Source organism: Dryobates pubescens, chromosome 9, assembly GCF_014839835.1.
Source record: "Dryobates pubescens isolate bDryPub1 chromosome 9, bDryPub1.pri, whole genome shotgun sequence".
NCBI lineage: Eukaryota > Metazoa > Chordata > Aves > Piciformes > Picidae > Dryobates > Dryobates pubescens.
Window position 1 is genome coordinate 28,622,447 of NC_071620.1, and position 144,179 is coordinate 28,766,625.

At 42.2% G+C, this 144,179-nt stretch overlaps 2 protein-coding genes across 11 annotated transcripts; one reads left to right on the forward strand and one right to left on the reverse strand.

Moving 5' to 3' along the window:
* The first annotated feature begins 36,808 nt into the window (after positions 1 to 36,808).
* Positions 36,809 to 64,537, forward strand: ECI2 (enoyl-CoA delta isomerase 2). 7 transcript variants are annotated; one of them, XM_054164365.1, is made up of 12 exons: positions 36,811 to 36,980; positions 48,899 to 48,954; positions 49,374 to 49,550; positions 51,546 to 51,708; positions 52,463 to 52,561; positions 54,107 to 54,298; positions 55,322 to 55,391; positions 55,998 to 56,100; positions 58,772 to 58,892; positions 59,555 to 59,644; positions 59,828 to 59,971; positions 61,145 to 61,636. In XM_054164365.1, exons 4-12 carry the CDS (start codon positions 51,601 to 51,603, stop codon positions 61,298 to 61,300), a joined length of 1,083 nt encoding a protein of 360 aa, XP_054020340.1. In that variant the 5' UTR covers positions 36,811 to 36,980; positions 48,899 to 48,954; positions 49,374 to 49,550; positions 51,546 to 51,600; the 3' UTR covers positions 61,301 to 61,636. The 7 variants fall into 7 exon arrangements, with proteins under 7 accessions (XP_054020335.1, XP_054020334.1, XP_054020340.1 ...); XM_054164366.1 differs by having other exon boundaries at positions 36,815 to 36,899; XM_054164360.1 differs by lacking the exons at positions 48,899 to 48,954; positions 49,374 to 49,550 and adding an exon at positions 64,525 to 64,537 and having other exon boundaries at positions 36,809 to 36,899; positions 61,145 to 61,322.
* A 1,867-nt stretch (positions 64,538 to 66,404) lies between these two features.
* PRPF4B (pre-mRNA processing factor 4B) lies at positions 66,405 to 87,598 on the reverse strand. Of its 4 annotated transcripts, none has more exons than XR_008462384.1 (16): positions 87,481 to 87,574; positions 83,110 to 84,306; positions 80,013 to 80,186; positions 79,631 to 79,786; positions 78,853 to 78,934; positions 77,318 to 77,528; positions 75,721 to 75,794; positions 74,422 to 74,512; positions 73,953 to 74,100; positions 71,919 to 72,056; positions 70,685 to 70,838; positions 69,674 to 69,788; positions 69,014 to 69,165; positions 68,468 to 68,554; positions 67,505 to 67,782; positions 66,405 to 67,121 (listed from the first exon to the last, which is right to left on the reverse strand). XR_008462384.1 is itself a non-coding variant. In XM_054164357.1 (15 exons), the coding sequence occupies exons 1-15, from the start codon at positions 87,516 to 87,518 to the stop codon at positions 67,579 to 67,581; spliced, it is 3,021 nt and encodes a 1,006-aa protein (XP_054020332.1). In that variant the 5' UTR covers positions 87,519 to 87,598; the 3' UTR covers positions 66,405 to 67,578. The 4 variants fall into 4 exon arrangements, 2 of the variants coding, with proteins under 2 accessions (XP_054020332.1, XP_054020333.1); XR_008462383.1 differs by having other exon boundaries at positions 66,405 to 66,450; positions 66,987 to 67,782; XM_054164357.1 differs by having other exon boundaries at positions 66,405 to 67,782; positions 87,481 to 87,598.
* Positions 87,599 to 144,179: the final 56,581 nt, after the last annotated feature.

The window sequence follows — 144,179 nt, forward strand, 5'->3', positions numbered from 1 at the left end:
TCAAACACTCAGAAAATTCCAGTACACAAGTCACCTAGGCACTTCTTTAAAGCCAGGGAAGAGACCAGGACCTCCATCAAGTTTATTCCTGCCTGTCACAGGATGACTACCTAACCTACTGCAGCATGGAACAGGCCTAGATGACCAGCTTACAGAGACAGACAATTTTTAGACACAAGATGAATTCTCCATTTTCCCCTCCTATATTTTCCATGTCTCTTGGTTTTTCAACTGCAAGATTATCCATTACTACAAGAGTCAGAGCATTTCCCCTACTACACAAGGCTCTATCCTGACAAAGAAAGGCCTCTGCATGTCATGATACAGCTTCAGTTAAGTGAGCAGAAAAAACTGCATCTGACTGCAGGACTGGGTCATGTCACCAGCTGTTTTCTCACCATGTCTTTTGGGTTGAACATCTTGCACACTGCTGCTATTAATCTGTTCCATAAGACATATTGCTACTGTATCATGAATTGGTACATGTTGATAAGATGGCATACACTAATTTTTGCATGTACCTGTTAAAAGATTTCAGCCTGAATTTTGTACTAATATAAGTCTTTCCATTGAATACCATTGTGTAACTAAAACACAGTTAAAGAAACCTTAAAATTCAGTACTTGGCAAGAAAACCTCCTGCAATACAAGGAGATCAGCCTTTCAGTCTAAGTAATTTGATTGTTTTAGAAGCAGATATTCCAGACAACAGATTTTGTTCAACACAGAAGGAACAGAAAACGTTTGTCTTGACCCTTCAATATTTAGGAAGCAGGTACAGATAGCCTGAAAACTTGACATGTAAAACATAGAATCACAGAATGTTAGGGGCTGCAAGGGACCTCGAGAGATCATCTAGTCCAACCCTCCTGCCAGAGCAGGATCACCTACACCAGATCAAACAGGAACTCATCCAGGCTTGTCCTGAATATCTCCAGAGAGGGAGAAGGTCATCCAGTACAACCCCCCTGCAGTGAAGAATCATAGAGTCACACAGACTTGTTTAGTTTGGAAAAGACCTTAAAGATGATTGAGTCCCACCATTGTTGGACAAGAACAGTATCTTGGGACATTAATGCTGTAGTAAGTAGCCTCCAGACCAGTCTCTCTTGTACAAATCTTCAATGTATTTTCAGGTATGTTGATACTTTCAAACTTCCGTGAAATGTTTGGTGCCTTGGAAAGTATCCCTGATATTTTGTGTTGTGTTTCACGTATGTCAACAAGGGCCCCAGTTTAGAACACTACATGACTGTGACTGAAAGTGATCAAACAGAAATATTTGAGACATAGAGGGAAACAATTCATTGCTGTGGGTTGAGTTGAATCTGCTGATGTATGCTGACCTCATGCCAGCTTCACAATGAAAGCACTGGAGAGAGCAAAGTATCATGGGCCTTGAAGTTCAGATGATAGCATGAGAGGCTTCCTGTTTCCAGTTTCTCTTCTGGTTTCCAGTTTTGGGGGGTTGGTCTTTTTCTATTGGATTGCCTGCAGGTTGTGGAGTAGGAGGAGGTTGTTGGCTTATTCTGCTGTGTCTGCATTTTGCTGTGCTTTCCTGCAAAAATGTCTGAGGTAACTGTGCAGTGTATCATCTTATTTAACTCCTTATCGCAACATTGAGATTTTTTTGGGGGGTGTACTTTCCCTCCTGTCTGTAAGGGTGAAGAGGCACTTGTGAAAACAATGTGTGTTAACCCTGGCCACCAGCACACCCCAATTTCTCCATTTTTCCTTTAAATATAAAGCATTTGTATTCAAGAATCCCAGCCAACAAACAAGATCTTTAAATTAGTCACTTAGCTTCAATTAGCAGCTAAATAACAGAAGCCAAATTTTCAGACATGTAATCAATGGAAACTCCAGATACTTAATATCATCACTCTGTAAGCCAGTCCTGCATGTTTAGATGGCTAAAGAGAAGGACAATTCTCAGGAGAGCTAAATGCTCTCAATTAGAAATAAACATGGTGACTAGCTATGGCAAGCAGGCCCTGTAGTTAGAAAGTATCTCTTACATTTTTATTTAGGATATAAAGAAACAAAATCAATTTCTTTCTTCAGTAGAACAGATGCAGTCATAGGGGGCATTTCTAACCTGAGCTGAATTGTGACCTTTTTTACCTTGATAAGAGGCAGGGGCAGCTTTGCTGAAGTTAATGGAATTGCTTCCATATATTGTCAGAAAAATATCCTCCAATTTCATCAGTTATACATTTTAGTTTAATATAAATGTAAATATGCAGTTAGAATTGTAGAATTACAGACTGGTTTGAGTTGGAAGGGACCTTAAGGATGATCCAGCTCCCAGCCTCCTGCCCTAGGCACAGGCACTTCCTACTAGACAGAACTGGTTAATGCCCCATCCAACCTGGCCTTGAACACAACCTTCATGGGCAATCCATTCCAGTGCCTCACCACTCATGGGGAAGAATTTCCTCTTAATGTCTGACCCAAACCCAGCTTCTTCCAGCTTGAAGCCCCTTGTCCCATCACTACATGCCTTTGTACAAGGTCCCTCTCCAGCTCTCCTGTAGCCCACTTCAAATACTGGAAGGCTTCTCTAAGGTCTCTCCGGGTCCTTATTCCTTCAAGGCTGAACAACCACAACTCTTTCAGTCTGTCTTCACTGGAGAGGTGCTCCAGCCCTCTGATCCTCTTTGTGGCTTCCTCTGGACCTGCTCTAAAAGTTCCACATTCTACTTTAATTGAGGACTCCAGTTCTAGGGAAAGGGTTGTTGCAACTTTTCTAAAACTCAAAAGGAAGAGAAAAGCTTGCAGCAAGGAAAGCTTCAGCTGCCGTGAGAAGTTTGGAGCTTCCACTGCAACATCTCTATAGCTAACTCTCGCAATAGGTGGATCAGTTTGGTTTTGGAGGCACTGAATTTCCTCACCTTGTTACCAAGAAGTTCATACATGAAACAAGGCTAAAGCATACCAGCAGGAAAGGAAGTTCCACCTAATTAGGTGGAACGTGATGTTTCCATGATTCTGAGTATCAGAGGCAGGTTTGGTGACACTCTCCATGCCACATCTTGGATTTTCTTGACTTTCACTGCAAAGCAGGAATGAAATGCCTTTTGTCAGGAAGTGAAGTGGCTCTAGTATCTGAACACCAAAAACGTTGCTTCTTACAGAAAAGGTTCCATGGAAACCAGTGAAGACTGATGAACATTTGACAATCATCTATTGTCAACTCCTAGCAAATCTAAACACTACAAAGAACACTTTACCTTGCTTTATTCAGAGATATGTTTCCTCACCTTTTGAAATAATAGGTAAGTATTTCTATTCTTTTTCATTTCCACACACAAAATAGTTCAGTGACATTTATTGCCCACACCAACATTAAAAGCTAAGTACTTTTCCTGTGAGCAATGGACCAAGTACCTACTGCTCACTCCCCTGTATGGGACATCATGGGGATTGTCTCCCTTATGATTTATTGTTAAATTTCTGTACAGAGTAGAACAGCATCGTTGGAACTGTTAGAATGGATCCAGAGGAGGCCACAAAGATGATCTGAGGGATAGACCACCTTTCCTATGAAGACAGGCTGAGAGAGTTGGGGTTTTTCAGCTTGGAGAAGAGAAGGCTCTGGAGAGACCTTAGAGCAGCCTTTCAGTATTTGAAGGGGACTACAAAAGAACTGGAGAGGGACATTTTGCAAAGGCAGGTAGGACAGGACAAGGCTTTGAACTGGAAAAAGTTGGTTTTAAGATTTTAGATCAGACATTAGGAAGACCAGGGAGACCTAATTGCAGTTTTCCAGTACCTGAAGGGGGCATACAAGAAGGCTGGAGAGGGACTGTTTACAAAGGCCAGTAGTGACAGGATGAGGGGCAATGGTTTTAAATTAGAGAAGTGTAGATTTAGGTTGGACATTAGGAGGAAGTTCTTTACCATGAGAGTAGTGGAACACTGGAATAGGTTGCCCAGGGAGATAGTTGAGTCCCCATTCTTGGAGGTATTCAAGGTCAGGCTCAACAGGGCTCTGGGCAACCTGATTTAATGGAGGACATTCATGCTCACTAATGAGGGGTTGGACTAGATGACTTTCAGAGGTCTCTTCCAACCCAAACCATTCTATGATTCTGTGAGGGTGGTGAGGGACTAGAATAGATTGCCTGGCCAAGTTGTGGAGGCTCAAAGCCTGGAAGTGTTCAAAGCCAGGTAGGATGGGGCCTTAAGCAACGTCCCTGCCTGTGGCAGGGAGCTTGAAACTGGATTATCCTCAAGGTTCCTTCCAACCCAAATCAATCTGTGATTCACTCTGTGTCAGAGATGTTGCGATGCCATGGCCAGCATAAAAGTCCTTCTCAGTTTTATATTGGTTCTAGGTAAAAAAACTTCTCCAAAATGTTAATAGATCCTACAGATAGGTGCAGAGAAAGGAAAGAGAAATCTAAGCTTTGTAGAGCTATTTGAAAAAGGTGTAGCTAATGCATAGATATTTAAGTGATTTCAGCAACTGATAGTGAAGCCTAATGAATATTATGAAAGGCTTAGCCTTCTCCCAAAACTTTAAGCCTCTTAAAATCCCAACCCAGCCCCCAGTGAAGACAATGAGAATCTCCATTTACTTGAAAATGCTCTGGATTCAACCCAACATCTAGCATGCCTGCTTACAATGAGCTAAACTTTACCTGTGAATTCTGTATTTTATATAATGCTTAGGCTGCTCTCCCTTTTTATTTCCGAATTAAAACACATTGTCTTCAGAAGTCTTCAGTCTCAGATTAGTTTTCACAGTTATCTGTCTCATGTAGGCACTATGACTACTGTAGGAGAGGTTCATCTGCTTTAATACTGCCTATAAGTAATAACTTCAAAGAGTTCCATACTTATCAAACTAGACCAGTTCTTTATTAAAAGAACTATAGACAAAGGCATCACAGCTGCACTTACTTTATGCACATTTTATCTGTGTCTATAAAACTAACTTTATGGTGCTTCTCCCAGATGAAATCTTCATGCAGCCTATGCACCCCCCTAGAGTTCTGACTTGCTTATGCTGTTTGAGGGAAGAAGTGGGGGGGAGTCCTTGTGGATGAGGTGCTGAAACTTTTGCTTCTTTATGTTTTCTTTTGTTTTGTTTCTTTCTTAGTTTTATTTATTAAAACATGTATAAACATTGCACCATTTTACCTCAGTTAATTCACAGTGCTGATGGGTTAATGGGGTTTGTTTTCTTTCTTTCTTTCTTTCTTTCTTTCTTTCTTTCTTTCTTTCTTTCTTTCTTTCTTTCCTTCTTTCTTTCTTTCCTTCTTTCCATCTTCATGCCTTTTTGTTTTCCCCAATAGTAAATTTGGCTTCACAGATGACAAATTCTTCAGAAGACATGTGCTTTTTTCCTTAGCAGAAAGCACTCCTGTATACACACACCTCCTCTAGCCCAGCATGTAATACTAGTGTTTCTATAATACTAAAGGGTTAACAAGATCTAATCAGGCTGATTTCTGACAAACACATATCCACACACCTCATGTCACTGCGTATTCAGAAGGCATCCAAGTTAGTTGCATTGCTTTAGAGGTTTTTATAATAGATTCATTCATCACCATTTACATACATTTTAAAGTACCTCTGACAGCCACCATGTGGGTTTGTAAACCTCTGTGAACAAATCCAATCCTGATATTACCCAGTCTTCACTGTCTCTTCTCATTCTGTTCAATTAATTGACTAGAGCCATGACAAAAAAGTCAGAGATCACCCTAACCCAAGGTTCTATTTTTCCAAAGGAATGCAGAGGTGACAGCAGAGCTATTGCATTGTTTTGCATCCCATAGCATATATTATTAAAAGCATCAACTCATATCTGTCACATGAAGTCGTATTCCTTTTTAATAAATTAAATAACTTCAAATAGAGTTATTGTGCCATGGCCTTCAGAAGACTTGTCAAGAAAGAGGCATCTTTGAATATTTACTTAGCAAAGGAGTTACATTCCTGACAGTTTTGGGGCAGGGGAATAAACCAACCCTCCCTCTTTAAATCATACTTGCATCCTGAGTAAAGCCCAAACCCTCGTCGGGCAGCTCCAGGGCTCAAACAACATAGCTCTTTAAGAGCAGAGGAAGCAAACTGTGCATTGAAATGTAAATATTCACTACAGTGTACTGTAGGTAGGAATTCTGAAGGAAAGCAGGATTCTCAGTGTATTTATTCACCCATCATTACCCAGAATTCTCCCACCGCTCTTCCACAGAAATGCTTTTCAGTTTGTTTGAGCTCTGGAAGAAACAGAATTTGGGCACAGCTTTGGAACAGGGAAAGTTCTTTTCTTGGCACTTACAGAGCGCTAAAACTCATTTGAAGGGTTGATTCAAGAACAGATGAGTCAGTACCTTCATTAACAGATTTTAGACCTTCACACAAAAGTTGCAGGTTTGGGTTTGTTAGGAGAAGTAAGAGGACTATAGGCCTGTTCCCTCCTCCTTTCCATTCATGCAGTCTCATTCTACAGCTGTGGCTGCGTAAAGGATTTTAATCAGCTCCATTTGTACTTGCAGGCAATGCATTTGAAGATGAAAGATGGGTAAAGCAGTGCCAAGCATTGAATGCTGCTGATAACTGGAAGCAAAAAAAATAATCACTGATCTATACAAGACAGTTGCTGTCGCTTGTAAGGAGTCCATTTTAGATGGCATTGGCAATCCAAAGAGCAGAATTTTGACAAGAGCTTCTTTTTTCATGTTGCTGGTGCTTTTGGAAAGGAATAAAGCATTAGGCTGGAGAAGACTGAGAGGGGATGTCATCAATGCTGATCAATAATTAAAGTGGGTGTGAGGGTTGCAAGAGGATGGGGCCAGGCTCATTTCATTAGAGCCTAGTGACAGGATAAGGGGCAATGGGCACAAACTGGAAGCCAGGAGATTCCCTCTGAACAGGAGAAAATCTTGCTGTGAGGGTGCCAGAACCCTGAACCAGGCTGCCCAGAGAGGTTGTGGAGTTTCCTTCTCTGGAGAGATTGCAACCCACCTGGACATTCAGATTCAGGGCAACCTGCTATGGGTGACCCTGCTTTATCAGGGAGGTTGGACTAGATGATCTCCAGAGGTCTCTTCCAACCCCCACCATTCTCTGGTTCTGTGCGATTCTGTGATTCAGTGAGTCAGAATTTAAAAGAATTGTTCCTGCTGTGATGGGATGTGGGATGAAAAGCTCTCTCTAAGAACAAATCCAGAAACGTAACCTGATACTTAGAGATATCAGAGGAGTTGAAGGTGGACTTGGAAAACGTTCTGGTGACTGATGATGTGCAGGCACATAACATGCATGTTGAAAAGACAAATCTAAAAACAATTAAGAGAGAATCAGAACTACCAAACTTGTGAACAGCAAAACCCCAAGATTATATCCCTGACTACAGTGAAGATAATGTACAGTGAGTTATGAAGAGGAGGTTAACCCAGCTGTAAACTGTAATGTTCAGAAGAATTAAATCCTCAGCTTTGAATAACATTTGCAGTAAATTAAACCAGCAGTTATGCAATGTCTGGAGCACAATGTAACCACCCCACGATGACCATGGCCAGCCAAACCCTGTCCCTGAGCAGGCAAAATCTGAACTGGGATCAAGGTTTTTGTTCAGCATTTAGTCTCCTTTGACCTGATTCATTTTAGCACCATTACTTTGGAAGTAAGGGGAAAGTTTTGTTGCTCTGAAAGCCAGTGCACATATCTGGGCCGAAATTAAGCCTGATGTAACTCAAGTGATGTCACACCATCTAAGTGCCGAGTTCTACACATTGGCCACAACAACCCCATGCAGTGCTACAGGCTGGGGTCAGAGTGGCTGGAGAGCGGCCAGGCAGAAAGGGACCTGGGGGTACTGGTTGATAGTAGGCTGAACACGAGCCACCAGTGTGTCCAGGTGGCCAAGAAGTCCAATGGCATCCTGGCCTGTATCAGGAATAGTGTGGCCAGCAGGAGCAGGGAGGTCATTCTGCCCCTGTACACTGCACTGGTTAGGCCACACCTTGAGTCCTGTGTCCAGTTATGGGCTCCTCAGTTTAGGAAAGATGTTGACTTGCCGGAACATGTCCAGAGAAGGGCAACAAAGCTGGGGAGGGTTTTGGAGCACAAGCCCTATGAGGAGAGGCTGAAGGAGCTGGGGTTGCCTAGCCTGGAGAAGAGGAGGCTCAGAGGAGACCTTGTTACTGTCTACAACTACCTGAAGGGAGGTTGTAGCCAGGTGGGGGTTGGTCTCTTCTCCCAGGCAGAACAAGAGGACACAGTCCCAAGCTGTGCCAGGGGAGATTTAGGCTGGATGTTAGGAAGAAGTTCTTCACAGAGTGATTGCCCATTGGAATGGGCTGCCCAGGGAGGTGGTGGAGTCACCATCACTGGAGGTATTTAGGAAGAGACTGGATGGGACACTTGGTGCCATGGTTTAGTTGATTAGATGGTGTTGGATGATAGGTTGGACTTGATCTCAAAGATATTTTCCAGCCTGGTTAATTCTACTCTACTCTACTCTACTCTACTCTACTCTACTCTACTCTACTCTACTCTACTCTACTCTACTCTACTCTACTCTACTCTACTCTACTCTACTCTACTCTACTCTACTCTACTCTACTCCACTCCACTCCACTCCACTCCACTCCACTCCACTCCATTCCATTCCAGAGATGGATTTGGTCCAGAATGTCTGAGGAGGTTAATTCTCTTCCTGAAGTGAAGATCAGTGTTAATTCACTTCAATTCTTCAGCTGTGCTGCAGCTACCAGTGCTGGTTGGGCTCAAGTGGCCCAGGGGCCAGATGACCTGGCTATAGTCACGAGGGGAGAGAGTTTTCTGATGCTGAGACAATCTCTTTTTTATCTTTACAATTGTAAAAAGCATTCAGTTTTTATCACTTTTCTTTACAAATGTGACAAAACCTCTTCTACCAACCATTCTTTTTAGGTCTCTTCTGCTCCAGGTGCTGCTGATCAAACACTTTTGCTGGTAGCATTTCAAGCTAGAAGGAGATGTGGCAGCTCAGAACCTGCATCTCACCTTTTCCTTAGCTGCCAGACCTACTGCACTAATCACCTTCCTAGAAAGAGGGCAATCAAATGCCATTTTAAGGGCTGGATTCTGCTCTCTTATCCCAATTAATGAGATGGAAATGGTGCAGTACCACTATGACTAAGAATGGAATTCAGAACTAGTGCTAAAAGTGCTGTCTGGAAGGGAGTGCTTAGCTCTTACATATCAAACATTCCTTGTCTGAGCATGCATCCCAGTTGAACAGCTCCATGAACATACAGATAGGCAATAAGGACTTCTCATTTCATGTCCTTTTTTCCCAAGACAGTTATTAATGGTGAAAAAAGTTGTAGATTTACTACAAGTTTGATGCATAAATTACAGGAAAGCTATGGAGAGTCTGGAAGTCCTGATGGCAATGCCACTACACCTTGCAAGAGAGCTACAGCAGCATCATGATGTGACTCATTCATAAGGCGGACAGAGGAAGCTGCTGAGTGCAAGAAGTTCTCATCTCTTTGTTCCTTGCTTAAGAAAATAAAAGCACCCCCTCTGCTGTGAGGACAGGCAGAGGGTTGAGGGTGTCAAGCCTGGAGAAGGCTCCAGGGACACCTTATTCTGGCCTTTCAGTACCAAGGGGCTGAAAAGAAAGGGCCTGTTGTGACAGGACAAGAGGTGATAGTTTTAAACTAAAAAAGGGAGATTCGGAGATCTAAGGAAGAAATTTTTTACACTGAGGGTGGTGAAATCCTGGCCCAGATTGCCCAGAGAGTTGATAAATACCTCAACTGTGGAAACATTCCAGATCAGGTTGGACAGAGCTCTGAGCAATCTGATCTAGTTAAAGATGTCCCTGATGACCCAAATAATTCTGTGGTTCTGTGATAAACTCACAGGAGGAAACTTTTGACCCTCCTCAGGCACAGCCCCTCCTCTCCCAAAACAGAAATCAGTAGGGCAGAAGAGAAAAATGAAGATGGCTTTAAGTTCCTTTTCTGCTTTATTTGCCCTCGACTGGCTGATGAGCTGCCCTATTCCAAGGTAAAGAAAAAGCATGGCCTGCCCTATGCCTGCCACCTCAGGGTCAGAGTAGGGTGTCCTGGGCAATCACAGCACATTTTGTTGCATACTTCCAAGTGTGGTCCCCTTCTACTGGGGGGGTTTACAGAGGCTAGAAGAGAGGCAATGATGTGACCTACATTTGAGCTTCACTTTCTGATAGCAAGGTCAATCACCTGCACAGCCATGAATCACAGTGAATGAGCTTCATGCTGCTCTTTGCCAGGGAAATAGCTGGAAGAAAGCCCCACTTTCAAATTACTGTTGGACAGGGACCAGGTTAACTCACACATCCCATCAGTATTGACAAATTCAAATCACCAGAATCCTACCCCTCGTTTAAATAATATTTTAACAGTATGGTTAATAAGTTAAACTTCCTCTCAGCCGTAAAGTGTGCAAACTTTGTGCTCGCCACAGAAGAATTTCCCAATTCTTGTTCACAATCAGTGTCAGATAAACTCTCCATACAACTACTCTCACTGTTGCAATGTCTGTAATCTAGCTGATCCCTGCCCAGTCTTGCCATGTAAAATGCTGTGACCTAAGCCAGCTGATTTTCCCTCCAAGTGAGACGAAGAATCATAGAATTATAGAGTCATAGAATGATAGGGACTTTAAGGATGATCCAGTTCCCAGCCCCTTGCCATGGGCAGGAACAATTCCTACAACACTAGGTTGCTCAAGACCTCATCCAACCTGGTTTTGAACACTTCCAGTCTTAGAGCCTCCACAGCTTCTCCAGGCAATCCATTCCAACACCTCACCACCCTCGTGGGTGAAGAATTTCTTCACCCACAGCTTTTCTGCTCCTGACTCTCTACTTCAGTCTACATTTTCTTCCTATTCCTAGCCTTCAGGTGAAGTTCTTGGGCCATTACCATTAGTTCCATCTGCTCTTCCCCATCTTTATTTGCAATATCCCTCACTCCATGATGCCCCTCCAAATCTTGGGTTGAAGGGAGGGTTAACTTGCTTCAGCCAGCGGTGAAAGGGCTAAAGACATGAAAAACTGATGTCTTCTTCCCATGTTAAAATTAGTTTAGTTTGTCTTTGGGGGGGGGCACATGATGGGAAGCCTTCTTCCTTCTTCCTCTGCGAATATTTCTCAATAATTTCTTGTGAATCTCTAGCATTATTCAGAAGAATTACCAGGATGGGAGTAAAGAAAACAATAGAAAGCAATTTGATACCACTGTATGCATCCATAGTACACTCATAGCCTGAATAGTGCATGTACTTCTGATCATGCTAACCTATAAATATTATAGCAGAACTGGAAAAGGAACAGTGGAGGACAGAAACCATGACCAAAACCTTGTAAGGTTTTGCTTAGAGATTGAGACCTTTCAGCTCAGAGAAAATACAATGCAGGGAGGTTATCAGATAACTAAAATACCTAGAATAGCAAGCAGAACAACTTCATTGTTTCTCAGAAAAAGGAGGCAAGAGGCTCCCAGTGGAAATTATCAAGCTTCAGGATTAAAAAAGTCACAAAGTGTTTTTCCATGAACTTGAGAATGAAGCAGTGGGACTCATTGATACAGGATGTGGTGGAGGTCAAAAGTAAAAACTGATTAAAAGGGACAAGAGTGATTCCTAGAAAGGTCTATTGAGCCCTGTTAAGTGTGATGGCCTGGATGTGAGCCACAAATCTAAAAATCCCTCATCACCTATTGTTAGAAGGTGGAAAGGTACACCACGGGAAGAGCACATTTACCTTGTTTATTATGTTTCCCTAAACATTCATTACCAGCCCCTCTAATAGGCTGAAAGCTGGCCTTCCACTCTTATCTAGTAATGGACATCTTTGTGGGGTTTTGTGTTTTTCTTTTTCCCAGTAAGACTGGCAGATGTGGCAGAAGTTTCTCATTTCCAAGTCCCCCAGAGGAAGGAAAGCCAGTAGGACATTTCACACCAGACCCCTTGCTAGCAAATGCTCTGGCTCATTACATGTGAGTGATGAATCCCAGAATATATAGGTTGCTGTCTTCGCTTTGCCCTTGGCCTGCTGCATATCTTGCTTAGTGATTACAGCAAAGCATAGCATATTCTGTGGCACAGAGATTTACAAAAGAAAAACCCACTGAGAAAATACAGCTTTTCCTGTCATGGGTGTCAGCACTTTGGGAGAGAGAGGTATAGAAGGGTAATCCAGATGTTAGGACAATAACCTAAACACAGATGATGTTGTGACTTTGGATTCACTCATTTCTGTGCCTTGATTCTCAGCCTAGAAGACAAGAACAGTTCTGGAGTGGTTTACTGTTTTGTTCTACATTTTAATCTTGCAAAGGTTCTGTTGACTGAGTACATTGGATGTTTGAATAACAAGTGAGACAGGAACTGTAAAAATACCTGAACTCACACTACAGGACTTCACATGGAGAAAGTTAAGCCCAGCTCTTACATTCCTAAATTGCTTTTGCTCTTCCCAGTTTAAAGCCAACAGCCTTTTGAAAAATAAAAGCCAAACTATCATGGCTTGCTAGTACTTCTTTAGGACCTAGAGGGTGGATTTGCCCCTCTTCCTATCAAACCACTCATACCAGATGGTTGCAATGTCAATATAAGGACAAAGCCACTGCAGATTTCAGAGAACAGCAATGTTGTGGAAAAAGTGCTCCCTCTGTTTTTTTTTTTTTCTGGAGAATTAATTGCTTACAGTGGAGGAGAAGTAGGGCAGAGGGCAGTTGGGTTTATCTGCCTTGCTTTCACCATTACAGCTAGGATGAGGGTTGTTTGTTAAACATGGATGTTTGATTCTCCTCCCCACCCACCACCCCCACGCTCCCACCCCCCCAAGGACACATTCCTGACACACTGTGTGAGGGTTCTGAAGAGGTGATGGCTCATTCTCAGGGGCAGGCCGTGCATTTTCTGGATGCAATATGGACTGAAAGAATATCCTTTTGTACTCCTAGTATGGGAGTCATCTGTTTTACCTGCTACGTCAGCCATGTTGTTAGGAGCAGAGACCCAAAATGACAGCAGACATGGCTGAGGGAGCTGCTGGAGCTTGCACAGCTTCCTTCAAACCCCCTGCTCTGACACAACAACAGTGCAGCGTGCTGGCGGTCCTGGAGGATTACAGCATCACCGCTGACTTTCGGTTAACCCTTAGGAGCTCACGACCTGCCAAACCATGTAATGAGGTGAAAAATACTCACAGCCCCCAGCACTTACAGTGTCTCTCCAGAGACAGCACCTAAATAACAACGCACTTGAGTGTGTCTGTTGCTAGTTTGGTATAGGCAATTTTACCTGCCTCAAAACAGTAACAGAAGAGAATTGTCTTCCAAAATTTTGCAGATTGAAACAAAAATAACCCTCAAACAGGTCATGCTGAGACATTCAGTGGAGGCAACAGCAGTAACTTAAAGGGTTATCACTTCAAGAGAAGAGTTACCAAATCATTTGTGCATCCACACAGCGAATGTTGAGGATCAGGTTCTGGGTGATGTCATTTAGGTTGATTCAGCAGCTGTAAAATATTCACCTATACCAAACTTCTGAGTTATGTTAGTGAGGACATTTTTGCAATCAGACCTTTAAATTCAAAAGTAGAATTTCTGATTAGCTTTATATCAAAACCAATCTATCTTTAAAAGACATTAAGGAATGGACAGGCAACAATTTAATTCTTCATCTCATTGCCTAGCTGAGGAGTGTACTTATCTGCTGAGGAGATACCTTCACAAACTGTTGATCACCATGTTAAATAAATAAATAATCATTAAAAAGTAATAATGCTCAAGAGAAGTGCTGAACTAAAGCCCCCAGAGATTAAGTATAATGTCAAAATACACCTGTAGGACAGGCCATTGGCCCTTCTTCTCCACAGAGGCCCAACACTGAAATTTTCTAGAACATGTGATTTAAGAGACCTTTATTATTGTTTATTTTGCTCTTCATCCTCGTTTCCTCCTTCAACACCTATCGGTAGGTCCTTTTAAGTCTCTATGCAACATTTTACCCCTTTTTACCCATCTTTAAGAAATTGTTTTCCCTTCCCTCTTTATAGGGACAAGAATGCAGTTAATTCCTCATGCTAACTCTTTTTTGCCTCTCTTCTCCAGCCACCAGTAAGGACAAGTGACACTGGGTAAGACTGGTTTGACAACACTACACTAGGAATTAGTCATACATCAGCTGATGTCCACCCCTCCTTTATTATTCTCCTCTTCTTACATTTTTCTTTGAAGAAGAAGCCCTTTTCCCCAAGCTCCAAAGTGCACTAATCCATGAAGTGTTCCAACAATAAGTAAGTGAATATTTAATTACTTTAATTCTACTATGTTATTGTAAACACAATTTCAAGCAAGTTCATTTTACACATGTTGATATTAAGGGAGTTAGTTTCAGTCCCCAGGTCTCCTCACAAACCTCTTCATGCTGAAGCCATGGAGAGATTTGGGTATGAGTTACATTATTTCTGTGCATTGAATTTCTGACTCTGTGTCTAGTCAGCATTGCTCATTACAAGTGAAACCCAAAGTCCCTCCTCCCCCTTCCAGTTTTACAGAGACAAAAAAAAAACAACCAAAAACCTCTGCACATCTTTGTTGCAAGTAAACAATACTGCAGCGCACACAGAGCACAGCTACTGATTCTGAATGTTGTCCAACCAAACCAGTTACATTATTGTCCTGGTTAGAGTTACTGCCAAGGCCTGAGCTGCAGAAATGCTCTTGCTTAGACTTGCTCCTGTGCAGACCAAGGGCACAGCTAAACCTTGTGTCCCATATTGGGGTGCAGGAAGTCAGGGGTAGCATTTGAAGAGAGGAGTGGTCAAGACAGGTGACCCTAAACTGACCAACAAGGGATTCTATCCCATGAACATCAGCTTCAGGATACAGCTAAGGGATCACCAGGGTCAAGTTTCTTCTTCAACAGTTGGTGCCCCACAAAGACTCTGTCCCTTCTGCATTTAATCCTGATCCACGTGTTCCTGAACCCAACTCCAAAATCCAGCTCCTGAATCGAGTTTCTGTCTGCTGTTGAGACCAGTCTGGGGCTTCCCCAGTTCCTGCCCTTGGCATCATTGCCATTAGGGGTTGGTTATTGGTATGTATCTGTTTGCATCTATTCCACTTTATTATTATTTTCATTCAAGCTGGTTTAGTTTTCTTTTCTGACCCATCAGTCTCTCCCCCATATTCCCTTTCTCTTCCCTTTGGTAAGTGAGAGGGGTTCACAGAGAACATCTGTCACTCATCTAGTGCCCAGCCCTAACCCTTGTCAGTTTGGAAGCCCTCCAAAGCTGCACAGAAGTTGCCATTTCCCATTATCCAAGATGAACGATTCCTAGAGGCCAGTTGTCAAGCACAGTTTGCAAACTCTCCTGGCACTCTGACCAAGGGGGCATTCCCCAGTTTATGTTCTAGCATAGCGAGCAGGAGTAATATTTTAATCAGATGGTGGAGCCTGCTGAGAAGCTCTGGTGTAAAACATTGTGATGCCCAACAAGACTGCAGCTCAGTATGGCTGGAGAGTCTGCAGTGGGCTGTGTTTCTTAATGCAGCCACCATGATGTCGATACACAATTAAACAAAAGTGTGTCTCCCCTGACACATACCACAGCAAGTGACTGTAGTAAATTACTCCCTCTGCATAATAGTATAAGCTAATTTAAGAACTATCTGAAGTTAGATCAGGGGATAACTTGTATGTTAACAGGAGAAGTCACAATTAGGAAGCAGAGCTAGAGGTCTGAATCTGGAGGACTCACAAAACATGGGAGAAAGATCCTGACAGCTAACTTTGAGCACTTAAATGCATGTTAAGTATGAATTCTCCACCTATACTAAACATCTGAGTTATGCTAGTGAGGACATTTTTACAGTCAGCCTTTAAAATAAAAAGTAGAGTTTCTGATTAGTTTTATATCAAAACCAATCTATCTTTTAAAGACATCAGGGAATGAAAGGGCAACAATTTCAGTCTTCATCTCATTGTCTAGCTGAGCAGACCTCAGTATAAGACCAAAAATACTTCCAGAAAAAGGGAAGAGGAACAAGAAGAAAGAAACCTAAAATTATGGATTGAGTAGGAAAAGTAGAGTATTTTAAGAAAACACAGTTCAAATGGAATAAAAAAAAAATCACCTTGAAATTTCTATCCTTTAAGTACAAAAGTTCCTAAGTTCATGTTTTAAATACATGAACTAGAATCTTTCTTGAAGCAATTACAGTATCCCTAATTAAATTGTGGTTCTTATACAATAATATCAATTAGCTCTTTTAAAAAGGAGACAACTTGATAACATGGTGAAGGCAATAAAATAGATCAGTCTGTAACACCCCTGCTAGAGGGAACAGGCTTCATTCAGAAGTATATGAGCAGGGAATCTCCACTAACTTCTACAGAGCTGTTTTGATTCACCCCTCTCAGGATGGGAGCTGCCTTGCTGAGATTAAAATTTTCATCTTTATGTGCTCTGTTGCCATGGAGGAAATCATATTGTCATAGACCGTGATCTGTAATGAGATTGTGTTACAATGGGTTCTTTGCTGTGAAAATGCAAGTTAGTGTGACAGTAAGGAAGATAAGGGCAAAAAAATAAGTTCAGAGGGAGAATGAGAACTGAAATTAAAACTAAACCAAACCAACAACTTCTGCATTGAGAGGTATTTTAGATATTGGTAATGAAGTTTCCAGATGAACCACTAAAGAAAGAAGGTTTGAGAAGTACCACTGGAAGTTGTTTCTACACAGCAGACAGATGGTTGGGATCACTTGCATGTACTTGACAGCAGCTACTCTGTGGAGTAATAAAGGAATAATAGACATCTAGTTGATCTGCTGGTGGGTTTGGATGGCAGAGAAACCATCTGCACTCCAAGTGGCACTGCTTTATGGGAAGGAAAATGTACAAATCCTCTGAAGTAGAATACAAACAAACAAGTGCAGAGGGAGAAGCAGGACAAGTTTCACCTTCTGCCATGGAGTATGTATGCCTTAGTCTTTTAGTCTTTCTTACAAGTGTTATGGGAAAAGTTCTTTGCAGCTTCTCAATTACCAGGCTATTACACTGGAAAATGTATTGAGATATGCATATATATATAAAATGTTTGGTATTTCACTCAGCTCTGTTTGTCACATCTTACCAATATCATTACTCCTTTCTCTTTCTTCTTTTGACCATACTTCTAACATCATTTCCTTTAAGCATTTTCTAGAGCAAATTTGTTCAACAGAAACCCAAAAATATCCTCTTCATCTGCAGAAGTGTTATCTGCATTTACTCACAGGTTTGTGAGTAAATGCAAGCCATGTGAGTAAACCCAAGCCATGAATCACTTCAGCAGTTGCTTTCAATGACTTGGTGGTGTGGACGTAGACTTGCTTTGGACCAGGCACATAAAGCAGAATGTACAGCTCCCCCTGCTGCTGAAGGTACCTCCTGCTTGGATCATCACCACGGCTCCCTGCAAATGCATTTAGGGACAATTTAAATTTGTGCCATTTAATGGGTTTGGGGATTTTGTGTAGCCTATCATTCACACAGGTGTCCAGATGAGCCTCTTTATTTTGCTCCTGTGCTCAGTTGTAAGGCTCAGCCCTCAGGACTAGCCTAGACTACCAACAAACATCACGCTTTACAGATGCTTAGTTGAAGGCTTCTTGCAAATCCCTTCACTTGCAAACCAGAATTACAGAGGAAATATCTTGTTCAAAGGCACTGGAGCACATTCTTTAAGATGGAGTATATTTTCTTGCAGCTGCTCTGTAGATCTGGAAAGACCAGCAGAAAAATTAGTGTGAAAGTCAACTTCACACTTTGGAAAACTGTTTAGAAGTATTTGTGGGGGGAAAAAAAAAAAAAAAAGTTAAAGTAAATAAACATGAGCTTCTGATTTGGTAAAAGATTATGAAATATTGATTTCTAACAGGTTTATATTTAAACCCTTTTTATCTTAAGAAAATGGGAGGAGCAGAGAGGGAACTAAAAGAAAGAGTTGAGAAGGTAGAACAAAGAGATGTATCCCTCACCTGGAAACAGATAACTTATTCACAGCTCAGTGTGATAACAAGGATCTGTTTCTCAAGGAAGAGTCTGCTTTATGGCTCCTTGCTGCAAGTGCAGGCCTACAAGCCCCGTGGGGTCTTCAGTGTGGCAGTGTCCCAGTGGGACCAGTCCTGCCTTGGTCTCCATGGAAAAGACTGCAGAGAGCTCCAGAGCTGAGGCTGGAGCTTCAGTACAAGCCCATGAGCACTGAATGACTGTCTGATAAACACTGTCTTGGGGTCATCAAAACTATAGGTGATAAGCTCAGCCTCTACCAAATTAAATGTTTGGAGTCATGGAGTTGTCATTTATTGGAGGAGGAAAATTGCACCCCTGGAAAAATTTTGAACCCTTTTCACATAAAAATAATAGGATTTTGGTGACAGAAGTCACCTGAATAGTCTGGAATGTGAGGTAAGAAAATGGATCCCACTCTCCAAATGTCTTTGGCAGAAAGAAGTATGCAGGCAAAATTTAAATTGGTAACTAGATATTAAAGACCCACAAAATGTTCCAATAGGAGCAAGACAAAGTCAGACAGAAATTTAAAGTATAGTTTTGTTTTGTTAACATTTTCTTCCAGGAAAAATGCTTTTCTTTAAAAGGAATCAGCTGACGATTCTGATTGTGTTACAGATATCTAAAGTGAAATGAAATACAATAAAGCTATAAAAGTTGAAAGTGCAGCTTTGGGAGCAGGTTTGTCGTAGTCTAACTGCTCAAAGCAACATTACTGAGAGAACTACATAAAAATGTTCATGGAAAAGTGGCTTTTTTTTTTTCCCAAGACTTATTAAGAACTGTGCATTCTAAATGATAGCAATAATAAAGACGTACACCATGACTAGGTTTAAAATCGTTTTCCTACTTTAAATTTGAGGATATTACAATCTAGCACAATTATTTCAATCTGACTGAACCAGTCTGCTGTTTTCCGTGACAGCATTCCTTATAATCAGGTAAACTTCCAAGAGATTCAGGTCTGGATGAAAGCCAGCATTTTGAGCAGGTTTGACCTGACGTAAAACTCGGTATCTTCAGTGCACATAGTGAAAAAATCTACATTTAAGCTGTCTCATTTGGTAGTTAAGGCCTGAAACATCACCTCACACAACAGGCAATAAGACTGTGAAGACCTCTAGTCTGGAAGAGAATCACTATCAACCACTGTGCTCTGCAACAGAAGCTTCTCTAATACATGTAAGAAAAGGTAAGAAAAAGAGAAGAAAGACCCATTAAGCTGAAATGAAGAGGATGAGTACATAAACCAAATGCTGACTGCGAGATGAGTTTGATCAGATCCAAAAAAAGATGGAAACACTTTTGCAAATGGCAAAGCTCCAAAACAGTGATGCCTTACATCAGGTTCAGGCAATGTTTCCTTTGAATCAAAAAAGTAGCTGAATGTGAAATCTCTGATCAATACAGGAAACAATGAAAAAGCAAACCAGCCAGAGACAGAAATTCCTGATGATTTTTTTATTCCACATGTATTAGACAGCACCCAGTGAGAAGCCAAATGACTGTTAATTTTACTGCATGTAAAATAGACAAAGTGCTTGTCCTCGATAGTATGCTTGTTCCCCTTGTCAATTAGGGACTCCTTAATTTGCATTTTCTTTTTATTCTCTGAGGTCTTGAAAGAATAAGATTTCATAAAATGAACTAAGTCTGCTCTTATTGCTGAGGAGCATTGCTGATCTTATGCACATTCAGGAGCTGCACATAGCTCATAAACACTTTGAAGCATTTAGCAACTTATCATAGAATCACAGAATGATAAAATGGTTTACGTTGGAAGGGATCTTAAAGATTACCCAGCTCAAATGCCCCTGCCATGGGCAGGGACACTGCCTACTGGACCAGGTTGCTTAAGGCCCCATGCAATCTGGCTTTCAATACTTCCAGGCCTGGAGTCTCCACAGCTTCTTTGGGAAACCTGTTCCAGTACCTCACCACTCTCACAGGGAAGAATTTCTTCCTAACGTCTAATCCAAATCAAGATTCTTCCAGGTTTAAGCCACTACTCCTCGTCCTGTCACTACACATCTTTGTAAAAACTCGGGTCTGTAGCCTCCTTCAAATACTGGAAGGCTGCCTAATGGTCTCCACAGAGCCTTCTCTTCTCAAGGCTGAACACCCCCAGTTCTCTCAGCCTGTCCTCATAGGAAAGATGATTCAGGATGTATCATCAATAATTAGAAGAAGAATGCATTAGATTTGGAAGTACATGGGATAAAACTTTGCACTATTGGCACTGAAATTGGCTGTGTGACTTCAAAAGGGCCTGGCTCCCTCTGATGCAAATGATCCAGTTAGGGAAAGAAGAGTGGATTATCTGAAATAGGTTAAAACTAATTTTTCCACTGCTATATCTTTCAGAAATGAAGTGTTAACAGTTGGTCTCTAGACTAGGGGCAGACATAAGGACAAAGCTTGGCTCCAAAGATCAATTTTCCTCAAAACCTGGCAAACATTTGGGTTTGGTTTTATAATGTTTTCTGATTCCTGAAAATGCAATTTAAAGTTAGTTGTTTGAATATGATGTCTTTTAGCTAATGCCTATTTTGTTGCCATTTGCTTCAGCACATTTACTGAACACATATTTAATATCCTGTCCAGCTTTAAGCATGTGAACAGTCTTGCTGATTTCAAAAGGACTGCAGTCAAAATAGTATCTCCTATGCCCTTTAAAAAGATGGATAACAGAAGAAAGGTTGACCTTCCAGGGCAAATGCAAAGCATAGACCACAGTCCTTCCTAATGCGTGGTAAGTCAAGCAGGCATGGCAGAAGGCTGTTTTGGCAAACATCACTCCTACTTGATCAAAAGATATCTGGAAGCTACAGTCTGGTCATTCTTATCTCAAATCCTGAGAAGAAAATTTAGCAAAGCTTCCTGAATGTAATTCCTGTACACATGAAGGAGACAAAGATGACTGGTTCAGTAAACAAGAGGATGGAAGTGGGTGTTATCTACCGCCTCTTTAGTCAAGGAAACAGTAATCATGTTTACCATACTTAGTACAACCAAAACTTAAGAGAAGGCACAAACACCTTAATATTTGCAATATTCTGCTTCTCACTTGCTCAAAGAGGATTGAAGAGCACAAAGTGATCTATGATTTCTTCATAAAACTATTAATATAAAATACAATTATAGGAGATTGCAATAGCTGAGCTGACTACAAACCGAAGTCTATTGAGTGGCGTTTATATAATCCTTCTGGAGTTAAGGGAAAGTCAAGAATGGGAGAAATAACAGAATTGGAATTAAATGTATCCAAAATATTACTAGTCCTGGAAAGCTAAACATCAGAGTAATCTGACTGAAACTATGGGATCATTTGTAATAAAGTCTGCTGGCTCTCAAGATCTTTGTCATCACAAGCGATGTGTAATTCAGCTGGAGGCTGTGTAAAATGAGTAGGCAAGGCCACAATCATGCCTTTTGAGTCCAATATCAACCTCTTCACAACTTTTATTTAAAACAATTTTTTTCCCCTCTCTTGATTCACATTACACTTTTCTTCCTAGAAATCCTGGCAGGGAAATAGTCACTCTTTCTCTCTCTTTGACTCATTTTCCTCAGAGGTACATAGAAACTACACAGTGCTACGAGAAGCTGCCAAGGACAGTTTAGCTCTAAGTGTCATAACAGGCATCATATTTCGTGCATTTCTTAGCCAACCTTGATGTCATGCAGGAAAGATTAGATGCTCTTTGGCATATGTGAGTGGAAGACAGACCAACCTAAGAGGTCAAAGCTACAGCAGGAAGAAGCTGGCATTAATGTGAGGAGTTTACTTCCTTGGAAATATTACAGCCTTGAAAAGCAAGGGAAAGCCCTGCAGGAAGAGCTTCAAAGCTTAGAAAACTAGGCAGGGAGCTGACTACTTGCATCTTTTGTACCTCCTGGTTCTCTCTGTGGGCATTTACTGCCAAACTGGCACTGACTTTGACTGGGTTACTACACATCAGAATGACTCCTCATTTCTGCCTCCTGCCTTCTCAAGCTGTAGAAGAAAACAAGGGCTCCAGGAACTGGTGGGCCTGCAACAAGGACAAGTCTATTAAAGGCCAGGCTGCTGGAAATCCAGGTAGGGAAAGCAGTGAACCATGGGCAGTAGCAACAGGGAAACAGGGAAATGTCTATAATGTCTGTTACAACTCAGAGCACTTCAACTTCTGTAATGCTGTTTCTGACAACCAAAGGTGAGCATCTGGAGAAACCCTGATTACAATGAACTGCAAACCAGTTGATCTCAGTCTTATGCCACTCAGAAGACTAGGCTGGATTCCTTATCCCATCGGTTCCTTCATGCATGGCAGACATGGCTCCGTCATCAGGCTGTACCTGCTGTAAAAGTGGCTGAGCCCCACATCTAAGACCAGCAACAGCTGCATCAGCATATTTAGGAGAAGTCTTGTGCTTTCAGGAAGAGGAATTACGGCCGTTGTGAGAACAACCTCAACAACTTTGCAGACATTTTGGGAGGTAGGTAAATTAAGAAATTATATTTATAGAGCTTGGTCTGTGAGAACATGAGTCTGTAAGACACAGTGGTTGCATGTGATAATAAAAGTAGATAAGACAAAACGTTTGTTTCATTCTCATTTAAATGGCTTTTTGTTCTAATTAAATCCACTTTTTATGCCTCCCCAAAAGTCTTAAGGCAAACCCAGAATAGTCAAGCACTTCTTTTTGATTTTACTTTGCTAAGAATGTTGTTACTATTAAAAAAATAATTCCCTTGAAATGTCACTGAAAGTTAAAAATAGGAAGGTACCAGAAAAGACTTTTATAGTGCAGTCATAGCAGTACCACAGCATTGTTGAGCACCACAATTGAAGTGATCCATTGTGACAGTGATGTGACACCTCTCTGTATTTGGTCTTTCAGGATGCAGCAAAAAATTAGTACAGTTTTTGTTCTGTCTGCCAACCACTTTTGCAAATTGGGTACTCACATCCTTTCAGATGGTAAAATATTCTTTTCTTTAGGTGCTGTGATATGGGTACTTTTAAAACATATTTTTGAGACGTTAAAGTAACATTATTGCATAGCCACCACACCTGCTGAGGCAAGAAAAGGAAGGCTACAAAAATCTCTGGGCTATGTAATACCTTTAGCTGAGCTCAAGAGCCACAGCTTGTTTGAAAGATTGTGGCCAGGATAGTTACGTTGCCTTTTGTGAGTCAAGACAAGTTTCAGGTGTAAAATTACTTTTGATATATGGATGATTAAATTAATTTAGGAGACAAATTCATGCTGACATTTGTGGATGTGCATGCTGCTTCAATTCAGACTGAAAAGGAAATGTGAAAAGCCTTTAAAGCTGAAGCATTTAAAGAGGCATTTCTGAATTACATGAATACTGTGTTTTCTTTATGGTGAAGGACTGTCACAAGTGAATTGTTTTCTTCATAAAACAATCCTCTTCTATAATGCACAAATGATTAGAAGTGTCTGTGGCACACTAAAATTTAAGCACGTTAATCCTAATTTCTAACCAACTTTATTAATATATTCACAATGATTTTGTTCCTTTATCACTGTGAATTGAGATCAAGCAAAACTGAAAAGTGAAATGAATTTTCAGCTGCATTTATGAGGTAGATAAAAATCAAAACATTCACCATTGCACCAAATCCTGAAAATGTAATGAATCACAGCAATGCATGTGAGTCTAAGCTTAAGCAGTCACAGGCATTTGCAGTATTGTGTCAAAACTCAGAACCCAGCTTATTTAAGACCCATTCTCATCAAGCTCACCTCCAAGTTGACTTGCATCAAGGTGTCTAAGTTTATATGCCTATGTGTTTAATCAGCAGAAAAATGGTGTAGAGAGGAATAACCTCAGAAGGTAAGAGTCTAAATGCTGTGTATAAGTAACTGAAACGGTGATTTTTAAATTAGCGTCTCTCAGCATAAATTCCTAGCTAGTTTGGGTCATTATAGTAGTCTAAGCTACTCGACTACATTTCTGTTCTGAAAATGAAACACACTATGATAATTTTTTTTTTTCCTTTCCATCTTTTCGACTCTACATTAACCTGCCTTTGTTATTTTGAATTAGTCTTACAGCACAGCCTTTTCTGCAACATAACTACTCTTTATAACTAATGGAAAGTTTAGATTATTTATCTAGGATGGATAAATCAACAATGCAGTTGATAACTGAACAATATTGATCTAGAAGGCAATTCTCAGAAGAGCATGCTACCAAAATAATAAAACTGTTGTATGAATCAACACTGAGAAGTACCAGAGTACATAATGAGAAGAATTAACTGGGGGGGGGACAGGGAGGTGGGGCTACAGAAGCCTCCTCCTCCCCTACCCAGTAGTTTCTTTGAACTTGTCTCCAGGCACAAATGCTGGAGAAGACAGAGGCAAAGGAATGGTCAAGTACCTCAGTCTTATTTGTACCTGCTGCCATTCATTTACCCAACACATTTAGCTATAGGTCTACAATTTCATCATTTGCTCTTTTGCTGCTTGAAATTTATTGTCAAGTTTCAGCTCTAGTTGAACTTTTGCTTTCCTACTTCCACCCATGCCATCCTGTGCAACTTCTATACTCCGTTGTAGTCTGCTTCTGTTTCATATATGTTCTTTTTGCATTGCAGCTGTCACATGCTTCCTATTTGGCCAAGCCAGTCTTGTGATACATAAACTCATTTTCTTGAGTTTCATCAACAAACCACATCACCTCAGATCATAGACCTCAAAGGGCTGAGGCACTCAGGTCTACAACAGAGATTGTAGAGATCACTCCTGCAAGGCTGAAGTCCCAGGACTCAAAGTACTTGCAGAAGAAAGTTCATTGTGCAGCATAAAAAAAAATTCTTTTCCTTCCTAAGATGTGTAAGCAATGACAAAGGCTGTGCTGGATGGATGGATTTAATTATTTAGGGGAATTTATACCAGCTTTTACAACATACAGTTATCAATACTAATGTGTCACATAAATACATTTATTTCTTATAGAACAAAGGGATTTTGAAACTGTGCTCTTATCTACTTTCTTTTAAATGACCAGCAATGACAACTGTGCCAGTCATAGGCAGCTGTTTATTTCTTTATGCTTCACTGTCTTTCTCTACCCTGTTGTCTCTTAAATTGTAAGCTCTTTGTGGCAGAAAAGCCTTTTGTTCATTGTTTTGTAGTGGGTTAGTTTGGACAGTACCCAGCACAGTGAGGAATGAGGTTCCTAAGCTTTACCATAAAACTCAGCAGCACATGTTTATCCATTTTTTTTTCTGGTTTTATATCTACATACATGACATGGCAAGGGGATTTGGACTCGATGGTCCTCGAGGTCCCTTCCAACCCTGACAATTCTGTGATTCTGTGACATTTTTGACCCTTTTTACCCAGCTCAGACAAACTCCAGAAACTTCTCCGTACACATCTTCCCAAAGATTGTGATTTTAGTTGCAGTGAGCACAAGTTTGTCCTAAATACTCATCTTCCAATATGTGTAATATAAATACTGCCCAGTGTGTCATGTACAGATATAATCAGCCTTCTGAAGTGAGAGAGAGACACAAAAAGATGGCTGCTATTGCCAGAGAACAAAGCGATCTTTGCTACAATGAGTGGTTTTGTTCAAAACCCACAGACAGACGAACTGGAAAGAAGATGATATTGTTCTTCATGAGAGAGGAAGAGAATTCTCATTAATGGCCACTGAAGAATGGGTATATTTGTACTGAGGTTTTTAAAGTGCACACCTAGGCCCAGAGAAAGGCCATTTTTTATGTGTTAGAGCTTTGGAACAGCAGAACACTGGTGTTTGGTCATGCCTTCAGTGACACCCAGTCATGTAGAATCAACCTATTTTGAAAAAACCTGCACACTCCCCACAAGCACAGGTGCATATGGCATGGATGGTGAGGAAAGTAAAAACCATCTTTTCACACTTTTCATTCTACAATTAGCTTTTATGTTGAGTTCCTTCCAAAGCCTAGGATGTGCTACCTAACACACTGTTACCTACCGTGAAGAGGCAACAAATTATACACTTGTTGGCTCTGAAGCCAGGCTCTGCTGGCTCAGGCCAGCAGAGAAGTGGTTCAGCTACCTGACACCCGACCTAGGCTTTTCAGACAGCTCAGTACCGATAGCCACTCTCATTCCATCATCAGCATTAACAACACAGCCTACAGCTCTGCAGTTTATTCAAACATAATCAAAACAGCACAGGATTTCAGGAAGAGTGATGAATGACTCTACATCTTGTTTATGTCTGTATGTCAGAATTGTCTCATTGTGGTGATGCTTCTGGTGGAACACCTTTTTCTTCCAGCAATGACTATCCAGTTTGAGCAAGATTTGAATAAATTAGTCTTTCCATTCACCTATGTGAATAAATTTTCCAACATTTTTTCAAGCACCTTCAAAAGAAAACAATTGACCTTTCTTCATCAAGTTCAAGGGGATGTTATGATCTTTCTTACAATACTCAAGAACATTGAGGGAGGGATCAGTACTGGGACCAGTCTTATTTAGCATCTTTGTTGGTGACATGGACACAGATATATTTTCAGAAGGCATCATTAGAATTTGTACTTCAGATGTTACCAGTTGCTAATATTTCTGACCTTATTTCATTCACTTATTGGGGTTGCATTCAGCCCTGAATTTTCTATTCCTTTCACCTTGCAATTTGAAAGCTAGTCTACAAGGAAAGCAAGTATATACCACACTCTTATTTGTCCACACTCTTATTTGTCCACACTCAGTTACTTTAAGGATTTGAAAGGTTATGAATCATTTGATTAGTAGGATGAAGTTATTTACATTGTATTTGATTAGCTGTGCTGCTCCCGTACAGACACCGTGTTAAGATATCTCGTTTTGCAATGCTTTACCACCAGGAGGAGCTGTACTGTGCCTTGTAACGACGTAGAAACCCCCAGAAAATTTCTCTTGGAAGCATTTGCTCAAGATTCGGCCACTCTTGAAACAAAGTATTTTAAGCCAACTGCTTAAGGCAACATTGATAATCAGAATACTTAGCACAACTGCAAGAAAAGGCAACGCTGGACTCATGTCTCCTAACATTATCTAATGGGATTTCTATTATTAAAAAAAAAACCAAAACATTTTTAGGCTACTATCAAAAGAGTAAGCTATTATTCCTACCTTTGGCTTCTTCTCCCAAATGCAGGATGAGAAGAATCAAATGTTAGCAGCAGGATTCACACACTGTCACGTGCATGTGTGCATGGAAATGTCCCTTTGTACAAAGGTCTGGATTTTCTTACAAACAGGCAAGTCTCCTCCATGCTGAAGCCTATGCTAAATGGGCTGAGTTGTCTGCAGAGAAGAAGGGAAATGGATTAGCATATATTACATTCCATCGTCTTCTGGACAGTTGTGTGTGCATTATTTTTAAATCCCTGGGAGAGGAGAAATTAGTTAGGAATTGTGTTTGAAGCCTATGGAATTTCATGTTATTTCCTGATCAATTTCACAGCAGCTTTACTATTCTGTTATAAGGATGTAAAACACCAAGACCATGCTGTGAACATGCTATTCAAAGCAACAGTCACAATAAACAGTTCGTAAGTCAACCATACTTTAAAACATTTTTTTTCCTAACTCAGATTAAAGACACTTTTCTTTATGAAGCAGAAAAAGATGGGAAAATTACACAGATTTTTTTTTTCCCAGTTATGAGGGAATAAATATATAAATGAAGTAGCACCACTTAAATCCTTCCTGTTTTCTGTGTTTCAGCTTCTATCTGTCTCTATTTTGAATCAGACACTTGAGTAATTTATTGGTATTTCTCCTGTCCTCACCCTTCCTTCTTACTCTCCTAATGTAGGAGCAGAAGAAATCAGCTCGCTTGTCAAGTCTGTTAATCCTTTTGCTCCTCTATTTCATGGTGCTGTCTACCAGCATGACAATGGGTGCTAGTGAGTGGTATGATTCTAGACACCTATTTACTAGGAATTGGAAGCAGGCATGATCTGATTCCATCAAATGCCCCTTCAGGACTGCATTTTACCGTGCAAAAGAAATCCCTGTTTCCAAACTTGATTTCTTGTTCAAATACATCATCCAGGACATTCAGTCATTTCATTTTAATTGCAGCAGCTTTACAGTTTGGATCTCAGTGATATAATAAACAGGATAATTTGGAGCACTGAGATGTTTTGCTAAGAGATTTCATCACTTACATTGGGGGTCTCTAGGCCCTTATATGAATCAGAGCTCTACATAAAAAAGCTGCTGTCATGACTATAACTGCAGACACCATATACTTTTTCAATAAACTAACACTCCATTTTCTTTGTGAATTGCTAAACAAACCCCAAATCCACAACAGATAGATTTAGGTTCTCCAAAGATCAGTCAGCTTGAATCTTCTGAGGCATGCTGTGGCTCTGCATGCTCCAAATTAAAAATAGCTCAATGTTAAGGCAAATAGCTGGAAAACACTCTTTACATATGACTAAAAAGCACATTCTAGAGCTGGATAATGAAAAGGTATTCACATCATACTGGAAGAACACCATTACCCTTTCCTCCACCATGGCAGAGAGAGTAAAACTGCTGAATTATGGCCACAACCCTAAATACCTGCATGTTTTGCCTCAATGTTTTGCAATGTTTATGGCTCAGTGTTTGTAGCACTGGTAGGATGCACAGATTGAGTGCATTTGTGCAGGAAGGAAGCATCCTTTACCTAGTTGTTTGAGAAACAGTCTTACTGGAACAAAACAAGTGATGTTAGACTGAAAGATGCTAACTTTGTGTGCTCCAGCCTATGCCAAATCCATTCCATTGGGCTTCCCTTGTGATCACAAGCAGTCTTGGCTTTCATTTCACCTACAACATTTCACAACAACTGTATTGGTGATGCTCAGGTTAGCTCAATGAGAAGTACAATGCCCCAGATTGCCCCAGTTCATTTTATAATCGAGCTGGAGCCCAATTTCTCCATTCACAGTCAAAAGATCCCTGACTTCATTAGTGGTGCTTCCATGCAACAGAAAAGAACGTAGCAATGGAGGGTCAGATCACCGCCAAATGGATAAATGCAAGTGAATATCTTGATCTCCACTACAACTACATGACTTAAAATTTTTTTCCCATGATCTTAGCAGCCAGAGCCAAAGCACTCTAAAACATAAATGGGAAAAAGCATTTTTGTAAATACTTCCCACAAAGAAAAGCATCTCCACCATGTGGATTGCCCTGTCTTAGACTATTATTGACTGAATTGATTTCAAACTACTAGTAACCAGGAGCAAGTCTGAGGTCAGAGAGGCTGATGGGAGAGAGGTAAGGCAAGAGAGTAAAGATGGAGAGAGAGAAATGGAAAAAGATAAAGGGAAGAAAAACATACAAGAAGGAAAGAGAGAAATTATTAAGAGAAAGCAAAGGAAGACTAGATTTTAAGTATTCAATTCCTTGACCAGAAATTCACTCCATTCAAGGCCATTGCTCAGAGATAAATACCAAACTGACTAGATTCTGTTAAGCTGCACTGGGGCAGATGAACCTAAATCATTCTGACAAACATTTTTTTCTGAAATGAAGTGCAAAATAATTCTCACTAATTACTATTAATTACCTGTTTAATGAAGTGACATTGTTTTCTGGTTTATTTAAAACTTTTGTGGTTTTCACTGTAGATTAACTGTCTGAATGTGTTATCCAAACCTTACACGAGGAAAAGTGAGAAGCTGCAGGAGAGCATTGTTACAGATCTAGATGAGTGACTGTTGTGTTTCGGGGGAAGAAAGGGGATTGTGGCTTTGATTAAAAGTCAAAGAAACACAGGTACATTTTGCTAGACTGCAAAGTCACATCTTGAATGAACGCCAACAGCTAAACTTTGTTGGGAGACAACATGATTACCTAAGACCTCCTAAAAGATAATACAGAAAGATGGAAAGGGGTCTGATCTCCCACAATGAGAAGGGCATCACTATTGTAAAGACGAGGGAAGTTCTGAGGTGAATTTTGCCTTTACTGGAACATAACTGCCCTAGATGAAGAAAATCAGATCAGAAATCCTCCCTTAGCAAAAGGATATATTAAGCACATGCTGAAGTATTTTGGGAACATGCAGTCAAAACCCATGCTGAATTACTTAGGAATCTAATTGAGACCATTCTGAAAAAAACCTCTGCCCTTGAAAAGTAAATGACACACTGAGTAACCAAAAGGCAATTTGGGTGCTCACTGGGCCAAGCTAGGATTGCTGAAGTGCTAGAATTATAAGAGGTGCAGTCCAACACTGGTAACCCAAAGCAGAAATGATTTAACTGCTTTAAGTTTATGCTGTCCTGAATTCATCAGGTAATGAATAAATGCTCATGTTAAAAAAAGCCAGGCAGAGATCTATCCTAGTTAGACTGTGGTCACCACATTGACAGTGAGATATTCCAACCTAGTGAAGGAACTGAGCCTTACTAGACAGAGGGATGTACTCCAAAAAAAAGTTTCAGCAGTCATGCCATCCTGAGTAGTGACTATGCTCTGAGCTGTGCCAGCTCCACTGTTTTTGTGGAGAGAGTAAGTCAAAATTGGAAACTGGTCCAGCGGATGGGTGGACTGTTTTTTAACTGGATCACTTCTCTGATCCGGCTCACTGAATGCCCACACAAATACCGGCATTGGCACAGCTCTACAGGCTATGCAAAGGTGAACACAAACACGCAAAGGTAGAGATTATTGACACTGATGATACACCAAAGCCTAGACAATCCCACACATGAGAAGCTTACTATGACTATTGTTTGCTAGAGGCTGAAGCTCATTATGCAGTGTTTTGCTTACTGGGGACTATTAATAGTTTCACTTTCCTCTGTCAGCCAAAAAAAAAACCCAGAAAAAAAAAAAAAGTAGAGCCTTCACATCTATCCCTATCCTGCTGTCAACTTTCATTTTAACATGCTAGTAGCTGTGCATTACTATTGCTTTGTAACTCACTTCCTGGAGGAGCAACAGCCCCATATATACCTTCTTACAGAGATACTTTCTGCAGTGTGAGATTCAAGCATCTTAGGAATATAAACAGCCTGAGCCAGCAAGCGTAGCAAATCCTTCTGAGGCTATGACAGAGAGCGAAACAAATCCCTCAGAGGCAATGCTTTAATGCTTTAATGTCCTAAGCTGAGGTAACAAAGCGCTGCTGAAGAAAGAAGCAATCCTGCTGCCTGTCAGGCTCCCTTACTCCTCCCTCCTTGGCACTGGCACAAGCATGCGTTCGGCTGGGTTACAAAAAGGTTCAGGGGTTTGAGCTGGGTTACCTTTTGCCTTTATTTATTTATTTACTACTTGGGTTTGCCTGGTCAGTTGTAACACAGACCTGTCCACTGAAACAGTTCAAAGGCTTGACCTTGAAAATATATATGTGAGCAGACAAGGTGGCATGGGAGTGAACTGGGAGGGATTCAGGGAAATAGAAAGACTGCTCCTTTTGGCAGCAGTGTTTGCTTTAAACTGTGAAAAGATTGCCCAAAATACCTTTCGTTTCATTTTGTTTAAGTTTTGTTTCAGTGAAACTGCAAAAAAGAGGAGCACCAGTTCTTAGGCAAAAGGATCTGACACCTGCATCTTTTAGTGGTTCAGGGAACTAAAAAGGAATACATCCTAGGAAGACTTCAGTTCCTTTAACAGTAATTCTGTTGTTAGCTGATATATATGTAAACGAAGACTCCTGTAACCACATCTCCTTATTGAACTGCTGGCAATAATGTTTCTTTCTCAGGCACTCTTAGTGTGAAAACCAGTGGAACCCAACACACCACTCTGCATGCATTCAAACAGTACTTGCCCATTTCCTCCATTTCACAGATTATTTTAAAGTGGGTATTTGCCAGTCCCAGCAAATAGGATATGATATGTAACTGTTCACAAATAATTACAGCACTTCAGAATAGTGGGGTAAAAATGTACATATTCCATAGGTTGTTAATAGGGGTTGTAAATTTACAACACATTTTAAAACATAGATCTTTCAAAAGCTAGCTGTATAGATTTGCTAGTTACCAGGTAAACCTCTACAGAGGTTTTTGTGTACGCAATTTCCTCAAAAAACCCATTATCTGTAATTGCACTTTTGTTTCTATTCTGGTTAAACATCCTGAGAATAACGTCCCTTGCACAGCTTAAATGTTCAATCACTGAGCAACCCGCTGAGGAAACTGCAGCAACTTCTGAAGAACAACAAACTAGTTATAGAGAGAAGTTTCCAAACAAGGTTATCAAATAGTTTATTTAAACAAACAACAGTGACGTGTAAGAGCAGCTGGTGATAGGAAGCACAAAACTTATTATATAACAACTGCAGAGTATTCAGCCCTCTCCTGCTTCTGAATACTGGAAGCAAATGGTGAATGTTCAAAGTAAACAGGAATCTGCCCATGTCCTACCTAATGACATCTATACTAGAGCCTGCTCAAGAGACATCTCCTACAACTGTATGGAAAAGGGATCAGAAAGACTGTACAGTGAAATACTAAGAGATAATATTGAGGGGCAGTACCACACACAGAAAGGACTAAGAAATAAAACCAGAAAATGACAGTTAGCTATATGATGCACTTGAATAAAGTCCTTCAACAGCAGCAAAGTGCCTAAAAAATGAGTATTTTCCTAGACATGAAGCTTAGCCCTTCAAATCCTTGTTTGTGAAGGTGAGGTAGGCCTAAACTTGTAGTCTAGAACATACAATCTTAATAAAACAATAAGTGTTTCCCAACTTTACTGAATGATGAGAGTTTAGGAAAGATTCAGATTATGGTTTTATTAGATGAGGATAATCTGCAGCTAGGTGAATTAAATTCATTTGCATTCATGGTAAAAAACTGCAAAACACAACATTATGCAGTAAGTTTTCATACCACTGGATCCTGATGTTTTAGTTGTGGAATGAGTGGTTTGGCTGTGGTCACCTGTATCTGTGTGCTACATGTTTCAGCACAATTGCAGGTTCTTTGACATGCTGGTACAAGCCTGAAGAAAAAGTGTTTTGCATAAGATCACAATGGGAGGAATGCTGTTGACATCATGTGATCTGATTCTGCATCTCCAGACGGCAAAATACTTTACGTTCTGACCAGCACACTTTTCTTCTTGGGTGTCTGGAAATGCCTGCCCCTCATGCTGAAGTAAGCATGCGTCCCATGTAAAGGGGGGTTTACAAAGCTAGGCTTCCAAAGACATCAGTAATTAATGCCCTTTATTAACATTCTAGTTTCCTGTGCTGTAGCAGCAAAACTAAAATCCCTCTCCCACATGTCTGAAAAGGCTTGTCATCATCACAGCAAAAATCATGATCACATCATGACACAAGTAAGTCCTGCAGGATATATTGGACTGATTTTCAAGGGGAAGGTGAATAAATCATCAAGATAATTTTCTGTTAAATATGTATTAACGTTCCCTATAGTGATAATGCAAAACCATTTGCCATGGAAATCAGATTCTTAATAATAAATTACCCGACACATCTGCTTCCTGGGTAAACAATTTCTGTTAAAGAGAGAACAGCTGCCTTGTCATGGTGAAGGATGACAAATACTCAGCTCCTTAATAATGAGTTCAGTTCAGTGATATTAGAGAAAGCACATTTCAGAAAATCTGTGAGAAAAGTGTCAGTTGACATAAAGAACACAAGATTATTGCAAAGATGCAAGAATTATCATTACAGCCAAAAATCAAAAAGGCAACAAAATGAAATAAAGAAAAAGGTGATAGTGCTGGTCAGAATGTATTTTGCCATCTGGAGATGCAGATGATACAGCGATCACCCTGATGTATCAGAATCAGATCCCATGATGTCAACAGCATTCCTCCCATTGTGATCTTATGCAAAACACTTTTTGTTCAGGCTTGTACCAGCATGTCAAAGAGCCTGCAACTGTGCTGAAACAGGTAGCACACAGATACAGGTGACCACAGCCAAACCACTCATTCCACAGCTAAAACATCAGGATCCAGTGGTATGAAAACTTACTGCATAATGTTGTGTTTTGTAGTAAACGCACAACAGTGGTAAAATGCACTTACACACATCTACAAAGAGTCAGAACAGAAGTGTATAACATTAAGCCACATTTAAATCCCATCCCATGAGGTATGTGACTTTGGTCCCCCAAGATCCCACTTCCAGGAGTAAAAATAGACTGCAAAGAACAAACAGTTAAAGGAATGCTAAGAAAATAAGTAATATCACATACATAAGGCAAAGGTAATACCACCAAAAGAATACAAAGATGATGTGACATACTAGTCACAAAATGCTTTTTAAATGTTTTAGCTCACCTGAGCAGTCAGATGAATGCTAAGTAGATAAGTAGTTGTTGAAAAGACAAGAAAAAAAACAGAAGAAAATAACAATGGACACCTGGAGGTAGAGGTTTCCAGAAAGACACATACAGCAAACTGCACTCTTGTGGACTCCATGGATTGTCATGTATTTCAGAGAGGCAATGAGAAAAAGAAGCCATTGCAGTTCCTATTCCTCTATGCCCCTCTCTGGTGAGCACTGAACACTGCTGGTCTCTGCATTTAATTACTACACTGTACAATCTATTTTTGACCAAACACAGAGATGCCTTTTTGCTGTTTTCAGGAAAAACTGGAAAATATTAATTCATTCTAAGAAGTTCCAGTGTGACTTTATTAAAAAGGCAGGCCCGTTTAAACTGACACACATTGAACAGAAAGAAATTAAGAAAAATAAAATCTAAGATACTTAATCTCAGATATGTAACAGCAAAAGCATTTTGCAGGTGGTAGCGGGTAAGAAGGAAGGTCCCAAATTAAACACAGGTGCTGTGCTTTGCATTTACCTGCACAGAGGCCACAGAAAACATACTGCAAGAGACAATTTTCCTTGAAACTGGAATTGAAATAAGGGAGCTGGGACTAATGGGTTTCTTTCATTCCTGCAAGTTATCTTCAACTAAGTAAATAAATAAAAGACTCCTATGTTTTTAAGAGGGGAATAATTTTAAGGAGGTAAAGAGAATCCAGGAGAAGAATGCCTTTTTCCCCCTTCTCTTGTAGCTTCTAGACAGCAGCATAAAATGTGAAGCTGTACTATTTTTACTAATGGAAAGAATAAGAGGATCACAGAATGTTAGGGGATGGAAGGGAGCTTGAAAGATCATCTAGTCAAACATCCCTGCCAGAGCAGGATCACCTATACACAGGAATGCATCCAGGTGGGTTTTGAATACCTCCTGAGAGGGAGACTCCACAACCCCCCTGGGCAGCCAGTTCCAGAATTCTACATAAGGATAAGACTGCAGCCAAGGAAAACCCCTTCATCTTACCATTTATTAACAATAAAATAAAATACTAGAGAGGGCATTGCCATTAGGGACTTGTTTGTCAAATAATATATCTGAAGCAACTTCCTAAATGAGTTCTCTAGGGAGTCCTCTCTAGATTCATTACATTAGTGTTAGCAGTAGTACAGTAATCTTTCCACTGATGTCCATCATATTACACTGTAAGGATTTTTCTAGCCTTTTAAAATTACAAGACTAAAACTGTTGCGTGCTTAAGGTTTCACTAAAAAAAATAGTTTCAGTAAAAAAAAAAAAAAAAAGATGTTAATTCTTTGGCAAAACAAATGCTCACATTTAAAAGCCAAGTTCTCTTTTCTTTTTTTTTGTTTTCCTTCTTCACAGAAAGCCCCATACCTCAGAGCAAAATTTAGCCCACAGTTTGGGTTTGTGAATTCAAAACATTGTCTCTGTCTAACAAAGTGCATACTTAAAAATACATTAATCTTGCTTAATTAGGGTAAGTAAGTATACAGATCAACAATAACATTTGCTACAACATCTTCAGCCCTGAAGAAAAGGATTTGGGGGTGCTGGTCAATGAGAAGCTCAATATGAGCTGGCAGTGTACACTTGCAGCCCAGAAAGCAAACTGTATCCTGGGCTGCATCAAGAGAAGCATAGCCAGCAGGTCAAGGGAGGTGATTCTCCCCCTCCACACCACTCTTGTGAGACCCCATGTGGAGTACTGTGTCCAGTTCTGGAGCCCCTATTACAGGAAAGATATGGACATGCTGGAATGTGTCCAGAGAAGGGCCATGAGGATTAGAGGGCTGGAGCACTTCTCCTATGAGGACAGACTGAGTGAGTTGGGCCTGCTCAATCTGGAGAAGAGAAGGCTCCGAGGAGACTATTGTGGCTGTCCAGTACCTGAGGGGAGCCTACAAGAAAGCTGGTGAAGGGCTTTTTGGGATGTTGGGTAGTTATAGGACTAGGAGGAACAGATCCAAGCTAGAGGAGGGTAGAGACATTAGGAAAAAGTTCTTCACCCTAAGGGTGGTGGCACACTGGAATGGTTTGTCCAAAGAAATGGTGGAAGGCCCATCCCTGGAAGCTGTGGCTCTGGGCAACCTGATCTAGTAGAATGTGTCCCTGTCCATGGCAGGGGGTTTGGAACTGGATGATCCTTGAGGTCCCTTCTAAACCTGACAATTCTATGGTTCTACGATTTCAGTGTCAGTTTGCCTCACCTCACTCCTTAGGCATGCCCAACGAACCTCCAGCGAACCCTTCCTCTGAGGCCGGGTCGCGACAGGTCGCCTCACACTTCCCGCCAAAACCCACAGCTGCCCCTCAGCAGCAGTCTCCGCTCGCAAGGCGGCCTGCCCGCGGACCCGGAGGCGGGTATCTCGATAAAGGAGCCGGCGATGGCCATCCCCTCAGCTGATGAAGGCGTGGCGGCTCCTGCAGGGTGGAGTTTGCTGTCTCCTCCCCCGGCCCTCACTCCCTCGTATTATGGCGGCCTCGGTCCTGACCTTCGTCCGGAGGTTGTCCTGGCGGCCGCTCTGTAAAATAAGGTGAGCTCCGATCGCCTGCGGCTGAGGGTCCCGGCGTTGTCCTCCTCTGGGAAAGGACGGCCTCCTCGCCGGGCTCTCGGGGTGAGTGTCCTACGAACGGCCGTTCTCCCACCGTCAGCAGCCCTGCTCCTTCGGGGCTGCGCGGCGGGGCCTCATCCCAGGGCTCGGGAGTGAGAGGGGGGCCGGGCACAGGCAAAGCGCCGTGGTGCTGGGGGGTGTGTGTGGTGATGCGTCAGGCCTAGGTAGTCTCATCTGTTTCTTGCCGGGACCTTGCACATATGTACTTGGTTAATGCGCAGGAGGAAATGTGTTCACCCTCAAACAACGGAGATGACTTGTCTCAGCACTGGTGAGGCTGCACCTCAAATACTGGGTTCGAGTTTGGGGCCCTCGCTACAAGAAGGACATTGAGGTGCTGGAGTGGGTCCAGAGAAGGGCAGAGAAGCTGGTGAAGGGCAACGAAGTTGGGGTTAAGCTTGGAGAAGAGAAGGCTCGTCGGAGACCTCACTCTCTGCAACTACCCGAAAGGAGGTTGTAGTGAGGTGAAGGGTCGGTCTTCCTAGTAACAAGTGGAAGGACAAGAGGAAATTGGTTCAAATTGCACCAGAGTAGGTTGAGGTTTGACATTAGAAGGAACTCCTTTACTGAAAGGGTTATTAAGCCCAGGAACAGACTGCCCGTGCCAGTGTGGAGTCACCATCTCTGAAGGTGTTTAAAAGCTGTGTAGATGAGGGGCTGAGGGATGTGTTTAGTGGTGACCCAGCAGTACTGATTGGACTTGGTGATCTTGAAGGGCTCTTTAAACGAAAATGATTCTATGATTACGGTAAGTTTAAGATACTTCTAGCTGTAGCAACCACCTTTTAAGTATTTGAATGCAGCATGGGAGTGGAAAACCTGCATTTGATACCTTCCACCAACAGGGCCTAGACCCTCACGTTTCTGTCTGCAGAGGCAAGTGTTTAACCACCAAATAAATTGTTGGTTAGGCTGGGAGTAAGACATCTGAAATTCCATTGAAATACAGAGCAGAATGTGTGATTCTGTGTTTTATTTTTTGTTGTTTTCACCCCCTCCTTTTTGTTGGTCTTGCAACAGCAAGCTTTACTGTGTGTCTAACTAGTTAAACCTTCTTGCTAAGAATTTGGTTTCCAAATAGTGATGTAATATCTCCTGCAGGGTGCCTTAATTGCATATTGCTTTTAAGCAGTTTGTAAATAGTATCCCACATGGTAGTGTGTGCTGTGGCAGCAGAGCACTTAGTGTTAGCTGGGCCATGGAAAGCAGAAAGGATGGCTTGATTTGTGAGTAGACAAAATTGTGATGTTGACATTATTATTGGAAATTCCACTGTGAAATGACTTCTGTGTGTCTAAGAACTGCAGAGTACACAAATGTGTAGGATTTCCGCTTCCTATCAAAAATAGTTTAAAATACTCTCAGAAAAGTAAACGTTTGGTGTGTTAAGTATATCAGTAAGCAAGTTCCTAAGCAGAGTAATGAAGCAGGCATCATCATACCAATGGATTCAAGACCTGTGATGCTTTTGTTAACAATGTGCAAATTTGACTCTTGTGATGCACTCTTTCATAAGTGAAATGCTTCTACTCAAGTATCTCCTTTAGGCATGAGTGCATCTTAACCAATAAACTGTAGCCATAGTAATATTTATCTCCCAGAGCTTTGTGAGAAATTATTGGAAGTTTGTACATGAATATCTTATGATGCAGGGAGAACCAAAGAGAATGTGAGTTGTGTGATCAGTATGACCTCTGCCCTTATTTCAGAAGAAGAACTCTAGGCAAGCTTTCTACAGGTAAATAAAATTAGTTTCATGTGGTTAAGTTGTTAGAGTGAGAGGAAGGGAAAGGAATTAAACTGGAAACCACATAAAAGACGGTCCTGCTGGACATCATTAGGTTAGTGGAGTCAGATGTTTGAAATGGCAAGATTCTGTGTGTGAAATAAGGTCCAAACCAATAATAACAGGTTAATGCTATTGTGCAGTTTTCCAGTGGTGACACACCAGACAGTTGGGTTTTAATTCTATACCAGCAGAACTGTATCAAAGACTAGCAGCCTTGTTGCTCCAACAAGTTTAGGGAGTGTTTTTCAATCTAAACTCCAGAAGGAGCGATATCCTTGGAGCACTGGGAAAGGAAGACTCGCATAAATGTAAGGATGAAAGAATTCCTGTTATTTTGTTGTGGCTGGTGTGTGTTGTGGGTTGTTCTTTTTTGTTTGTTTGGGGTTTTTTGGGGGTTTATTTTTGTGTGTGTGGTTGGTTGCTGTTGCAACCTAATCCTTCCAAACTTGAGTCCCACACTCTCTTCTCCACTTCATGTCCTGCTCTGTCACAGTATGTAATTTTTCCAAGTGTGAATGTCTCTGAGCAGGGGGAATGCTGACACAAACGAATATTCAGAAGAGTCTTACTGGGGCTATATCCATCCCACATTCTTTGTATTCAGGTGTTTGAGATCAGAGGTCCCACAGCAACTGGTGGTGTTGTGGGGCTGTGGCTGTATTTGCAGCAGGTCAGACCCCTGGGAACAAAAGGTTTCCTGCTAGGTGTTATGGATTGACTTGAATCTGCTGCAGTTATGTTTGCTTCAAAAGATGAAAGTGCTAACTGGAGCAAAGTGTTATGGAGCTTGAAGTTCAGATTGCAACATGGGAGGCTTCCAGTTGCAGTTGCTGCTTCTGGGTTCCTGGCTCTTGGGTGTTTGCTCTTTTCCGTGGGTATGGTGGTGGAACAGGTGGGAAGTGGGTAGCTTCTGGCTTTGGTTTTCTGCTTTATGCTGTGTGTCATGTCCCCCCCTGCCCTGTATTTCACTGTGCTGCTTCTACAGATAGGCTAAGATAAGGTAATCATGCATTGTACAATTAGATTATTAGCTAAGGTAATTATGCATTGTGATTATGACATCTTAGGTTATATTAAACTTTTATCTCTTTATCACAACCCTGAGTTGTGTGTGTTACTTTCCCCTCACTTCTGTGTTGGGGGAGCAGGCAGATTAGCCCTTGAGCTGAACCATTACACTAGGAAACCTGCATCCATGTTACTCTTGTTTTGGTAGTTTCCCCTCAGACTAGTTGTATTCTCTCTACAGAGTGAGGAGGAGGCCAGCCTCTTCTCTTTGGCGACAAGTGGACAGGACTAGAGGAAATACTGCAAGCTGTACCAGGGGTGGGTCAGGCTGGATGCTAGGAAACACTTCTTCACAGAGAGAGTTATTAAATATTGGAATGATCTGCCCAGAGCAGTGGTAGACTCACTGTCGCTGGAGGTGTTTAAAACAGTGTGCTGACCTGGTGCTTAGGGACCTCGTTTAGTATTGATGCTTCAGTGCTGAGTTGAAGGTTGGACTGGGTGATCTTTGAGGTCTCTTCCAACCGGATGTTTTCTGTGATTGTGATCCCAGCACCGAATGCCTATCAGTGGCTTGAGGACATCTCCCAGTTTTATGTGGTCTAGAAGAGATGTAACTTGTACGTGCCATGACAGCTCTGCAGTACAAACCAGAGGAATGGAGTTGTCAGCTTGCTCCAAGACCACTCTCCTGGTCCAAACTGAGACAATAGTCACACGCTAACTTCCTGTTGCGTTCATTGGTACAGTTATCTTGGCAGCTTTAGAGGAGGTTGGAGCTTATCGAAGCAGCTGATCTCAGCAGCTCTGAAAAACCTTTTTCAGAAGAGCACTGCTGGTCTTTGAAAATAGTGGTTTGGAAAATGGTTAATTTTGTCTTCTACAAGGACAGGCCAACAGCTTATATGGCATTGCTGGTCTTTGCACCAGGAATACTCCAGCTTACAGCAAATCTGTCATTGATACAGTATCTGCTCTTCTCCTTGGGAAGCAGTCTTCAGGGTTCAAGTTCACTTCCATCCTGGCCCCTGAGCAGTGTGCCACATCTCCTCTTGTCTTCCCTGTATTATGTCATGACAAGAAATGCAATTGGATCTGCAAAGAACAACTGTGGGATAACTTTTGAATGCTGAGCTGAACTAGTTAATGGAAAATGAATGCTAAATCTCTTAATGAGGGGCTTCTTTCTACAAATACTAACATTGATTGCATGAGTTGCTACTTCTTGTTTGCACATGCTGATTTACCAATACAGATTAAAAGATAGTGGTGAAATGGTTGAATGCTGTCCAGAAAAGCATCTTAACAAACTTCAATCCTCATGTGAGCACCTTCTTAAACTGTTTTGAACAGAAATACTGGCAGCAGTTAATGAAATCCAGACCAGCAAGCTCAGTACCTGTTGAGATGGGTTTGACAGTTGCCAGATAACATCAAGCTGAGGTGTCTGGAAGTCTTGCAGAGAGACTGGCTTGGAACACAGCTTTCTGTTGTAGTTCATTTGCTTTGAAGCAGCTGCTCATTGAAGTCAGAGTGATTGTTGTCACCTTTGTCTGCTGAAGTCAGGGAGCACTAGGTGGTTCTATGGTAGCTTTGCTGATGAGTTCAAAAGAGTCTGATAATGTGAATGCAAATAAGGTGGTGCTTAACTACAGGTTTTGCCCTTGAATTTTGCTAGGCTTGAACAGCCTTGGCTCTCAGGTAGCTGCACTTCATGTCAGCAACTACAGTTTCTTTCTGCCCTTACATTTTAAGATTTCTCTCCCCATCAGAAGTTCTGAGTTTCTTGAGGAGAATGTAAATATGTTTTGCAAATATTTGGGATTTTTACCCTTACTATGGTGCTAGGAATTAATTTTGAGCTTTGGCTTATGTAGCAGATACTGTCTTTGAATAGTACCATTCTAAGATGCTACTTATCAGGAGGCTGAGGGGAGACTTTCTTGCTCTTCAGCTGCCTCAAAGGAGGCTGCAGCAAGGTGGGAGGTTGGTCTCTTCTCCCTAGTAACAAATAGAAGGATGAGAGGAAATGGCCTCAGGTTGCACTGTGGGAGTCTTAGGTTGGACATGAGAAGAAACTTCTTCAGTGAAAGGGTTATCAAATATTGGAATAGGCTCCTCAGGGAGGTTTAAAAGCCATTTAGGTGTGGTGCTGAGGGACATGGTTTAGTACCAGCTTTGGTGAAGTTAGTGGGTGGACTCAAGGATCTTAAAGATCTTTTCCAACCAAATTAATCCTATGGTTATTCCTTACTTCTCTTGTACTTCTCCCCCTGTGCAAATTGTGTTCATTCTGCAAGTGCAATCTAGTGAGGAGAGCAAGCAAGATGTGCTTAATTCTTGTACAACAGTCCTCAGTAGGGCAGAAATTGGTCAGTTTATTTCTGGTGAAATTTGTGCGGTATTGCACATGTGAAGACAAGAAAAACACCTGAACGTCAGGAATTCACAATTCATGATGCAAAACATGATTTTCTACCTGGGCTCTATGCAGATTTGATTCACTCCAGTGAATCATGTTTGCAAGTAACCTTGGTTTATATTAATGCCAAAGCAGACCCTGGAGGTTTCACTGGTTTCACCTTTGCTAAAGTGAGCGCATACAGAAGATTGAACCAGTTTTGTCAGGCTTTTCTTTTTTCTGTCTTCTTGCATTCAGAGTAAGAATATTAGTGATTTTTTTTTCTTTTTTCTGTTTCAAAAGGATAATTGAAATGTTGATCAGTGTGAAATAATCTGCCTACAACTAGGATATGGTGAAATTCAGTTCAGATTGGATGCTTCTTCATTGTTCTGCTATAGGAAATGTTTGAGCCTTTCTATTGTGATGAGCCCCATGATTGCAGTGCACATTTCCCAAGATCCCTCGAAGTTCATTATAATAAAATTTATACTGTAATCAGTAAATTCCAGCAAAAAATGTGAGGCAAGATTTTGAAGGTCTTGATAATTATCCTTTATTTCACAAATAAACAGAAACCATCACCAAGTAATTCAATACAACATTCTCCAGCAGAAAAGAGGAAGCAAAAGCCCTTTGGAATTGGTTCTGTAAAGGCTTTCTTCCATTGGGGCTCAGTCCCTGAATGAGTGATGCTATTTGTTGGCCTTAGAGAGCTCCGGCAGTGATTCACACATGATGGCTGGATAATTTGCCAACATTCTGTTGATGGGTACTCAGTGCCACACTGCTGCCATGTCAGCTTCAAAATGAAACTGCTGGCTGGAGCAAAGTATCATGGGGCTTGAAGTTCAGATTTTAACATGAGAGGCTGCCTGTTCTGGTTGCAGCTTCTGTTTTCTGGTTTTGGCCTTTTCAAGTGGGCTGGCTGTTCTGTGTTTGGGTGGGGGGAAATGTTTTATTGCTGGCTTCTGCTCCTGCTTTTGCTTCTGCTAAGGAAACTGTATAATGTATGATCTCATGAAACTCCTGGTTTCAACCTAGTTTTGGTTTTCTTTGTGTTACTTTTCCCTCCTATCTGTGTCTGGGGTGGGGGGTTGCATGTTAGAGTAGGCTGTGTTAACCCAGGAGAGCAAGCCACAGCAAGGAGACCATAGGTATTATCAGTGAACTCGTAACTTCATGATTTAGTCATAAGCTACTGACTCTTTCATGTTGACCTAAATGTCTACAGAAAGTGTTAACAGTGTGACAGCAGTTAATTCAGCAGGTAGATTTCATGTGTGCTGAAGTCCAGAGAGAATATGTATAATGCTTTATTGTTTTGCCTTTTTGTTTGTGATAACCTGGGGTATTGCAGGTAGAAAGTCCTGCGATCCAGTCAGTGAATGAAGTCTGTTTTAACTGAAGATTAAACAAAATGATCACTGTGTTGGTTTAGAAAGAATTAAGCACAACTTTGCTCTCAGTGCTATCCCACCATGTAGTTCATATTAGTGTTACAACTGTGGTGGTGCAAAACCACATTTAAAGCCAAATTAAAATGCCTTACCCCAAACCCCCAAAATTCCTCCTGTCTAAATACGATAGATTCCTTATAACCTCCTCACAAAAGAAAAATAAAATCACCTTCTGTTGGTGTCTGACTCCTTACAAGGAAAGGGTTTTTGAACTTTTTTGCCCTTTCCCCCACCCCAGTAACGTTACTGCTCTGCCATAAATAAGACTAGGTTGCAGAAGGAATCCACACAGGAGTTGTTACTTGTAGATCATTCTGTAATTCTTGGTATTTCACATACTTACTAGCTGGGGTAGCTTGGAGGTGAATCTTGTTCCTTGTGCCAGAGGACATCAGACCTGCCTTTCAGTCCAGCCTGCTCTGGGATTGCCTGAGCAACGGCGGAGAGGGGAATTTTGCTTTTTAGCAAATGTTACCATTTCAAGGAGTGCAGGGGAATGAAAAATACATATAAAATTTTCTCAGCATTGTTGGGAGAACAGTCTAAGCCACGAAAGTTTTGTCCCTGTAGCTACCACACAAACGAAGCTATGTGTGGAACCAACACAAGGAAACCTATCCTTAGTCCCCTGCCCATGCACCTGGGTCTGGAGTCTACCGAGGGACTTCAGGACGCTGGAGACTCCCGAGCCATGGTACCGGGCATGCTTTCCACTGCCGAATTGGGGGGGCACGGCTATTTTTAGAAACAGTGTGAAGTTATAAAAGAAACAAAGTGTGGCGGAGCACAGGGTTGATGGGGGTCTTGTGTGGGGCCAGAGCCGCCATCGTCATCTCTGCGAGCTGTCATTTCTCCTGAGGAGCTGCCGTTCCTACTTGTTGTTCGTGAGCCGCCCTTTCCGCTCGCCGCTGGCGCCGTTTCTGCTTGTGCCGTTCCGGCGCCGTTGCTGTTGCTCTGTCCCTGCTTGCTGTGCCTGCTTGCTGTCCCTGCTTGCTGTCCCTGCTTGCTGTTCCTCTTTGCTGTTCCCACTCACTCCTGCTCGCGGTGTTGAGGCGTAGTGCTCCCTACAGATCGTGGTGGTAGCTGTACTTGTTGCTGGATTAATAAAGTGCTTTGGCTCTTGACTCCCTTTTAAGTCTTAATTCTCTTCCTGAGAATGTAAAGCTTATCACAGTAAAAGATGCAATTGGACGTCACTCAGAAGCTAAGCTCAGCCGCCCCCAGCCCCTCTGAGGACAAGCTGTGCAAGGGGGTTTAACCTCTGCTAGTTATCCACCATTGCATGTGTCGTGACAAGGAGTTCATAGTGGGTTTTGCTCTGCGAAAGATCTTTTTTGTAATGTAGGCAGCCAGTAGTTTGGGGGATTATTTTCTGTCCTAATCCTGCAGATTGATCCTTGAGTAGACTTCCTGACTGCAAAGTCTAGGTGTGTCATTCATCTCAGGCTTGGTTTTGTCCTTGAATGGGCATTGGCTTGGAGTGAGCCTGCCAGCTAAGAATTTAAACACTCACAGTTCAATAGCAAATAGTCTTCCTTTTTCTTCTGAGTGTCCTGGAACAGATAATTCTGATTGCTCCTGTGAAACAGATTCTCAGGGCTTTCACCTGAGAGCCAGAAAAGCTACAGCATCAGTCTACAGATGAACTGTTAAAAGTTAGTGCACTTCCTAGTCTCACCTCCTTGCTCAAGCAGGGCCACCTTGAGCTCGTTGCTGAGGAGTCTGTCTAGGCAGCATTTTAGTATCTCCAAGGATGGACACTTCCACAGTCTCCCTGGACAGCCTGTACCAGTGCTTGGTCATGCTCATAGTAAGAAGGTGTTCCCCTGTGTTCAGGAGGAACCACTGGAACCATCATCCCTTTAGATGTTAATATACATTAGTAAGATCCCCTTGGGGTTGTTCTTTTCCAGGCTGAACAGTCCCAGCTTTCTCATATGCGAGATGCTCCACTCTTGTAATCATCTTCCCGACCCTTTGCTGGACTCTTTCCAGTATGTCTGTCATTCTCTTGTACTGGAGAGCTCAGGGCTGGATGCAGTAATTCATGTGTGGCCTCACCAGTGTGGAGTAGAGTGCATTCTTTTTTGAATTGGGAATAAAAATAATTTCTTGAGGATTAGGTTTTGTGAGTCTTTGCTGATTCTGGTCCTCCAAAAGAAAATAGGATTTATCTAGGTGTCATAGATGTAGGAGAGAAGGTGAGCTTCAGGCAAGTAATTTGTCTTCTTTCACAGGCTCAGCTGGACTAACAGGAGTGTTAGTGGGTTTTGTCAGCCTTCTTGGATAGGGATATTTAATGAGCCTATTAAAGTTTATTGTAATATTTACAGAGCAACAAACTTAGTGTGTTTCTCAACAAACATCACATGTATGAGCATCACATCTCTATCTGTTAACATTGTAGCTCTTGAGTGTGTTTCAGAGAATATCTGTCAGTAAATCTTCATGCTTGGAGAAACATCTTGCATGGGCTGAGGATGTGCAGGAAGTTCTGTCATGCTGGGGATGAATGCACGATGTCCAGTTAAGTCTGTTGGAAAGAGAGCTCTTGCAGGCATTTCAGGAGATGATCCCAATTTCTCTCAGAACAGCTGTGAGGAGAGAATATGAGCTGTATATACAGCTCAAAGAGCAGAACATTTCAGGGATCAGTGAATGCTCATCTAGATCTTTGATTCTCAGCTAGTCTGTAATATTGAAAACCAAAGCTATTGAGCACAGCTGAGCAACTTTAAACAACAGTAATTCAGTACTTCAGTTTGCTGGCAGAGACATCATTATCTGCTAGTTTTTATATGTCAAAACAGCGTGGGAGTGTAAAATAGTAAAAGCTGATAAGGATTTGTACACCAAACTTGTGTTTAGAGCAACTATTGAAATGCCATGATGTAAAGGAAGAGCTAATCTGACTTCCTTTCTGTTATTAAAGCAACATTAAGTGAATTGGTTACAGAATGTATGTGCTGATCTTTTTTGCTAGCTAGGTATACTGGGAATATCAGAACACTGAAAGCTTGTGTTCTGAGTGTACCAGAGCACTTATATCCTACTACCTGGTAGGAACAGATTTTTAGTTACTGCTGTCCAGCAGGATACTGCCAGGGACTGTGATGGTAGAGCAGGAAGAGACAGTTACTTTCTTACAGCTTTTAGCAAAACTGGAGTTCTGAGTCCTCAACACCTCCATGTTATCACCATGGTTAATAAAAATCTGTTTCTCCAAGTGAACCAAATGTACTGATTTCTAGAGAATAACTTTCTTAGGCTGCTGGGTTTTGGCCTAAGAGGTGATGTTTGTTCTGGCAGGAGCTCGGTGAGTGCTGCTTTACCAAACAGAAGTCTGTGTTACTACTTTGTGCAGCAAGAACCAAAATGACTCTAGCTACTCTTTTCTGTTAACTGACTGGTAACCTGCTGACATGATGCATGTTAGCAGGGAGAGCAATGCAGGGCTGAACAGTGAGCTGGTCAGCTTAGGTGGGGAAAGTGCAGACTATTTGCATGCAGTAGTTACGGTGAGTTAGATGACTTGGTGAGGTATAAAGGTTGCTGCTGTGAAAAGTGTGAGGTTTTGGGTTTTAATTTGAAGGAGCAGCTCAGTTATTTAACTCTTACCTTTTTTGTAGTTGCTAGATAACTGGAAAATTTAGCAGCTATAGCAACTGGAACAGGCAAATTTTTAGTCTCTGCTTCTCCATGTGCTGAATGAAAACTGAAATTCATCTGCCTGTGTTCTGGATTAATTTTGAGTAACGGCAGAGGGTCTTGAAAGAGGTGCATGCAAATGAGGGGAAGTGGAAGTTTTCCACATGGGGATAGTTGTGGAAGCAGTTGCAGGCTTTTTTTTTGAGGCTTACAAGTTGCAGAGGAAAAGATGTTCATGTGTCAAGTACTCACAACTTTTTAGAGGTGGTGATATGAAGTCTCGGGAGAAAAAGCAAGAGAAGTTCCTGTCTTGGATTGCTTGTGTTGGTTTGGGGATTTTGTTGTTGTTTGTTAGGTTGGTTGGGTTTGTGGGGCTTTTTTGTGGGTTGTGTTAGTTTTTGTTTGGTTTTTTTCCTGCTCCAGAGAATCCACTGACTTTCTCAGGGTTACGTTTTGAATACTGATTGCTATTCCACTCACATGCCTCATTGCCTAACAGTTGCTACAGTTACTAACAGTGTCAACCTTTCCCACCAGCACCGCTCTGCGTCCATTGATGCAAAGACTGCTATTCTTTCTCCAGATCCCTTTCTTCTCCAGGGATATAATTCAGGATAATTTTGAGGGAGAATCAAAATGGAAGTGCTGCTCTAAGAGAGACTGAAGCCTGAAACTGTTTGGAGCATGAATATTCCATGGCCAGGCTCCAACAGGCAAGAACCATCTTGGTCACTCCACAAGGAAGGCCTCATAGATCCTCTCCTGTGGATCTGTGGACAGGGAGTGAGGAAGGTCTCATTTGGTTGCTACTCTGCTGTACTTTGGATCAGTCTCTGAGAGTGGTGGTTGTTTCCAGAACAGACCTAGTGAAGCTCTTAGAGCTTTGGGACTCTTGAATCTTGTAGACAAGTTGAGGCTCTGGCTGATGCCTCAGAAACTGTGATGGGCTGTGCCGGGCAATGTGTGCTCTTTGCAGGGACTCCAAAGAGGACACAAAATCAGAAGCTTATTTCAGGTTATAACCACACACTTGGCATCTTGAGGTTTGTGGGAACTGATTGCATTGTATGATAACAGAAAAAGAAAACCAAAACACAAATTAAAAAAAAAATAAATCCCTTGCAACAGTAGCAGCAGCAAAACAGTATTTTGTTTAACTTTCTTCTAAAGTGGAAGGAACATGAGCAGAAATATTGCTACTTCATGGTGCTGTAATACGAGGTCTGTCTAAAAGGGGTAGTTACTGTGCTGCTGGCTGTCCTCCATAAAGAGTATATAGAAAACAGTGGAAAAGATGGCAGCACTTTCGAGATGGTGAAGAGGAGATGCCATCCAGATTATCTGAAGTAGTACATGTAGTGTACAAAAGATACATCCTCTATTAAGCATGTGCTCCAGGAGTCAGCTGAGTGACAGATGTACTGCTTTTTTCTGTCTGGTAATGCTTTATAATCTGTTTTTTCTTCCTTGTCTTTCTGGAGTCAGTTACAGTACTGTGAAATTAAGCATTTTTTCAGTCCTATTGGGAGTTTTAAACCCATGTTTCTAGCACCACCCGCTGCTTTTAATCTTAATAGGATTTTTAACTGCTTTTGTCTGTGCTTTATTTCCCCAGGATCTACTAATGTTTAAAGGAAAACCTTTATTAAGTAGATGGAAGATGGAGTTCAGGTATATCCATACCTTCCTTTTGCTGAGCATGCCTGATATGTCCTATCTAAAGAAATCTGTTGACTTTTGTTTAGTCTTTGTGAGGAAACTAAGTTGCTTTAAAAGTTAGAGAATGAGCAGCCAGCATTGTACAAAACGTTGGCATTTTTAACCCTAAAAGTCCTCGTACAAGTGACACAACTACACTGTAATGAGAGCTATTTTAAGTGTAATTAACTAGAAATCTCAATTAAGAGCCTTTTATGTTTGAATGTTTATCATGAGAAAGTGGTAGAACAGATAAGGTATGCTTGCGAGATATCCAGAGTGACTGAATGGGAACAGTCCAAAGCAAGGGACCAAAAATGAAATGATAGTCACCATTGATGTTTCAAGGTCAGGCAGTGATGCCCAGGATTTATTTTCTTTCTTTTTTTCAGAAGTGCCAAGTGAGTGATCTTGCAGAAGCACACAGGCATTTGTTGTGGACTTTGGCTGCTCTGCCACGTTGTGACTCCTCTTGTATCTCTCTTTCTGGTGGGAGCTGGTTTCCCTACCCAGTTCAGGGAGGTTTGCAGGCCTCCACCACTCTTCCATGGGGTACCAGTACAACACAGGTAATTTGTAGCAGTAGGGCAGCGGCAACTAACTGCCTGCAAGGTGCAGAGGAATAAAGGTTTCCTTCCTTTGAGAGGGAAATCATTTAGCTTTGTTGTAGTGAGTATATGAGCAGGGGGAATACAGAGGTGTGTTTTGGGGTTTTTTTGAGTTACTTTCCTAGGCTTCTGTTTCTGCTTGGATTGGAACAAAGTGCAGGTTCAACATAAGTAGTTTGTAGGTCAGGTTCCAGGTTCTCTGCATGCTTTGTGTGGTTTCAGCAAGGCTGCTAAAATGTGTGCTGAGAGGTGCTGAGTCCTTTCTTCCTCACTCAGTGATCTACTTGGGGTCAAGGAGCCCTGCTTTTTCTCTTTATGTGTCTCTCTGAAGAAGGACATCTTGCTCAAGATGAATAACTTGTCAAGTAGTTTAATTTTTCCTTTGCATTTTCATCTTTCATTATTTTAATAGAGAAATGGTAGCAGTCAGCATAGCCTTAGCAAATTGAAAAGTAGTTATCACATATAGTAAGTGTCCTCTGTGATTGGAAGACAAGAGTGAACCATAGTTATCCTGCAAAGAACTCAACTATAAGCAGCATGGGAAAACTACAGAAAAGAGGCCTTTTCTTAGAAACTTCAGACTTCAATAACCAGCTAAGTTTCACAATCTCCTATTATAAAGCAGTAGGTGAGGAGGAACAGAATAATGAAAGATGGAGTATTTGAAGTGGATAGATACCATATTTTACCCAACTATTTTTTTGTACCTGAGAAGTAAAACTGGATATAACCAAACACCAAGTGAAAGTAGCTCTGAGTCAGGACTTACTTATAGGTCATTCTCTTTTTCCCAGACAGAATTTTTTAATTCATCAAACTCTTTTCTCTGACTTTTCTAACTTGTCATTTTGCATGCTTAGTAAGGAAGAGAATTTTTGTCTTGCTAAGTGCCAGTAGTCCTTAACCCTGAATGTGTGCAAATACCTTCAGACTGGCTGGTGTGCTGTTCCCCTTTCCTCAGCTGCCCATCATCATGTTATAGATCTTCCTTTTTAAGCATTGAATCCACTTCAGTATAGTCACTTCCTAGACTGACAAAAATTGTACCAGATGCACAGATCATTTTGGGGACAGCAGCATTCAAGTAGTTCCAGAGATAGGTAGCAAAACTGGAGAGGGAAACCACTGGTTGTCTTCCTGTACTCGCATTTTCTTCATCCCCTAAATGCAACTTTAAAAACACATTGCTTGCTTTCAGATCCTATGCCCAAACACATTTTGTGACTCCAGGATAAGACTAATCAAAGACTCAGTATTAAAATGCTTGTATTTGTATCCAATTAGGTACACATTTTCCAGTCAAAGGGCTTTTATTGCTGCTGGAGGTGAAGTTCACAAGTTGGCTGAATAGCCTTGTAGTTGGTTAAGGGATAAACTCGTTCAACTCTGACCCACTCTTCTGAATCTATCAGTTAGAACATTAGTTAAACTGGGAAGTGAATAATCCACACCTGTCTGATATGTTTCTAGATAGAAGCACACACACTTCAGAAGATCATGGAAAGCTGACAGGCTGCATACTTGTTTTAAATCAGACATACAAAGCTGTTAATGTTGCATACAGACACTCAAGTTTAAGCTATTAAGAATGTTCTGTGGTTCTTATTTGTTTGTCATGGACAGAGCCTGTAGTGCTCCAATTTATTCCAGAAGCAGGAAACATTATTTCACCCCATTTTGTCATCTGGTAGTGTAAAATCTAGCCCTCTACAGCCTAGAGAGAGAAAATGTCACATTCTATGAAAGTTAATTGTTTCAGCTACAGCAAACTTCTAAAGCAACTTTCTTGTCATTTTTAGTATCTTGCTTTCTGTTGTTGTTTTTAATGGGCGCAGGAACGAATACTTAATGGTTCACATTTACTTCCTGTTTTAAAAAGCAGCATGTTTGTTTGTCCTCCAGCCCTACACAAAACACAAGCAATGGGATTTTTTTTTTTCCACTTACCAACAGGCAAGCAGAAGCTGTTTGCTTACCTTCAGCTCACCTGCACCTGACTGCAGCCACCATGCAAGTCAGCCAAAAAGACTTCCAAAAGGCTCAAGAACAACTGAAGCTTTTGAAAAATGATCCTGGGAATGAAGCTAAGTTGAAGCTCTATGCTTTGTTTAAACAGGTATGTTTGACTTGGTTTGTGTCACAAAGGGCAGCCGAGGGGGTGGAGTTGTAAAAATATTTGTTCAAAATAGAGGTTGCTCAAATGTATCATGTCTTAAGCTCTTCATTTCAAGCTCTCTAATTCTGTTCTTGAAATTCCAGCCCCTTAAACCCTACAGCCAAACCTGTTCCGTCTTACAAATGATGCCTTGAATAGAAACCTTTACTCAAAGAAACAGAGCCAGTTTACATCAGTTGTGTGGTGCCATCCATGCACTATAGCGTGTAGTGATGCAGCTCTGGAAAATGGCTCATGGCAGAGTATGCCACATTCTTGCTTTTTGTGGGTTTGGTTTTGTTGTGGTGTGTTTGTTTTTTACATTCAAGGAATGGTTCTTCCATGCTTGAAGTGAAGCTTTGAAGTAAGACCCAGCTTAATAGACCATATGCAGTGGTTTCTTGGTTCACACACCCTAGAAGCCTGTAACTTTCTTTGTAAGAATGAAACTTCCACAGTGTTTGAGCTAGGACAACTTAACAGGCATTTTGGAAACTTGTCTCATGTTGGCTAGGTGCTTCTGAAAGCCTAGCATCAGATGAGGAAATGGCAGACACTGAAAACTTTGTGGTATGTGAAGTGTTTGAATATTGCTCAACCACTTTGTATTCCTTCTGTTTCAGCTGAATTCTGTATCCTCGTCAGCTAAAACTTGTCATTTTCTTTACCATTGTATCTTAACTTTAATCAAAGTTTTGTTCTGCTCTCTCTTCAGGCTACTGAAGGTCCCTGCAATGCTCCAAAACCAGGTATGCTGGACTTTGTCAAGAAAGCCAAGTGGGATGCATGGAATTCTCTTGGCAGTTTGTCTCAGGTGACAATACCTGTTATTTCACTTAAATATGTTGTAGATTACTCTACCTCGAAGTGCCTGGCCTGTGAGTGGCTGATTTCTAAATAGATGAGATGATAGTTAAAGGACCCTGCTTCAGACTCCAAGATGTTTTGCACTGTATTCTAGCAATTTCACTTCTTCAGTGCTTGAAGGCTTTTTGACCACATATAATCTAGTTCTCCATGCCTGCTACCATCCTGTCCCACTGTAAGATACTTTACATGTGCTGACTTTCAGTAATAATAGTGGCTTTCACACTGTATTCTCTTCTGCTGTTCCTTCTAAGAAAGATGGATGGAATTTCTCAGCTCTTGCAACAGTGCGAATTTATGTAATCCAGCTATCAGTAACTATCATTTAAAAGTCAGTCTCTTGTGCCACTGACTAAAACACTAGAAGAAAGGGGAGTGCTGAGAGCCTCTCTTTGTTCTTTCTCAGCATATCTCAGCATCTTTCATCACCTTTACAGAAAGGTCAGACTTGAGAGAAATCCTTACTTCAAGTGAAAAAAGTAGGAAGGATATAGATGCAAGGTTCCATAAGCATTCTTTTTTCCATGCAGTCCATGATAAATCTGACATGGTATTTCAGTACCACAGATCCTGCAGTTACTATTAAATGACAGAAATGTGTGTCACAAACTAGGTGTGACACTGCTGTGTTATGTTTCTCCTCAGGAGCAGTTTCTGAGGTCAGGCAAAGATACTGCTTCATACAGAGAGGGCACTGTGTGCCATTTGTGTTAAAGGAAATGCTCTTGCATGATGTCATGAACGTAACCTGGTCTTGTGCTGTTTTGGGGTTTTTGAGGGGATGTTTTTGGGGTTTGTTTTGGGGTTTTTGAGCTTACTCTGCAGCTTTTGGGAGCAGCCAAGAAACACTTCAGTAAAAGAATCTGCTCTGGAAGTTACAGTGGAGGGGGAACATGCCAGTTCCATGTGCAACAGATTATGGATGAGAGAATTGCTCAAACCTGTCAAGAAAATGGGTTGTAACAACCAAGAACTTGCAATTCTCTTTCATCACTGCTTGCTGTGGAAGTAGGGAAGCAGGATTGATTAGGCTTTTGCATGCCATGTTTGTGTTGAATAAAAATTAGTATCTTGAAGCAATTTTAAAATGCTGCAGACCCCTTTCAGGCCTCTTAATCTCAGCAATGCTTGTTCTAAAATAAAATCTTTTGTTGGAGACAGATCCAGCTGGAAAGCTGAAACAAGGGTTACATGGAAGTATGTAAATGCTGGGAGTACGACAAAGATCCTTGTGGTAAACTTGTGCATGGATGTGGGCACTTGTCCCACAAAACAGATGTAATGATCCCAGCATCTATACGTGTTCATTTTGTGGAACTATTGGTACTGCTTTCCAGGTGACTTTAAGCGTGATCAGCAGTGTTTAACTGCAGTATGTTCTTCTCACCTTAATTAGAATGCCTTCTAATTGAGAGGTTTTTCTTTCCTTTGTTCCTGAAGCACAGGTAGGTTTGTAACTCCTTTTTTGTTTTGGCTTTTTTTTTCATTGCAGGATGATGCTAGACGGAAATATGCTGAACTTGTCTCAAGTCTGGTCTCTGCAGAATCTGCTGACCAGAAGAAAGAGGCTTCTCCAGAAGAGGGCAGACATGATGGCTATGAAACATTACTAGTTACCACCAAAAACAATATCACAAAGATAATGTTTAACCGACCTGATAAGAAAAATGCCATTGACCATAAGGTAACATTAACTTGGGACTGTTAATTTATTGCTGTTCTTTCCTGGGTAAGCTACTCTAAGGTTCTAAAGAATCATTACTAAGGACTGAATCGTGGTGGTCTGAATTTTGAGAGATTGACTCAAATACCAACCTAGGGACTAAAGATCGAGTACAAGATGAAACTATTCATTTGGATGAAGTTTTATGGATTTAGGCTTTTCTGTGTCCTTTGGGTTTTCTTCAAATTTATTACAGGATTATGGTTCACACTGAACTCAAATAGCAGACTGGAGGAAGACTGACTAGCCTGGTTTGTGGAGACAAGGTTTGACTGTGGCCTTCTGTGTAACAAAGAGTGTATGCAGCCTGTGTTGCCTCAACCCTGCTGTGTATGTGCCTACGCTACCTTTCCGTAGCTATCCTCAAGAGGAAATCCATGCTGTTGGGAATGTGGATCACCCCATTCCACAACTGCAAAGATTCCAGAGCAGGGACTTCACCCTGCTGCTGCTGGTTCTCTATTTTGCCTGCTTAAGCTACTACTCAGCTTTTAAAATAAGCTGTTTCCAGCTAATGTCTGTTTTCCAAAGGAACTGGATGTTAGGAAAAAGTTCTGCACAGAGAGAGTGATTGCCCATTGGAATGGGCTGCCGGAGGAGGTGGTGGAGTCACCATCATTGGAGGTTTTCAGGAGACTTGATGGGGTGCTTGGTGCCATGGGTTAGTTGTTTAGGTGGTGTTGGATTGGTTGAGGGGTTGGACGCGATGATTTTGAAGGTCTCTTCCAGCCTGGCTTATTCTATGGACTTATTTAGACTTGCACTGGAAGTCTTCAGTACTGCAAACCTGTGTCTTCATGGCCAGAAATACCTTACATGTAACACACAACTTTCTGTAGGTGCACACTTACTTCATACTTGAAAGGACTATAGTTCATCTGTCTTCAAGTTCCTTGTTGTCAGTGTGAATCTCTGTTTCCTGACCTTTTGCAGCGTCACATTTGCACATTTTTAATGGCTCATTTTTTGTTTCCTCTTTTGCAGATGTACAGAGAAATTATGAAAGCACTTGAAGAAGCTGGGAAAAATGATTCCACCATAGCAGTTATTACTGGTACCACACTTCACCTGCCTCTCTTAGATTTATTTTATACAAAGCCAAAGGACAGTGCTGACGTGCAGTATGCTCATATAAGATAGAACTGCCAGTGAGGAATTTCTTTCCTCTCATGTATACCAAAGATTTTTCCAAAGTTTCTGGCAACATCCTTGCAAGATGTTGTTTCAAATTCTTCAAGCTTGCTGTTGACATCAAGGAAAGGAGATGCACAAACTGTGTTTTCATTTTCCTCTTTAAGAAAATGTTGTGAAGTGAATGATTGTGAACTAACTAAAAAACCCTGAGCAAGTCTGCAGGGAAAGAAAAGAAATATTTTTCTATCTGACACTGTTACAGCAAAACAAATAACTTCTTCCCCCCTTGCCCCAGTCTGTCCAATGTAATAGTCTTCAGTTTTTCATTCATTCACTGTCAGCAAATTGTCAGTCAAAACTTGGTCTTAAGCCATAGATGTCCTTTATGGTAGCATGTGTGTTTTGAGACAATCCCTCTGATTATTAATGTTAGACACTGAAATTCTTTTGTAGATGTAATAAATGGAAGCTTCTCAGCTCTGACTCAGAAGCCACTGGTACACTTATTCTTCTCTGTTCTCTGCAGGAAATGGAGACTACTATAGTAGTGGAAATGATCTGAATAATTTTGCTAATATCCAGCCTGGTGATATGGAGAAGATGGCCAAAGATGCAGCAGTGTTACTCAAGTAGAACAAATTGTTTTCACATCTGCATAAGTTACTGTAACAGTTAAAATAAAAACTTGCAGGAATTGATAGAAAGCACAACAGCAGGAACCCAGTTGTGTGATGGTATCTCCTCTTAGATGAGAGGGTCTAACAGCTGACCATGTGCATAAACAAAGATATGGGAGATGCAGTGATAATGAGATGATGAGAAAATAAGATTAATTGGGCTCCCTGGTTCAAACAAGATAGGAAATAATGGAGGCTACAAAGATGCTAAAGGGACTGGAGCATCTCTGAGGAGGAAAGGCTGAGAGACCTGGGGTGCTCTAGCCTGCAGAATAGCAGACTGACAGGGCATCTTCTCAATGTTTATCAATATCTATAGGGTGGAGGCTAGCAGGATGGGGCCAGACTCTCTTCAGAGGTGCACAGTGACAGGACAAGGGGCAGTGGGCACAAACTGTAACACGTGAGGAAAAAATTCTTTGCTGTGAGAGTGCCAGAGCCCTGGAGCAGGCTGCCTGGAGAGGTTGTGGAGTCTCCTTCTCTGGGGGGTTTCCAAGCATGTCTGGGCATTTTCATCCTGGGCAACCCTGCTTTAGCTAGGGAGGCTGGACTAGATGATCTCTAGAGATCCCTTCCAACACTCACCAGGATGGGATTCTGTGAATATTATAAGTGTTTCCAAGTACAGTGATGCTAAAGATTCTAGTTTTTTGTTCCCAAAGTACATGCAGATTTAATGAAAAAACAGAATCATAGAATGGTTTGGGTTGGAAGGAACCTTTAGAGGTCATCTAATCCAACACTGTTGCAGTCAACAAGGGTGTGTTCATCTAGATCAGCTTGCTCCGAACCCTGGCCAATCTGACCTGGAATATTTCCGCAAATGGAAGCGTGATCTTGACTGTAGAGTTTGTAGTCCACAACAAAAAATCTGTGAGGTTTTTTGATACCAAACAGTGCCTGCACTAGCAAGATATTCCCAAATGCCTTTAATGTCAGGATGCTTTCAAAAGAGGCTCGGTGTAAGGATCTTGGTTCCATCTTGCAGTCTGAACCTACCTGGTCAAGTAATTTCTTTTCTGAGGCCAAGATCATCTGACACAGTGTTGGAAATGCTTTCTAGGGACAAACAACCTGTTTTGTCCCTATTTAAGCAGCTTTTTATCATCTTCTGTATGTGATGATGACATCTGAGAGATGCTTGGAAATTAGATTGCTCCCTCAAGCACTTGGAAGTGATGGAAAATCTAAAATCTACAGCAAAGCAAACAGTGTTTCTGAGTTATATTTAAAGATGAACTGCATTTGTTGCTGAGGTGTTGTTCAGGAGTTACCTGGCAAGCGTCGCAGCCTGCAGTGCTGCGTAGGCTATTCAGGATGTGTAGTCTCACAATGTGCCCTTGTGGCCAAGAGGGCAAATTGTATCCTGGGGTGTATTAGAAGGGGTCGAGAGAGGTTTTCCTCCCCCTCTACTCTGCCCAGGTGAGGCCACATCTGGAATATTGTGTCCAGTTCTGGGCCTCTCAATTCAAGAAGGTCAGGGAACTGCTTGAAAGAGTCCCCTGCAGAGGTACAAAGGTGATTAAGGGAGCGGAACATCTTCCTTATGAGGAGAGGCTGAGGGAGCTGGGGCTCTTTGGCTTGGAGGGGAGGAGACGAAGGGGTGACCTCGTTCATGTTCATAAATACGTGAAGGGTGAGTGTCAGGAGGACAGAGCCAGGCTCTTCTCAATGATATCCAGTGATAGGACAAGGGGTAGTGGGTGCAAACTGGAGCATAGAAGGTTCCATGTGAGCATAAGGAAAAAACATTTTCACCATTAGGGTGACAAAACACTGGAACAGGCTGCCCAGAGTGGTTGTGGAGTTCTCTGGAGATGTTCAAAACCTTCCTGGACTTGTTCCTGTGTGACTTGCTCTAGATGCTCCTGCTCTGGCAGGGGGGTTGGACTGGATCACCTTTTAAGGTCTCTCAACCCCAATGTTCTGTGAAGCACTTCATGGTTTTTCTTGCTCATGAGAAGACCACCTTGCTGTATTAGTACTGCTGCACAAGCACAGTGTGTCACTACAGCCAGTGCAGAGATGCCAGAGGTTCTTGCAAGCACCACTCACACTGGAAAAATACTGGATTTTGAGAATGGGTTTGGCACTTCTCAGCTGGAGAAATAGCTGTGAAATGAAACAAAATGCTGTTTCTCAAATCCCTGCAGAGCAACACTAGGGATTTCCAAGCTGTGGCAGCATCACAATTGTGGTGCTTTTTGGGGCTTCACTGCAGAACAGAATATGAAAAGAATGGGTATCTCCAAAGGGATTTGGGGTGGATGGACCTGCAGGTGGACAGACAGGGCCAAAGACTGTCCTCGTTGGTGAGCTGTGCTGAATAGCTGAAAAGGTCAGCACTTCCCTAACTTGATGGCAGGAGCTGACTAGGTGATCCTTGAGGTCCCTTCCAACTAACAATTCTATGATTCTGTGATCCCTTAGCTGGTAAGGAGATGTAGGTATTTCAAATACTTCTTATCTTCTGTGTCAGAATCCATTTGGGAAAGGGTCCAAACCCCCCCTACATGGAACTCCTGGATTTTCTTCTGCAATGTCTAATTATGTGGTTTGAAAGTTGTTTATAGTTGATGAAGAAGCATGTGTCTATTCCTTTCTGGTTTTCCTTTTTTTCTAGAGAGTTTGTGGATCACTTTATTGATTTTCCTAAACCACTAATTGCTGTGATAAATGGACCAGCTATTGGGATCAGTGTAACAGTCCTTGGCCTGTGTGACGTGGTCTATGCTTCTGACATGGTAAGCACAGCGCAGAGATGGTCCCAAGGCACTCGTTAAGCCTCTTGCTGCAGCAGAGATTATTTAGTTGGGGGTAATCTGACAGAGTAGAGCACACAAGGGTAAAGGTTTTTCGTGTCACAGCAAGGAACACCTATATTAATTATCAGCAAAGGGTTGCTTTGTGGCTAATGGGTGGAATTTCCCTGTTATGGTTGTAAAGTTGCTGGCCCCTTTCATGTGTAGCAAAGGAAGGAAAAGGTGATTATGGGGTAGAGGTGCAGTTACTGGCATTTTATCTAACCTGTGTTCCAAGGTAAATTTGGAGAAGCTTTGATTTATTCAACTTGAGATTCCTTTTAAGGTAGCTTGCCAAATAAATAACCAAAAGCTCTATTAAGATGTAGAAGAGAATCCATTATATGGCTGAATTTGCTGCTGTTCATTTGTATAAGGTCATTAAACAGATACAGAACTTAACCCAAGGCCTTAATTAATTTTGGGCAAGCTTTTCCTTGCAGAAGTCTGTGGTGGGTGGTACTTTTCCTGCTTCATCGTTGTCAGCTTTTTCCTCAGTCTCCTGCTGGATTATTTGTCACTGTGAGACTTAGGAAAAGTTGTTCACAGGATCAGCCAAGGCTGTGTTGTGAAGTTTGCTTTGTTTTGCGCTGCTCTTTCCCCAGGCTACATTTCATACCCCATTTAGTCATCTTGGACAGAGCCCAGAAGGGTGTTCCTCATACCTGTTCCCAAAAATCATGGGTGTAGCCAAGGTAAGAATATCTGCACTGCATGTGGGACTGTCTGACCTTTGTGGGTACCCTCCAACTCTTAAGAAAAATGTGTACTTGCAGTGAGTCTACAGAAAGACCTCCTGCTCACATCTTTTGAGCCAGAAAGGAAGGTCACTCAAGTTTGTGTTGTTGAATTGCACCTTCTACTTCTCTTTTATACAGGCAAATGAAATGCTGCTTTTCAGTAAGAAGCTCACTGCAGCAGAAGCCTGTGCCCAGGGACTTGTGACTGAAGTCTTCCCTCACAGGACCTTTCAGAAGGAAGTTTGGGCAAGACTAGAAGCTTATGCAACCCTCCCCAAAAATGTCAGTATCTGAAATCTTTTTCTGCTTTGAAAGCATTCCTAATCCTCCTATCAAACTTGTCCTGCTATTTGGTTTCACTTCATCTTTAGTCCTGAGCACTGGAGCATCTCTCTGAGAAGGAAAGGCTAGAAAGACCAGGAGCTGTTTAGCTTGGAGAAGAGCAGACTGAGAGGGGATCTTATCAATGCTGATCAATAGCTAAAGGGTAGGGGATAAGAGGATGGGGCCAGACTCTTTTCAGTGGTGCACAGTGACAGGGCAAGGGGTAATGGGCAGAAACTGGAACCCAGGCTGTTCTATGTGAACAGGAGGAAAAAGTTCTTTGTGAGGGTGCTGGAGCCCTGGAGCAGGCTTCCTTAGAGAGGTTGTGGAGTCTCCTCTGGAGAGATTCCAAACCTGCCTGATCATTGTGATCCTGGGCAACCTGCTGTGGGTGACCTTTGTTAAGGAGGTTTGGTCTAGGTGATCTCCAGAGGTTCCTTCCAACCCCCACTATGCTGGCTTTCTGGGATACTGTGGAGTAAGATGGCTCAATGTGTTTTCCTTCAAGCAGAGATCTTGAAGGCAATAATTTGAGCCCTTACTGCTGGCTCTACTGCATTAATTGTGCTGGGGGTGTTGGAGACTACACATTCCTGGATACAGTCAGATTGTGAAACCTCTGTATGATGTGACTCGAAAGAGGAACAGTTTCCACTGGGGACCTGAACAACAAGCAGCCTTGGACCAGATAAAGCAAGAAATAGTTGCATTTAGTTGCATTCAGTCATCCCTCTCTATAGTGTAGGTTTTGCAAAGCTACTCAAGTCACAGTGTTGTTACATTTTGCTGGGCAGGAGGAGACACTTGTGCCAGCTGTGAGTGGTGAATGTTGCATGTGGCACTGCAGCCAGCTAAGCAGGTTTTTCTTACGCCCACCTCCTCTGATTAGCTGTGCTGAGTGGACTGCTGCTCTGCTTCCCCAGGAACCTCCTCCACCTGAGTAGTAGCATTAGTAACTACATGCAATAATTACTTCCAGGGGGAAAAATAAATGACTGTAATCTAAAGAATCTGATGTTAATATGACTTGCTTTGAGTTGCAGTGTGTGTTTGTGCTATTTTCTGATAATGTATCAGAATTTAGGTACAGAGAACATAACTTCTCAATGTTCTCTGCTCTTTCTCCTCCAGTCCCTGGCAGTGTCAAAGCAACTGCTACGAAGTCTGGAGAAGGAGAAGCTCCATGAGATCAACAGCAAGGAGTGTGAAGTCCTGCGGGAGAGGTGGCTGTCTGATGAGTGTATAAATGCTATTGTCAGCTTCTTTCAGAGAAAGTCAAAACTCTAACCTTCAGGAGAACAAGTGACCTGCCAGGAGCTCAATTTGCCCTTAGCATGAATAAATCTTCTCTTGAAGTAGTAATTCTTACTGAATATAATTCAGCCCGTTTCTGAGTCCTGGGTTAACCAATACAATGTTATGTGCCTTGGATTATGTGCACTATGGGTGCTTAGGTGGGGAGAAAAGGTTCTTTATTCTGTAAGCACCAGTGATGTGTGAATAATGCTACAGCAGATTGCCTCCTAAAAGGAGCCACAGATCAAACACCACCCTATTTGACAACTCTTCAGTAAATGTCCCGTGAGTGGTTTGATTCATTGGTGGGGAAACACTGTATTAATGGAAAAAATAAATAGAATCATTAATTACTGCTGGAAGTTTGTTTTCATTGAAGTTGAGGGCACTGGGACATGTGACAGTGTTCAGGTAACAACCTTCAGTTCCTTCCAGACCATGTGCTGTAGTTACACCCTGAGGGTGCTTGTAGATTTCTACCTGTACAGTTCATTACCTCCACTATCAGTGTCACTTCTTCAGGAGATTCTTTACTGACAGTGGGTTTTGCTATTAAGAGAGCAGAATGCAGCAGAGAGGAGGATTTCTATCTAGATGGCTTGCTTTTATTGAAGCTTGGCTTGCTCTTATGGTTCCGACCCTGGAGGGGTCAGTACTTTGGATTACAAACATGTTCTAATGTGTAGGAAAAATGTATGCAGATGGAAAACTTGGTCTCAAACTGAGAATAATTAACTTCATTTTCCCTAAATGTAGATGTAAATAAACTGGTGGTAGCTGCAGTTTGATCTCATGTGGTAGTGCAAGTTCACCTGAATTAACCTCTTCTCATGGGTAGGGCTTCACAAGGCTGTCTACTGGCTTCACCTTTCTCAGCCAGTAAAATACCTCTTGCAAGTGTGTGGCTTGTTTTTCCTACACAAAAGTAGTGTAACATTGTACAGACATGAAACAAGGAGTTCTGTGAGATGAAGGTTAACTTCAAAACCTGGAGGGGATTTGCATAAATAGAAATTAAAAGTACTTGGAGAAATACTGTGGAGTTGGTAACAAGATCCCTAAAACCAGGAATGAAACCATCTTGAAGTTGTTTCAGTTTGCATTCATGAAGGAATGGTTTTGCTGTCACACAGCACGGCTGAATCCTCTTTCTTGTTGACATTTAAAGTTATTAGATGAGTAACCTTTACATGTATCTCAGCAAGAGAGTTAACTTCTGATCATAGTGTTTGTAAGCCACGATCCTCTACAGCTGTGTGACTTTAGCATGTATCACAAAAGAAAGGTAAAGTTGTATCAAGGTCTACTATTCCACAGGGAGAAGGAACAGTTAAATACCTCCTGAAGTCCATAAATTGAGTTTATAGGAAATCTCCTCCCTACTCTGCAGTAACAAAACAGTTTGTCAAGGAAAAGCAACACCACACTCATCCAATTCTCTTTGTTAGTGCCACTGCTTGGTGTGCAAGCAAACAGAAGCGGATGTCAGTTTACAGTTCAGAGAGGGTTTTGTGCTGTGCAGCTGCCCAAGTGCCAGAAAATGTGATCAAAATTAAATCACAACTGCAGAGCTATAGCATTGGCTTAAAGTCTCTACTAAGCAGCAGCCATCAAAGTGAGAGGGCACAGAAGGGGTCTGACAGTTTTACTCTGATGTGGCTTCTGCTCAGTGTGTTCATGGATCAGCTGGCTGCCAGAAGAGAGCATTCCCTTCTAAAACACCTGGCCAACGCCAACCCTCAAGGTTGTCCTGGTGGGCTGTTCATCTCAATAGAGAGTGACCTTTCACAGTGCTACTGTTGGATTTTCTTGATAATCTAACTATTTTCCAGAGATGCTGCAATCAGATGCCCCAAGAGATGACATAGTGCTCTAAAATGGTGACCTCAGAAATATTTCAGTAGTGATTATCTTGGCAAGTGTTAGGCAGGGTAGTTAGAAATTTAGTTCTTGCTGATCTACCAAGCAAGGGAGAACAAATTCTGCTGTGTAGGTAAAATCTCTATGGCACAGAACACTTCCATGAAGCACATCCCAAGCCTTCCACCTCTCCCATGTTTTTTCATCACTGTCACACAAGGCCATTCTTTTATCCTATAGCTCATACAGGCTGCTGCCTCCCTCTAGAAGATAACACAAGCCACAGGGGAAACCAGCGAACAACTCCTGCCTCAGCTCCTACAACCAACAGAGAGAAAACTTCAAAGCCACCAGCTCTATTTTATACAAATTCAAGATTTTTGCCTCAGGTTCTTTAACACTTGATACCTTAGAGGACAACTTCATGCCCAGAACTTTACTTTGGTTTCACAGAATGGCTTAGGTCAGAAGGGACCTCAGCAATTATCTACTCCAATCCCCTGTTCCTCTACTGAGCAGCTTCACAGCACATCTGTTAACAGAAGCCAGGACAAAAGTTAAGTTTTAAGTTCACTTTATTAAGTTGAAGCACTTGCCAATTCCCAGCATCCTCCACCCATGTTACAGCTCCACATATACTGCAGCTGATGGCTGTATCGCCCGTGGTACCACAGCCTGCTCTGCTCAGAGCCACATAAAAGTTCTTCAGAGGTTTAGTGCCACTTACCCTATGTATGGAGATAAAGGATCATTAAAAAGGTTTGAAAGGAATCATCACATTCTATCAAAAAATCTTAAACAGCTTTTACGTTACCACACTATACACCAAGGTACTAAAAACACATTCTAACTGCACAGGATGGGGGGCCTGTTGTTTCCAGATGCTTTAAGCTCATTGTCACTAGGAGGGAGAAGGAAACAGATGCCAACACAGATTTAGCCAAACTTTCTTTGTAGGACCTCAGGTGAAGACAAAAATTGCATCTTCATGTCCAGGAGGTAAAGATAAACTCCTCCCTCTTAAGTGAGGAGGAGAGTTAGTCATTCCCTCTAAACTGTCTGTAAGCTCAGCTGAAGGAGTTTTCAGCATGAAAACTCTGTTGCCTGGCTATGCTGTTTGCAGCCACTGAGTTCAGTTGACCGCAGGGGCACGTGGCAGCTGTGCTCTGCAACCACAGGAATTGCCTGAAACTGGAATGTTCCTTAAGTGTCAAAAGTTCTCAATTCCAGAGGCTTTAGAAGCTATGACTAAAGTTTTGCTGCTGGTGGTGACAAGAATGGCTGGTAACGGATGGAGGACTGAAATCCCCTTGCTTGAACAGCCCCTGTCAGCTGAGTTTGTATCAGTAATAGAGTCTGACAGGATTTTAATGTAATTAAGCAGCCTCATTCTGGTTCATTTTGTTTTAATAATGAACCTGCTTAAATATTTACTAGTCCAAAAGTGTGGATTTTTACCAAATAGTGGTAGACTTATTCCTAAATTTCACAGGCCTTGTGCTGATGATTTTTAAGGAAACTCTGTTAAATGTAGTTAAACCAGCATGGCTCTTCAAATGACAATAAAACATCTCTTGAGCCAGAAGTGAAACACACCACACATCTATGCAGCACATTCTAACAAAGCAAGTGGGTTTCAGGCATTATCAGTACGGCAGCAGCGTTAATCAATTCTAACTTGGAAATGCTGGAAACCAAAAGATTAAGACAGAACTACATGAAGAGTATTTTTCATATCTTTTATAGGACAGAAACCTTTGGTCATGTCTTCTGGTAGCCATCATCTTCCTGTGAGCTGCACCTAAAACACAAAGAACAAGTAAACGAGCAACTTTATGCTTCTCCAGGATAGCTTAAAACAGTTCTGTAGGCATTAAGTGGCATCTTTTCTATTGCTCTGGTTTGTATCACCAACTGATTTCATTTTGGATTACAGTCCTAAATTTAAGAGTAAAGTACAAAGCAACACAAAGGACAAGCTGTCACTGCAGCTGTGTAAAACTGCCTTGGGAAGTGCTGCCTGTGCTGTTACAGTGCAAGTTACTCCATATTTAACTAGCAAGCAACGGGTACTATATAAAAGGTGAAAGCCAGTTTTCCTTCCTGCATGAACAAGATGCCTTAACGCCTTGGGAATAAGGGAAGACTGGGTTTTGATTAAGAATTTTGCACTATCAACCGAGAAGAGACAGGCTGAAGGTTCCAAATAGGCATAGAAAGCCACCCATCTCCTGCTCCTTTTCGTAGCTAGCACATTACGCCTCCTGGGTGGGGTATTCCCCACCAGCAGCATGACTGCTTTGTGCCAGTTTTCCACTCCTGTGTGCACCAAGAGTGCAGGACTGCTGCCATTATGTACCTGGACGGACACAAAAACCCTTCTTAGTTCAAGAGAGGCATTACAGAGTACGTGAAACCGGTGGGGTTTTCACAGCTTGCTGGAATATACTAACAAAAACAAAGAGATGAACTTCTCAGCACTGTCAAAGAGCACAACTACAAAACGGGCCTGCAAAGTTTGATTCTCCTCTCCTCGCCCTGCACAACCAACTGAAACGTTTCACACTCTTTTAACTGGTTGCTAAATGTTTATCTACACATGCTGTCAGAAATAACCTTGTTAGGAAGGTGAAGTTGGTGTCTCAGCAAATCAGACCCATGGAGTAGGCGTTGAGTGGCCTGTGCCTCGCTTCCCTTTTTCTCTTTCAGCACCATCAAAAGGAAAAGTGAGAAAAACAGCACAAACATTAGTTAAAGCCTGAACTTCACCCCGTGTCCTACAGGAATAATTTCATTACAATGAAAGCAGACAGACAGTATCTGTAGGGGTTCTTTTGGTTTTGCTTTTGTTTAAGCAGTGATAATTATATAGCTAATTAACAAAGCCTATGGCTTTCCCACAGATCATAAAGTTTAACAGTCCCTTTAATTAACTGATTAATAGGAAAGACAGAGGGGGGTTCTTACAAATTACCTGATTTACCATCAATTGAAGAGAGGTTCTTTTAAAAATGGCTACAAATGCCTTGTTCACAAAAGACTTTATTATCTAATGATGCATACTGAAAACATACAGAAACCTGCATGGTCCACTTTACATGCAGCAGAACAATCTTCACTTTACAATAAGTAAGTGTCAACTGTTTTATGCAAGAGACAACACTTTAAAGTCACATTTCTTAAAAGAAAAAAAAGCTTCATTTACAAAAGAAATAAAAGGTAAAGAAGCAATTACCGCTTTTAAAAAGCAGCTGCTTTGTTCAAGAGTGGAAGGTTTATGCCTGTATTGAAAGACAACAGGATCACAAATAATGAAAACAATGAGCAAACAAAACACTTTCAGCATAAAGCAGTACACTTGCAAAATGACATACAAATAGTTAAAAATTTCTTTATCTCTTCTACCTATCCTTTAGAGATAAGGTCTTTTGAACCGAGATCCCAACTGTAGGTAATTAGGAAATGAAAACTCTCCAGTAATGATGGACTATGTCATCGTGAACTGTATTTAACAAAATGTATACAAAGTCTATAGCAAGTCGATAAAAAAAACAAAACAAAACAAAACAACCCCTAAAGTCCTAAGAAACAGTACACTGAAGGCGCTCTGTCCATCAGGTGCGCGCTCCCCGAGGGTTACAGGTGGTAACAGAACAGAGGTTGGAACTACGCCACGGCTGCAATGCCAGCAAGGAAAAGGAGATCACTGATCAGACATGCGGGGGGAATTCTGCCACAACGCTATTGCCTCTCATCTGCCAGTCGCTCCAGTAAAACAACAGCTTAAACACCGGTGATGTGGATGGGTTTAGCTTACCTTCAGTGTACTGAAAGTTGTACACAACCTGCTTTAAAAGAGGAGACCATCCCTGCGGGCAGGCTCAAGAAGGAACAGGCCCCCTTCGGCACTGACTACACCAAGGGCATGCTGCTGTGGCCTGCACACACACACCTAGGAAAACGTGAATATAAACAGCATTTATGCTGGCCATTTTGTAAAGACAAAAATGAAGCCAAGTCTGCTAAAAACAAATCAACCACCCAGTATTACTGCTTTTTTTTTTTGTGTTGTTGTTCTTTCTCTTTTTTTTTTTTTCATAACAGATGCCTTTTTTTTTTTTTTTTTTTTATAATATATACCAACTGCAACCATATACATTAGCACTGTACTTCTGTGCAGTCTTGGCCATTAAAACAGTTCTACAGTGAAAATTTTCACAGGAGACACGGAACAGAATTACTCTAACATTTCTAAAAGAAATATCAGCCTTGGTGTTAATTCAAAGGTATCCTTTCTTCCTCAACCTTGCAGGGGAAATAGTTATCTTTATATACATTTATAACTGCTGTGAAATTTCTCCAGTCTTTGTATCTTAATTACTCAAACCCTTTGAACTTCTTCAGCCGGTTCATATTTTCTCCTGGATGAAGGGGTGCTGCAGAGCCTGGTTGATGCTAATGCGTTTTGCCGGGTCTAACATTAGAATCTGGTCCAACAAGTCCTTGAGCTGGTGCACTTTTTTACGCTGGTCTTCAGGGAGCCGTTGGCACCCAATCAAGTCTGCTAACAGGTCCTTGGTTGGATTAATGGTGCTCATAACAGTTACTTTCTCCTACAAATAAATACAAAAGGGCAAGCTTGTAGAACAGAATCAATGCACAAACCCCTCAACCCTTCAGGGAGCTGCAGTAACAACTTTGCAGCAGGGTTCTCTCTCATCTCCGATCAGCATTACCCTTTGTCATCACACTGCCTCAGAAATCCTCATGTGGGCAAAGAAAAGAGTGGAAACAACGCAGCTGAGGTGGGCCAGGCTGCACCTGTCACCAACATGCATGAACCCCGCAACCCAGTTAACTCAGAACACCTAAGTCCCACATGTGAAGGCCCCATATCTGACCACAAATTCTATGGTTCGTGATAAATACTCTACGTTAAAATGACAGAGAAAGTAAGAGACCTCCTACAACATATGCACACCACACTGAGGTTGGACACTTTGCTCTAAAACAAAAGCAGCAATTTAAGGACAAATTAAGCAGAGATACCCTGTGTACCTATCAAAATTCAACTTTAATCTCTCTTAAACTCACTCCTAAATCGTAGGACAAAGCACTGTTGCCATTTATAACTATGTGACCTCTCCGTTCCGATGCAAAAGGACATTCTAATTGATGACAAAATTTGGTTTTTAATTAAGACTTCAATACATTTAGAGAGCAGAATAATGGGGAAGAGCACATTAGGAGGAAAGCATGGAACAAAGGACTAGGTCAGGGGACACACGAAGGACTTACCCTTTCTGTCACTTTATCTACTTCTATATACATAAAGTTGAGATTTTGATCAAAGTGCTGATCTTTGAACACACCCTTTCGAATCATCTGGAAAACGAAGGAGAGCCAAGAGTTTGAACCATGTCCTCTGTGCCTTACAAATCCCACAGTTAGCACCAGTGTCTACTAACTTACTGCAACAGGAATTATTTAATACTACTGAAAAATATATCAAAAGGACAGCAAGAAACATCTAAGTTGAATTAAACCCCACAGTTCATCTGAAAAAGGACACGGTATCTGCCATTGACTTATGTATTCATTTTCAGGTCAGTGCTTAGAAGGTTTCTGCTCTCACTTTACTCTTAGTCCATGAAAAACAATCTGTACACTTTCACTTCATAACATTTTAAATCAATATAAATGACACAGTCAGAGCAACACCTGATATTTACTTACTATTAACAGAAGAGGCATATGGTAAGAGACAGAATTCGGGGAGAAAAATCATGTTCCTTACACTGGTTTCAGGCAATTAGTTAAAAATCACTTATGGATTTTCCTTACCTTGTTTGGCATCTTTCCTTTGAGATCCATGGCTAGTTTCAACATGTGGTTATTGGTTTTGCCAGGAAAGAGGATTTTTCCTGTATAAAGTTCATACAATGTGCAGCCTACAGACCACATATCTATACCATAGTCATAGATCTTTCCTATAACTGAAAGAGAGTTATTCCAGTTAATTCCACACAGGCAGCCTTAAATGACACACCAGCACAAAACCAGACAGATGAAATCATTCTAATTTGTGAACTATACTGGTATGCTCCTCCTCTCAGGAATGAGTCACCAGAAAAGAAGGATGCCAACCTTTCAACTTTCCCGGCATCCCTGTTAAAAAAGCCAGTTTTTGCCTAACACCCAAACTAATCGGCATCAATGAAGTGAGTAAAGAACAAGAAGTCAGAACGATACCTCTAAATTAAACCATAACTACAACCAATCAGAATGACTTCGCCCTGTCCTCACTGAGCTGACCACCAACACACATGGAAGAGTCACCCAAGCATGCTTTCAAAGGCTCAATTTCTGACTGCCATCATATTTCCAGAGTGATGATTTGCTAAGACCAAACAGAGAGTAAATTCAAGTCAAATTCTCATTCGCTACTACCAGTATTATCCTGCTACTGCCCAGGACGAGTGAGGCCACTCCCAGTGTACTTACTGATTTCTGGAGCTCGGTAAAATCTACTGACTAGATACGGCGTGATGTCATTGTCTGCCACGTGAGAAGCTGACCCAAAGTCGCAAAGCTTGAGTATCGTTTTAGACTCATTCACCTGAAAGTTGAATACAAACACCCATCAGCACTGCTTGCAGAGGGAACTGCCAACAGCACTGTGAAAGAGACAACCTATCCAAGTCAGAGACTGCAAAACGTTCTGTCTTTCATCTGTGGGTGCCCATACACATTTCAACCCTTCCTCTCTGCATTCTCAAGAACCATGAAACTTGCTTAAATTCAAAGTGACGATTAAAGTCTGCAAACCCTATAAAAGAATGAAAAAGTCAGTTTCACCTACTTCCCCTTTACCAAACTGTCTTTGGTGGGCCCAGATTTCATTCCAAATACTGAAATTCTAGACTTTCAGCTCTAGCATCCCGAGTACCACTCACAAACCAGCACATCAGCCACAAAGCTCACGCTTACACAGGTTTTACTGCTGTGATGGCAAGGAGAGAACCATTTAACCAACAACAAAACTCTGAGTCTGTCACAGGGATGACCACCAAGAAAACCAAGGGAAATGTGCCTGATTCCTCTGCTGAACCTCTCATGCCCTGATCACCAGAATGTTTAATGGAAACATTGCTGCTCACATAGAATCTTCATCCAGGCTCAAAACAGCCTGCTTCCAGCTTGCAGAAAGCAGGAACATTTTTCAGCTCCCAATGGAGAAATTCCCAAGATTTCTCCTAAGTTAGGACATTGCCTTGCTTTGGGAAATCTGCCTTCTACAGATACAAGTGGGTGCATGTTTGTTTGAGAAGACTGTACTAAATAAAAGGTTTAATTTTGACACCGTATTAATTTTTTACAGCATGATAACATTTTGTATCAAAACATGAACCCTGGAAAATTTTGACTTCCCCTAAATAAACAAAATACTTCTTTCAAACACTTAACTTCACACTCCAGACCATACAAAATCAATTGCAATTACTTCTTACTTACCAGAATATTATCTGGTTTAATATCTGCATGTAGGATATTGCATCTCTTAAGAAGTTTTAAAGCCAGGAACAACTGCTGGCTGTAGGAACGCACAGCTTTAATATGGAGCCCAACATCTTTCCCATACTTCTTCAACACCTCTCGTAAATTCATACTGGTAGGAGAAAGAAATGGAGAGAGAGAGAAGGTGAAAGAGCTTAACAAAGGAAAACATAGTGGGCTCTGAAACTGTCAGACTAACCTGAACGAACTAGTCAGCTTTAGATTGACTAGCGTGAGGGAAAACAGCACAGAAATACTGGTGAGTCAGCTCTGTCCCAGGCTGGACTGACTTAGTTCAGCAGACATTTTTAATTGAAATTGAGAGGATTCATTTTCACATGAACAGTGTTTTCTTAACAAATATAAAGCCTTAGCCCTTGTTTGCCTCAGAAATAAATAAAAAAGGAAGCATGCAAAAGATAGGGGTTGAGAAGGAAATTTTTTGGTGACTCGGAAGAGGAACAGATCACAATTCCAGGACAAAAACATTATTAGACATAAATAACGCACAAATGTGTTGGAGTGTGGCACAAGAAAGTAATTGTGTGGCTTGTTAATGAAAATGTAACAGTAACTTCCTAAAATTTGCATTGCTACAGCAAACCTTCACCTCAAACATGGCAAAAATACAACATATACTGAAAACTTAGGATATGAACAGCTGATGTCTCTAAGCAGGAATAGGAACTAAAGCAATGACTGTATGCAGGACTACAATAATACAGTATCTAGAATTACCTGTCAAAGGAGTATCATTACTTAATATTGAATGTGCAAAGAAACCACTATAATAATTTTCCTCCCAAGCCTGTGGTTATATAAACATACAGCATTTGCTGAAGCTCTCTGGGAATGTGTTCTTAACCCAAACCCTTTAAATAGAGGATTTAAAAAACTAATAAACATGTGACACACACATATAGCTAAGAAGTGGTGAGATGAACCACCATTAATAATACATCATTTTGTTTCAGAATCACCCAGGCAGGTAGGTCATAGTGAAGCTTTGAGTCAATCAGAAACAGTTCCACTATCTGTGAATTTGTGCCTCCAGCTGTTTTCCTCCCCCGAGTCCCTTGCATTCTTTAATCGTGGCAGCAGAACAAGCTCTCAAGCCAACAGCCAAAACCAGGAAGGTAAAGATCCCTCAACTGCAGTTTTCAGAGAGAACCCCAAACATCTGTAATCTCACCTGAGTGGTTCAAACACAAGACAGAGATGTTGTTTGTGGTAGAAATGCCTGAACAACCGTAGACAGTGAAACTTGTCATCGGGATCTGCATCATTGAGCTTCTTCAAAAACTCCAGTTCTTTTAGGCCAGTTTTTTGCCTGAAAACAAAGAAATAGAATTATAAAACAAAACCAGTTAAATTCAAACACTCTTTCTAAATGTAGGCATTCACTTGTGCTGCTGTCATTATTCACAAATGAGACAGGTCTTGTCACTGCATCCCAGCTCGCTGCAGCAGCAGGGTGGACTAGTTGACCTTTAAAGGTCCCTTCCAGCCCAAAGAATTCTGATTGCCTAATGCAGCACAGCTTACAAAAATCACAACAGTGGTTTGCTGTCAGCATCTACACACTGGCAGAGTTAAATGCTTTGATTTTCACTGTGCCTTTGCAACCTATTTATCTGTTCCTCCTCCCTCACAGCTGCATGTAGCACTAAAATTAGATTTCCTCCTGTATCATGACACGTTAGTTTCAAGCAGCACTCACTGGAGAAGTTCAGCTAAAAAGCACTTAAGCACCTACATTATTAATAAAACATTTAAGCTAAACTGACTCTGGAGTGAAGTTCACACCCAAACTGATTACCTGCACACAGTACCAAACTGAAACAGCTTTAGTCTTTGCTAGATACCTATTCATACAGCTCAGAATAACCCAGTTATACACACAGCAAAGCAGATTTTACAACCTCCAAGGTAAAAATGCATGGAAAAGATTTTCATTTGCTGCCTGTAAGGAAGAGGGTATGTGAAATGGCTAGAGAAATACTGCAGCAGGTACTTAAAAATGAATTTTAGAGACAAGTCCTCACATAAAGCAGTTTAATAGGTCATACTGGTTAATGTTCACTCATTCTCAAAGGCTTCAAATTGGTTTTACTTCAGCAGGTATAGTCACAGCCATTTTTCTCTGTCATACAAAGATGCAAACATATAGAGAACATACAGAAATAATTAATACATGGAGGTCTTTTTGTAAGCAGCATGTGATCTGAGAGAATCATAGCATTGTTTTGGTTAGGATCTTTAAGTCCAGCCACTGTATAACCCTACCAAGGCTGGTGCTAAACCACATCCCTCAGAACTACATCTCTGTGTCTTTTAAACATCTCCAGGGATGGGGATTCAACCACCTCCCTGGAGAGCCTGTTCCAGTGTTTGAGAACCCTTTTGGGGAAGAATTTCCTTCCAATATCCAACCTAAATTTTCCCTGGGGAAACTTGAAGCCATTTCTTCTTGTCCTATAGCTTGTTCCTTGGGAAAAGAGACCAACCTGGCTCCAACCTCCTTTCAGGTAGTTGCAGAGAGCGAGGAGGTCTCCCCTCAGCCTTCTTTTCTCCAGATTAAACCACCCCAGTTTCCTCAGTCACTCCTCACAAGACCTGTTCTCCAGACCATTTGCCAGCTTTGTTACCCTTCATCCTCCAGCACCTCAATATCCTTCTTGTAATGAGAGATCCAAAACTGAAGCCAATACTCAAGATGTGGCCTCACCAGTGCTGAGTACATGGGGACAATTGCTTCCCTGGTCCTGCTGGTCACATTATTCCTCATACAGCCCAGGATGCTCTTGGCCATCTAACACACTGCTGGCTCATACTCATCCCACTGTCCATCAAGGAGAAGGATTCAATGCACTTCCTCCCAAATTGATCTGGTTTGTAAACCAAATAGTTTTACAGACTAGAATTCCCATTTCAACAACTGCAGACCTCATACATGAGCTGTAACCTGGTTTCTTGCTATCACTGGATTGGCAAATGAGAAAGTGCCTGATGAAAATGCAAGTACCCTTCTCCTGGGATAGCTGTAAGGATGTGTGGATACACAGTCCCCAAGCACTTCTCCATTATCTGGCTCATATTAGCAGAAGAGGCGGGAATCACAGCTGTGATCTGTCACTTCCCTTAAGACAAAGGGAGATTCAAATGCCATCCTGACCAACCCCCCCCAACATGTGCTCTGTGAATATTGAACAAAACTGTTACTTACATAAGCTCATTGTTTCTGATGATTTTAACTGCTACTTCTTGGTTGGCTCTGGCCATGTCCCTGGCCCGTACGACGTTACTGAAGACTCCCTGACCGGTGTACCCATAGACATTGTAACGCTTATCTAGAACTTCACCTATGTTAACACCTGGAGGATAAAAAGCAAGCAGTTTAAAGTTATGAGTGGCATACATAACAAACCCATTCTAATTCAGATAGGGTAAATGGTATCATTACTTAATTTCAGTGCAGGACATTTTGTACACTGAGCTCTGTAGAAATTATAGGGAAGAAACTCTGAGTCTGGCTCATTTCCATCACCGAGGTGAAGACCTCATTTCACCCTCACTCATTGAGGGCACTGCAGTACATGTACAATAGAATCATGTTTCTGTGCTTTTACACAAGGATCTCTTCCATCCAGCACCCTCATTCTATCTGTATCCTTGCAAATCAAGGAGTGACTTACGGTAATAGCCCTCTGCATCAGTCCAGTTATCCCTGAGATTGGGGTTTTCTTTGAAGTCCTTTCCAAACCCAGCAGCCCTTAGACGAGCACTCTGAAACAGAAAGTAACAGCTTTGCTTGCACACTCTAGGTTTTCCCTTAATGTTTACTTAGCAAAAGCCCTTTTTTACCCACTGAAAGACTGTTTCTGTCCACAGTACAAACAGGCTGATCTTGTAGGGAAACTATTCAACACAAAATGCTATTTACATACCACCAGTATCTAAAGTCTGATGCAAGAAAGAGCTCTATTGGTTGAGCTCATCCTATTATTAAACATAAACGGGCAAAGTTTCAATTAACACCCACAAGGAATTTATCCAAGTCATGTTAGAGCACATGTTTTGGATCATCAGAATAAGGCTTTTTCCTAACAGTATGTTTGTAGTAAAAATGTTTAGTGATTTGCAAGGGAAGAGTTCATTCAGTGCTATCCTTCAAGTATTTATCTTTTCCCAGGACCAAGGGGGTTTAATTTCATTTACATTATTACCAATGCCACTGTCATAACTAACAGATCATAACTATCACAGAATAATTTCATTTCCATTGGAAAAGATTTTCAAGATCATCAAGTCCAATCATTAAACTCAAATTAACCAGCAAACTTCTAAGTTAAGGAGAAAGCTGTTGTCTTATTTCTCAGTGTAGGTAACAGCAAGTAAAGTCTCAAAACCAGTCACTGGGCTGCCAATATTTGCAGGTCACTTCAGCACATTTAGAGAAAAGCTGCTGGAATAGTACAGAAAAATAGTGCCAAATAGTGGAAAAGAGAAGAAATGTATCTCTTCATCCAAAGAACCCCCAAACCCTACTGAAACATCACATTACTCAAACACCAGCACCATTAACAAAGTATCTTACACAGATACTTTTTAATTAGGCACAGGTGGATCTCTGAAAAAACCAGAACCACAGAGCAATGCAGAATGGTAACACTGACATAAAGTAAAACTTTGGGAAAGAAAAATTAGTTTTGTTACCATGTGCTGGTATAGGTCCTGTTCAACCATCAGGTGAATTCCCCAGCTGCTTACTTGGGCAAAACTCCTAATGATTCCAGCAGGTTTTCTTTCACTGAAATACTAATTAAGAACTATTCTGTCTGCCTTCACTGATCAAACAATTCAGAATATATCATCCACTCAGCCAGACATGCTCTTACAAATCAAAACTCCCACAAACCTCAATTGACAGCCACTCTTTAACAGGCAAAAAAACCCCAAACAAATGATACAGTTTGTCTCCCAGAATTACCTACATCAAAGTACGCAGCAAACATATCATCTGATTCTGTGAACATATCAGGAGCTAGCAGTTTCTTCTGAGCTGAACCTTAAAATGAAATTTAGATTACTCAACATGGGAAAGAGGACAAACTAATAACTGTTACCAGTCTAGCTGGTGACTTGGCATCTTTATAATCTAATCTAAAATGGCTATGCTGGCAAACAGTGCTACTAATGTTTCTAGAAAGTATCACTTTAAGTTCTAGAGAAAAAAACACTCCGTTTTTGAGAGCACTCAAAAATTTCTAACTCCCTGGAAAATGAAGTACAGTGGCTTTCAAGTAACTCACACAGCAGAAAGAAACAAGCACATACTTACATAATCCCTGCAGATAATACACATATATGTATAAAAATAAATACCAAATGACTGTGTGCATATTTTAAAAATACAGACATGTTCTCAATATACAAGCTCAGGCTTTTCTGCTCATCACAAGGTATCTTACTAAAAATTAAAGGTGCAAAGCCCAAAAGTTGTTTCTTTGGAAAGTGTTTTCTTCAACCCTGTCAAAAAGCACCTCGTATAGCTTTTAGTCAAAGACAACACTAACTATGACATTAAAAACGTTTTTAATGAGGGCAATATCATCCCTTTCTCACCTTTTAATCATCTTTAAAGTCCCAAAGACATTTTACTTGGTTGACAAAAGCAAAGAAATATAAATTAAGTACATGTTAGTGAAAGCAATAAACATCAAACTATTTCACAACACACATTATGGCAGCAGCCCTTCATGATCACAGCAAATCACTGATACTCCTTTTAGGGTATTAACCAATGAAGGAAAAGAAAAGGCTAATCTCAGGTGTTTCAGGTATCATGATGTATCTAACTGACCACTTTCATCCAGAGCAACTGGACTGAAATCTTCTCACAGCACCAAAACCTCATGTTTTGTACTTTCAGAAGAAGAAGAGAAAGGAGATTCTCCGTATTTGAGGGTATACTGGGACAGGCTCTGTGCTCCTTTGGCTGCGGCAGCACAAGGCAGGTATTACACCCAGATGTATTTCATTTCAATATTGCTGTACAACAGATTATGTGCAGGGTGGAAGAAAAGGAAATACTAATTTCTTCAGCAAGAAGACAAAAATGCTGCCAAAATGAACTTACTAGCAGTGATCCTCAAAAGCCTTATTCACTCTAAATGACTACAGACCCACTTTTATTCTTCTTACATGGTGGCTTTGACCAAAACAAGGGACCAAAGGGGCATAGTTTCCAACCTACCCCAAAATAGACTACATTAAGCTTCAAAGAAATCCACATGCTGTAAGTGAAAAGAAAAATTTAATACTTAAAAAGGGTGATTATAACTATATAGAGAGATTGTTATTTGCTCTCCAAATGTACAGCATGAACTGTGAATTATTTGAAACACAGAAAATGTTTAATTTGTATCATCCTCCTTTAAGGATTAAGCTTTAATGTTTTAAGTACCGTAACATTCACGGAAACATTCTCAAATGCTGTCCAAAAAGCCAATCTACTTTGTATGTAAGGAAACACAGCAAAACCTATGAGCTTTCAGATTGCTTTTATACAATGAGATTTCAGATACCTACCGCTGTTTTGTTCAACTGTCATGAGGTTGTGCTTGGCTTTGACTGAGGCCTCAAACGTGTCCACGTTTTCCCGTTCATACTCCTTAACATCAGCAGCTACCCTTTCAAGGATGTCGTCTGGTGAATTGGAGCGGCTACGTGTGCTGCTCTGAGGGCTGCTTGGTTCAGATGGCACAGAGATGTTACTGTCTTCTGTCTGGCCTTTGTATTTCTAAAAATAAATTCAGTTATTAATCTCATCATCACAGCTCATCACAATTTAACCATTTTTATACCCGCCCTCTTCAACAGTTTGTGCTAAATCTTTGCTTTCACAATCACCTACATCCCTAAAGGCAACAGATTACCTGAAGAACAGCATCTTATAGAACTCTTTGCCACAATCCTGATCATAAAATAAGACTAAAAAATACATGTGTGTTATGGAATCATCGAATGGTCTGGATTGGAGGGGACCTCCAAAGGTTACCCAGTCCAACCTAGTCCTGTAGGCTTTTCTATTTCTGTAAAAAGCAATTTTTATTGAAGATTAACCCTTCTGTTGTGTGTGACAAAATGTCAGTAGTGATAGATTTATTACCAGTACTAGATTTATTACTCAGTACAAGTACTGAGTTGAAGTCTTTAAGGAAAAATTACTGATTTTCTATCTCATATTGTAGAATCCTTCCCATTTTTGTTAGCATTAGGTTGCAGAAAAGCATCTTTTAGATTCAGTTTTCTACATGAAATCTGCTTATTAATTCTTGTTGAAAAGTTTCAGATGCATTAAGAAAATTCATGGTACCACTTCCATAAACGACAATTTTTTACTTAAGAAGTATTGAATTATATTGATGTCACTTCCTCTGGCAAAAGCTAAACGTCAGAATGAGTAAATGCTGATACTGCTCAGTTATCGAGGTCAAACTATCCAATAGTATAAATAAAGGTTTTCCCCTTTGGGGAACGAAGCTCTGAAATTTGCTTCCTGCCTGGACCCACAATAGGTGTAACTAGCCTTTAAAAAGAATATACTTCATGTGGTTTTACTGTCAGAGTTCTGAATGATTTTACAATGGGTTTGAATGAAAGTCAAATGCTGAACAGTACTTGTAGTGCTGCTTAAGACAAGGGGTGTATAGTCAATGTTTTTATAACTAAATATTAAGTAAACAGAAGACAGCATTTTGCATACTAACTCTGTGCCAAATCACAGCTTGCACTATAGAATTAGAATACAATAGACCAGACCAAACCAGGTTGGAAGAGACCTTCAAGATCATCAAGTCCAACCTAACACCACCTAATCAACTAAACCATGCAACCAAGCACCCTATCAAGTCTCCTCCTAAACACCCACAATGATGGTGAGTCCACCACCTCCCCAGGCAGCCCCCTTTGGCCACAGCTCCCTTTCAGGGTTGTCAGGGTTGTCTCCACTGTTACCTTTTTACCAGATGAAGTTCATGGGAGCTCACACATGTAACTGAATACATTTAATGAGTTCATGAGAGCCCAAGTCAGTGACTTACAAAGTTTATACAGCCACGTACCTGAACAATTGCTTGCCGCTGTAATCTTCTTTGTCTTATCTCTGCTTCTTCATCCTCTTCTTCCAAATCAAAGTCTTCAAGACTATAAAATGTAATTGTTTATTTACAACATCATAAAAATAAGATTTACTGCTGAATTTTACCAAATTAAGCTCTCTGGCATAGAAAGCACACACAATGTATTACAGAACTGACTCAGAAAGAAAAAGTGCATGAAATCCCAGTGTGTATATTTACATCTTAGTGAGAAAATTAGTTGAGACTATTTCATTTCTAACTGCAAAAATCAACAGTAACCTGTTTTAAAAAGAAAAACAAAGCAAACCTTGTGCATTTTCATTCCAGCACTGTTCTTAACAGTTTGATTAAGAATGCAATTTGTGCAATTGGATTTAGAAGGTATTTAGCAAATATAAAAACAATTTGCAGACAGCAATTAATCCTCTCAGGTATTACAGCCTTTCCTTAAGCAATAAGCTGAAGGAAACAGATCAAGTATTTTGTCACGAGACACTGATTGAATTGAATTTAGAAACCTAACAACATCTCAGCCCCTCAGGTCTGCCCACTAGCCAACAGGTCTGGATGTTCCTTGCACACTCCAAATTTTTCCACATCATCCCAACAGTAATTTGACAAAATCACAAGTACTAAAACATGGTTAAGGTTTTAGATGACAACTCAAAAACTACACCATGAGGTAAGTGTTAGCTCATTCTCAGCATCACCAGATTTTCTACTTTTAGATAATAAGCACAAGTTACAAATTAATTCTTACTTTTCATCTGATGAAGACTCCTGTTCAGCTTTCATACCCTCAGAAAGACTACCTTTAAATTTGTCTTCTTTAACTTTGCTCCTGCTCCTACGTCTGTGGCCACCACGTGACCTGGACCTCCTTCGAAGGCGAGACCTACTCCTTCGGCCTCTATCCCTGGGAAAGACATGAGCGGGTTAGTTTGGTTTGTTGAAGAAAAGGAGGAAAATCTAGTCATAAAACACAAAGGTACATACTGACCCCAAGTAATAAAATGAATTCATGGAGGACACAATGAAGTCCACTATGCTAGCACATACAGTCATGCACAAAAAATGCTTCATCTCTTCATACATTTTAGTAATATCTTTTAAATATATTAAAAAATATAACATTTCTTTACCTCCTCCGAGGGGACCTACTCCGCCTGCGTGGAGATCGGCTACGTCGAAGGGGAGAACGAGACCTTCTTCTAATGGGGGACCGAGACCTTCTCCTGGATGGGGACCACCTGCTGGGTGGGCTAACATCTTTTGATCTTTCCCGTCTAGACAAAATATCGTCTCTGGTCCGCGTTCTTAAAAGAACAGAATGGCAGTAACGTCAGGAGCAAGCTGAAAACACAAATCACAATTCCCTCAACAAGCTCACTTTAACATCTTACTCCAGTTAGGGACCATCGGATGGGCTTCTGAGGGAAGGAAGGAGGGAAAGAGAGAAGGGAGGAATGGGTAAGCACACTGCAGAACTTGCTGCCCTTCCTCTGTGCTCACACATAGGTCTAATTCAGGACAACTCCAGAAAAAAGCTGAAAGAAGTTTCATAACAAAGCCTGTGGTTAGGTCTTGCAGTGATAGTGGCTTGTTTTCATGTTTATCAGAAAGAGAATTTAAACAGGAAATAAAAGCCCAAACCTAATTTCTGAGAATTTTCTCAGCAATTTTACAACACTGTATTGAAATTTAGGACTCCACAGCAATGACTTTTAATGTCTGTTTCAAACTGGCCACTAGAACTGAACAGTTTGAACACATCACAAATTCTAATACAAAAGCTGAAAACCGTAATTCTTAGTTAACATATAAACTAGACCTTCTCAAACCACAATTCAAGTTTGACAGTATATATACTATACAAAATCTATTTGCTCCTGTCCCTTGACAGGACACCTACAATGAAAAGTTTCATTGTACTCCACAACAGCAAGACAGCAAGAGGCCTACAGGAGAGCTGGAGCAGGACTGTTTACAAATTCATATAATGACAGCACAAGGTAATGGCTTCAAACTGAAAGAAGATCAATTTAGATTAGACATTAGGAGGAAATTCTTCCCCATGATTGTGGTGAGGTACTGGAATAGGTTGCCCAGAGAAGCTGTGGAGGCTCCAAGCATGGAAGTATGCAAGGCCAGGTTGGATAGGAACTTAAGCAACCTGGTCTAGTAGGAAGTGTCCCTGCCTGTGTCAGGGGGGTTGGAACTAGATGATCTTGAAGGTCCCTTCCAACCCATTCTATTAATTCTAAGACTTCAATCAAAAATCTGAAAGAAGTTAAAAATATTCAACAATTATTCTAGCAAGGCTGTCACAGAAATTCTTGGAAAATATTACCACATAATTGTTCAAAGGAAACCTTTTTTTTTCCCCCTCTTTTTTTTTTTTTTCCAAATCAAACTGGGACAAGTTATTTCAGGTTCATCTCATCAATGAACAAAATCTCTTGGGTCTGAAAGATTAATTCTACCCATTCTGTAACATTCTTTGTTTGTTTTGAGGCAGCTTTATCAACTTTGTGTAACGACCAGGCATCCAGACCTAGTGCAATATAGGGCACAGTGGGACAGAAGACAAATTCCCACACTTGCAGAACTACTGGCAGCTTCTCCATGAAATGACTGCATATTCAAATGCTCAAGCAGGGTGATGTCTTTCACCCATTTAATTTATACTATGTTCTTGTGAAAATTCTTACAACGCAAGTCACAGGATGAACTGAACTTGAGGTTTCCTGGCTAATAAGGGGACTGTAATATCAACCCCAAAAACATCTGTTAAAAGAAAAAAAATAATCAATCAGCTCAAGGATGAGATAAAAAGAAAAAGCTGATTAAGAATTCATAGTAACATATAATGAGTAAATGAAGTTAAAGACCTGAGAAGTATCTTAAATGGTTACAACAATGGAAACAAACTTTAAAAATATAAAATCACTGTCAATTTTTTGTTAAAACTCGTTAAAGCTCCTGAAATTTCCTTGCAGCCTGAGTGACTAAAGTAGTTAGAACTCCAGCACAGCTGGGGTTAGTTCAGAATGTTCCACAAAGATTATTTCTGCTGATGTGCAGACACTTCCAACACAAAATGCTTCTTGGTGGTGGCCTCAGTAACATGGTGCTCACACTGGTGTTACAGAAGCATGATAACAAAATTATACATGCATGCATCACCTGAAATAGCATCTAGACAACTAATTCATGCTGGCTGCAATGCAAGCTGCCATGAGAAATGGAAACTAAGAAATGTGAAAAGCTAAAGAAAAACAAGTTAAACACTACATCAAAGAAATTCAGTAGCACTGCTGATGCATTCCTGGTTCCCCAGAAAGCAGTCACACAGACTTGCTTAATCTGCTTTTAAATTAATCGTGATCCAAAAGTACCGCTGAATCCTTCTGCCTGCTGAACTTCTTAGATTTAATGAATTAACTCTCTATGTATACATGTATTCTCTGCTTGCAAACTTCCCATCCAGGCCTTATCAGCTCGCAGGCTGGTAAGAAGGAGATGCCAGTCATTATTGTCTTATGGTTCGTATTTCAAGTTAACAGCTTTCATAGGCTAAATTGTCCTTTTCAAAATGCCAAGACTAAAATTACACAATAAAGACTTAAGTCCTTCTCCTGTAAGTGTGTACAAAATATGGTAATGCTACACAACAGAGCAAAAATAAAGCAACACTACCAGACCTCTAGCAAATGAAAGATACAGAATACTTGTATGCAAAAATGACCGTTATAAGACAATCTTCCATATCAGTATGTCCTTACACTTACTCCCTCATTAAAGGTTTGGTTTTGAGGGAGAAAAATGGGTTTATTGCCCACTTTTAGCTACAACTGGTATATGAAAGTGGAGAGGACTCTATAGAAACTCCTGAAAGCCACAGAACTGTTAGCTAAGAAACAAAACAGAAACGAAAGTCTGAACCCTGCCAAGTGACAGGGCTAGCTACAAAACCAACAAGCTTAGCTACAAAACTTGTTCTCAGTGATGCTGTGAGCAGCACATCACTCAGTACAAACACCAAAACTGAATTTGCCTGACACCTGGGGAGAGGATTTTTAAAACAATCCAATACACACAAAGTCATGATACAATGCACAATCCCACCATCTTTTTTACTAGCTATTTTCAGACTAAAACAAAGAGAAAAACACCAAACTAGAAGACAGCTCAACCTGTAACGCATTCTTGTGATGGTTCATCACATCTTTAAGTTACCTGGGAGAAGAAAGACGTCTCCTTTCTGACTCTCTTCTTTTCCTTTCTGCAGATCTACTCCTCACTCGTCTGACTGGAGAGCGGGTCCGAGAGGGTGATTTACTCTGTTTAGATCTCCGATCGTTGAAAAGAGGGGATCTGCTTCTTCTTGACTTTTCACGTTGTTTGGGAGATAAACTTCTGCCTTTTGGGCTACGGCCAGGTCGTCTCGGGGACCTGTTTTCTTTCCCTGATGAAGCATCTTTAGAAGGAGATTTAATTGGCTTTTTTTCTTTGTCAGTCTCTGATCTCCTAGGTTTTCTATCTTTGGACCGTGATCTTCTGTCTTTGGATTTGCTTCTTAGTTCTGCTGGAGATTTAGATTTTCTGCCACGATCTCTGCTTTTGTTTTCATTTACAACAGGAGACTTTCTGCGATCTCTTGATTTACTTTTATCATCAGCCTTATTTCTATCCTCTGGGGGAGATTTAGACTTCCTGTTCTTCTCCTGAGATCGCCTTTTAAGCATTGGAGACCTGGATTTCCTTGTCTGATCCTCAGACTTGCTTCTCTTATGAGGGCTTTTGGATTTCCTCCTCTCTTTTGACTTGCTTCTAGTGGTCTTCTCTTTGATTCCATCAACTCCTACCTTACCTTTCTTTTTGTCAGATCTGTGCCTAGTCCTTTCTTTAGATTCACTCTTGCTTGCCTTCTTGGAACTAGTTTTATTGTCCACGGGTTCCAATTTCCCCTTAGTGTTTGACTTAGCTGTAGGTCTGGTGCCATTTCGTGCCTTTTCATTAATCTCCCCCTCCTCTTCAGATCCTGACTCATAACCTTGTAATATTAATCCCATCCCAGACTGGACTTTTCCTTCCATTAATTCGTTTTCAAGTTCAGCTTTCAGTAACGCTCTTTGTTTCTCCAAGTCTTCCAGAGGAGCTAAAAAATCAATTTTAGTTCTTTTAGCTGGTCCATCTTCTTTGTCAGAGGTATCAGCTACCTCTTTCCGTTTATGTTTCTTATGTTTGTGTCTGTGTTTATGTTTTTTGTCCTTATCTTCTTCTGAAGAATGTTTGTGTTTCTTGTGTTTACTTCGGTGTTTGTGTTTCTTTTTTTTGTGCCGGCTGTGCTTGTTCTGAGGTTGGTCTGCCTCCGACACCTCCCCATTTTCTTCATTTACGCTTTTCTCTGATGCATCAGCGTCCTCGGCCCTGCTGCAAGGAAAAACCAAAGATCAGTACTGTTAACTCACTGCAGCCCTTCATCTTGGGCTGAGTCTTTCTGAGAGAAACTAACTGGCATTGTAATTACCCACTTTTGGGAGAAATAGACATACATCTAACATAACTAACAGCAGATACACTATTCTGTCTGTTCGTGTCCCTCACGAGCAGACAGCACAGACTGCAAAAAGAAGTATTAAAGAAGGAAGGTACAGAAAATCACTAACAAAACCTTTGGCTTTTAGGATCAATCCTGACAATATCTGTTGAAAGCATGCAACAGTGACATGTATTTATGCATCTTGTCAGTCCATCATCTCTCTTATTTGCAGTTCCACTCTCATGCCTAACCCAAACTGTGCCTCTTAAAGGTATTTGCAAGTGGCAGAAGATCTAAACTTATTTCAAAGGATGATGCTAACCACCAAATGAAAGTGTGCTGCAAAGTCTCATGCAGAGTCAACTCATTCTCTCAACTGCAGGTTCTTTCTGTACATGCCTGTTAGAAAAATCAAGAGCTGCTCTTATCATGGGTTTTTGTTATTTATGTAGCGTGGCAAGCACTGCTGATGAACAGGATAAATTAAAGGAGTCTCATTTCTGACAGGGCATAGCAATGTATCAGCTTCCCAAGAACCAAGCGTAATTTTTAGACCTACAGCTAACACTTTAGTAATTTAAATACAGCTCTTTCCATATCCTAAGCCTCATTCACTGAAAAGAAATTCCCTAAATGCAATAGTCAGGAGTTGCAGGGGACATACACAGAAATGTATACATCTCCAGGACTCTACTAGTTTTGTACCACAGTTGTTGCTGAAGATCAGTGATCCATGAGGATAAATATATTGGAGATAGTCCAAGCCTGGACGGCACTTTCATTATAAACTTCATTAGTGTCTGCCTAACTAATGATAGATTCTTCAAACAACTCACAGTCACTGACTCTCCTCTGCTTAACACAAATTCTAGTACTAGTAAATAATGCAGACTTTTCTGCAATATACACTAAAGCCACTTCCTAAACCCATTAGCAGTTCGGTGTTTTGAAATGAGAAACTTCCTAAGGGAACAAATTGAGTTTAAAATAGCCAATATTCAGAATTTAGTCAGAGTTAAGATTCCAATGTCAGAATGTTCTGTGCCTTTTCTTTTACACCTTTACCACTAGTTCTGCTTATTCAAAGCATATAAAAAGGTATTTTCCTTAACAGCTTCCTCCTGACACTCCATACTATTAAAATAACAGACCATCAGGAAGAGGAAAAACTGCTTTAAATGAGTTGGAGTTCCATTACACTTGGCACAGAAGACATAGAAAGGAAAAAAGTACTAAATGTAAAACTTTCTCAACTTGGATTTGCAATCCAGACCAAGCATGTCAGCGACACAAACTGGCTAAAGAGCAGAGAAACGTCACAAGGACAGTTTAAAGGGCCCTTCCAAACTTGTTTTGTTGGGAAAACGACACTGAAACCCAAAAAGGAAGTAACTTTTTATTTGTGTATATTTTAATGTTATCTACTAACCTCACCACATGTCACATAAAAGCCAGCCAGTAGCGGAGGTGTCAGATGAGACACACCATCACAGCAGCACCTCAGGCCACACTACATTGAGCCATCAGCTTTTCTTTGTACCTCAACTATAAAGTAACAGTTGACCTCAGTAACACTCAAGAAATATCTAAGAATTTCTTCACATACAGGAATCTGTTTATTTCAAGTAATTCCACCAAAATATGGCCACACTTGTACTTCGTGTTATTTCAGAGGTGTAATGACATGGATGAGAAACCTTTTAAAGTTTCAGAAGGTGATGAGGCAGACATATCTGCAAGACTGGACTCTAATGGCTTTAATTAGAGAACAATTGTGACATTACCCTGTTATAGTCCCTTTTCTTCTTATGAATTCCAGAAATACAACAGCGAGTTCTACTCCTGAATTTGGGTTTCTTGCCATCAGGTTTTTACCTTATAACCCTTACTTATATTTCTCTATACAATACTAAAATCTCCTTTCCCTGCTGACATTTTACAGTGTTCACGTGTACACTGCTTGCCTTCACCTGTTTTCTAGTCCCACGATTCACTAACAAAGAAAACCCTCAAATCTTTACTTTTTCTTTAAGTAGGGAAAAAATCCACAGGAAACAGTTTATATGTCCAATATTTATATAGTGAAGAGGAGCAATAAAGTAGGCACTAGTTTGTCAGCTGTGGGCAAAACTTTCAGAGAAGGAGCTCTTGAGCGTTGCCAATTCCCAGATCTCACGAGGCTAAACGGGGTGCTAGGAAAATGCACCCTCGGAACCCTGATCCGGCGGGGAGGCGGCAGCTTCCCAATGATCCTCGCTTCCCAACGGGAGCCGGGAGTTGCCAGTCATTTCGAGAGGTTGGAAGGAGGGACTGGCGGCAACAAATCGCGTTTTGCTTCCAGCAGCACAGGCACTTTTCTATAACGCGAGACCGCCCGGGACTCGGGGGAAGTGGGCTCGCCGCAGGGCGGGCAGCGGTTCGTTCGGAGAGACCTCGCTCGCACCGGGAGCCGCGGCCCGCAGGATGAGGGTGGGATATCCCGGGATGCACAGGCCCAGCTTCAACTCCGGGATGCCCGAGCTCTGCGCGCCAGCCTGGCCCAGGAGAGCAGCGGCCTCCCAACCACGAGGAAAAAGATAGTAGTCCCCGGGGCAAACCCGCTTCCCCGAGGAGTAGTAGGCGACGGAAACGGGAGCGGTGTGTGTGTGGGGAGGCAGCACCAGGGCCCCGCCGAGGCGGGAAGGCGCACGCGGAACCGAAGACACGCGCCCGCCAGTCCGGGCTCCGGCTCCACTTCCCCTCCCCCCGCAGCCCGGCCCGCGGCCTTCTCCGCACCCCCCACCCGCTGCTTCCTGCTTCCCTTTGCCGGTCCCCAACCAGCGGGATGCAGCTTCTTGTGCTAACCCCGCCGGATCACCCTACGGCAGGACAAGCGGCTCCTACATCAATCCTTCTCGCCCAGAGCGGAGCGGCCGCCTTCCCCCATCTCTTTCCTCCTCCTACCCTCCCACCACTTCTACCTAGGCCGATTCTCGCCCTCTGCCCACTCCCTCCACCCTTTCCCGCGCTTCTCCCCCCGCCTCCCTGCGACACCACAGCCAGAAGCCTCCCAGCCGGTCTCTTACTCGGGCGCTCGCTGCTCGGGCTCCGCCGCGGCGGCCATTTTGAACTTCCAAACTCCTTCGCTGCCGCTGGGGCGGGGGGGGCGAGACGGACGCGGGGCCGCGGCGCACGCGCGCAGCGGGCCGCGGGGGGGGGACGGGACACGGGTTGCAAAGGGGGCAACCCAGTGCCGGAAGTGAGTCTCGTTTCCGGGGTCGAGTGCCCCAGAAGTCCTACCTCTTCTCTCGCCGGGGTCAGGCGGCGGGAAGGGGCTCGCAATTTGGCAGCGGCACCCACTTAGCCGGGTGGCCGAGCTCAGGTGTCTCCTCACGGAATGTCACCGGCACGAAGGTGCCGCTCCAGCCCGGACCTGTCAACGGGAGAGGCCACAGCCCGGGAAAGGGCTGCCAAGTGTTTCAGGGCAGGCTCTCCAGAAGAAGCGTCTTATAAGGCGTTGATCCGCTTAATTTCTTTTTCCAGTCTTCTCCTGGCTGTACTAGGGAAGGGTCGGGGGCCGTTAGCGGCGAGGTGTTGCGCAATGTTTAGGTTTATGGCCAGAAAGCTTGCGTGTGTTCGCAGTACAAATTTCCCACCAGCCTTCTGATTTAAGCTTAAGAAAGTCTGTATCCTCACAGCACACAAACCTTAGCACAAAAATACCATAACGCTCTAAGATGTAGTTCATTTTCAATGAGCTACGATTTCAAGAAGTGATTTAAGGCATCGTTTACAGCATTTTTCTCATGGCAAAACCCTCGTACTTCCTGTCATGGATTTGCTGGGACAGAATCCTGGGCTAGCCATGGGCTGTTGGCAGTTTGAAGTCAGCTACGGCAGCTGACCTGGATTGGCTATAGGAGTATTCCAGATCAGAAAGTCATGCTCACTATAAAGGGGGAGCTTTGCTGAGGAGATGGGAACCTCCTGCTTGGGCACTTCCTAACCCTGCTTCTCTTCCTTCTGCTCCAAGGATTCTTTCTGCTATATTTTCCACCAGGCTGAATATACTTTTACATACTTTATATTGGCATCAGTTCTGTTGTTTCATTAAATCTATTTTCATTTCACCCCATAGGTTTCCTCTCCTTTTCCCACTTCCCCTTTTCTGCTGGTGAGGGGTCATCAGGTGACAGAGAAACTGATGTAGTTCAGCCTTAGATTTGGTTTAAACACAGACAATTTGGGTTGTTTTAAAATCTGTGGACATCCCTAGGACCAGCAAGCTATGGAAAAATCATGAATTTAAATACAAATACTAATTTGTTCTGCCAACCTGCATCACCCCGAGGAAATTGCATCAGCCCAGTTGGTTAATGGGACAGAGTCTAGTTGGAGGCCTGTATCTAGTGGAGTCCCTCAGGGGTCAGTACTGGGTCAATACTGGGACCAGTACTATTCAATATATTCATCAGTGACTTGGATGAGGGAACAGAGTGCACTGTCAGCAAGTTTGCTGATGACACAAAACTGGGTGGAGTGGCTGACACTGGAAGGTTGTGCTGCCATTCAGTGAGACTTGGGTTGGAGAGATGGGCAGGGAGAAATTTAATGAAGTTCAACATGGGCAAGTCTTGCATCTGGGAAAGAACAACCCCAGGTATCAGTACAGGTTGGGGATTGACCTGTTGGAGAGCAGTGAAGGGGAAAAGGAGCTGGGGGTTCTAGTGGATGGAAGGGTGACCATGAGCTGGCAATGTGCTCTTGTGGCCAGGAAGGCCAATGCCATTCTGGGGTGTATTAGAAGGGGTGTGGTTAGTTGATCAAGAGAGGTTCTCCTTCCCCTCTACTCTGCCTTGGTGAGGCTGCATCTAGAATATTGTGTCCAGTTCTGGACCCCTCACTTCAAGAAAGACCTGAGAAAACGGCTTGAAAGTCTAGCACAGAGCCACAAAAATGATTAAGTGGAACATCTTCCTTATGAGGAGAGGCTGAGGGAGCTGGGGCTCTTTAGCTTAGAGAGGAGGAGACTAGGTGTTACGGGGTGCTCCAAACTCCCCTTCCCCCACCTCCATCAGCGGAGGTTTGATGGGGGAAGACAAAGGCGCGAAATTGCCTTCCTCTCCCACTGGGGGACAGGTGAAAAGGCTCCTTTCTTCCCGCCGGCAGCTGAAGCCCCTCACATGTATTCACCCCTGGGGGGAAGCCCGCCCTGGGATTTGGAATTGTGATTGTGCGTTCTCCGCGCCCAGTATATATTGGCACTGGACACATTGTATAGGAAAATCTTAGAGTGACCAGAAAGTGGTCTGGGCTCTCATTTTGACTCTCATTTTTTGATCAGTTTTGGTGCTCATTTTGGACTCGCTCTGCTCTCGCTCTGGATTCGTGGCGAAATTGGAGAGATCAGCACTCGGACCTGACTTCTCCCCGGGCCTGCCTGCCCTGGGGTCCCGCTGCCTGCCTGCCGCTGCTGGCGTGACCCTGCCTGCCGTAACACTGCGGCTGTTGGCGGGAGCAGGCCAGCCGCGCGGCTTGTCTTGCGCTGCTCGGACAGCGTCGCTCGCGAGTTTTGCCTTGAGGCAGCTGTGTCTAAGGACACTTGGATTCTGGCGGGTCCCTTTTCCTTTGGATTTGTGCCACGTTATCCACACATTGGATTATAAACTTGCAGTTCTGGAGCCTGCCACCGAAGAGAGACCTAAGGACTATTTCCAAATTCCTGCTCCGTCCTGGTGAGTACAACCGGCGTTCTCCATCGGCTTTCCATAAGGTCCTGGCTTGCCTCCGTTTTGTAAGTGGGGTAAAGCTGGTTTGTGGCTTAGCCTTTTCCATTTTCTGAATTCTCTAAACTGTACTAAAGTTGCCTATAGGCATCCCTGTAGAATTAGCGAACGAATAGAACCCGTAAATAAAATCTAACTAGTTGGTACGTATTTGGGGCCCGGGTTTTTCTTTTGAAAATAAAAGGGAACTATGTTTTTATAATTCCTGCCTCGTTAACTTAATCCCAATCAAAGCACTAAGGGGTGACCTCATTCGTGTTTATAAATATGTAAAGGGTGAGTGCCAAGAGGATGGAGTCAGGAGGAGTCACTGTGAGGATGATGGAACAGTGGAACAGGCTGCCCAAAGGGGTTGTGAAGTCTCCCTCTGTGGAGATACTCAAGACCCGCCTGGATGCATTCCTGTGTGATCTGGTATAGGTGATCCTGCTCTGGCCGGGAGGTTGGGCTAGATGATCTTTCGAGGTCCCTTCCAGCCCTTAACATTCTGTGATTCTGTGAAAAATCATTTAAAAGTCACACAAGTAAATAAACCTTTCAGTGCCTCATCTAGGAAAGTTTTTATGTTACAAAGTACCCGCAAAGCACACAGAAGCAACCGTCAGAGGAAACCTCATCTCTTGGCGTGCACAATATATTTATTGCCTTTAGAAAACAGCATAGAAGAAATCTTCCTGTAGCATGACATTATCAGGATGTGTTTAAATGTCTGCCCAGTGATTTTTACCACTAAGCCAAATTTTACTCCACTATATAAACTATTCTGTGCACAAAATGTTATTTGGCAAGTGCACAATTTATTAGAGATTTCAGCATGAGCTGCAAGTGCTGCCATGAGAAGCTGTATTAAAGCATCTTCATACTGGTTTAAACAAAGAAAATACAAGAATAATTTTTTTTAAAAGTTTGTAAATGTTCACTTTTTAATGATGTTCCTTCAGTCTGCATGAGATAATGGCCATGAAGATGATCTGAGGGCTGGAGCACCTCTCCTATAGGGACAGGCTGAGAGTGGTGGGGTTGTTCAGCCTGGAGAAGAGGATGTTCCAGAAACACCTTAGAGCAGCCTTCCAGTATTTGAAAAGGGTTACAGAAGAGCTGGGGAAGAACTTTTTACAAAGGCATGTAGTGACTGCATGAGGGATAATGACTTCAAACTGGAAGAAGCTGGATTTAGATCAGACATTAAGAGGAAATTCTTCCCCGTGAAGTTGGTGAGGCCCTGGAACTGGTTGCACAGAGAACTTGTGGATACTCCAGACTTGGAAGTGCTCAAAGCCAGGTTGGATGGGGCCTTGAGCAACCTGGTCTAGTAAGAGATGTCCCTGCCCATGGCAGAGGAGTTAGAACTAGGTGATCTTAAAGGTCCTTTCCATCCAGAACTGGCAGATGTAGTCACCAAGCCACTCCATAATATTTAAAAAGGTCTGGCAGTCAAGGGAAGTCCTTGGTGACTGGAAGAAGGGAAACATTACACCCATTTTAAAAAAGAGTAGAAAGGAGGACTCTGGGAACTACCAACCTGTCAGACTCACCTCTGTGCCTGGGAAGATCATGGAGCTGATTCTTCTGGAAGCTCTGATAAGGCACATGGAGGTCAGAGAGGAGACCAAAGACAGCAACATGGCTTAACTAGGGGCAAATTATGCCTGATAAACCGTGTGACCTTCTGTGATGGAGTGACTACGTCACTGGACAAGGGATGAGCTATGAATTTCATCTATCTGCAAGGCCTTTGACATGGTCCCCCACAACATCCTCCTCACCAATTTGGAGAGATGGATTTGACTGTTCAGTGGGTAAGGGATTGACTGGATAATTACACCCAGAGAATAGTGCTCAGTGGCTAGAAGTCCAGATGAAGATCCATGACAAGTGGTGTCCCTCAGGGATCCATATTGATATCAGACTGTGGGATCAAGTGCACCATCAGCAAGGTTAGCAAGTAACACCAATCTGAATGCTACTGTCAATATCCTAGAATGGTGGCATATTGTCCAGAAGGACCAGGACAAGCTGGAGAGGTGGACCCATGTGAACTTTGAGGTTCAACAAGACCATATGCAGGATCCTGCACATGGGTTAGAACAATCCTCATCAATATAGGTTGAGGAATGAGGTGCTAGGAAGCAGCCCTGTGGACATGAGTCAACAATATGCACTTGCAGCCTAGAAGGCAAATCACATCCTGGGCTGCATCAAGAGAAGTGTGTCCAGCAGATCAGGAGAGGTGATTCTGCCCCTTTGCTCTGGTAGGACCTCACCTGGAGTACTGCATCCAGCTTCTGGTGCCCTCAAGACAGAAAGGACATGGACCTGATGAAGTGGGTCCAGAGGAGGGCCATGAAGATGACTGGGGTCTGAAGCATCTCTTCCATGAGGACAGGCTGAGGGAGCTGGGGTTCTTCAGCCTGGACAAGAGATTGTCCTGGGGACAACTAATAGCAGCCTTCCAGTACCTGAAGGGGGTCTACAAGAAGGAGCTGCTTTCCATCAAGGCGGCCCCTAACCTGTACTGGTGCCTGTTGTTATTTCTCCCTAGATGCAGGACCCTGCACTCGTCCTTATGGAACTTCATGAGGTTTGCCTTCACCCAGCTCTCCAGCCTGTCCAGATCTTCTTGTATGGCAGCACAGCCTGACAGGGTGTCAGCCACACCCCCAAGTTTTGTATCATCAGTGAACTTGCTGAGGGTACTTTCAATCCCCTCATCCCTCAGCACCACATTTGCACAGCTTTTAAATCTTGCCCTCAGGGAGGGAGACTCCACCTCTGCCCTGGGCAGCCTGTTACAGGGCTTTACAACCCTTTCAGAGAGAATTTGTTCCTAACCTCCAACCTAAACCTCCCCCGGTGCAACCTGAGGCTGTTTCCTCTTGTCCTATAACTTGTTCCTTGGGAGAAGGGACCAACTCCCACCTCACTCACACCTCCCTTCTTATATCTTGTCTCAGTATTAAAGAAGTCAAGTTTAAGATTAGAGAAGGCTAAGGTTAAGCATTTGACATCATTCTGTCATTACCGGAATTATTTCTGAACCGCTGGAGTGTGGTAATCTAGAGAGAGCTGCCACGCTAAGGTTAACAGGGACGTGTAATCAACTGTACTCAGGGACCGGCTATTTTCCTGGCTCTTCGGTACTTGCTTTGGTTGGTTTCCTCTTTCCCCAGGAGAGGGCAGCAAATGAACAACATCACACAGGCTTTTCACTTTGTAAGTGCTTTCTCTGTTTTTTAACTAGGCTTGTAATCCTCCGTGCAGGCTACCTGCTGATAGTACAGCATAAAATGGTGCTGTTTCATTTAATTGCTACAAGGATATCTGGAATGTATGTATTAGGAGTGTTCAAGTCCCTTTGGTCTTAATGGGTTGGAATTTCCCACTCTCAAACATGCTTCATTTATATCTGAAAGATGAAAGGTTAAATCATCCATATGACAATTCTGTGTTACTTTGGGGTTCCGTTGCTTAACACTAGAAGTTCAAAATAGCCCTCCTAGTGACACAGTATTCTTTTTCCCCTTAAAGAGATCACGTCAGTGTTTGTGGGGAATTTGCACCACAAGTGCTACATAAGATAGGCAGTGCCCACAACATTGCTAGAGCTCTGGAATCTGCATTTAAAGCTGTTAAATATGCTGGTAATCGGCAGGTGTCTTACAGGTTTATTTTTAAAGGAGTAATTCAAATATCTAGAGAGTACAAATAGCTCTGCTTTGGTACAAAGCATTTCGTCCCCTGACAAAGAAAGGTTGTTCCGTTATATCTCCTGGAAAGACATGTCCTTGAAATGCATAAAAAGTACAGTTGTAGTTCTGACTTTAGTGAGTAGAAATGGTAGCAAAGACTATTTTCCTAGGCTGTGAATCAGCATGTAATACCTTGGACTTCTGTACTTCCACTGTATTCACAAAGACAGTGCAGAAGTTAGCCTATGCATTTGTGGTCCCTGTTTCATAGCTCTGAAAAAAGTTCTGTTTGTCCTGGAGGCGTTTGGAATGTAGACCTTTCACTGTTTTTGTGTTAGTGTGTGTGATGGGTTTTGTGATGGGTTTTCCTCTTGAAAGATCACAAATGTTTAGAGATGAAGAGGAAAAACCATTCCAGAGTCATTCAGAATGGCACAGCTTTCCTTTTAGACTTAGCTTTCATCTTGAAGCCCACTGTTTAAATCCCGGATATTTCCACATAGGTCCTTGGTTCTGTTGCGATCACTGGTTTAGCTTTCACACCTTCTATGCTTTGAACACTTCCACTCTCCTGAGTACCTAGGTTCCCTCCTATGGTTTTTATTCTTTGGACAATGTAAGCTTTTATTTCTCTGTGCAAGAAAATGTTAATCCACACAAACAGCTAAGGATTAAATCCTCTTTTGCTTCTTTCTTGTTTTGAGTACTGTTGCTCTATGATTCACTCTTAATTCAGAAACAGCCAGAATACTTTTACCAGAGAAGCCTTGAGTATCACATCATTTAATTGTTTTCTTAAATACTTAGTTTTCAGAATAGCAGGGCTTCTAATCACCCTCACAAACTTGTCATGAAAATAGCTGAGTTTTCTTTACAGAGTGTTTAAAGAGTGAGTAATCCTGTTTATCATCTTCAACATGTGGATGTAATGCATGTATTTGGAGATAATATTTACTTAGTAATTAATTATTGACAGGTGTGATTCAAAGGGACATTGTTTCATCTTGCTGGGTTCTGGAGAGAGATGTAAGAAGGAAGTGTGGGGGGATGTGTTGATGGTATCTGTCCTCTGGAGCAATCACTACATGTGTTGAAGCCCTGCTTCCCGGCAGTAACTGAACATCATCTATTTAATGGGAGGTAGAGAGTAACAGCTTTATTTGCTTTTGCTTCTGCATGCGGCCTTTGCTTTGCTTTTCATCCCATTAAATTGCTTCTATCTTGACTCATGGGCCTTTTGTTGTGTTTCAACTCTCCCCTGTCCATCTGAGAAGGGCAGTGATAGAGTGGCTTTGGTGGGCATCTAGCCCCCAACCAGGGCCAAACCACCACGAGAGCTAACAGCATTCTGGAGTGCATTATGAAAAGTGTGTCTAGCAGGTCTAGGGAGGTTCTCCTTCTCTACTCTGCCCTGGTGAGACCACACCTGGAATACTGTGTTGAGTTTTGAGCTTTCCAAGTCAAGAGAGACAGGGATCTGCTGGAGGAAGTCCGATGGAGAGCTGTGAGGATGATTATGAGACTTGAATATCTGTCCTGTGAAGAGAGACTGAGAGATCCGGGGCTGTTTAGTCTTGAGAAGAGAAGGCTGAGAGGTGATCTTATGAACATCTATAAATATCTGGGGGGTGAGTGTCAAGATGGAGGTTCCAGTCTCTTTTTGGTGGTTCCCGGTGACAGGACAAGGAACAATGGATACAAGTTAGAGCACAGGAGATTCCACCTCAACAAGAGGAGACGCACAATTACTGTGAGGGTGACAGGGCACTGGAATGGGCTACCTGGAGAGGTTGTGGAGTTTCCTTCTCTGGAGGCTTCCCAAACCCACCTTGATGTGTGCCTGTGCAAGCTCCTGTAGGTGATCCTGCTCTGCCCCCCTGTCAGGGGGGTTGGACTCAGTGATCTCAGGAGGTCCCTTTCAACCCCTAACATTCTGCAATTGTATTAATTTTGAAAAAAAAAGAAGTGCATGAGACAGCATTAAATGGTTTTAGGGATCCTAAACATGGTGTGGGGAAGAATCTGGAAAATTAAGGAATATGGACTAGCAGGTCTGTGATCTGTGTGGACCTTTTGGAATGGTTTTGTTCCCTAGGAATTCTGTCTTTGTACATAAGCACAGGTCTAATTGTTGCACGTGGTATTTTTCCTTTTAATCGAATTTCACCTGCAGGCCTGGAAAAGTAGCAGGTCACACAGGGGAGAAGGTAGAGCCTGTCTTTCATCCAGACAAGAACTTCCTAAAAAAAAATTAGAGGGACCATTCAGACATCAAAATACAACAATCCCGTGTTACCATGCTGCATTATGTAGTATTGGCTGCAAGGAAATTATTTCAGCACAGCAAAGTATGTCATCCTGGGAAGATAAATAAATAAAAGATAATAAAATAGTAACTGAAGTATTTGATGTAGACTGGTCTGGTAGGAATCTTTGTGCTCTCATCGCTCCCATACTGATATCAATCTTTCCTAACAGCTTTAAATACTCATGATAAAAGGCATTAAAAGCCTAAATTAACACAATAACTGAAAAATGTCATCCCTTCAGGCCACTTACCCAGGAAGAATAGATGAGGATTTTCCAGCTGTGACAAGGTTCATTTCCTTTCTGGCAGGAAATGTCCTTGTAGTTAGCTCTGCAGAAGCACATGGGAACACATGCTGGCATCAAAGCTTTTCACTGCTAGGAGTGTGAGTACAAAACAGAGTCTCCCTGGTACAGCAGATGCATACAGGGGGATTGCATGTATTTTATTTTTTTTATGTTACCATTTAGGTAAACCACTAAAGGAAGAAAAGGAAAAAAAAAGTACTGTGATTATCCAATGGACAGATGCTTTTGTGACATCAGGATTTCAGAGGAAAGGGCTATCTTTTACCTCTTGAAAGTTCTCCATCTTATGTTGAATGTGCAAAAAACAAACACTGTGATCCTGGTTTAACAAAAGAGGCACAATTTTCACTGAAATGGTTTTTTATGTTATTTAGGGATATTGATTTTTAATGATGTATTTGATCCTGGTTTTGGATTAGTTCAGAAGACACCTGTGTAAAGGTCTACATACTGCAAAGTCAAGGACAGTTCATGCCCCAGCTTGTGAGCTGAACTTAGCTAGTTCAGATGGATGTGGACTTCAATTAACATTTTTTTCTTTCATGTTTTGATACTCCATGGCCAAGAAAGAATGGGAATGTCTTCTCAAAACCTTTAAAATTGATTGCACATATTGACCTATTCAGTATTTTTGCTATAATAGCTTGTTGTTTGTCCATCTTGGCCACATTCCCTTTCATTTTCTGGAAAGCTTCCTGCCTCAGTATTCTAGTTTAAAGTTTACTGCTGAACCTCTTTCAGAGGCTCAGTCTCTCTGTGACTGACGCTCTGAGGTTCTTTCCATCTCTGCCAAGTGATTTGTTTACTTAGCCTTTGCATTGCCATGGTCATGACACAGAAGAACATACTTTGTAGGACTGTCTACTTGGAACTTTTGGATCTGGTCCACCTTGTTGGCATTTTAAAAGTGAAGGCTTTCTCCTTCTGAAATGAGCATTTTACAAGACTAGAAAGTAAGTGTAACTGAATAAAGAGGACAGAAATATGCTGTGTTGTGTTAATGGCCTTCTGAAACATATTTGATGTCTGCAGTAAGTTGGTGGACAGGATAGGGACAGGCCCATTAGATGCTTGTGACAATGGTTAAATAAATTATCTTGCAGAGAACTCATCCTATGAATAGGGAATACCTACCTTTGTCCACTCTGGCAAAAGGAAGTTTTCAGCCAGCTGAAGGAATGAAATGCTCTTTCCAGTGGTTTGGCAGGAGTATGGCACTCTGAAACTTAAGCATTGCGGGTGGTGCTCTATCCTGTGGCATCACACACTGGCAGAGAAGAGTAGGCAGATGTCTGGAAGGAAATGTAGGTGTGGAGGGGGCTGATAGACATCTCATGTTACTGAGACAGATGGCTCTGTGTTAGCAAGTATGCCATGTCTTCAAAGACAGACATTTGCTCTGTTAAATCGTCTTAGCCTAGGTAGAAGGCAACTGACAGTGCATCAAAAGGTATAGGAAAAGGAGAATGATAGCTGAAGAAGGATAACCAACTTAAAAAGCCTCACTGAGCACTGTTCATGGTGTTCAGGTGCAAAAGTAGACAAATTACTGATCCTATGCAAAACTAGTTAAAGTTTTGTTAAACATGAAGGGAAGTGAAGAGTCACAACTGTCTAGGATTGCCTGTCCAGAACCGCCTCCTCTCGTTTTGTTGCTGACCTGCTGTGTAATGGCCCACACATGGAATGAGTTTTAGGAAGCTGTTTATTACCTAAGGCAATGGAACGTGTTATCTATTTATCAGGCTGTTGACAATTGCCCTTGACAGGGTTATCAGCCTCTTCCTCTTTGCTTCCCCATTGACAGCAAGGGGTAAACATAAAACATAATTTCCACATCATACTAATACTGCAAGTGTGATACCTCCTGCATTAGTTCTTGAAAGATAACGGAAATAAAACTGGAGCTGGGAGTTACTTCTATTTGTGTTGGCTTGAAATGCTGCATTTAGGAGAATTATTATATACAACACCAGAGTTGGTGTTAGGACTTAGATTCTTAGAACATGTTCACTTTTTGTTAATTTTTAAACTTAAATATATATTTGCTTGGTTTGTGATTTTATTTTTGCCTGCAAAACTGAAAATTGCTTTGGCTATTTGGGGGTTGGATCAAATTGCCTCCAGAGCTCCCATTCAAACTTGACCATTGTGCGATTCTGTTCCACTTTAGTTAGTCTGTGGTTTCTTTAGGTCCTCCAGTGTAAGGCTGATACATCAGAATTTTCATACAGCAGGAAAAGAGGATGATAAATATTGTAAATTAGAAATTTTCAGTGGGAATGCAGATAAAAGGGGAGGAAAGTACTTCAAGAATATACCTGTGTTTTTGTTATTCAAAGTCATTGTTTTCCTTTGCATTTGTGACCTAAACATTGTCCTTGCTGTCTTCACAGAAAAGTCTTAGTGTGTTTTCCTCATTAAGTTAATATGACTTTCCCTTAATGTGATTCCCTTTTGCTTCTTGAAAATTTCCTGTTCTGTTACATTTCCCCTTTCTGGGGAATGTGTTTGTTTCTTTTTCACTGGGGACTTGAGTATGCTGTAAATTTGCCCTCCAAACTCTTGATTCAGAGAAAAAGATCAAAACTAAGTTTGGAAATGGTTCCGGACAAGTTTTCTTTATGAGATTTATGGTGGAAGCCAAATTCAGATGCAGTAGGGTCTACTACCTTTAACTACTTGGGCCATTATAGAACCATAGTATCATTCATGCTGGAAAAGATCTGTAAGAACATCAAGTCCAACTAATAACGCAATGCTACCAAGTTCACTGCTAAACCATGTTCCTTAGCACCACATCAACATGAGTTTTAAATCCAGCCAGGGGTGAGAACTCCACCACTGCCCTAGACAGCCTGTTCCAGGGCTTGACAACCCTTTTAGGGAAGACATCTTTCCTAATACCCAGTATAAACCTCCCCTGACAGAACTTAAGACTATTTTCTTTTGACCTATCACTCGGTACTTGTAAGAAAAGACTCAACACTCACCTTGCTGCAACCTCCTTTTAGGCAGTTGAGAAGTGGAGAATGAGAAAGTCTTCCCTGAGCCTCCTTCTCTCTAGACTAAACACTGTCTGAGTTCCCTCACCCATTCCTCACAAGACCTGTTCTCCACAACCTTCACCAGCTTCAATGCCCTTTTCTGGACATGATCCAGTACCTCAGTGTCCTTGTAGTGAAGGCCCCAAAACTGAACCCAGTATTCAAGGTGTAGCCTCACCAGTGCTGAGTACAGAGGGACATGATCTAAGTTGATAGCTTCATTAGAAACAAGATTGTGTGAAAGATGAGCTGTGGCTTTGAGGATGTGCTTTAAATGTTAATTCACTTATATTCATTTGAATTTCACACACACACTGTGCATTCCCATAGAACATACTTCTTCATTCATACTTGTTTTCCATTTCCTGTTAGGTAAGAAGCCTTTCAGATATGAGATCTGCTCTTAGACCAGCGCTCTGCAGCAGCATATCCAAATGTGCTGGCAGGAGTCTCTGCAAATGTTGACTCTGTTCCTAGAGTTGGAAAGTGTAAATAATCCCTTTGTTGGACAAATTCTGTAAATCTGTTGTTTTAAATAACTCTACCACAGAATGACAGAATCCCATCATGGTGGGGGTTGGGAGGGGTCACTGGAGGTCATCTAATCCAATACCCCTTCTAAAGTGGGGTCACCCAGAGCAGGCTGTCCAGGATCACAATATCTAGACAGATTTGGAATCTCTCCAGAGAAGGAGACTCCACTCCTCTCTGGGCAGCCTGCTCCAGGGCTCCAGCACCCTCACAGCCAAGCAGTTTTATCTTCTGCTCAGATGGAACCCCCTGGCTTCCAGTCTGTGCCCATTGCCCCTTGTCCTGTCACTGGACACAACTGAAGAGTCTTGTCCCATTCTCTTGCCCTATGCCCTTTAAGCACTCCCGCACTTTATCTATGTGCTCCTACCCATTAATAAAGCCAAGTTAAACACTTAAATATCTTCCTATTGGGAGCTTGGCTTTATGGATGTTTTTTAGTTTAAAGGGATCACTTTCTATCCCCTCTTTACAGCTCTTTCTCTATACAGGGACTATATAAATCGTGCTGGAAATTGTATGGAACGCTAATGTAATAAACACAATTATCCAGTGGATATTGGTGTCTGCATGTGAAGCAGTACTGGGGCAAATAGTAGTGACTTGTATAAAACCCAAAAATGTGTTTTCACTAACTGTGTGTCTTCATTGTCTGGTAAGTGTACTGTGTTGCTTTCCATGCTGATTTTGTGTGCAGCTTTGCTGGTCGTGTTTTGATTCCACCCTTCCGCCCCTGCTGCTGAGGAAGAGATCACATTTCTGACAGTGCTAACACATTTCATTTTGCAACGTTGGCAGACTGCATCATGTGATGAGTGGGAGCATTAGTTGGTCTTAGTAAAGCCGAAGTATGTGTTGAAAGTATGCACTTCACAGCCCTAGAGCCTGTTTAGCTGCTATATTCTTCTGTGTTTAAACTCTGTATGCTAAATGATGTGCTCTTCACTTTCTTCCTTTTCACTCAAAAGGTTTGAACTAGGATAAGCTAATGCCTGCAAGTCACTTACAGAGTAACCAAATCATTTTGTTTGGAAGAGTCCACCACTAAACTGTGCCTCTCAGCACATGGCTTTTCAGTCCCTCCACCACTGCCCTGGGCAGCCTGTTCCAGAGCTTGACAACCGTTTTGGGCAAGAAATTGCTCCTTGTGTCCAGTCTAAATCTCCCCTGGCACAACTTGAGGCCATTTCCTCTTGTCCTATCACTTGCTACTTGGGAGCAGAGACCAAACCCCCACCATGTACAACCTCCTTTCAAGCAGTTGTATAGAGAAGATTTCCACTCAAGGTAATACCCTGATGTCCTGGGTTAATACAGCCCACTCTCACAAGCAAGCCCCACTGCACCAGATGGGAAGGAAAAGTAACACAAAATCCCTTCTGGGTTGAGATAAAACATTTACTGAGATCATACACTATACAGTTACCTTAGCAGCAGAAGCCAGCAATAAAACAATTTCCCTCCACCCAAGCACACAGAAGCCAGTAATTATTTGGAAGAGGAGAAGAAGTGGTCCTTACATGGCAATTAGAAGCACTTTGAGTGGTCTTCCCATAGACCTTTCTGTGCATTATGGTACAGGCAAATGGTTTGCCAAGAGGAGTGTGGCGATTATGTTAGAGAGTGGACATGTTGAGTTTTGTTCTGGTTACCTCCTGTTGGTCTTTTCCCCTTACATACAAGTGAAGAGTTTGGCATTTCAAGGCAGAGTCTGTAGAAATGTCCCAAGACTGATGGTGAGCCCTCCAGGTATAGACTCTCATTTAGAATACAAGTCTCTATAAAACAGTGAATGATTCAAGAAAATCTTCTGACACTGTGGCATTCATCGTGTGGTAAAAAGAATTCATTAAACTTCTTCATGATTATTTCCTATTACAAATTGTGTCTTATTATCACAAGCTAATCCAGTATTGAAGTAAAATTCAGTGGTTAAACACATATCTGTATCTTGTTCAGCCAATCTGATCCCTTTCAAAAAAGATTAAATTAGAAGAATGGAATACTTGCTAATTCTAGGCTGTTAGGGGACTGGTTTTACTCTGACTCCATGTTTATTCTTGGACTGTGGTGGTTTTGTGAAGTCTGTTGCTAGTTCTGAGTGTTGGTCAGGAAATGTAACTCTTGCTAAAAATAATGAAACCTAACAGCACAGCTTCTACCAGAGAGAAGCAAATGGTGACTGAAGCATGCCTGCACTGCTGTCTTAAACGTAGCTGTGAAGAATCTGCTATTTCAACAGGATAGAACTTAACTGAAGGGAATACTCTAGGTTTGATTTACAGGGAAATGTTAGTAAAAGAGTTATGTGGAGAGTAGAATTAAAAGGATTAAGGAGATACTTTTGCAGAGAACATGGTTTTGATGCTATTAGAAACTGGTGAGCATCACAGAGCTCTTCTGCCTCTTGGAACAGAAGAGATTGGAAATGGAACCAAATGTTCTTGTTTGTTATACTTTCATCTGAGAGTATAACAGTTGGAGATTTGCAACTGAGCGCATACGTAACTACTAATGAAAAACACCTTCCTATCATAGAATCAGTAAGGTTGGAAAAGACCTCAAAGATCATCAAGTCCAACCTGTCACCCAAGACCTCATGACTACTAAACCATGGCACCAAGTGCCATGTCCAATCCTGAGCCTCCGCTTCTCTGGGCTAAACAATCCCAGCTCCCTCAGCCTCTCCTCGTAGGGCTTGTGCTCAAGGCCTCTCACCAGCCTCATTGCCCTTCTCTGTACATGTTCAAGAGTCTCAATGCCCTTCTTAAACTGAGGGGCCCAGAACTGGACACAGGACTCAAGGTGTGGCCTAACCAGTGCTGAGTACAGGGGCAGAATAACTTCCCTGCTCCTGCTGGCCACACTATTCTTGATGCATGCCAGGATGCCATTGGCCTTCGTGGCCACCTGGGCACACTGCTGGCTCATGTTCAGCCAGCTGTCAATCAGTACCCCTAGGTCCCTTTCTGTTTGGCAGCTCTCCAGCCACTCTGATGCCAGCCTGTAGCACTGCATGGGGTTGTTGTGGCCAAAGTGCAGCTTCTGGCACTTGGACTGTTGAATGCCATCATGTTGCACAATTCAGCTTGCAGCATTTTATCTTGGTTGTCCGATGGTTATTTACCTTGGGTAACTACTGTCTGATGGTTATTTACCTTTTAATTGCTCAAATGGTGAGTACTGCTCTGAAGGATTCAAGCAGCTTCTCCCTAACTTTGCACTGGGGAAGTATTTTGATCCTTCTTGATTTTGGGCCCAGAGGATGTTGACTTCACACATTGGTTGTTTAATAGCAGTTAGCAGTAGCAAATCTGTGAGCTGAAACTGGACTTCAGCTGAAGCTCAGATCAGGAGTCCCAGTCTTGTAGAAAGCACACGGGGACTTCTCACAGTTGGCAAGTGAACTGAGCTTTCATTTTGATGTCACCTTGACAGTTGTGGTGGTAGCACTCTAGTATCTACTTTTCTGAGGAATTTGTTCAGTAATGTGGGAGATGGTCTACACCACTTAGTAAATTACTAGTAATTACAAGAGAGTACTTCTGGCAGCTTCCTGCCTCATTTTCATTACTTTCATATAAGTGCTAAGCCTAACCTTAACATTTGAGAGAAGGCCAGCGTACAGCTCAGAGCAGCAAGCTGCAGGCATGGTGCAGTTGCATGCCCACTAGAATTTTTAATGTGCTGATTTTTTTTTCCTACCTCCCCTACCACCTTTTCCCCACTGTTGTCAGTGCAGGCTCTGTAATAGGCTTGGCAAGTTAATTAGGAATGGGATCTGGAGTGTAAAATAAATGCTTTATTGCTTTTTTATGTATTTATTAGCCTATTGTGAGTGGAAATATTCAGCATTAGCTGGTTTACTGAAAAAAACCTACTGACAGTAGGTTTTGTACATATAAGGTATGATTTACAGAGCCAAATTCCAAACCATTCTTTATACTAGCCTCAGAGAGTGCAGTTATTCTGCAGTAAAGGATTTTGATATGTCCTTGTAAGTGATCTTTCAATATGAATATGACATGGTCTGTCAGAAAATCTTCCTTGCTCTCCAGAAAAGGAACAGAATTTAAATGCAGAAAGAAATAATGATGGCAAGTTTCTCGTTTGTTGTGTGAGATGTCTTGGAATACTGGTCTTTTATCAGGTGTCCCCACACCCTGGTCATTCAGAAGTAGCTGTCAGTGGAAGAGTAAAGTGGCTATTATGTAAAACTGTCATTTGTTAACATAAAATATTTTAAATAGATCAGCAAATAATTAATTTCTAGTTCAACTGTCATGTATATTACAAATCTTCCAAGTTTGCTTCTGACTCCCAGGGCAGTTTATCCAGGGATACCTGATTTAGTGTGTTTTGTTTTCTGTGTAAAGCAGTGAACAGTGATGGGAGAGTGTATGGAGGCGTGGGTGTTGAGTGTCAATTTATGTGAGTCTAAGAGGAAACAGATTTTCTGTGTGACTGTTATAAAGCTGTTAAATGAATTGTGCTTCCTCTTGAACAAACCATCCCTTGAATTTCCTTACCTTCTTGCTTCCCTTTCCTGTCAGGAAAGACCTTTCATAGAGCAGTAGTTGCATAAAGTGCAGCCTCAGCATAGGTTGGGGGCTGTAACAGAGTTCACAACAGAGTTTTTGTCTTGTTATATTCAGGTGAAAGTTTTCCTGCTATAAATAATGCATGTTTTAATTGGAAACTGCAAATGGAAATACCTCTCCACAGGTTTGCTGATGGCAGGATAATCTGTTGGGAGCACTCTAGTGCCCAACTCGTTCCCCAGAGCTGTGGTTATTAGTGCTGCCTGTGCTAGTGAGTTCCTTCCTATACATTAAGACAAATGTCACGTCTAGCAAATCATCTGGGAATGTCTATCACCGTATATTATGAAAGCTGCCTAGAAGACTGTCACACAATTGGATACTCACTCTTGCTAGGAGTTTTAGATTCTAGTTCCCTTGGTCAGTATCAATGAGATCGTGCACCATACCTGCTGAAAGTAAATTTCACTATTAGTAGGGGATGATTTTAAAAGCAGATAATAAACATACTCACTTCTTGCCAGATTTCCCTAGGATTAATCACACTGTTCCTGATGTCAGTTGCAGGCTTAGGCTTGCACACATGATTGCTGGCTTACTCATGAAGCTTGAGCACTAAACACATCTAAGAGGATGAGCTCAACTCTGTGTTCTGTTTTAATTAAATTGGTTTAAAATCACACCTTAGGGCTTCTTCTAAACATAACATCCTACCAGCTTCAGCAGAGGTGCCTGACAGTTACATAAGTGGTACAGAAGTGTGTGACTACAGATCTGTGTGAAGTCTGTTAGCTTGCTTTGGGCTACATTGAGTTTTTCTTTAATTTGGATCATTTCAATTTGCATGTGTTCACTAGTTTTGTTTCAAACTCATTTAACAGTGTCAAGATTAATTTTACACTTTTTTTTTAGTAGTTTGTAGATACTAAAATGGTATCTGACCCCACTCCAACTTGCAGAAGTGTAGGAAAAGGGGGAAACAGATTAAGGTGGCCTGATGTCATTTTATTGGTATCCAGTTTGAGTACCCTAATCACAGAATCACAGAATGTTTTGGGTTGGAAGGGACCTTCAAGATCATGTAGTTCCAACTCACTTGCTGTGGGCAGGGACAGCTCCTGCTAGACCAGGTCTCTCAAAGCCCCATCCAACCTGGCCTTGAATACTTCCAGTTTGGAGCCTCCGCTGCTTCTCTGGACAACCTGTTCCAGTGTCACACTCCCCTGGTGGGGAAGAATTTCTTCCTAATGTCTAATTTAAATAGAGCTCCTTCCAGTTTCAAGCCATTACCCCTCATCCTGTCACTACACACTTTTGCAAGAAGTCCCTCTCCAGCACTCCTGTAGGCCCTGTACTCTCCTGCCATTTCTGGGCAAGCCTCAGCAGTATATACCTAGAGGATTTCTAATCATAACTAGCTGAACATATACCTAGGACATTTCTAATCGTAACTAATAAGGACTTATTAAGATACATGGTGCACATTCTTGAAGTGCATTGCTTGAGAGCATCTTGATTCAAGTTTATTGAAAACCTAAACCAATGTTTTTAACTAGGCATTCTTCTTTTCAAAGGTCATTCAGGATTTAAGAGGAAATGTAAAAGGCCACAACAAATAAATTTGCTACAGACACAGCAGCAGTGTTGGCAGAAAATATATCTAATTTATGAATTATCTTTCCCTCCTTTTCAGTGCATTGATTGTTTTCACAATAAGCAGTAGCCTGTGGAGTCTTAGATATAGAAAAAAGGAAAACATTCCAAGAGGAGACATGTGAAAATGAAGCAAGAGCCATGCAGTAAGTGGAAGTTCTGTGCTGTAAGGTGATGTGCAGCATTCTTTGGGGTCATTGCCTGGATAACTGCTCAGCCAGTGGGTAATGCTGTCACACAGCAGTGACAAGCCATTCTGGCCTAGGGAGAAGGAAGCTTTTTGTGTTCCTAACTAGGCATATTCAAAGGAATGCCCATAAGCTGTTGATGACTGCATCTAGTTTGTGTTAATTTTTTTCTGCTCTGAATTCTACTGATCAGTTGCTGTTAGCAGGAGTGGAGGAATTTTCCCTCTGTGTTGGTGGGGCTCAGACCAATTCACATCAGCCAGACAACAGCATGCTGCCATGATTATTAGCAATTCCTGTCCACAGGAAGAGGAATCTGTAACATTCCTCTTCCATGTCATAGGGAATACTTTGGCCAGAATTTCATTTTTCTTGTCAGTACGGGTCAGCAAGAAATAGTGGCTTCTTGTCCTTCCTGCCTCTATGTGATTAGCAGCCCTTCACCAGAATGAGACTGCTCAGGGGTCATTCCAAGATTTCTTCTACTTACAATGTCTCTCTGGCTCCTGCTTTTCACATGTGGGTGTGCCCAGCATTAGAAAAATGCCACGCAGTGGTAGATAGCTGTGTTACTGTTTATTGCCATTACTCTTTGTTCATACACAAATAGAAGGAAACAGCAACCTAATGTAATGTTTTTACACACTAAGAAAGCATCACTTCCTCAGCACTAGTTGCTGGGACTGGCTGAAGGCATTTGATTGTTGTCTGCATTTCGGAAATGATGTCTGGGTGACTGGAATGCCTTTCACTTGCCAGCTGCTGTGTGGAGGTGCAGCAGTTCCATTTTCATGTGACAGCTTTAATTTCTGTGTCCTTAAAAGAAAATGAGCAATGCAGCACACCTTTCACAGGCTGCAGTTAACCCTGCCTTAGTCACTGCTGGAGAAACAAGCAGGAACAAGTAATTTAATAGACACCATTTAAGAAAATAAAGGTGCTGTTAAAGATCTGGGGAAATCTCTTCAGGCAAAAAATCTGCTTCCTAAGGATGGACTTTGCATGGCCTTCCTTCTATTGTACTTTCCTTCCTGTAGATGACTGATATGGTTAAATGTTGGTAGCAGTCATGTTGTTGAGAGCAAAGCCAGGATTTCATGCACCATGTATCAGGTGATAGGATGAGAGGAAATGGCCTGAAACTGTGCCAAGGAGTGTTTAGATTGGATATTAAGACAGATTTCTTTATAGAAGGTGTAGTCAGGCACTGAAATAGGTTGCCCAGGGAGATGGTGGAGTCACTGTCCCTGAAGATGCTCAAGAAATGTGTGAACATGGCAGTTTGGGACATGGTTTAGTGGGCATGGTGGTGTTGGGTTGACAGCTGGACTTGATGATCTTACAGGTATTTTCCAACCAAAATGATTCTATGATTCTGTGTCTGCAAGCAATGGCTTTAATCCCCGCCTTGCTAAAAGGGATCACACTGATTGCAACTGAATCTTCACAATCCAATCTTGCATTAATTTCAAACTCACCAGGAGCCAGATGTGTGATTGATCTTTTGAAACTTTAGTAGGCTAAGAAGTCCACATGAACATAAGAAAACACTTTTTCACTATGAAAGTGACAGAGCACTGGAACACGCTGCCCTGAGAGTATCACAGTATCACTAAGGTTGGAAGAGACCTCAAAGATCATCAAGTCCAACCTGTCACCACAGACCTCATGACTAGACCATGGCACCAAGTGCCACGTCCAATCCCCTCTTGAATACTTCCAGGGATGGTGACTCCACCACCTCCCTGGGCAGCCCATTCCAATGACGAATGACTCTCTCTGTGAAGAACTTTCTCCTCACCTCAAGTCTAAACCTCCCCTGGCACAACTTGAGACTGTGTCCCCTTGTTCTGGTGCTGGTTGCTAGAGAGAAGAGACCAACCTCTTCCTGGCTACAACCACCTTTCAGGTAGTTGTAGAGGGCAATGAGGTCACCCCTGAGCCTCCTCTTCTCCAGGCTAAACAATCCCAGCTCCTTTGCAGAGGTTGCAAAGTCTCCTGCACTGGAAATATTAAAAACCTGCCTTGATACATTCCTCTGTGACCTGTTCTAGGTGATCCTGCTCTGGCAGGGGAGTTGGACTAGCTGATCCTTCAAGGTCCCTTCTGACCCCTAATATTCTGTGATGCTGTTGTTGATTCTGTGTGAAGTCATGCATTCTGTCCAAAATTAGGCACTTGGATCCCTTCTTGAGCCAACAGAGGCCATATTTATTTCCTTGGAGCAATTAATACCATTAAGAGTTTGGATTGGACATTAGGAAGAATTTCTTTACTGTGAGGATGGTGAAACACTAGAAAAGGGTTTCCAAGGAGGTGGTGGGGACCCCTTTGCTGGAGATATTCCAGGATCAGGTTGTCTGGGGCTCTGAGCAACCTGATGTGGTCTGGAATGTCTCTGCTTCCTGCAGGAGGTTGGACTAAATGACCTTTAAAGGTCCCTCCCAACCTGATGCATTTTAGAATAATCAGACCATGATTGGGTGGGTTCACAAGGTGGTTGTTTCCTAGATGCAGTTACAGAAAGAAGTGTTCTAAGAGCACCAGCATCGCCACAGGATCTGATGAGGGATTTTTTTCAGGTTAGATTTTCAGTAAAATGAAACATTGTCAATAGTCACTTTGGTTATTAAAGCTCCTCTTGGGGACCTGTGTGAAAACTGCAATGGTATTTTAAAAAGACCAGCTCCTGCAGTCTAGTGCTGAATGTGGAATTGAGATGAATAAGAAGTGCAGTATTGTCCATCATGTCTTTCTTCTCACTTGGAGAGCACCTCAGACTAAGATTGAAAGACCTCTAATATATGACAGATTTGAAGAAAAATTAACACACTAGTATAGCCTTTAAGGCCAAAAGAAATCATCAGATCAACATCTCACAGCATTCAGACCATGTGCAGCTGAGAAGATAAAATACTAGGAGCTATAGTACAAAATTGCTTTTGTAATATTCTCAAATGAGCAATTCCATGAACAGCAAATTTAATGAAGCCTTGTTTCCGCAGTGTGTATACCATGTCTCACCTCCTCTCATGTGGCTTGTCTGGCTTTCTAATGCTGAGGTACTGTTCTCTGTGGGGAATGAGATCTTCTCTTTTTTTTTTGGTCTATTTTCAGTTTTTTTAGGTTTTTAGTATTTTTGAAACTTTCTGCTGAAGTTGGTCACAGTTTGCTACTGGCATCCAGAATTACTAAGAGGTGGTGGACAGACCAAGGTCTCTGTAGAGCACAAAGGCACTTGTTTTATTTTCACAGGTAACTTGGCAGCAGGTTTATAGTGAAGGGGGAAGCAGGAAGGGTGGGGGGGGACACAAGATGATTGAGAAATGATTGATTTCTAGGTGTGGCTGGCCCCAAAAAGCACAGAAAGGGGCCTGTGTCAGGTCTATGTTGCTGCTTTTCTGCAGTCTATTGCACAGAACTTCTGTGTGCCAGCTCCTGCTACACAAGAGGTAGCTTGTGTTTTGTGGATACACTAGATCATTTAAAACTGTAAAAGAAATGTGCAGTTTCTATTCTTAATCTGTCTCAGCCTTGTGTCACAGTTAAAATGTTGCTAATTTTATTTCTAAATCTGTGTAGTTTGTAGATTTATTTTTTTTACTATTGGCTCTTGCAATGCATTTCTCTGCGAGGTTAGGCTGCCCTCTGAGACCAGCTATTTTTCACCATGGAGAGGTGTTTGCTCTAATTGGATCATTCTTGTTTTAATTTTTGATAAATTAAGTACACTGAACTCTTTGGGACCATGTAGTAGGACATTTTCTCCAGCCTTCACATAATTCTGGCCTTTCTCTTCACTGCAATTGCAGCAAGTGTGGTCAAAAGCCAATTTATGAACAACTTGTCAGGTTCTGTCTGTCGTATGCTCTCTGGCTGCCACAGAACCTGCAGAAGGAGAGTGATAGCCTGAGTCTTGTCTGCTCTGCATGGTAAAAAGCACAAAAATGTAAGAATGACAACTTCAGCTGGGGTTTTTCATCTTATTTTCCATGTGGCTGTGAAGATGCTCGTTCAGTACAATCTGTGAAACCAGACAATTTATGAAGTAGCATTTTCATACTATTTAGTTCTCCTTTTGCAACTCCCACATTCGAGATTGTTTATTTGAGGTGCTCCAATACCCTGCTTACAGCAAGCAGCATGTGCATTCATAAACATGTTGGCATATCGTAACATCTTTCAATTTTTCTCTCTAGGAAAATCAATTTAAATATATTATTGCCAGCAGTTTCTTTCTACACTGTTTTGTTTGTTTGTATGTTTTCTTTTCTCATGTGCGTAGCCATCCCAACTCCTTGTCCTTTCTGGAGAAAGGAGGCTGAGGGGAGACCTTTTCAGTCTCTACAACTACCTGAAAGGAGGTCAGAGTGAGGTGGGGGTTGGTCCTATCACTTATTACTAAGTGATAGGATGAGAGGAAATAGCCTAAAGTGGCACCAGGGAAGGTTTAGATTGGATATTAGAAGAAATCTCTTCAGTGAAGGGGTTCTCAGACACTAGAAGAGGCTCCCCAACAGGGTGGTTGGATCCTGAAGGTGTTTGAAAGAGGCAGAGATGTGTTGCTGAAGGACATGGTTTTGCACCAGCCTTGGTAGATAATGGTTGGACTCAACCTTAAAAGTTCTTTTCCAGCTGAAACAATTCTGATTCTATTCTGTTCTATGATTTGCACTGTAAGCAGAAAGAGCATGTGTCTAGCTAGAGTCCAGAGAAGAGCAACAAAGTTGGTGAGGGGTTTGGAACACAAGCCCTATGAGGAGAGGCTGAGGGAGCTGGGGTTGCTTAGCCTGGAGAAGAGGAGTCTCGGGGGTGACCTTATTACTCTCTACAGCTACCTGAAGGGAGGTTGTAGACAGGCGGATGTTGGTCTCTTCTCCCAGGCAGCCAGCACCAGAACAAGAGGACACAGTCTCAGGCTGCGCCAGGGGAGGTTTAGGTTGGATGTTAGGAAAAAGTTCTATACAGAAAGAGTGATTGCCCATTGGAATGGGCTGCCAGGGGAGGTGGTGGAGTCACTGTCATTGGAGGTTTTCAGGAGAAGACTTGATGGGGTGCTTGGTGCCATGGGTTAGTTGTTTAGGTGGGTTGGATTGGTTGATGGGTTGGACGCAATGATCTTGAAGGTCTCTTCCAACCTGGTTTATTCCATGTATTCTATGTATTTTGCTCTTTTAAAAATGCCCCCGTAATTAGTTATCTATTTTCAATTGCAATAACAGGCAAATGTGGTAAAATTTACAGTTTGTCTCAGTTTTATCCAGTGTGCTCATCCTGCCGTGTTTTTCTTGGGTGAATACTTGCATCAGTTTTTTGACTTGCCTCTGACGCATGAGCGTCACCTCACCCACTGCCAAACCCTCTTGCTCATGGAACAGTGACTATTCCATGCAGACCCAGTGATACACTTAATCTTAGTCTCTGCAGATACAAGTTAACCATTTCACCTCACGACTAAACATTAATTATGCAGAGTGTACTAGTGTCCTTTTTTAGAAGCCCTTTAACCTGCTGCATTCAGTGATTAAGTACTGGCAGGTCATTTTTCCCCTGTGCTGCTGCAGAGCCAACTTAAACTTGGCTGTCTGCAACTTGTGCCTCTAGCTGGGCGATGAGTTCTAAAAGTTTAAATCAACGCCACTGACAAAATGGATGGGTTGAAAATCAGATTCTTTTGTTGTTACCAAACAGCCAGGCTAGAAGGAAATGGCAGTGGTTCAAGCACATGCTAGACAGACCGTATGTTCTTTACAGTGGATTGAAGTGGTGGCTGCACTGCTAAGCACAAAGACAACAGTTCCAGCTTCCAGAGCTGCTGGCGGGAGTCCTAAGCAGAAGAAATGTACTCTTCCTCAATCCTTTAAAAGTCATTTAGGAATGAAGCCAGTGTCTGTTCTTGCCCACCTCATGCTAGAGCAAGATGTACTGGGAAGACATTCCTGATGTAAAGGAGGGGACATCATTAATATATTTCAAGTTCCAAAACAATTGGCTAATATGGCCACCAAAACTCTCACTTCTGAAAGACAGGACCGCAAAGGATCTCTTTCTTAATTGAGTCTCATTCCTCTTCTCACAGGAATGAAATGATTTTTTATTAATTTATCAAATTCCATTGAGAGAGTTAGCATTGTCCTGCCCTATTGGAAAGCTATTCAAGAGCTTCTCTCCTAGCCTGAAGGAATTTTCTGATTCCCATCACAAATCCTAGACCTGTTTTCTGTACTTTGATGTCTGTTTGCTTCTTTCTCTCCCTTCCTCCTGCTTTGGAAAACGGGCTGGTGATCTTTTGCCAAGTTAAAAATAAATAGGGTTCCAGAAATGAATAATGAACAGGGCTGATACTAATACTAAATAAGCAAACTGCTCTTTTTTGGGGGGGAGAGGGAGGGGAGAAATAAAATCTAACTTTTTCTAGTTATTTGCTTTATTTTGGCAACAAGATTTGCAGTAATGCTTCCAGCACATAGATTCTTAGAGAGTTATAACCCTTCTGCACTGTAATTTGTTGCAGTTTTGGACAATCCAGGCATTGATACTAATGGCAGAATAGGGAAGGTGGGACAAATCTGTCCTTGTGTCTGCATTAGCACTTCCATTAATCTCTGGTTTACACGCGCCTGGAAGGATACACATCCCTCCCCTTCAAGTATGCCCTCCATGTGCCTGAGATTTGTTACATTCCAGTCATTGCAGCATAAATCCTTGTTAGCTAGCTCATAATGATCCTTACTATTCAGCTAAGGCATGTATCTGATGCCTGTAGCCATTTACTAGTAGAATTTGAAACAGGCCTCTACTGAAACCTGTGACAAAGCAGCCTTTGAATGTTTACTATCTTTTATTGCATAAGCTAGTTTATTAATTCTACCCCTTTACATTAACTTATTTAGACATCTCCCTGAATATGTTCCTAAATTAAGATAGTGCAGAGAAAAATATCAGAGGAGAAGGAAAAAAACCACTCCAGAGCCAAAGGGCAAGAGAAAGAAGTTTCTGTGTGTGTGATTTGTAATGGGGCTGAGAACTAGGGAAGCAAAGTACCACCACAAAAACTGCTTTGGTAAACACTGCTGGGGGAAGAGCCATGATGGAACAGCTGGTTCTGGTAGATGAATGCAGAAACCTTGAGGCTCTGTTGCTCTGCAACATATCTGGGACACTTAGACTCTTTTGTAATGAAATGGATGCAAAAGAATGGGAAATGAGGTTAAGCAGTTAGTTTTAACTTGATACAGTGAACGATCCTAGGACCTAATTAAGCAAGGTTGTGAACATTCTCCAGTATCATCCAGTCAAAGCAAGAAAGAAGAACGAGCTTTTTCCAGGGTGACTCACATAGCTCATACACTGCATGTCCAAGTATTTTACAGGAAAGCACATACAATAATAACATTTAGAGTGAGCAGTGGCAAGTTATGAGGTCCTGTTCTCACTGATCCAAAACTCATCTCTGGGAGTATGCAAGTCCTTGGCTGATTGCTAAGCATCATCTCATACTCTTCAGATAGTCTAATCCAGCATTTCCTCCTTTGGTTCATACTTGTCCCCTGTGTTCTTGGTACATTAACATTTTCTAACTTTTTTTGTTCTTCTGGAGGTTTAGCAGCTTTTCATAAAAGAAAATGTGTTTCATTTTCTTCTTATATTCTCCAGAAAGAAAAAGAAAACCTCAATAACATTTTTATGCTGATACTTGACCTCATCAAGAAACAATGGAAAGATGTTTGATGCAAAGCAAGACCCTTATTAGGGAAAACAGTCTTGAGTACCACCTGATTTTTTAATTTGTAACTGGACTTGCAGCACATTGCCATAAACCTGAAATTAAGCAGAGGCTGGAATTTTTAAGTGGACTGTTCTCTCTGGGTAGCTGGTATGTCTTTTGCTGCCAGGAAGAACCAAGTTCTCAGGGGATTGAATTAGCAGTCTCTTAAAAATCTGTTTCTTTTGCATATGCAGTTATTGGTCACAATAAAGCAAGTTGTCTCTGTGTTTCATTAGCTTTGCCCATGCATGCATACATAAAGAGTATGGCAGTGCCCATTGAATAGACAACCTCTCAGTAGTCCCATTGTGTTTGCACATGCATGCATAAGAATGTTGCATTTTAATTTAGAAAAGCTCTTGTTATGTGGTCTGGGATGATGTTTGTGGAAGTGAGCAAGCTTCCTGGAGCTTCCTGTCTCATGCTGCCAATGACCCTTTCTCCTTGTTGATCTGCATTGGGCAAAGAGGTTTGGCTATCCAGAGCCAATACTCCGTTCACACAATGGTATTTCTGTATTAAAAATAATCTGCCTCTTTCCTGGCCTTTCCTGCTTTCCTTGTTTGAAAATAAGTACACTTTGCTGTGATATGTGTTTTAGTTGATTCTATAGAAAGAAGTGTTCAGGTGTGTCTCAGTTTTGAGCCACAGGCTGCCCAGGGCAAAAGGACAGAAAATTTTAATTTACCCATTTTCCAAGCAGTAGAAATAAAAATGCTCCACACCAATTGGATGTTTAAATGGAAATTCTGTTTACAGATATGTACAAAAAGGTATTCAGGTGGAAGGGTAGAAGGAATAGAGGACACAGTCTCAAGCTGTGCCAGGGGAGGTTTAGGCTGGATGTTAGGAAGAAGTTCTTCATAGAAAGAATGATTGGCCATTGGAATGTGCTGCCCAGGGAGGTGGTGGAGTCACCAGCACTGGAGGAGTTTAGGAAGAGACTTGATGGGGTGCTTTGGTGCCTTGGTTTAGTTGATTAGATAGTGTTGGATGATAGGTTGGACTCGATGACCTCAAAGGTCTCTTCCAGCCTCGTAAATTCTATTCTATTCTATTCTATTCTATTCTATTCTATTCTATTCTATTCTATTCTATTCTATTCTATTCTATTCTATTCTAATACATTCACAACCTAGACCAGCCCTTCACCTGGGCCTACGAGGCCAAAACCTTCCAGAAACCTCCACCCCCCCTCAGCTTCAGCAGACCTAAGAGGCCAAACCTGCCCCCATCTAGAGCAGGCCTGCTGCAGCTTCACCAGGCCCAACTGTGCAGCTGGAAATTCCCTGCCAGCCAAAGCCATCTCCCCACATAAGATGCAATGCACGCATCCGAAACAGCAGAAGAAAAGAGAGAGATCAACTGGACACCCTCCTTAAATAGTGAGATACTGGAAAATAGAATAAAGTAACATATTACAATATTCTGGGATGGACTGCCCATCCCCATAGGGCTCTCTCTAGCTTTTGGAGCACTGTCTTTGTGGTTACACCAATTAACTCTTGATTTCCCTTAACCTACCACAAGGCAGGACAAAGTGGCACAGGTCTGTGCAGCAAATGGCATTTCCAGGATTAGGTATCAAATATCTGCCACCTGAGACTGCTGTGGGGCAGTGGTGACCTTCCTTATTTGTGTGACTGGGGAAGCTGTTAACAGTGGAGAATTAGTTCAGTGCTACCTCATTCAGTTTTATTCAAATTCCAGTTTAGGAGAAAAGCATTTTGCTGAACTGCCCAACATGAAGTCTCTTCCTAGGCAGCCTTGAAAACCAGCGATGTCACTCTCTCCCAGCTTTTGTCCCTTTTCTGTCCCTGGGTGTCTCAGTTCCTCCCCCATGGCAGCTGGTTTTGCTGACTCCTCTGTAGGAGCATGTGACGATGCCTTCTGAAGGCAGTGGACATCTGCTTGTTTAATCAAATGGTTATCAAAACAAGCCTTAAGTCAGGCAATCATGGTTTCCTATAGACCCTGGGGAAACAGTAACTTCTGGTCTGGCACTTTTTGGGTATCATCTACCCACTCAGGCCGTCCGAAAGCTCTAACCCAGACGGTATTGTTAAAAGATATATCATGGATAAATATGATCAGAACATGGGAGTTGCTTTTCCATTCTCAGTTATTGCTTTAAAGCAGCCTTCCAGATGATATGGAAAAATTCCAGACTCGACACATTTCCTCCCACCAGCCCAGGTAGTGCCAGGGGCAGATATGTAATGACAGAAAATCCTTGACTGACCAGACCTAAACTGATGCTGTACAAGCGAAAGCCGCCATGACCATCCATCACTTTCCTCTCTGAAACAGAATCCTTGAAACCATTTGGGTTTGAAGTGCTCAGAAAATTAGACTTGATCTGCCTATATAGAGAGAGAGGCGAGGGGGAGAAAAGATCAACGGCTTTGATTATTTCTCTGCTTTTACCTCCACAATTCTGCATTATGCATTATTCATGGCATCAGTCGATGGCACTGCTGACATTTGTCATTGCTGAATTCATTATATGCAAATGTTCAGCCCCTTTTGTAGACTTTTTTTCATTAAGTGAAAGAGTGAATGTGTAATTAATGGTGTATGGGTGAAACCAGCATGTACTTGGCCTATCATAGCAGGAATCTCTTCTACTCTAATAGCATTTGCAGTTCATCACACACACTGTATCTCCTTGGGATATGAGTAGTAACCTTGCCTTTCTTCAGGCACATTCACATTTTTTCCCCTCATTGGTGTAAAAGGACTCTGAACACTGTTGCACACAGTAATTTAAGTTACCCCTGTTTAGATATTGCTGGCCTCTGCTGCCACATGAGCCTCTGCAGCATCAGACTTTCATTACCCATAAGTAGAATTCCGCTCTGAATGTGGTTATCATGATGTATCTCTGAAGTGCGTCCTTTGAGAGCCACAGCCTGCCTGCAGATGTGGGGTTGTACCTGGAGTGATGGAGAGAAGCCTTGGGAAATGAGTCAAGGCAACTGGTGTTCTACAAATAAGGCTCCTAGATTTATGTGTAAATAGGAGAGGATTTTGGCTCCAGAGCACCAAATGATACTCGAGGGACGGTGCTTTCATTGCATCTATTTTAAGAAAAATCTGTTGCTGGAGCTGGAATAATTTAACTCTTATTACGCTCACTTTGGTGTGGCTCACTGAAATTCTCCCAGCTGGAACATTATTCAGAGGCTTATTATACCTGTGTGAAGCCTTTCATTTGTTTCAAGTTTCTTGGATTAAAAACTTACATATCAAGGAAATTATCATGAGAAGTACTTTCAATATTTCAGAGTACATCCAACAGTTCACAAAAACACAAACCCGTTGCCCTCTTCCATGCCCCTGCTCAGATGAACAGGTTCTGTTTGCAGCTCTTTGCCTGAACTGTGTGGAAAAGAGAAAAAGCTATTTATACAAATTCTCGTTACTTCAGCACAGTGGAAATAGCATCCCAGTACTGTGCCTGAGAGTCTTTTTGTAGCCACTGCAGTGTGGGGTGGAGTGGGGAGATGCAGACTAAGCCAGCCCGTGAGAAACACAGATATGCTTTGCAGGAGCCTTTCCTCCCCTCATCCTCTTGTTTCTGCAAGCTCAGCAGGAAAGGAAGTAAGAACAAGGAAAATCAAATATATGCTTTTTAAAAACGTTCAGTGTATACTGTCTTCCAGCCTGCCACAGCTGTACCAGAATGCAAAGCTTCCCCAAAATATTTGCAAATGTTATTCAAAACTGTTTGTCCCTCCCTCTCTCTGTTGGAATTTGAATGGGATTTTTCCACAAAAAATGAAGATGTTTCATTCAAAATCTTTACAGCAGAATATATATATATATTTTCTTTTTTTTTCCCCTAAATTAAAACCAAATCATTTGACTTCAGAAATGTTTTCCTCAACTTTTTAAAGTCTCCATGGAAAATAATTTTTTTGGGGGGGGGTGGGGTGGGGGTGTTCTGGTTTTCACCAGCTAAACCAGTAAAATGTGCTAGACTCTTAGGAATATTCTGTTGCTCTTAAAATATTTTTTGCAAATGAAGCCTTCCCTAATCTGCGATTTCATCTCATTACCTCTGCAGACACCAGAGCCTCAGCAGTACCCAAAAGCTACTCACTGGGCTGAAACCAGACTGAATCCTGCCTTAACTGAGTGGGTGAATTTGCCTTCAGAAATCTCCAGGCTGTTTAGCAAACCTCATTGGCAGGAGGGATCAGGTGAGAAGTGGTTGCTGTAGTATGTACTCTCATTCCGTTTTCCCAATGAGAAGGAACTGTTGCTGATCCTCCTGTTCTGCAGCAGGATTTTCAGTGTGTTGTGAAGATCAGGCATGTGCAGGTCAGGCATGTGCTACCTCAGCTGTGTGTTTTGTACCTCTGGAAATGATAACTTCTCAAAACCAGGCATGACTGTTACTGCTACTTACACTCAGTGCCTTGAAAGGGCTGCCATTATAGAATACATAGAATACATAGAATATATGTAGTAAATTACAGTGTTTATATGTGGGTTTGGAACTTTGAGTAAAAATAGTTTTCTTAATCCTGTTTGTCAGAAGCGAAGATTAAGTGTAGACAATCCACCAAAAGAAAAATTGGAAGTGTCTGGATTTGATCCTAGCCTGACAAAAGTGCTAAGCTAAAGATGAAGCTATTAGCTCTTAAAGCTGAGCCAGTGATTTTCCTGGAAAACATTATGGCTAATGATAAATTCTATGGAAATCCTAAGTGTATGAAAATAGAGCATGCACGACAGCCAGAGAGACCTAAATGGAGCCAAACAGAGTTCCTAGACATTTCTGGCAGTGGTGCACAGAGAAGTCTTTGTGGTGGTGTGAATAAAAAGTATTTAACCCCCAGTTTGCAAGCACCATACATTTCAGAGTAGAGGATGGCTTTACAATGTGGCAAAGGAAGGAATAGTGACGTTCCACCCACCATAACCCCAGACATTCTTCAGGACCTGGGTCATGTATCTGAGCCTCCTGATGCATCTTCTGCATCATAGCCTGATGCCATTGCTGGGAATGAGCTCCTGCCAGACATAGAGTCTGAATTTGTAAGGTGCAGCCAGAAGAGTGACTGCAGCTATATTAGTTATACCTATTATCACAGGAGAGGGAGGGTGATGGTTAGACTACATAAGTTGAGAGATAGCTGGACAAGGTCATAGCTTAGCTCACCATCATTAGTAGTAGAATTCTGGGAATGCTTGTGTGTGTTTGCAAAATAATATAGATGTTTTATAAGATAAAGAAACTTCAAGGAAAATATGGTGTAGGCAGTGATTTATTTATTTTCCTGATGTGAAAAGGAGCTCTGTATTCGTGCTCCATCCCTTCATTATGGCATGTCAGAAGGCAGTCAGGAGCTAGCCAATTTATTCCAAGGCGAAAAATGAGAGATGGAAAGGAGGCAAGGTTTTCCTAACAGGTTTTCAGTGTACAAATGTAAAGCCCAGCACTGTTTAGACGTTGCTGAGCTACTGCAGGCTGTGGTGGCTTGAATGAAGCAATCTTCAAAAGATTAGAAGCACAGAATCATTTTGTTTGGACGAGACTTTAAGACCATTGAGTCCAGTCATTAACCCAGTGCTGCCAGACCACCACTAAACCACGTCCCTCAGCACCACATTTACACAGCTGCTAAGCTGCTTCATGGATGAGGACTCCATCTGGGCAGCATGTTCCAGGGCTTGACAACCCTTATGAGGTAAGAATTGTTCCTAATGCCCAACCTAAACCTCCCCTGGCACAGCTAGAGGCCATTTACTCTTGTCCTATACCTTGTTCCATGGGAGAAGGGACTGACCCCCACCAGGCTCCAACCTCCTTTGTGGAAGTTATAGGGAGTGAGAAGGTCTCCCCTCAGCCTCCTTTTTTCTCCAGGCTGAAAACCCCCAGTTCCCTCAGCCCCACACAAGTCTTGTGCTCTAGACCAGCTTTGTTGCTCCTCTTTGTACACTCTCCAATAGTTCTAGCACAGAATGGGTTTTGCCATGTGTGAAATAGATCTCCAAAAATGTGTAGTCTGTCCCAGGATTCCAGTCTGTGCTTGACATGTAGGAAGAGCTTGAACAGTTAAATCAAGCTTGGAAGGTGACAAGTATGTTGAGAGTTTTAAAACCATTTGGATCAGCTGTAGAAGTACAGAAGTAAGTCTTCTGCTCAAAGCATTTGAGAAAATGTATGTGAGGAAAAGGTACATGAATAAGTGTTGATGAAGAGTTTGCAACTGAAATTCACACATCTACAACAGGGAAGAAAATATGTTGCTTGCTTATGGCTGAATCTGTTAAAGCCTTATGGTCAGCAAATGCTGAAATGCAGTTTATTTTACTGCCTCTGGAAGTGATCACTGTGAGAAGCCACTGTGATCAGCAATATGTAGCCTTACTCCCAGCAGGGGAGGGAAATGCTTTTCCTGCTTTGAAAAATTCAAGAGTTGACTTCAGAACAAGTTGTTGTACATCTACTGCTATGCAGGACTCAGAATTTGGCTACAACATGCTCTGTAAAAAGCCCCAGATGAATTTTGTGTGACGCTCTAAAACTCTCTTCTTTCCAAGAAAAATCTAGCAGTGAACAAAAGTGGAAAACTACAGACAGTGCAGCCCGAATAGTGCCTGTTCTAGCCTGGGAGAGGAACAGGAGGACAAAGGAGGGTTAAAATAGAGGGAGACCTATCAGTCAGACCTGGATCACTGCTGTTCCATACAGCATAGTGCCCTCACTACCATTTTTGCTGTTTCTTTCTTCCAACTGTAGAAATAGAGCCTTACTTACTCTTAGGTATTGGGGAGTAGATGCATTAAGCAAAGTGTAGTGATAATGTCCCTGCTTTGATATGTACAGCCTTTGAAAAGGGACTTTCTTCCAGAAAATAGGATGTTCTCCCCTGTACTCCATATTCCCCAACCCCAAAAGTCAAGCTGAAAACAAAACAAACCTTCCTGGTCATGAAAAGCCAATCCAGGCACAATTCCTACCCCCAAAGGCCACTGCTGTCATTCTTTAGTGCACACTGACATGATTTGAATGTCTCTGAATGGTTCTTTTACATTTAACTCTCATTTCTCTGCTACTGGATTCTTCTGCTATCTGTGGCTCTGGTCATGTCCATCTGCATTCAGTTATTTTGTGTGGTTATTGCTGAAAGCCATGAGGGCTGATAGCAGATTACAAATCATTTCAGCAAATCCTTCTGAAATGAGTGGTTGACAGAGGTCCTGAGCAGAGAGGATTGGGACCAAAAGTTTATTCCAGCCATGCTGGTGTAGGAAGATCTACTAAGGCAATATTCCCCTTGTTTTAGCAAGGTGCTCCCTTGTGTGAGCCTGACTCAACAGGACATGACCTCAGAGCTTGATGCACTTGGCTGCTGTTCCTGGCTCTGCTGGTGGGCTGCTGGCCAGCTGCTCTACCTTCCAGTGTCTTGTCTTTTACAGAATAGGGATGGCACTACTAGCTCTCACCTCATGCCTTAGGAACATGCTAAGGGAAAGTGGTCAGGCAGTTATTCCAGACCTGCAGACAAATAGCAGTGTGTGTATCTGTACTGCTGTCTCACTACAGAATCCCAGCATAGTGGGGGTTGGAAGTGACCTCTGGAGATCATCTAGTCCAACCTCCCTGAATAAGCAGGTTACCCACAGCGGGTTGCCCAGGATCACAATGTCCAGACAGGTTTGGAAACTCTCCAGAGAAGGAGACTCCACAACCTCTTTGGGCAGCCTGGTCATGGGGTCCTGCACCCTCACAGCAAAGAAGTAATTTTTGTCACATTCAAATGGAACCTTCTGAGTTCCAGTTTCTCTCTGTTGCAACTTGTTCTGTCACTGGGCACCACTGAAGAGTCTGGCCCCATCCTCTTTCACCCCACCCTTTAGGTATTGATGATCATTGAGAAGATTCCCCTTTCAGTCTGCTCTTCTCCAGGCTGAATAGCCCCAGGTCTCTCAGATTTCCCTTGTAACATCCTCATTTGGACCATTTATAGGTCTCTACAGCTTTATGGAGAAAGGCTGTGTCTGCCAATGTTGTATAATTCATACAATATTCTATGTCATGGGCTAATAAACTGCTATATTGTAGCACTGAGACACCTTGCCAGTACTGCCTTCCATGAGTGGTGGTGTTGCCTCTTGGTTACCCTAGAAATATATGGTGAAATATCCTTTAAATTGTAGTATAATGACAAAATTAATCTTCTAGTATGCTTCAGCATAAAGCTTGATTAGCTAGTAGCCAAAGCATTGTTATTAATTATGTATTATAATTTATTAATAATAGATACTGCTTTTTAAAGCAGATATAGAGGCTCGCAGCTAGTTAAATGTGCCTAAGAAAATGATACCTGCAAGGAGGGGTTGAAATGGTCAGGAATTGCACTTGGGGATGAGCATGAGTGCAATCCTGGTGTTTCTTGTGCCCAACAGTGAAGCTATTGTGGGGCAGGAAGGGAGGAAAAGAGAAGCCCAACCACAGCTGGAATTTTCCCTTCTATGCTGTGCTGTTTCCGAAGTCTCACAGAAAAACTGCAAAGCTCTTCTGAGCTGGCACAGCTGCTGCAGATGGAAGTACTGGGTGCAGGATCATCCCCAAGGCTGAACAGCCAGCTCTGAAACCTGGCATAGGGTAACTCAAATGTCTTAGTTAATACTGAATTATGATCTCAGCTTTTTCACGGCTGTACAAGTGAACACTGATTTCTTTTTGCCGGACCCTTTTTGACTGGAGGAAAGTCCAAGCCAAAATCTCATGTGCAATTACTGTCCACTTTTCCTCTCTTAGGGTCTGGATGGAAAGAGCCTGCGTTTCAGCAGAATGACATGGCATGGCATGGCACAGCACAAGTGATGCCTCCAGAGCTTGTTGTGTTTCGTGTCCATTTCTACGTTAGTTTTAGCAGCAGCAGGTTTGCTGAGAGGCTGAGCTACAGAAAACCCAATGTTACTGTAGTTTGAAATGTTAATTCTGAGAAGGAGAGCTAAATCCAGAGGTGATCCTGTTGTTGTTTTCCAACAAATATAAATCAGTACCCAGGGAATCCCTGTCAGGCACAGAATTCAGGCACCACTTTTGCTTTAGATGGCAACTTTTACCCCTATTTTTGATCAAAGTTCTTTAACAGTCAAAGATACTAATTTCCTTCAAGAAACTTAATAGCTGAAAGGCATGGCAACTCCTAAAGCCCTTGTTCCTCTTCCTCTGTGAGATTCAATGATTGTTAACAATAGGGAATAGCAGAAGAGGTCACTGCAGGCTTTGCTAATCCCATCTATCAAATATTCAACATCCTTTCTTCCTGGAAGGAACTGACTAGAACATTCTTTAAGTTAGACTAGTTAAATAATGAGAGCCTTGCTTCTATTTTTCATCAGTCAATATAATAACATGTCAAAAGATAAATATGCTCTCTATAAAAAATGTTATTGCTTGTGCTCCAGGAGATTTGTTACTTCACTAATAACACTTAACAGATGTTTGTAATTGCACTGAGTGAAATAAAATGGTAGTGCAATGGCAACCATGTTTTGTAAGGCTACAAGATGATGCCACAAGAAGATTTGAGGTAAGAGTGTTGTAATGAGACATCAGCTAATGGATGCACCACTACCAGTGGGCAGGATTTGAGGCAGGAAACATGTATTCCAAAAACCTGTTAAAGGCTTAGAGTCTCAGTTTGAGGCAGAACCTGAGGAAGGGAGCCTAGAATGCAGGTATTAATTCTGGTTATATCCTTTCACAGAGCTGTGGAGGAGGTGCTCTAATGAGGTATCACAGTGCCTTGTTACTCCAGTGAAAACTCCCACTCCATACAAAAGCATTTTATAATGCTAAAAAGGTGGCCATGCAGCTCTTACAGCCTGTGCTATAACTTCAATGTGTCCAGAATCTTTTCCTTCTAAGGTCTACTCTGGCATCTCTTCAGGAAAAGCATCATGGGTGGTGGCTCCCAAACCTCAAACTGAGAATTGTTGCTATAGGTGATGGTATAATTTGTGTGTTTGTGTATTATAAGCAATGATTTTGGATGTAGTCATAGAATCATAGAATCACAGAGTTGTTTTGGTTGAAAGAGACCCTTTAAGATAATTGAGTCCAGCCATTAACCCAGCACTGCCAGATCATGACTCAATGATGTCCCTCAGCACCACATCTACACAGTTTTTAATCCCCTCCAGGGATGTGGACTCCACCACTGCCTTGGGCAGCCTGTTCCAGGTCTTGACAATCTTATTGTTGTTCCTATTGTCCAACATAAACTTTCCCTGGTGCAACTTGAGGCCATTTCCTCTTGTGCTGTCACTTGGTCCTTGGGAGAAGAGACTGACCTGCACCTGCTTCAGCCTCCTTTCCAGGAGCTGCAGAGTGAAAAGGTCTTTAGGGAGGAAGAGCAGTAAAACAGTAAAATAAGATAGGATGTCTTTTGAAGTATTTGTGTATTTCTGAATTCAATTGCATTGCCAAGATGAAGAGTTTTCTTTTCTTTTTTTTTTTTTTTTAATTAGTAAGAGCCCTGCAGAAATTTTGCTCTAATTGGCAGCTGCAAATAACTGAGCAAGAAAAACAGAATAGAGGGCTGCAGTAGGGAGCCAAAACTGTGGGTGGGCCTTCCACAGAGCTAAAGAAATTAAGAAAAAACAGAGAAAGTGAACTATGTCTGAGAGACGTTCCTCCAAAAAGCTTTTGTGAGCTGGGAATTCAGCTACCAGCAGGAGGCAATGATCTGCCTGACAAGCAGATCAGAAACAGAACAAAACAGTCTATGGCCATACTGGCATAGCATTGCTTTCTTCATGTTGGTTGCTTCAGAGCTTGAATTCTCTAGGTTTGGGGTTTTGGCAGTGGTGGGTTTTGTTCACCTGATGTCCCAAGATTTGCACCTCATTTTGGAGCAATAAGGTTTATGTAAGTGTGGTGCCATAGCAGTGACTGCCTGTGTTGACCTCAGCTCTTAGGGCTGTTGATTCACTGACATTGATGACAAATAAAAAGCATCAGCAGAACCCATCCAAAATAGGAAGCCTTTCAGAGAGGCTCTTGATTACTACTTAGTTGGATTATGATTACTTTTATTACTATGGTTTTCTCTATTATTTTCCTGTCTGGGATAGCTATGCTTTTAAAAGCAGATATCAAGTGTCTTTTAAATGTCATACTACACATCAGAGATTATGAGACTTCTATAGTAACAAAACCCAACAAAGCTCTGCAGTCTTATTGCTTAAGCACTGAGCTAGTGGTTTGATCAGATGAACATTAGTATCATAATATGCCATGTATCACAACTGGGTTTGTCCCAGGGATCAGGACTCATTCTCCAATACTTTTACAGAGTAGTTTGGACCAGTCTTAGTAGTGACCAAATGCTCAAATACACAATAGTATAATGTTTAGGTCTTTAATGTATAGGTCTTTGGTAGATATGTAGCTTAAGGATAGACTTTTGCTGCTCTAAGTAGGCTTGTAAATAAGCACTGGAAAGGTGGCCTAGGGGACCCCTTGCACTTGGAATCATAGAAGGCTGTCCTGGATTAAGCTAGGATAGGATTTCCTTTTGGTCATCTAATCCAAGCCCCTTGCAATTAACATAGAAGGTTCTACATAAACATAGGAAAAACCTTTTTCACTGTGTGATGGGGCCCTGGAACAGGCTGTCCAGAGAGGTTGTGGAGTTTCCTTGACTGGGGACATTCAAAACCCACCTGCATGGACTCATGTGTTACCTACTCTAGGTGATCCCGCTCTGGCAGGGGGATTGGATTGGATGACCTTTTGAGGTCCCTTCCAACTCCTAATGTTCTGTGATTCTGTGACCTTCAGCTAGAGCAAGTTGCTCAGAGCCTCAAACAACCTGACTTGGAGTGTTTCCAGGGATGAGGGAGTAGTGAATTTGTGACACAGAGAGCATTCAGGTAGTTAACTGTTTGGAGCACTTGGGAATGCCCTTGGATGTAGTATGTTAGTGTGGCTAACCATATTCCATGTGGTAAGAGCCACAGTGGAACAGGAGTCAGAAAAGCTCTTTCCTCAAAAGCAGATTTATTGCTTGATCTTCATCAAGGTAGCTGCCACAGTGCTTTTGGCTGAAAACATGAGGAAAATTCCATTTCTTAAATGACTTCTGATCATGTTACTACTCTTACTGCTGCTTAGGGATCTACACAAGCTGGCTGTAAGCACTACTGCTGCTCCAGACAAGGAATATTGTGATTTCATCACCTGATGGCAGGAAGCCAGTTTGACACTGTTACTTCTCAGAAGTTTGAGTACTCTTACCATTGTGTCAACACACACAAATATTCATAGTGGTTGTAAAATTATGCAGCCTTCAAAAAAGAAGAAAAAAAAAATCCATTCACATGCCAGTTCTATTATAGACCCCATCTGTGCATCCACTGGTTCAGAATGGAAGAAAATCCCTTGCCTAGCATCTTGATCAACTAATTATTATAAACTACATCTTGCAGTAACATCCTGTTTCGATGATGTACAGCTGTTTCTGCCTCTCTGTTTCTTTCTCCTTTCCCCCCCCTGGTTTTCCCAGGCTTCCTCCTCAGTGCTTTGTAGCCAGTGGTAGAATTGGTAAAGCCTTTAAAATACTTGAAGTCTTGATCCAAACCACTGCACTCAGTAGGAGTCTTTCAAAATAATTTAGTGGACTTTAGATCAGTATCTGATCATTAAAGGCAAGGAGCAGTGAGACATACCCTCTGCTTTTTTCTTCCCACAAAGCTACAGACTTTTTATCTTCTTTTGAAGGCCCATAGGGATTTAAATCTGCTTCTCGGGCTGTGCTGTGGTGTGATGTGATCACATGGGTGAAGCAGCAGCAGTAGCACTGCCTTACACAGCTCCTGCCCCTGTTCACAAGCTGATGTGTTTAGCAGCAAGACTCACACCATCCCCTTCTCCTTTCAAGGCTCCCCACTTGGTTGGGCTAACACAGTGGCTGGTGAGATTCTACCCTAAACAGGTTCAGGGAATCAATTTGGGTTATAACTCCTCATTTCTTTCCTCTCCCCTAAACTTCTAGGCTCTTTTTTTCTAAGCTGGACTCTTCCCTTTGTTAGTTTTACAGTTTGGCCATGCAGAGAGCCACGCTGGCAGAGCCAAACATGAACAGCATGGGGTAAAGAGCAGGGAAGTCAGGGGAGGGTATTTTCTCCCCATCAGTCAATGCAGAAGCCAAAGAAATGGAGTTAACCCAAAAGACGAAATTGTGAGGCCCCTGTTCACAGTTCAGCTTTTTCTCTGTATTTCCACTGAAACTGCTGCTGCTGCTCCCAGGAAGGAAGTGTAAGCTTAGGCTAACTCTGTCAGCCTGGCTCCAAGGCAGGCCCGTCTGGTGATGGATCTCTTTCAAACATGAAGTAAATTTGGACCGATTTATTCTGTTACTTAAAAGCCATGCAGTACTTCCAGAGCTGGATATTCAGTTGACTCTGAACCAGGCAGTGTGATAGCTCTGTTTATTTTAGTTGTTTGTATTTGCAAATCAGCTCAGACTGAAGGCAGAGAAAGATTTGCATGAATGATTGCAAACAAAAAACTGCTGATTCCCCCACATTCTAGTTTAATTGACCATCCACCAGCTCTAGGAAAACCAGATGGAAACTGTGGCCAGAAAAACTATTTTTAAAATAAAATTTTTGAAACAACAGCAAAGAACCTGCAGCACGAGTCTATAGCAACGACTTTGGGGGTCTTCAGTGTTCATTCAGAACAGACAGCAGAGCAGGGTATACATGACCCTTGGACCTCTCTTCTGTTTGGCTGAGAGCCCAGCAGTTGTTGCATATGATTAACATTGCCTTCTCTTCCTTGGCACCAATGGGTTTTCCCACAGGGAGGGCCAGTGCCAGCAGCACCAAAGGCTTTCTGAGAGTTTGTCAAAGAAAAAGGTCGTGTCTGAAAGCCTGAGTGGCAAGCCAAAGAAAGGCCCCTGCAACCAGTCATCTAGAAAAGGTAGAAACCCTTTTGTCTGATGAGGAAGCCCTTTGCCCCGAGTTTCAAAGCATATCTTTGAGGAAACACCTGTGGAGTCTATGAATATAGCCACAGAATCCTTCTCCTGACTTATTACAATTTGGATTTCAATATTATTGCAGCATGTAACCCAAATCCAGGTTCTGAGTCTCTGTTCCCTGTTGGTCTCTTGGCTGTTCACGTAGGAGGGATGAGGAGAGAACATACGAATGTCCTCATTTGCTTTTCATGTTTGAAGGCTGTATTGTGCAGTCCATACAATGGGGCAGATTAATCTGCTTGAAAGAAGTTTTGTGTTAAAGAATATATATAATCTTTGGGAGATGGCTATTCTTGAGAGATGGGTATGAAACTTCTATCAGTGCCTGACAAAGAGAGAGGCTTAGTGTTTTACTGCAGGCCAACCCTTGTCCTTTACCTGCTGGCCCTAATCTCCAGACTGACGATAAACCACAGCTTCTTCTTCAACTGCTGGAAGAAATAAGCAGTTTTGTACAATGACTGTGCTAGGGTTGGAACTGTTTCTAAATTCAGTGAGAAAAATCATTACAGAAAATGCTTAGACAGTAGTTATGAAACTGATGCTGTCTCCATTTCAGGTAGGAGGATCCAAGGAGTTTGCCCTGTAAAACGAGGCCTCTGAAGAAGCCTGTGCACTTCAACTAAGTGATTCTTTTTTCCCAAGACAAAGTTATTTCAGATGCCCTGGGGGCCAGAGAATGTTGTCTTCACTTGCCCTTACATGTCACAACTTACAGAAAACTTCCTGACAAATGACAGATGTGATACCAAACATCAAAAGCTGTGACTACCCTATGTGCTTCAGGAAGAGAACAAGAGACATCAGGGGACAGCTCTTTGATTATTTTTTTCCTTACAGTTTTAAATCAGTCCACAGTTTCCAACGGCAGGGGTGTTCCTGCAATGACTGAAAATACCTTAGGATAATTCTTCTGTGAAAATAGTGATATATTCTCCTCACCCTTTCAAGGCAGACTCAGATCTTCTCCCCTTCCACTTCCATGAGCATTTGTAGCTGTCTCTGTTTCACAGGGAGGCTTTTTTCCTCTAAGATACTTCTCTATTTGAGCTTCCTAGATGTGAACTTCATAGCTTCACCATCCAGGTGTGTGTAGCAAGCCCTTGCTTTTTTACTACCTCAAGCTTTGCTGTTTTCACACATCACATCTTTACTAAACCTTCCAGGTCAGTGCATGAGTTATGCCTTGGTTGAGACCTTGCTTCTTGAAGGAGGACACAGTTTTACCATGGTTGAAGCCAGTCAGTCCAAGTCCGGCTGCCTGTCAGTCTGTGCTTGCTCCTGTCCCAGGTGGTTCTGTTATCAGGCAGTGGAATGGTTCAAGGGATTGATCTGTATGAAAATAAGTTTAGAAAAAATGTAGGAGATTAATTTTAAGCTCCTTGAAGTGGCTTATTTTCAAGTTGCTCTACTACATATTGCTGGCACCAGTGAAAAGATAAGGAGATAATCCACAAAGTGATTTAGCATCTGGAGTATGCTGAAGATCAGGTTAGACACAGCCATAGTGATTCCTTGCTTGCTGTTGGATAGGGATTTCCAAAAGAGTTGTGAGCAGAGGGTTTCTGTATGATGGCAAAGCAGCAGAACTCTGTGAAGAAGCAGAATTAAATGTCTTTAGCCTTGCCTCTGCCAGTGAATTCTGTAGGAACAAAGTTCTTCACCAAAAGCATTGCTTCTTTCCCCAAGGGGTTGTTTCGTTCCCTAGGGGCTGTCAAGCCCTGAAACATCAGGCTGCCCAGGGAAGTGATGGAGTCCCCATCCCTGGAGAGTTGTAAAAGCCATCTGGATGCAATGCTGAAGAACACATGGTTTAGTGGTGGCCTGGCAGTGCTGGGTTAATAGTTATACTTGATCTTAAAGGGCTCTTCCAACAAAACAGTTCTGTGATTGTACGAATGTCTTGGAGGTCTTGTGAAGGATGAGAGGTGAGCAATGTTGCAAAGATCAGAGCAGAAATAGCCAGCCTAGGGATGCAAATTTGGATAATTTGCTCTGCTCTGGGAGAGCTGAGACCAATTTACCACGTGAGCGTGGTGGTGTAACAGGAAGCATACTGCACAGACAAACAGGCACGAGAGTGGCTGGGGTTTGCTGACTCAGCTGCGGCAACTCCATGGCTTCCCCACATCCTGCTGTTTTCTGTCCTCAAGTACTGGTGTTCCCTCTTTCCATCACAGATGTCACCTCCTGCCGCCATGAAACACAGGGAGGCAAGCACACATATGGCTGTAGCAGCAGTGCCCTTATGGCTCATGCAGCTGCTCTGCATCCGAGGCAGGGATGTCCCCTGTGCCACAAGAGCAGATGTCAGACACAGCCATTTGTGGACAGGGTGCCACCACAGCCCCAGTCAGGAGGCCATGAAAGAAAGGACACAAAGCAAGGCCGCATCTGTTCTGGAACAAAGGACATCTGTCCCTGGCCCAGCAGCTTTCTGGCATGACTTCACAAGGACAAAGACTCAGGTTGACTGATACAAGGCTGGTAGTCCATAAAACAAGCCATGGGGTCTTGGATTGCCCAAATGTGGGCTGACAGTGACTCAGCACTGTGGCAGGCATGAGGTTTTATTCCTCCAAGGGAAGAGTGTAGCATGGGATAGGGACTAGCCTTTAAGCAAACATCTGCCTGTATTTTAGGATCTCTTTGTGCTGTTCAAAACCTAGACTTCTATCAGACTATAGACAACAGATGTTCCGTCCACAGAGTTCTGTGTGTGGCATCTGTATAGTACAAGAATTCCTTTTGCTTGTTTAGCAACTGGGTTCATTTGTTACTCTCTCCAGGTTGTTACATTTTACTTGTGGGGAAGCTTTATTTATTTGAAGGATGCAAACCACAGATGCACATCTGCCTTCTGCATGAGTGTGAATCTTCCAGGAGAAAACCTTGTAGAAGGGACAGGCTTTAAAGTGTGCTGCAATGAAGCTGACCATAACAAATTCAAATTAGCTTGCTTAGCATCATTGCTAAAAAATATGCTGTAGCTCCTTCCCCTCTCTGCTGGTGCCAGTAGTGGCTGGAATGCTTTGTAGCTGGGAAAGTAAAGATAGTTGGGGAAGCAGAAAATTTTGTAGCACTGTGTGTGCACACATCAGTATAAGGCAGTGGAGATTTAGGAGAGCATACCATACAAAACCAGAACAGTCTTGGTTCATCCTTACTAGAATCATACTAACAAGATGAGCATATTTAGTTGTTATATATTGAAAAACAAAGCAAATTGCCATCCAAGCTGCCATGTCCCTGTCTCTGAGGGGATGGGGAACAGCCAGCAAAATCCTCACTGTGGGCTACTGCACAAGACTGCAAATGCATGAGAGCTCTGTAGTGCATTTAGACATAAAAAACCCCTCAAATCTATGGGAGCTTGTTATATACCTCTTAATCACATGCTGGCTCCATTATGTTATGCCACCCATGCTTGATTTGGACAGCACAATGAAGAAAGGTTTTAGTAAAGTTTATAAAGCCCTGGTGAGGATGGTGTAGCTACTGTCCTGCAGGTAAAAGCATTTGACCTTGCATCTCATCAGTTGCTGAGCCTGCTGACTTTACCCAGCTGTTTAAGAGGCTGATTTCCCTACTAAATCTTTGAAGAAAAAAGAGAATAAAGAATCACAGAATCACAGAAACATTCAGGTTGGAAAAGACCCTCAGGATCACCAAGTCCAACCAATAGCCCTGCTCTACAAAGTCCACCCCTAAACCGTATTGCCAAGCACCACATCCAAATGACCTTTAAACACATCCAGGGTTGATGACTCCACCATCTCCCTGGGCAGCACATTCCGATCCCTGACCACTCTTGCTGGGAATTTTTTTTTCCTAATGTCCAGTCTAAGCCTACCCAGTTGTAGCTGTAGGCCATTCCCTCTTGTTCTGTCACTAGTTACCTGTGAGAAGAGGCAGCAGCCTCTCCACAATGTCCTTTCAGGTAGTTGTAGAGAGCAATGAGGTCTCCCCTCAGCCTCCTCTTTTCCAAACTAAAGAACCCCAGCTCCTTCAGTCACTCTTCATAAGACTTATTTTCCAGCCCCTTCCCCAGCTTTGTTGCCCCCCTCTGCACTGGCTCCAGCACCTCCACATCTCTCCTGTATTGAGGTGCCCAAAACTGGACACAATACTCAAGGTGTGGCCTCACCAGAGCTGAGTATTGTAGTGAAGCAAAATTGGAGATCTGTATCTTCTCTCTGCTCAGTGAATGGGAAAAGGCAAAAGAATTTCAGAACTGTAGCATTCTGCTGGATGGTCTGAAACTCAACAGGTGCTTCTGAATCTGCTGTGTCTGCAGTCTGAACAGAGAGATGTGAGGCACCAAATTCCCACTGGGATCCAGATGAACTCTGTATTCCACAGAGTTAAAATAAAGAAGGTGGAAATAAAGAGGGGGGAAATTGTTTTTGTGTAAATCAGGGAGTCCAGACAGAATTTCAAATGTCCAGTGAGGGAGTGAGAAACTGCAATAAGAGAATGGTTGAAAAAAGATCTCATTTTCAACTGCTAACTGAAGATCTGCTGCTGCAGAACAATTTTTTACCTACAGCTGTTTGATGGCTGTTGCAAACACACATGTGTAAGGTATGGAAGTCATATCATCTGCTTGAGAGCTTAAAATAAAATGGCAAACATCATGTGCAGCCAATGGGATCTTCAAACAGTGACTGAGAGTACCTAGATGATGGAGATATCCTCTCTCCATTCCTTATACAAGCAGTCTAAACTTGAGCAGTGGGGATTCTCCACTTGAAGTGATTCCGAGATGTAGATATGGATATGCTCTGGAGTTCTTCCCCCCACCTTTATCCAGTTCCTAGCCACTTCTGGCTGAAGGGGTGGCCCCTGGCTAGCACATGCTGAGCACAGGAGGAGATAGAGACCTCCTCCAGGTTATTGTGGTTTTATCTGGCAAGGGATGACTTCCTTGAGTGTTCTTCCTGGCTCTTGCTTGGGAAGCCACAATACTAAAACAGCAGGTGAGATCAAGCCATGAATTTTGGCTTAAAGCAGCTTGCTAGAGGCTTGTGGGCATGGGAAGAGAGTTTAAGACATCTATAGATGCTCTTAATGTGAGTGCAACCTTCAGCACCACCAGCCTCCTCATTTTTGTGTTGTTCTTCATTAGTTATAATGATGAATCAGATCAGGGAACATATTTGGGTTAAAAATATCCTGGTTTAAAACCTGGATCAATTCTCTGATCAGTTCACCTTGTGATGTTTATAGATGCATTATATAAACACATGCCAAATAAATGTTCCCTAAGAGCAAAGTGATACCATCTGAAGTTTGCTTGATCAGGAATTTCTAATCAGGAAGTGTCCTGCCACCACTAAGAGGGCAGTGAAGTGGTATAAATGTGAAGGAGGTAGTGGAGGTTCACATGAGCATTGCCTCTGAAAGAGACATCCAGGAGCCACGGGCTGAGTGGACTGTGGACATAATGTACTCTCTAGAGGCCAGCAAATTAAATATTCCTCAATTACCATTAGTTAGGAGATGCAGAGGTAGGTCTCAAGCTTCTGCTACAGACTTGTGCAAAGTAATCTGCTGGAGAGTTTTCATTCCTCAAATTCTTCCAACACTCCAGTGGTTATATATAGCCAAAGCTGTTGGAAAGCAGCCATTTGAGAGGCAGAGGACAGAAGCTGGCACCTACTGCTGCCATCACAGGCACTCAGAGGAACTGTAGTGATGTGCAAAGTCAGAGAGGGGAATGTCTTTCGCACTCCTCTTAGTTGGCCTTAGCCTGCAGACAGAATTTGTATCCAAGTCATACACCACACCCCAAAGAAATACTCACATTTTCCTGAGAGGAAAAGAATGCCTTGGGATGCCCAGAATAAAATCTTCCAGAATTATCTTGGTGATTGAGCCTTAAACAAATTTCACTCAATTCACACTGAATTGGAGGGATAAAAGACATAGGGATTAATACCAGATCTTGTACCTGCTAGTACTTCTCCAGGCCTGGTGTGGAGATGAAGTGATATTCTGACATTAGAATATTAGAATAGAAAAAAACAGGTTGGAAGAGACCTTCAAGATCATCAAGTCCAACCTATCATCCAACACCACCTAATCAACTAAGCCATGCAACCAAGCACCCTATCAAGTCTCCTCCTAAACACCTCCAATGATGGTGACTCCACCACCTCCCTAGGCAGCCCACTCCAATGGCCAATCACTCTCTCTATGAAGAATTTCTTCCTAATATCCAGTCTGAACCTCCCCTGGTGCAGCTTGAGACTGTGTCCCCTTGTTCTGGTGCTGATTGCCTGGGAGAAGAGACCAGCCTCTGCCTGTCTACAACCTCCCTTCAGGTAGTTGTAGACAGCAATAAGGTCTGCCCTGAGCCTCCTCCTCTCCAGGCTAAGCAACCCCAGCTCCCTCAGCCTCTCCAGGGCCTGCTCAGTCCAGAGGTGCACAGGTTTAGCCTTGGTTCTGGTCCCTGTTGCTCTCTCCTGTCTACATTTGGCCAAATCCAAGCTCTAACCCCAAATACCTCAGTCCTTTGAACTGACATGGAGACCTGAACCACCCTGATGACTCCTGTAAAATCTTGTGCCCCCAACAAATAGTCAAGACAAGGCTGTAAGGGATGAAAAGAAAATTATTAATGCTACAAGTGGCAAATAGAAACCACTGTTTCTCCACAGGACTTAGCACCCGAGTTACTTAACATTCTGGGTTGTCTGCTGTCACCAGAGGGCTGGATGCAGAACTTTGAAGGTCTTTTGCTCATTTCTTGGCAGTTTCTGGCATTACAACGAGCCATTTATTTTCCAGTGGAAAGTTGAAAAATGAAGGCTGGAAACTCTTAAACAAAACCATGCAATGTTAAGCATTTCAGTGCAGTGTCCCTCAGCCCTAATTCCTTCCTCACTGCCTGTTGCAGATGGAGAGCTGTCAAAGCCACACTATTGTTGGCTTCATGTTTTGTCTTTAATAGATCTTTCAGTCTGCATTTTATTCTGAGATTTTCCTGATGGCTGTGACAGCAAGCTAGGTTTTATTTATCTCTCTAGCTACCTACTTTGCATTAGCTCCAGGAATTACCGTTGCTTTCCTCTGAGGAGTTGTTAATTGTGTAACATGAATTATCCATGGCTGTAGAGCCTGCAAACCGTCTGCTAGCACAATGGCCCCCGTGGTTAGGGGTAGAGGAACCTCATCGTGGTACCCCTTAGCACTATTGTTGCTAAGAACCTGTCAGTCTCCATTAACCCCCCCATTTTTCATGATTTCTGAGCAATATACAAATATTTGCTCCAGTACAAAAGAACTCAGCTGAAGTGCTCCTATTTTTAGCAGGAGGTTAGGTTTGGTTGGTTGCTTTGTTTTCCATCTCCTTTCAAAAAGATGCTCTCAAGGTTAATGGAACCATCATCTGAGCTGCCTTTGTGATACCATGCCTGTACGCCCCACATGCCCCACGCATGTGTTTCTGTGAGCGTTCCCCTGACAAATGTTTCACAACGTGAGTTACTGTAGAAATGGAGGCCAAACGATAGGGTGCACTGGCAGCCTCCACAGGACTCAATTCAGCAGTAGTCAGGGCACAGTGTAGCTTCTTTAATGTCTTTATCAATGATCTGGACAAGGAGATTGAGGAAGCCTCGGTAAGTTTGCAGTAGACACCAAGTTAGGTGGGACAGTTGATGGACAACGGCCAATTGCATCAGTTTCAATGAGGCAAACTGACAAGTCCTGCACTTGGGTGACAACAACCCCATGCAGCCCTACAGGCTTGGGGAAGAGTGGCTGTAAAGCTGCCCAGTAGAGAAAGATATGGTGGTACTGGTTGACAGCTGGCAGAACATGAGCCATTTGAGTGCCCAGGTGGCCAAGTAGGCCAGCATCATTCTGGCTTGTGTCAGAAATAATGTGGCCAGAAGGACTAGGAAGGTGATTGTCCTGGTATACTCAGCATTGGTGAAGCTGCAGCTCAAATACTGGGTTCAGCTTTGGGACTCTCACTACAAGAAAGGACATTGAGGTACTGGAATGGGTCCAGAGAAGGGTAACAAAGCTGGTGAAGGTTCTAGAGCACGAGTCATCTGAAAAGCAGCAGAGAGAACTGGGATTGTTCAGCCTGGAGAAAAGGAGTCTGCGGGGACACCCCCTTGCTCTTGCAGGTGATAGGACAAAAGGAAATGGCCTTCAGATATGCCAGGGAAGGATTAGGTTGGACATTAGGAAAAATTTATTCCTTGAAAGAGTTGTCAAGCCCTGGAACAGGCTGCCCATGATGATGGTTGAATCATCATCCCTGGAGGGATTTAGAAGACATGTATAAAATGTAGTGCTGAGGGACATGGTTTAGCAGCAGACTTGGTACTGTTGGGTTAAGAGTTGGACCCAATGACCCTAAAGGTCCTTTCCAGCCTAAACAATTCTATGATTCTAAGATTCTGTTACAAGGTTTTTAACTTTTTTAGAAAAAATAATTGTCCTATAATTGAGCATCTCTTAGGGGCTAATCATGCGGTGGGATGTGCTCACCCTGGCCTAAATGCTCAGTGAATAATAGTGTCATCATCTTCTGCCCTGACCCAACACAGGGAATGGCTTTTATGACACATGGATCTGATGGTTTTGTCTTTTATTAAGTGGTGTAGACGTTCTCCTAATGAAGGTAGTGGTGTTCCTAGGGCAGCAAGGCTTCTAATGGAAGCAATTGGAATGATCATCAATCCCAGTGAACTGAACTGAGCTCTGCTGACCTCATTATGAAGGGCCAATTACTTTAAAGGCCAAATCATCTCTCATCAAGCTTCTCTGGGAAAGAATGCTGCACATTTTGATGAGTGTTTATTGGTGTTCTTCTACATAGCTGGCATCATATAGACAGACATGAGCCTGAGAAGCAAGAAGTCTGTTTGGGCCTTGCTAGTCTGTCTCTAATTTGTGGTAGGCTTTTAGCCATCAAGCTTTTTGTATTCAGTGGTGCATTCCACAATATATTACAAACACAGTAAATCTTGTGTTGAAAAGAATATTGCTAAAGTCTCACCCTTGGGAACTGGGAAGACAATGAATAAAGGTCACAATGAAATCTGAATTTGGCCCATTAGGGCTTAGAGAGCAGAACAAAGTCTTTGCTGGCTGTTACAATTTCAGTGCATGTGACTGGCCAGATATGTATCTAAGAGGTACAAACCCCAAAATAATCCTGCTTTGTGCTTCCTGCTGCCCTCAGCCCTCTAGCAGAGCTTGTGGGGATGCAAATATTACTACTTTCTATATGAAATACTAAGCCAAGCTGACACACCAAAGTCCATGTGACCACATGGGATGCATCCAAGGATGTGGAGGAACCTGAATAATGCCATACTGAGGTTGCTTTCTATCCTTTTCAAAAGGTTATAGTGAGTGAGGAAGGTTCCTAATGACTGGAAAAAGGCATCACATCTGCACTCAAGAGGAGGAAGGAGGATCCAGGGAACTACAGGGTTTTCAGTCTTGCCTCAGTCCCTAGGAAACTTGTGAGAGAGCAGTGGGATCTGGGTTGCAGTTTTGGGTTCCTCAGTGCAAGAAAAGTGTTGACATCCTGAAGTGAGTTCAGTGAAGGGCCACCAAAATGATTAAAGGCCTGGAGCACAAGATGTGTGAAGAGGCTGAGAGAGCTGGTTTTGTCCCACCTAGAGACAAGAAGGCTGAGGAGAGATCTTATGGTTGTCTACCACTACCTAATGGGACAATGTAGAGAAGATTGGGCCAGATTCCTCGGGCACACCATGGCAGGATGAGAAGAACCAAATGCATGATGGAACATCAGAAATCCTGACTTTGCATAAGGAAATTGTTTTACCATGAAGGTGATCAAGCACTGGAACATGTTCTTAGACAAGCTTTAAACCCTCCACCCTTGGGGTCTTCATGTAGCTGCAGGAGGCTCTGAGCAATTTGCTTCAACTGGGTCTAGCTTGAGCATGGAGTTAGACCAGAGACCTCTAGAAGTCCTTTCCAACTGGAGTGACTGCATGCTGCTTTTGAGGGAAATAAGGTATTATGCTTATTTCAGTAATTCAATAGGACACCCTGGATCTTGTGATTGGATTTAAAAATAGAGTTTGGAGTTTGCCAGAGCTCCAATCAATCACATCTGTGTTTCCAACTTTCACAATAGGAGAGCAGTTACTTTCTTGGAATTGTTTCAGATGGTGCCTAGCAATGGGAGGCAATTGCAATGACACAGCAGATAATTGTTCTGTGATTGTCATATGCAGAAAAGGTTTAGTGATAGCAACTTAGGGCATGGTCAAACCTGGACCTTAGAAAGTATTTTCTTAGGTTCTCCCACCATTGCCATTAAGGAGCTGGTTCCAGCCACTCCATTGTTAACTGTGGAACTGTATCACTGGAGCACACACTGAGAGCATCCAGCCCAGAAAACACCAGGCACTTACAAAACAGGACAGTATTAAAACCATGCTTAGGAAAGCTTTTCAGTGATGATTTGATTTGATTTTGTAATTTTGTTAAAGGACTTATGCTAGGTTTGTATCACTCTATTAAATGTGCCTGGGAATGTTCTCAGCCATTGAGGCCAACTGGCATGGAACAGCTTCCATCTCTACTGGTTTGCCAGTTTTGGGTGGCTGCAAACAAGCTACTGCTTAGGTGTGGCTCCTGGCAGAGTCTGTGACCAAAACAGGTCCAGCAGTTGCTTCAGAAAGCACCAGCTGGAGCCTGCTACCTTCATGCCAGGGAGCTCTCCCACACTTTACTAGCATAGGTAATAGTGCTGGAGTGCATGGGCACATTGTAGTTATACGTGAATTTACTAGCAGAGCTGTATGTGCCAAGGCAGATGAGCTAAAAAGGCCTTTTGATGAGAAAAGGAGACTTGAATGCAGTCTGAGGACCTATTCCTGAGACATTTAACTACTGTCCACTGTCTTAGGTACTCTCCTAGTACTGGCCTGCTATAGACTTCTTGGAGGAAGGGCTCAGCCTTTGTAGTTGCCTTTTGACCCTTCACCAGAAAGTTTGTATTTACAGTATTTACTTTAATGTCTTTCTCTGGCACTTCCCAGTATGTTGTGCCTCAGGTCAAGAAAATGTTGGTAAGCAAATTTAAAACTCATTTAGGTTTCTGCTTTCTGTTAAGGCTCTCTCCTGTGACTAAATATGTGTACACAGTGTCCTGGAAGAAAATAGAGCAGGCAGGAGAGAGCCAGAGCTTGCCTGCCCAGCTCTTTGAGACTGAGACTTCAACTAATGCTGGCAAAAGTGTGTTTCACTGATGTCCCCATGATAGCCTGAAAAATCTTTTGTGCTGCAAATAATATGTGTGTTTCAAATAACTCAGAGTGAAAAGACCTAGAAACAAACATCTCTTGTTCTCTTTGCCACGCAAACCCAATTAAATATGTGCTGTGGGCCTCAGAAAGGCTGAAAGCTGCAAAAGTTAAACCCCAAGTTGCTGCTCTTTGCTGTATGTGAGTAGAGCACTAGTGGGTGTCTGCATAAATCCGATTTACAGGTACAACTGGAATTAACCTGGGCCAATTTTGCATTTAGGGAAGAATAAATTTGGTAGAAGATGAATCCCTTTGTCTTCCAGCTGGTGAAGAGGGCAAACCTGTTATCTGTCCTTGCCCTTTGGTGTCCAAATCTTGATCCCCTCCAAATGAGGTAAGAAATTTGGGCATTATCTACAATTGTGCAGAGTGTTGGAGGGTCTACAGTCAAGTAATTGTTCCTAGTGGTCAGCCAGTTGTTTCTTTGTCAGCTGCATGAGACACTGATTGTTTTTATGGTGTGACTCCTCTGGTCAGCAGTGTTGCAGATGATAAGTGGAAGAGTGGATTGGTGGGATGGGCTGAGGGAGCTGGGGGTGTTCAGCCTGGAGAAGAAAAGGCTCTGGGGAGACCTAGTAGAGACGTCCCAGTACCTGAAAGGGACCTAGAAGAAGCATGGAGAGAGACTGTTTACAAAGGTCTGTGGTGATAGGGCGAGGGGCAATCATTTCAAACTAGAAAAGAGCAGATTTAGATTGGATGTTAGGAACAGGTTCTTTACAATGAGGGCTGTGGAACAATGGAACAGGTTGCCCCATCCCTGGAGATATTCAAAGTGAGGCTTGACAGGGCTCTGGGCAGCTTGATCTTGTTGATGATGCCCTGCTTACTGCAGAGGGGGTTGGACTAGATGACCTTTGGAGGTCCTTGGAGGACCTTCCAACCCAGACCAATCTATGATTCTATGACTCCACCTTGCCCCTTCCATTCTAACCAATGCCATGGCAGGACAGACCACTGGGTCTCTACCTAGCCCTACTGTGTGTTTGTCAGCAAAGTTTGGCTTGGCATTTATTTCCATTATTTTATGCTTCCAACAGCCAGTAAGGACAATAAATACTCTTGAGAATTGTGAAGCAGTAAGTGCTGAAGTGGAGCCACTACTTGAGTTAACCATGATGTATTTTTCCATACTGAACTTTATTTCTCTTATGAGTGTGGAAGAAATCACTCTCTTTTTGTTGGACTCAAAACAGCCTACAGAGCAGATTTGGCCAACACTCTGAGGATGCTGCTGGCACTGCGGCTCCAGTGCCTGCATATATTTCTTGCCTTTGTTCATAACATTGATTTTCAAGGTATGATGGACAGGAAGCATTTGGGAATCTCTTGGCTTTTCCCTTTTCCCACTTGCAAAATGCCTCCAGCACCCTCATAGGAAAGAAGTTTCCCCATATGTTTAGGTGGAACTTCTGGTGTTCTAGTTTGTGCCTGTTGCCCCTTATCCTGGTAGGTGGCAAACACTGGGGCTGGAAGGATGGGCAGGGCCTTACTGCTGTTTGGTAGGCCATGTACTACACTCTGTTCCTGCCTAAAAAAGGGAAATCCTGTGGACTCATAAAGGTCCATCAATTCAGAAATGTGGAAATGACTCCTCTGGATGACCTCTTCCTTTCAAAATGAGCCATGCTGGTGGATTTCCAACCATATATAAGGTCAACAAATTATTTTGTGTGGTGGAAGAAAAAGAGGTAAAAGGGTAGGTGACACAGGATGAACGAAATTAAAAGAAAGGAGACCAAATACACTGAAGACTTGGGCTGCCCTAAAAGCAAGACAAACTGGGTCCAGTAAGTGACATTCCAATTTAATCTGATCCCTGAAGCTGTGAGAAGAAATTAGCCTCTTAACACAGAGTCAAAGCTCACTGAAGTGGAAGAGAAAATTGGCTGAATCACACCCAGAGAGTGTCAGAACCACAGTTTGGCTGAAAAACTGACTTAGAGGTTGAAAAGGTTAGTGGCTTTCTGGGGAGAAAGGAGCTGATTTCACTCGGCAGCAATGGCCAAGCCATGAGCAGCTGAGGCACAGGAGACCTGTGTGACAGATCCTCTAAGCTATGAGGGGCTGGAGGGGAAAGAAATGCCTTAGAACACTCAGTGACAAAATAACTGAAGAATAACCCTCTGTGATAAATAAATGCAAATTATGGAGAATTCTGAGTACTTTTTTCTCATGATATTTTTGTTTTGTTGGGGTTTTTTGTTTGTTGGGGTTTTTTGTTTGTTTGTTTGTTTTAATTTCTGGTGACCACTTCAAGGAGAGCTCTTTCCTAGCAGAGGTTTAGTAGAGACACTCTGGCATCAGTTTGCAGTGAGGGGTGAGTTAATCTCATGGGTCATCTGAAGATACTCCAGAGGAAAAGGACAGCTGAGGCAGAGCCAGCAACAAGCACAGCTGCTTTGCACAGCCAAGCTCCTTCAGTGACAGTTCTGATGCCAACCTGCCAGTCTTGAAACTGTTTTCATGGCTGCACATATCACAAAGGTGCAATGGGATGTGGGTCAGATAATTCAGTTTGACAACATAGAACAACATCTGTGAGAATGGAGATTCAGCATAGGTCTGATGATACCTTCAGATGTGAATTGTCCAGAAGGAACAGTGACCATACAAATCAGGGTTGCCCCAAGCAATCAGTCCTCATGCCCTTGGGCAGTGTAATATCATCAATAAAACCTTCATGCTGTAAATGAAGGAGCCCTGGAGCAGGCTGCCCAGAGAGGCTGTGGGGTCTCCTTCTCTGGAGAGATTCTGAACCCACCTGAACATTGTGATCCTGGCCAAACTGCTGGCAGTGACCCTGCCATATCAGAGAGGCTGGACTCTCCTCTGATCTCCAGAGGTCCCTTCCAATCTCCACCATGCAGGCATGCTGTGCAATTAGTTGTTTGTGGCATGGGGCATCTCAAAGCTCCAAGCCCGAACCAAATATGTAGTAACCTCACACCTGCACTAGTATCTGCTGTGTAGATCAGTTGTGTGGAGCAGAAAATAGGCAAGCTAAGTCTCTCTCACAGGTCTATCTTGCTCCTGGTGCTTAGATAATACTGTTTTATGTGTAGTTCACCCAATCCACCTAACCTTCTCAGCTGAATACGCATCATATGACAGATAAGAAAATGCAGTCCTTTTGTTCTGCTCATGTTTTTAGTGCAGACTTATTTGCTGTGTTGGCATAAGTATCTGTTCTTGCTCTTGTCATCTTCTGTTTAAAACAGAGATAAGATAGACAAAGATTCTACTTCTTGGGAGTGTTTGAAGGTTAACAAGCTTCATATTTGCAAAGTGTTGGCTGGAAGATGCTAGAGGATTAACAATTCTATGACTAGAAGGTTTTATCACTATTCCAAGTGAGGTCCTTGGTGGCTAATGAATACCTACAGCAGCACAAAATGGAGCCACCAGTGGAACTTCATTCCTTTGGTTTGCATTGAGACAAATCAACTTGGAATCCTCCCATCCCCAAATCAGTATAAGGCTTTGAGGAATATATGAAGTTATACTGAAAAAATATTTTTCAGCCAGCTGCTGCTAGTGACATCAGCTTGGCCCATTGCAGGGAACAAAGCTTCCATTGCTAAGTCTTTCTAAATAAAGCAGATGACTTCTCTTTCTCTCTCTCTCTCTTTTTTCTTTATGAAGAGCAGATTTCCTTAAGGAAAAAAAAAAAGAGCAAACAAACAAAAAACCCCAAAATACAACCAAAAAACCCCAAACCCAAACCAAACTGACACAAAACCAAACCAGCAAACAAAACAACCCCAAAACAAACAAACAAACCAAAAAGTACCAAGGCAACCAATTTCATTTCAACACTTTTAGGTTCAGATTTTGTTGCTCTCGGCTCCCTCCTCCTTCCAATTATGTCTGGAACAAGCCATGAGTCACATGGTGGAGCTGGAATGATTCAGAGGTTTGTTGAGCAAAGAGAAACAGGAAAAGAAGGGCCTGGCAGTTCAGCAAATGACATCAGCACTTCGGCATCTCGTCCCAGGCTGTGGAAAAAGCAGTCCTCACTGTGAGAAGGGTTGTGGGGTGATGCTTGGGCGCAGAAGTGCTTTCATTTCTTGGCCAATGTGCAAAGTAACCCTGGACATAATCTCCTGAGGTTTATTGGTAATGACAAGTCAGGAGGGAGATACGGATGTGTTATCTGTAGCAAGGGAAACAGCTCAAAGTATTAAAGGAAAAATCCCATCCAAACAGATGATTATGCATCTGTAGAAAGTACAGAAACTACAAGGAGTGTCCAATCTTCTTTACATTTCTTAGTTGATTGCCAGCACAGGCTGGCTTGGCTGGATTTTCTTTCTCTTCCTTATGAAGAATAGGAATTATACCTACGTGACAATTCCTGTGAACTCCTCCAGTACAAAGTCAACAAAGAATTTATCTCTATTCCAGGCTGATAAAAGTAAGCTGCCAGGAACTCATCACAACCTGATATCCTTTATCTCTGGGTTCTTGAGACTGTATTTCTGGTACCTCATAAAAGATTAGCTGAGAAATCTTGAGGTGCTAAGGCAGGATGTTTGTGCTGATGTATTTTCCTTTCAAAGTGGGGCTTTGGCTTAAGGACCACAGAATGGCAGAGCTAATAAGAGTCTGAAATGCAGCCCATTGCTATAGC

Bases quoted from the DNA above. Each gene is read 5' to 3' on its own strand.
- ECI2 (XM_054164360.1), top strand. From the start codon at position 36,838: ATGGCGGCCTCGGTCCTGACCTTCGTCCGGAGGTTGTCCTGGCGGCCG. The intron at 36,900-51,545 runs GTGAGCTCCGAT...ACTTACCAACAG, and splicing joins CGGCCGCTCTGTAAAATAAG to GCAAGCAGAAGCTGTTTGCT. The intron at 58,893-59,554 runs GTAAGCACAGCG...CTCTTTCCCCAG, and splicing joins TGGTCTATGCTTCTGACATG to GCTACATTTCATACCCCATT.
- PRPF4B (XM_054164357.1), bottom strand. From the start codon at position 87,518: ATGGCCGCCGCGGCGGAGCCCGAGCAGCGAGCGCCCGA. The intron at 77,529-78,852 runs GTACGTGGCTGT...ATTTATTTTTAG, and splicing joins AGCGGCAAGCAATTGTTCAG to AAATACAAAGGCCAGACAGA. The intron at 67,783-68,467 runs GTAAGTCCTTCG...ATTTATTTGTAG, and splicing joins TAGATAAAGTGACAGAAAGG to GAGAAAGTAACTGTTATGAG.